Source organism: Etheostoma spectabile, chromosome 12 (assembly GCF_008692095.1).
Source record: "Etheostoma spectabile isolate EspeVRDwgs_2016 chromosome 12, UIUC_Espe_1.0, whole genome shotgun sequence".
NCBI lineage: Eukaryota > Metazoa > Chordata > Actinopteri > Perciformes > Percidae > Etheostoma > Etheostoma spectabile.
The window spans coordinates 22,320,924-22,423,124 of NC_045744.1; the positions used below are offsets into that span (position 1 = coordinate 22,320,924).

The 102,201-nt window shown below is 41.4% G+C and overlaps 1 protein-coding gene and 1 long non-coding RNA gene across 2 annotated transcripts; one reads left to right on the top strand and one right to left on the bottom strand.

The window, feature by feature from the left end:
- Positions 1 to 771: 771 nt before the first annotated feature.
- On the bottom strand, positions 772 to 89,717 carry LOC116699629 (cadherin-18). Its single transcript, XM_032532305.1, has 12 exons — positions 89,545 to 89,717; positions 79,466 to 80,842; positions 52,831 to 53,125; positions 49,313 to 49,432; positions 31,983 to 32,150; positions 29,164 to 29,351; positions 23,812 to 24,065; positions 22,288 to 22,424; positions 13,771 to 13,895; positions 6,405 to 6,519; positions 4,754 to 5,023; positions 772 to 3,830 (listed from the first exon to the last, which is right to left on the bottom strand). Exons 2-12 carry the CDS (start codon positions 80,390 to 80,392, stop codon positions 3,184 to 3,186), a joined length of 3,246 nt encoding a protein of 1,081 aa, XP_032388196.1. The 5' UTR covers positions 80,393 to 80,842; positions 89,545 to 89,717; the 3' UTR covers positions 772 to 3,183.
- Positions 52,481 to 61,307, top strand: LOC116699679 (uncharacterized). Its single transcript, XR_004334478.1, has 3 exons — positions 52,481 to 52,631; positions 57,395 to 57,399; positions 61,298 to 61,307. It is a non-coding gene; the product is annotated as an uncharacterized LOC116699679 (long non-coding RNA).
- Positions 89,718 to 102,201: the final 12,484 nt, after the last annotated feature.

The window sequence follows — 102,201 nt, forward strand, 5'->3', positions numbered from 1 at the left end:
GGACATCAATAAACCGATTTACTTCTTGGAAAAAAAAAACAGAACACCCATGGATGGTGTTCATAATTGGTTGTGTGAACATTTTTTTTGCCTTTATGCAAGGAAGTGCAAACCAGCAAGCCCCTAAAAATAGGCGAGTGAGCATTCTCCGTTAAACGTGACATAAAAGAACATTCTGCATGAAGCCAAATCAATGAAGAGCTGATGTAGCCATTTTTCATGCTTTACATCCACCAAACATATGTGAAAAAGGCTGAATGCCGCTGTGTTATATAGCTCTGCTAATTCAAAATAACCCCGTAATAGAAACTGTATTAATCATTTGTAAAGCTTTAAAAAGACTTATGTGTGATGATACATGTACTGATGTATCTATGTCTCTTATTGAACTACCAGTGATGCAATATGTAGGTACACCGACCAGACTTTCAAATCCCTCAATGTAAAATCTGCATTCTGGGGTGATTGAAGACAATAATTAAGTAAAATACTACTGTTGCCCTAATTAAAAAACACTTTTTAGGCTCTTTGTGTGAGGTATTTCTTTCCCTGTTAATCCCGTTGGGAGCACTGGAAAAGAAAAACAAATGGAAAAAAGTAGAAAAGTTAGAAGAGTGTTTTGGTTGTTTTTTTGTAGAGAGGGTCAATAAATTACATATTTATCACAATACGTAATGAGAATTCCCAAAAATCTGCCACATCAGCCCTAATAATAGATACTAAATATAGCACATATGGATCCAAAACCAATCAATGCACATGAACAAACCATTTTCTGAAATCACTGATCTTTTTATTCACCGATAAAAACATACACCAGGGAAAATAGGCTTCATTTCCTCCATCTTCCTGATTTTTCCTCGGTCAACTAAGTCAGTCATTCATTTCCACTCTGAAAACATCTGAAAAGGTTCTGTCCTTTCACTGATTTTAAACCATTGAAAATATGCATACCGGAAAAATTTCCGTAGATTCACAGAAGTCAGCCAGGTTAAGAAAGAGCTGGGAGGGGGGGGGGGGGGGGGGGGGAGCAGGTTTGATCAAAGGATCTAGATTATAAACTGCACTTGACAGCTGTGTTTTCATCCACTTGTCGATCGAATTATCTGAAGTTGGCTAAAAACAATGTTTCAATGCCTTTAAAATGAATAAACACCTATGCATAATGACGTTGTGTGCCGTTTTGCGATCAAATTGGTATATATCGATTTGACTTTTTGAAGGCGTTTCCATTAATTTTCGCACTGAATCGCTCAACGTTTAAGCAAACATCTGCGACCAAAGTTTTGCAAGCCAAAATGGATCGCGCCGTCTACAAAAGATTCATATCGGAGAAGTTGTAATAGTGCTCATGTGCCAGCTGATAGCAACATACTACAAGACGACGACGCTATCCAAACATCGCTCTGATGATGCAGATGCATGTAAAGGCCAGACGATTCGCCCAGGCCAAAACAATTTTTGCTATCTAAAATTGATGTATTTTGCTCTTAAATTCCATTAAAAAAGTCTCCTTGTTCGTCACGTTATATGTGTCTTTGTGGCACTTGCCATGTCTTCAAAGAAAGCGTGGCAGAAGTAATAAATAATAAAACTTCCTTCGTTTTATGGCCGGTTGCAACCATAAAATGACGTCAAACGTAATCACCTTTTATTCGGCAAATAACGTTCCCACATTTACAAATTTTGTGTCGATATTGATGAATGAAATCTAATTAAAACTTTAATTTGCATTAAAACGTGTGGATGGAAACATGGCTGGTGTTACCAATAGTCTTATTTCCACTGCAAGGACTTATTAAATAAAACATTACGTTAGCCATGGGTTCTGCATACTATTCTGGCACAGTTCAGACAATCATGTCATCATTGAGGGTCTCTTGAAGGTGTCGTGTGGTGTTACAATTGTAAAGCCCCTTGATACAAATTTGTGGTTTGTGATAATGGGCTATGTAAATCAAATTGCTAGAATTATCAAGAGTACAACAAACAAATAACTGGTCGGACCCAGAGTCAGGTTCTGTTCGAGCTTTCTGCCTGTTGGAGACAGCGTTGAGCTTTTCCTCAACGCTGTCTCATGCTCTTGGAGAAATTGTTGAGTCTTTTTAAATTATAGTGCGGTCTAAACCTACTCTGTATGGAAAGTGTACTGAGAGATCTTCTGATTTGAAACAATAAAATTGTATATCTGGAACGTCCAGGTTTCCGAAACAGAGGAATGTGAAGGAACCTTGCACCAAAGCCTCAGATGAACCTAAGTCATGTGCCCCCTCTTTATTACCTTTATCATTGGACAGTTTTAAATCCGCTGAAGACTTTCAATAGTGTTTTGGAAGGTTTGTGAATTAATGTAGTAGAATGATCTAACGACGCATTTCTTGCTGGTGATATAAATTAAGAAGAAAAGCTGCAAAAAGACCAACAAAGTTTTCAAGACAATGGGTGGAACTCTGTGGTCCAAAGTGTGAAAATTTTTGCATTAATTGTGGAAAATGGGTATAGTTTCTGTTTATAATAGCGTAGGTTAGGGGTTGATAAGTTACATTTTTAAGGTTCTATGACCTTACAGAATGAGTAAATACTAATTTTACTATGATCTGGGGAGGGCCTGTAGCTTTCGTTGGCCTTTACAACATCTGCAACCTGTGTGCATTCCACAGCAACCATCAGTTTTCTCTTGATCTTTCTTTGTTTTTTATGAATAAGAAACACTGGGTCAGCATGTTCCAAATCAGTTTGGTATACAGCTCGTTTTTTTTAAAAATGTTTTAGCAACCGGGAAGATCAAGACTGGAATCCTTTGGACCAAGGAATAGCTGTACCTTTTCAACTAACACACATAACAAGCAGAGCAGAGGGAGAACACGTTAGCTCACCCTTTATGTTAAAACTCTGGTCTGCTCTCAGTTTGCATTTTGTCCCACACTTCAGCAATGCACTAGAGCTAGGATATTTCCACAAATCTCCCTTCAGCGTCTGTGTTCTTCTCTCCTGTTACAAATAAATGGCTTTTCTTATCCTCTGATTTCACATGACATCACAGTTCCTATTTGCCAGCTTTTTTGCGGCAGTCATTTTGCATCCCCACACCCATTTTTAAATGGCGCAAGTTAAAAAGCAATCCGTTTCAGCAAATCTGGCCAAATGTTTTAAAAACAAAAAACAACCTTCAGATGGAAATCTTTAAGTGTCAGGGTTAGATTGACTTGTAGCCTGCTGCACTGGTTCCAGTGTCTGCGTCTCTGGCTCCCAGTCTTCCAAGAAGGTATAGTTTAGTTCGGGCACGGCCGCATTTAGACCCAAAGAGCTGACTGAGCCGGCCAAGGACCCGCGGCCTTCGTAGGCGTACGTTTGAAGCGAGTCATACGGTGGGCCCCGGGTGTCAGAGTCCGCTTCGGCCACCTTCTGTTGGATGATCTGCTGAATGATGTCCTGACCGTCGAGCAGGAGCGAAGGCGCCGACCGGCTGATCTCTCGCGGAACGCAGTCAATGACAAACCAGCTAGTTTCCAACTCCGGGCTGTATTTCCCGTAATCTAACTCCCGTGCTTTCCTCCTACTCACCACCGTGATCCCCTCCTCGCCCTCCTCAAGCTCATCCTCCTCTCCATATGGGCTTGGTCCATGGCCGAGGTAGTTGTGGAACCTCCTGCCAGGCTCGGAGGCTTTGGGATTTCGAAGCGCGGCAATGTCAAAGGCCTCTGTGTCTTCCTCCCCGCCTCCCTCGTCGTCATAGGTTACCACGTTTTCTCTGATGTCCTCTTCAGAGAGAATCAACGGCTCTTTGCTCGCTTTCTTGTTACGCAGCTGGGCGAATAGCATTACTATTGCTGGAAGGAAGTGAGAAGGAGAGGGTGGAAAGAAGAGATAAAGGCAAAGAGGCACAGAGAGAGTAAGGGAGAAAACCAAGGACATCCAAAGTACTTTTTCAATGACATAAAATAAAATGATTGCATATTGGATTGCTTTGAAAAATATATATGGCTTTCTGTTCAAATAGATTTGAAATACCCATTTTATAATACCTAATATTACATGTACTTTATTCATGGCAACCTTTTTTAGAGATATTTCAAGACAATGCGTCACCGTCTACTCAACATTCTTTCTGTTTGGGAGCTAATGAATCAGCTTTCATGTTTAGGTATTAAAAACTAATGTTGTATTGAAAAGACCGATTGGGATATCCTCAACACAAGAATAGTTCTATTTAAAACACAAATTGAAGAAATGAATGCATTTTTTTATGATGAAGTACTAAATCAGATGCATCACATAATGTGATGGAATCAGGTTTGTCCAATGAGAGGAATAGATTTTAACCTTTTAAAAACCACGATGAACATTGAAGAATTTTCAACTTTGGCAAAGGCAACAGATAGACTGCACCAATTTGGGATTATCTTATTCCCAAAACAAAAATGTCTACACATAGGGTATTACACTTTAACAAAAAAATATATAGACATATAAAAGTAATCCCTCTCAATCATCCCTTATGACCCATTAGAAGAATGTGTTAGTGTTTGGAACGTTTCTGGGCTTCAGGCTTTGGGCAGTTGGTGAGTAGACCCTAGCCAAAGTGCATAGGGCGGCACAGATTTAAACCTGGGTTGTCACATTTTCATGCAATAGATAACAACACAAAATTATACACATAGGGTCTTTAATCAGGGGTACTTCCATTTCCTAGCATTTAATGTCTTGGAAATACCAGACAAAGATAGACAGACTTTCCCTCCCACATACTTACCTAATAATATAATAATACAAAGCAATATGGCTACAAAAGCCCCGGTGCTGAGACCAGCCGAAGACAGGAAAGCCTGGGCCTGACAGACATTGTTGCTGTTGCGCTCCCTGGGGTTCCTCTGACACACACACACCCTGAGGGAGAGTGTAGCGGTGCTGCTCAGTGGAGGCTCCCCGCCGTCAGCCACCACCAACACCAGGCTGAAGAATCCCAGGTCTCTGTCCTGGCTGAAGCCCTCACGCCGATGAGATATTATACTGGCAGTGTTGTCTGGGGGGCAAGGTGGAGGAGGGCGAGGGAGGATGGTGTGGGAAAGAGGTAGGTGAGCGGGAGGATGGTACAACAAAGGTGAAGGAGACAGCAAAACAGCACATTAAGCAAGGACAGTTAAACACGTGGGTTGACTCGGTCTATACAGGTAAAATTCTTGATGATCGTGGATCCATCCACATGATGGTGTAGGTTTAATTTTAAAATTGGGAGGACACACTAAGGTGTGCCTCCGGGTCCTCAGGAAACTTTGAAAGTCATATCTGATTGGATTATCATCGGCCCAAAATCCCTCACAAAGAACACCTATAACTTCAGTCTCCTTGTCAAGAACTCCACCCTGTCTCCATGCCCACACATCCGGTACCTCAGTCATCTTCGACAGCCAACTCACTTTTGAAAATTACATCCACCAAATAAGCAGAACTGTCTCTTCCACCTCAAAAACACTCTTTCGCCCTCTCCGCCCTTCACTCACCTTCTATGCTGCCGTTACTTCCAATCAATTCCTGAAATGACTGTTGCAACAGCATCCTGTATGCTTAACCTGCGGAAGCCTTAACTAAACTTCCAACACCCAAAACTCTGCTGCCCGCCTCCTCACCCACACCCGTGACCACATCACCCCTTTCCTTCAAAACCTCCACTGGCTCCCTGTTCCCTAGTCTTGCTTTGCCAGACCATCCACATGCTGCAGAATGGAGGAGGGTCTGGCTAGTCCACACAGCATTTTGGGATGGGAGACACATGTGCTCTGGTTTGTTGGCATTTCTTTAAACCAATCACAATCCTCTTGGGTGCTCAGATTGGACAGATAGTCTAGCTAGCTGTCTGGGTTTACCCTGCAGAGACCTGAGGAGCAGTTAACCCTTGTGTTGCCTTCTTCTCACCCATAAAGCCCTCCATAACCAGGCTCCTTCCTACGTAAAAGACCTGCTCCACCACCACAACCCCCGTTACTTTTGCTCCTCTGACGCAAACCTCCTCACTCCACCAATCAGGACCAAGCACTGTACCTGGGGGGACATCGCAGCCCTCTCCATTTGAAACTCCCTACCCATACACATCTGGGACAGTACTGACCTGGACACATCAAATCACACCTCTTCATATCAGCCTTCCACGTAAAATAGTCACATATTATCCACTGTTAGTTACTGGTTTTATTTTTTTTAAATTGCTTTTAATACGCTCGTTTCATGTGTTGGTGTGATTCCTTCGTCTGTTTCTTACTGTGCTGGTTTTACTGTAAAGTGTCTTTGAGTACTATGTTAAGCCCTATATAAACAAAAATGAAGGTATTGTACCATTTCCTGCATTCTGATGAATTTGTATGCATTTTATAGATATGGATATTTGTGTGCTCACTAGAGAGTCTTACCTCCGTTGTCCTTCACAGTAAAATTTGGATTGGCTGGAATCTCAGCAGGAACATAGAAGGAAAACCTTCCATTTGCAAAGTTGTCAAGATCTGCTGCTCGGACGGTCTGAATCACCTGATAGGAAAAAAAAACAGAAGAGATGTGAAGGAGTAAAAAAAAACCGAGAAGACAAGAAATGCAAATGGAGGTAAAGTGAGGAAAACAGAAGCCAGCAAGATTATTAAGAAGCAAAGAGGCTGAGAATAAAGTTTTTGTTTGAAATTCTCCAATGCACACAGTCCGAGTTGGCAAGAAACAGTAACCCTAATCCAAATCCCTGATGTTCTCCTTCCTGTTCTCATCCTCATATCCTTTATCCCTTGCAAAACAGATCCTTGATCTGAATAGGTCTTACCTGGTTAAACAAAAAAATCTTAAAAAAATGATATGCTGGCTCAAATGTTTGGTTGGGAACCGTCACATATTTTTTCATAAATGTGGAATAAAGTTTTTTTTTTATGAGCGTTGACCTTTAAGGCGCAACAAGCTTATTAATCTTGAGAGACTGGCAACCCCTGTTAAATTGTTTAATGCCAAGTACTATTACAGAAAAACATCCACGTTTGGCCATTTTTTTGGCCAAAACAATGCAACTTTTTTCCAACTGGGAACAAAGAAAAAGGACATTTGTATGCAGTGGCCAAAAATGAAGAGACGGTTTACCGAGGCGCATCGACTCAGAGTAGTTTCTTGTACCTGTGTTGCGTTGGCTCCACCACGGCCACGCCTCTTTAGGAGACTAGCTGCAGGTCCTGACTGTACTGATTCCAACGGGAGAAGATAACGCGAACACAGATTATCAGAAGATTTTAACGTAGGTGGGATGTCCTGGAAGTGCTAAGAATCGTTTTCCAACAATTTCAGACACAGGAAATGAAGTGTTATACCCCTCACCCCCCCCCCCCCCCCCCCCCGGTTATAATGTGTCCAACCCTAACGTGAGGACTAAACCTACGTCCTTGGCTCCACAGCTAAAGCTATAACAAACTCCTTGACAATGACTCTGTGCCATTCTGGCAAGCTTTAATCTTGGTGATAGTTGAGTGTGACTCCACATCATACTCCTATTAAGATTTACCATTTATTTGAGTAACTTTTGCAATATCCACTTCATAAAGTATTGACTATAAAATCCAGCTCTAATGCCTGACACGTTGTTGTATGAACACAATAATTCTCTATGAAACACAAGTCTGCCGTTAATGTAGAACACTGGCATGCAACATTACTGCAGGAAGTAGTGTCTAGCACTCCCATGAGAGCTGGCGCCATATGGTTGACAGCTAGCACTGATTAGTCCCTATGTGCTTAACTGAATAGCTATTTTCACATGATCCATCATTTCTCAAATGTTTTACAGTCAAGTGTTTTTCAATTATCTATAATCGACCTACAGTACATCTAAACTTTACTCACTCAGCATCCAGCCCTTCTTGTGCAGGTGAAGACAAAGAGCAACGTCTTCTTAGAGGACACCTCCGCTAAATGTCTTCAGAAGCAGAACTCAATGTCGCTCGCTACATTTGCAAGATCACAGCAGGATTCCAATTAAGCAATCAACCCCGCAGCCTGATGACAAGCTTAATTAGCTTTGTATCAACTCCTCTGGCAATGGCTTGAATATAACAGACATTCATTTATTTAAATAGCTGTAATGCTTTGTCAGGTGAACATCAATATGAACAAAAAACAGGTTATATATAAATACCAAGACCGGCTGCTCCACCTACAGTTTGGAGTTGACTTGATACAAAATAACATCCATATCAATACACTGAGTAAACACACAACTAACCCATAAAGGACATGTAATACATTTCAGAGGGATGATGCTGTCATTTATTTAAGCACCATTCTGAATGAGGACAATTGTCCTTGACTATGTTCTACATTTATTTTTTACTGAAGCTTCTGACTTAAATCGGAATATAAAATATTCTTTTTGTCTTCGGAAAAGTCTCCTCACGTGATATCAGTGGAAAATGGGAGTCTTGCTCACCAAATGCACAGATTGCCTTTATATCATTGTAAATGGTAACATGATTATTTGTAATATAACCAATGTTCTTTTCAGAAAACAGAAAATCTGCCACTTAACAGGAATCATAGCACAGACCAGAATAACACTACCCCATTCCTCTGCAGGTGCTACAGACTGTTTCTCACACGCAAGAAGCAAGTAAAAAAAAACAAAAAAAAACAGTGTGTTCTGAGCCCTCAGGGTTGTATCTGCCACTCTTCTCCATGCACTTAGCACAGCAAACATGAAATGAGTATACCTTTTGTATGCTCCACAATCTAAAACGCCAGTCTCATTATTTCCAATCAATAATGTAGATGTAGCACCGAGTCCCCAAAGGTAGCAGGAAAAAAATTGTCATGCCAGACTGACGTGCCACGCATAACATTAATCTGTTGCAATGCCAGCAAAAGAAATGAATGCTCCCACGACATTAACTGCGTTAGCATGTGTTGTCTGTTGCCTGAAGCCGAGCTAAATGATGTGCATGAATGAGCGCATAACTCATTCATCATTCTCAGTCACACATTCACATTTGCATAAAAAGCAGAGACAGTGGTGGACAGATAATAAGAGAGAGCAGTACCTATAATAAGACCGAGGGAGTTTGTGATCTCTGTGTGTGTGTGTGTGTATGGTGTGTGTGTGTGTGTGTGTGTGTGTGGTGTGTGTGTGTGTGTGTGTGATGTATACATGGTGGCAGCCGTTGCTATGATGCGGATCTGTGCCTTCTCGCTTCGCAAAGAAAAAAAGTGTTTTATCATCCCTGGTTCAGAATTGGCCGTGCTGTGGAGGAGAGAGGGGCTGGCAAGGGGGGGGGGGGGGGGGGCATGTTTGACTTTAATATGATCGTCTCTGCTGCTATCTGGCCCAGCAGCGGAAGCATCAGCGCGCTCCACAGTCTGAATAATGTATGGGTTCAAGAAGCTGCAAAGTCTGCAGCTCAGCTGATAAATCCCCCACTGATGGTGTCAGACACACAACAAAGAGGCTACAGATCAACATGTAAATGTGTGGGGTGTACGTGTGTGTGTGTGTGTGTGTGTGTTTGCGTGTATGTGTGAGAGTGTGGTGTTTTTTTTAGTGGCGTACAAAGTTTGTTTAATGTGCCTGTGTTTGAACGGTGAACATCAGGTTATAGTCCAACCCGATCTCACGGCAGTTCGTGAACTGGTCACGTTATTTTGATTTATTGATTCGTGTACAGGTCGCGACTTTCTCATTTATTTCGTGTACAGGTCACGATTTTCGAACGTGACCATTTCACGAACTGCCATGACACTGGGCTGCGCAAGGGGGCGCAACAACGGGGAAATTAAACGCTACACGGGGGACGGTGAAAATAACTCGCGACGCCATCCGCGGAACCGTCACACGCAGGACACGCAGACAACCACGGGGACGGGTGTGGCTGGAAGCGTTACAGTTAATGGTAACGTTCATAAACATTGCTCAAGCCGTCACTATATCCAGTGTACAGTACTAGGCTACACAAAAATTCCGTTCCTTTGCTCCTAATGGCATAAGGAAAGGATGAGAGAGTTTTGGACCAATGGGTGGAGCTCTCTCATATTGCAGCTAAACAGCAAAATGTGTTTCAGAAAACATTTGAGGGGAGAAATAGAAAATGCAGTAACAGAATCTTGATTCATATTTGAATCAGCGCTGCTTAGTTTGACCGCAGTTCACGAGCAGACACTGACACCGCGTGAGCCACTCCTCGGCTCTGATTGGATGTTAGTATTTGGGCGCGATGGAGATTCCTGCAAATGCCATATGGAGCACTAGGGGGAGGCAGAGGACTGATTTATCTGTCTAATGTGCTACTGTCAGCATTAAGAGACTAGATTTTTTTAATTAAATATTTAGACCTAAAAACAAAAGAAGATTAAAAAAAAAAAAAAAAAAAAAAAAAAAAAAAAAAAAAAAAAGTCCGGGATGGAGCCGGTAAGATAATGAACTTTGAAAGACTGTTTCCTGGGGTCATGAGCATTTATTTATGTGTGGCTCAAAAAGTTAAGTTAATTAAGCTGGGGAAAAGGATCGCAGGAGAAGGGAGAGCAGCAGGGGAAAGGGTTAAAGGAGAAGGGAGAACAGCAGAGGAAAAGGGTTAAAGGAGAAGGGAGAGTAGGGAAAAGGGTTAAAGGAGAAGGGAGAGCAGTAGGGAAAGGGTTAAAGGAGAAGGGAGAGCAGCAGGGGAAAGGGTTAAAGGAGAAGGGAGAGCAGCAAGGGAAAGGGTTAAAGGAGAAGGGAGAGTAGCAGGGGAAAGGGTTAAAGGAGAAGGGAGAGCAGCAGGGGAAAGGGTTAAAGGAGAAGGGAGAGCAGCAGAGGAAAGGGTTAAAGGAGAAGGGTGAGCAGCAGAGGAAAGGGTTAAAGCAGAAGGGAGAGCAGCAGGGAAAAGGGTTAAAGGAGAAAGGAGAGTAGGGAAAAGGGTTAAAGGAGAAGGGTGAGCAGGCAGGGGAAAGGGTTTAAAGGAAAGGGAGAGCAGCAGGGGAAAGGGTTAAAGGAGAAGGGAGGGGCAGCAGGGAAAGGGTTAAAGAGAAGGGAGAGTAGCAGGGAAAAGGGTTAAAGGAGAAAGGAGAGTAGGGAAAAGGGTTAAAGGAGAAGGGTGAGCAGCAGGGGAAAGGGTTAAAGGAGAAGGGAGAGCAGCAGGGGAAAGGGTTAAAGGAGAAGGGAGAGCAGCAGGGGAAAGGGTTAAAGGAGAAGGGAGAGCAGCAGGGGAAAGGGTTAAAGGAGAAGGGAGAGCAGCAGGGGAAAGGGTTAAAGGAGAAGGGAGAGCAGCAGGGGAAGGGTTAAAGGAGAAGGGAGAGCAGCAGGGAAAGGGTTAAAGGAGAAGGTGAGCAGCAGAGGAAAGGGTTAAAGGAGAAGGTGAGAGCAGCAGAGGAAAGGGTTTAAAGAGAAGGGAGAGAGCAGGGGAAAGGGTTAAAGGAGAAGGGAGCAGCAGGGGAAAGGGTTAAAGGAGAAGGGAGATAGCAGGGGAAAGGGTTAAAGGAGAAGGGAGAGTAGGGGAAAGGGTTAAAGGAGAAGGGAGAGCAGCAGGGAAAAGGGTTAAAGGAGAAGGGAGAGTAGGGGAAAGGGTTAAAGGAGAAGGGCTTCCCTTTCCCCTGTAGTCTTCTTCCCAGAGAGTGTGGGGTCGGAGGATTAATGGTGCTAAACTTTACTCCTCCCATCAATAAAACTCTATTTTCATTCTCTCCTTTTATACTTTCTTTCACTGAAGGAATACGGCTTGCTTCATCTTATTTTTTCCATATTTGGAAGCTGGGCTCCCTCAGTTGCTGAAAGATACCAAACACCTGGCTCATAGACGACAATCATTTTTAAAAAAGCGTCCTATTGTTCCATTATGTATATTAAGCATAACCCGGTTACCGGTTACTAAACAGTACTTATTTTTTGCACAACTTGCTATTCATTTTCCAGCCCTGTCTCTGTGCAAAACGTAGAGTTTTTCCTGTGTGTCTCTACGACATGTAATGTAAGACAGCCAATCACAAACATTACAAGATCTTGGTAGATGCATGCTGCAAGCTTATTGGCTCACTGAGGCTGATGAGATTTTTTTCCTTGAGTATTGAAATTTGGTATTGAACGACGATGCATTATTAGATACTTGATACTTTAGAGGCAATTCTGTCGGTTCCTAAAAAGTATTTAATTCTGTACCTTGCCCTAGTGTGTGTGTGTGTGTGTGTGTGTGTGTGTGTGTGTGTGTCACTCCGTCTGTCCGCCATGTGCCTAATCACGTGATTTGCCCAACGGGGTAAGCAAGCTTCTGGAAAGGTTCCCTCTCATGGGGAGATTATAGGCTAACAAGCCATCACCTGCAGTTGGCGTCCCATTGACTGCCATTCATTTTGGCGAATTACTTTACATCTGAAGCGTTTTAAGACTATTTGTCTGTTGTTTATTTCTAAAGAAACACGACAATGTTTAAAAAGGCTCCATTTCCTTGTATCTTACGTAATGGCTCCGTAGCAGACGGTTTTGTAAAAAAAGGCGATAACGATTGTGTCATAACCAGGCGACTTGCTGTCACATAGTCAACAAATTACCGAACAGTCAGGAGAAGCTCGCAGGCAGTTTCAACTTACATCTGCTGTTTGTGTTTAATTACTAACGTTAACTAGCATGTTAGTTAGCAGTAATTAGCCTGTGCCTATGTTATTGCCTAACATATACCTACGCTCTCCGTCTCTGCTGATTAGGAATGATTGAGATTTCTCTTGCACAGCTACCAGAAGACTTACAGCTTTCAGACAAGTTGCTCACGTCACATCTACTTCTTCAAGCTCAGTTGGAGGCTCCGCAGTAACGCTCAGCCATCACCGGGAAAGTAACTTCACTGGTCTTTGTCAAAGTTTATGGCGTTGCTGTGTCCAATTCTTTCACGGTCTTTGGATTTGTTTTATTTTGAAATTTGGTTTACTTTGTAAAGCATCCAGCACTGTGGCCTTCCTATATGTGATGACCTGTCTGGCTCGACACATTTGCTCCCGGCTCGCCGAAGAAATAGAGGAGTCGGTTAAAAGATTAGCTGTAGAGCACAAGCCGGTCTCGTAGCCGGACAGACTGGGTAACATGGGAGCCGAAATAAAAATAGCTCCGCTTCACGGCTATTCACTGAGCTGCAGCGTCCGGTGTGTTTCTGGTGTAACATATCAATACGTGTACATTTACTTTATCTGTTTCCAGAGTTCACAGCATGGCTGTAATCAAGACCACCTTTGTCGAATCCAAGACAAGTGCAAGACCAAGACTAGTTGAGTCCAAGTCAAGACCGAGTCCCGGACAGAAAAAGGTTCTATGCATGACAGTATCGAGACAATACTTTTGGGTTTCACTTTCCCTCCAATATTATTATCAGCATAATAACGACACCTGGACTCGGTCGAGACCAAAAGCCATTTTTGGCAAGACCAGTGGGCAGAGACCGAGACAAGTCCGAGACCACAGGAAAACCGTCAACAGTCTGGACTCGAGTCTAGAACCAGACTCGAGTACTACAGCCCTGGTTCACAGTGCTGTGTGTTGTGACTTTGCAGACCCCATCTTGGAATTTGGGGGTGGTTGCAAAGTTCACAGGTCAGTGGGGGTCCTCTGAAATTGGAAAGTGTAAAATTGAAATCACCATTTCTACAGTATCAGGACGTCTACTGCTTCTACATGTACTGCTTTTCTCAACAAAAAAAAGTTTTCTTAATCCAATTTAAAGGCCATGACATTATCATCCAGTTGCGACTTAAACACCTTTTTTTTTTTTTAACCCACTTTTGTTCTTCTCAGCTGAAACATTAAAAACCCACCTGTCCATTTTTGGTGCCCTCACACACGATGACGGCACTGTTGCCCCCGGAGATGGCTGGAATGTTGTCATTGACATCCAGGACCTGGATGGTGACTGGGACGTGACTCACCATACGAGGGTTATCTAAAAATGATCACAAGAAACACGTTTATTTGCGTCAGTCTCTTTGTATTTCCAAAGAAAAAAACAGATTCATTGTTTTTCCTAATGACACGGTTATTATCTTTGCACAGTCAGAGTCTGTTTGTACTTAAGTGAGTAGGTTGGCAACATGGTTAAGCCGTTTCTTTTTTTGGATTGCTTCAGTGGTTTATTGCCGTCAATTGTTATGTTGAGCTCTAGCTTAGAAAGTTGTTAAAAGTCCAGTTAAGAGAGATGGAGTAAGTGTTTGTGGCTGTGTTGTAGTCGTTAAAAATACATTTATCCTCATAATTATTTCATGTCTATATTTCCCATACAGGGTCTACCCGGCTCGATCTGCTCTGTTCAGAGTTGTGGCTCCGTCTAAAATAAGACTAGGCTTGTAGTTTAGGCGGAGCAGACCAGAGAACGGTTTCTGGGACGCTTCTGAAATGTTCTGCGGCGTGTCCGGTGGAGTCTAAACCCCGTCTCCAGTAGTTGCTACAGGGTTACTGAAAACTAATCATGCGGCGAGTCGTCTAGAGGAGATTTACCGCTCGGTAATTTAGTTTAATTTATACTCCTTATTGATCCCATATGGGGAAATTACAATTTACACTCTGCGGTTATTACACACTACTCAAAGGCCTGAAATACACACACATGCTCAGGTCCTATACATGCACTAATGGAGAGATGTCAGAGTGGGGGGGCTTTCAGTGCTGGACCAGCGCCCTGAGCGGCTAAGGGGGGTTCAGTGCCTTGCTCAAGAGCAACTTGGCAATACCCAGGAGGTGAACTGGCACCTCTCCAGCTTCCAGCCCACACTCTGTACTTTGGTCCATACGGGGACTTGAACCAGCGACCCTCCGGTTCCCAACCCCCTACGGACTGAGCTACTGCCCCCCACACCGAGGACTTTCCCTGAACATTAGCGGTAGCTAGCTAGCTAGCTAGCTTGGTTGGCAGAAAGGAATTACGCTACAGAATTAACTTTGATGAAGTAAAAACACAGTAAGAGGGTCAAAGTTTAAGATGAAATCACAAGAAACACCCCAAAACAAGTTCTCACGGTGCACACAGTGCCATGGTTAGCATGGTTAGCCCTACCATGATTAACAGGTCGGCATGTAGCCACGCCCTAAAACAAATCCCCTGATTCATTGTCTGTTTTGAAATGAATGGGATCATAATTGACAAAATGAACACATAAAAAGCAGTTTATGTCTACTTAAATGTACACAGGGTTAGCGTTGCTAATTCTCCGTTGTGACTGAAAGGTCATGAATTTGCAACCCAACGTTTAAATATTATTTTAGCTGTAAATAAGCTGAGTGTGGAGAAAAACATTTAGGAAATGCCAGATATTATTACAATCAATTTCCATGAATGTCTGTAGCAAAATCTGATCTCTAGGGGAGCCTTCCACAGAAAAAAAAAAAAAAAAAAATCTAACATTTTTATAGTCATCGTGGAAACAATTTGTCTTGTGACGAGGCCTGGGGAAATTTGCATAACAGGCAGCCAAGTGGCAGTGCTCTGATCCAATGGAAGGCACTCTAGCCCAATGGAATGGTGGGGGGCACCAATCATATTTCATATTATTTCATATATTTCATGGCCCTGCTCCTTGCATGATTTCCTCCGTCTTTCCGCTGCTTCCTCAGTGGGACCGACTAGTGGAGGAACCGTAAATGTTGTTTAAGGGAAGTGAGAATCAGCCAGTGAATTAGCCTGTGTGACAGGAATGAAGGCAGGATGAATAAGATAATAGAATACAGCTTATAAAATATGCAAAAGAGTATTCTTCCTGATCAAACGCATGCTATAGCTTCATTAGGTGTGCAGGTTGCCATAAAGTTCAGCCAACTTTGTGACTCCATTAAGCTGTCCGAGTTAATTCAGCACCTCACTCAGACAGCCTTTACACAATCTGAGCAATAAACAGGCGCCAGGAGGAGGTAGTAAAAGTTCAATAAATCAAAGCGTATGAATCAAAAGAGTCAGTTCTCGCCAGCAAAACAACTGACGAGATCTCATCCGTCAATTGTCTCTTCCTTTCTCATTGTGCTGTTGCATCTCATTAAATTTTGTTGTTCTGTAACTTCCATTTGTTTGTTCATTCAGCTGTCACATTCAATATCTCACACACCACGGCACAGATCCCATTACGCCACACAGCTGAGTAAAACGTTTGACCACAACAAGGACTTTAATATTGGATATTTGATGCTTGAAAACTCTTTACTTTAGCCTAATTGAATTCTGCAAGTACAGATTTAATTTCATCGTAACCTCTGAAGTGTGTAGGAATACATGTTGGATTTAAAAAAAAAAAGAGAGATGGACTGGAATTCCCAAAGCCAGATAAAAGAGCTGAATTATCTTTGTATTCTCAGTGGATCAGGATTAGAGTTTGTTCCCTGATCCCCATGGCCAGATTGAATTGTTCTGTCCTGTTTATGTCCCGGTATCGGGGCAGTGGGGGCTCCTTTTGCCTGGCCTTTGGTCCTTGATGAGAATAAAGATATAAAAACAGAAGTGAACTTCCCAAGAGCCTTGCCTAATGCCTAAAGAGCTGTGCATCATTCAAGAAAACATGATGGTTAGATAGAAACATCCTATTTTTTTATGCTTTTTTTGTACGATATCCTACAAAAGTGGGAGGCTACCGGCTGGCCACGTGACACCGGGTAGTCATGTGATACCGGGTAGTCATGTGACTCTCGACTCGGACATATCAGCGGCGATGGGCAGATGTGGCTAAGTGGGTAGCACTTCTGCCTCACAGCAAGAAGGTTCTTGGTTCGAATCCAGGTCGTTCCGGGCCTTTCTGTATGGAGTTTGTATGTTCTCCCCGTGTTTGCGTGGGTTTCCTCCGGTTTCTTCCCACCATAAAAGACATGCATCCTAGGTAGGACTACAGTTGAAAACTAGCCAATTGGCTAACACTGGCGCATTTACAGAAATGTTCATTAATGTGCATTGTCCTAATCAAATAAATAAATAAAATAAAATGTGTCTAACCGAAAAATGTGTGATTCGTACAAAAAAATCCCCATTTCTATCTTATTTTGACACTTGCTTTCCACACCTGCCTCACTCTTGATAACGTGTTTATTTGCATGACGGCTTTATATATCTAGTTACTTTATGATCAACATGTGGGAATTTTGACTTAACCCTTGTGTTGTCTTCCCGTCAGCCATGCAACGTTTGGTTTTTCTGGGTCAAAATTTAAAATTAAAACCTAAAGACACTTTTACCGCTTTCCCAAGTGTGTTTGTCACTTTTCCCAAAATTCTTTGTCACTTTATTTTCAGTGTATTTCGGGACTTTTTTTGTTGTTTTTTCCCCAACATTTTTGTCACTTTTTTCAACATTCTTTATATTAAAAAAACCTTCAAATGCCCTAAAATTAAATAAACACCCAAATCAACTAAAGCTAGCGAACTGATCATTTATATTACTCATGAAGAACGTCGTACGGAACCATTCACGTTATTCTTTGGGGCAATTTGTTTGAAAGAAAAACAAATTTCTGACGTTGAAACTGTTTGAAAATGTGTCAAATGTGACCCGAGGGCAACAGGAGGGTTAAGTTCTGATTTCCTTTGTTTTTCTAGATTCTCCGACCCATGTGAGTCTGTTCTGTTCTGCATCATCATCATTTACCTCATTCCCTATTATTAAATAAAACTTCTTTTGAATGGCCTGAACTTCTCTGGGGCTTTTCCCATGCATTCTGACCGATGCCCCATGGTGATGGCAATCAAACTTAAAAACTGATCCCTCCTGTACAGGTGACTGTTCGCTGGGTGCAGTATTATGACTAAATTACGTCCACAACATATGAGCAATTTGCCGCTAAGAAATGACAGATTAGGCACCAAAACAACTAGTTAAGATTAGGAAAAAGATCACGGCTTGGATTAAAATACTCCCAAGGAACACGCATTTCTAGGGTGAAACTCTTTAGTTTCCCCAGGGGAGTGAACTCCGCTCCCTGGCTTGATAGTCCTGGGTTTTGACGCCCACCGATCCGTGCCGACCTCCTCTCTACACGGCCAGCCGCGTTCCTATACATCAGTCGTCAATGTGGTGCAAACAGCAAAAAAAAGAAAAGAAAGTGGAATGCTTACAAATTACAGTGGTTAACTTTTCGTAGCTTTTGGAAAAATGGTTCATAAGAACAGGCTGCATTATGGGACCCTTATGCGTGCTCCGACAACTAACGTATTGAGTTACTCACAACGCCATTATCGTAAATTATTAGCCGGATAAGCGAGAGTCAAAAGCGCCCCCAAAAAATGTCTAAAGCATAAAAAAAAGCATTGAAAAAAAGCTCTAATAATTAAAGAATGGACTTAATTTCATAAATGTTCTAACAGAACAGCTTTGTCTCAGAGAATTTGAAATAAAAATGTTTTTATACAAACTGTAGCCACACACGTTTCCGTTTTTAATTACAGAACAAAGTCCGGACAATGAGCTATTTTAACAATTATGTTTTAGAGGGTGAAGTAATTGGATAGTAAAGTTGTTTAAAATCCATATTGCAGACATGTTTCATACTCTGTCCTATCCTTCATCTCTCTCATCTATTCCATCCCTGTCATCTCTCCACGTCGTAATCTCTCTCTGTGCTTTGCAGGGCTCCTCTCAGCTCATCCTATTAGAGGAGACTTATAGAGTGTATCTGGGGAGCCGCTGCAGGAGAGGCATTTTCTGATCAGAGCTAAGGGTAATAGGCAGGGGTGAAGGGCAGATACCATATCTGAAAAAATCTCTCTTCTGTCTGCTTTACTTCACCAGAGAGCTGAACTTTTTTTCATCCAGTCTCACCTGCAGACAGAACGACGATGGCCTTTGCTCCGGACCTCCTGCTAAATGTCACTGCAAAGCAGATATATAACTGTGCTAACTTTATTTAATGAGAGGACAGAGAAGGAGATCTGAAGGTGTAGACCGAGAAATAGACACATCATGGGCCTCAGAACCAACATGTGAGAATAGAATATATCCCTCCCACTTTTTAATGCTTTTTTAATGCTCCGGCTAGCTCTTATATTTCCTTTGGGTACATTGGCAGTATACAGTATATATACTGTATATGCATGTATATAGTGAGCAACATAAAGCGCCAGGGGATCGTTTAATGCCACTGTATCACTAGAAAACATTGGCAATATTCTGACCTGAACTCACCACACCGACACCATATCGCATCACAAAGACTGCCAGACAGCAGCTCTTCAACATGGACTCCAGTAGTCTCTGCAACGTCTACCATGGTGCACCGTGGAGAGTATCCTGACCGGCTGCATCACCGCCTGATATGGCAGTCTCGCCTTGCAACACCTTCCTCCACAGCGCTGCAGAGGAGGGTTCTGGCTAGTCCACACAGCATTCAGGGAAGTTTACTAATTTATCGGTATTAGAGATGTTCCAATGTATCGCCTCTGATACGGCCTAAAATGCTGGCATCGGTATCGGGAAGTACTGGACTTTATGTACCACGTAATGAAGAAAAAGAATGAAAATCTACGTCACCATACCTAGAGATTGGCGTGGGTTACTTTCCATAAAATCATCTCTCAATGCAAATTGAACGGGTACCGAACTTAATTTAGGGATGCTATGGTAATTCCGGGATCACGACTGAATGAATAACTGGCCTTTAATAAACAAAATAAAAAAATCTTCTATGGGAATTTTTAGTCATGCCCCTGTACTTTAAGGAAGAACATTTATTTATTTATTTACAATACATATATTCATTGACAAAGAAAATTGGTGACCTTAAAGATTGGATTTTTCCTCATTAAGGCGTTTTTTTATTTCTCTTTTTAGTCATTTTAAGCAGGGGTTCCTATGCACATGAGCAGCACTGTACACCCAGCGATGTAAGAAGAAGGCCAACAGGATCACCAGAGACCCAAACCAGCACCGCCACTAACAGTTCTGCCTGCAGCATTTGGTCCCGAACCGCCAGACTCAGAACACTCGTCCCACAGGCCATAAAACTCTGGAGTTCTGAGCTTGTTGCCTTTTTTTCAAACCATCACTTAATCTTTATACTTTTACTTACTGTTTCACAACAGTTTACAACCATTGATATTTTAGATTTTGCTTTTACTTGCTTAGTTTAAAAAAAGATGTTGGGCTATTTTGCTTTTCATTGGATAGGTATAGAGAGATACGTTAGATAACACCATGGCTGATGGAGATTCATCTTGGAGGTGGAAAAACATCACAGGACAACGCCAGAAAGGAGACGGCATGGACTTTAACTACAGGAGTGCTTGGAGTGGAAGTTAGACTCTAGTCTTCCCATCCACCTGCAACTTGTGATTTTCTGGGCTAAAATTCGACATTTTGATGTGTTGTTTTTTTCCACACTTTTCTCAATGTTATTGTAGATTTTTTTCCCAATTTTTTTGTCACTTTGATTATGTTTTTGTAGTTTTTTTTAAACAAGTTTTTTTCTCACATTCACCAATTTTTTTCTCACTTCTTTTAAACAAGTTTTTTTTTTACCTTTGTCACTTTTTTAGCGTTTAAAAAATAAAAAATGTTTTGGATTTGAAGTTTTTTACAACATTCTTTGGTCATCGTTCTGATATATAATTGTTTTGTTGTTTTATATAAACGGGTCAATTTGACCCCGAGGTCAACAGAAGGGTTAATGCACAAATGATTGTTCTGACAAATATGTGATTATTCATCACAAAAGTGCTACAAATTAATCTGCAAGTCGGGCAGCAGGACCCTCCACTCCTGAGAAGCTCCTAGTGTGGGTTTGGCCCGTGGTGGAGGAAGCAACAAAACCAGAACGCAACAAAACCAGAACGCAGCAAAACCAGAACTCAGCAAAACCAGAACGCAGCAAAACCAGAACGCAGCAAAACCAGAACGCAGCAAAACCAGAACGCAGCAAAACCAGAACGCAGCAAAACCAGAACGAAACAAAACCAGAACGCAGCAAAGACGCGCCTGGTAGAACATCGGGTTAAGAATTTCATTGCCGGTGATTATTTCTAGTATAGGCGGTGTGTGCACGTCACTAATAAAGAACCTTCCACTTTATGTTATGCATCCGTCCCAGCCTTTGGCTGCTGGTGAGCCAGCACCTCACTAGAATATGTATTTTTTTCTTTAACTCTAACATCAAGATGTCAAGAAGATTGACTGAAAATAAGGGATGACAGCTTTTAAATTTCCCACTGACTAACCTCATGAAACTTTAATACTGAGATTAATTTCACATTGATTCACATGAGGGGAGATACGCTGGAGTAACATCTTTGATTCTTAAATGATATGGTAGGTGTCCCTCCTGCACAGGAGGTTCGGATCTTGGTTTCATCTCCAAAAACTCGGCATCAGGGTGACTGAGCCGCCCGACATTTATGAATGCCCCCGCTCAGTCCATTACTCACACTATTGCGCAGTAAAGGCCAGTGGAAAGGGTAATTGGCAAGATAAGCATCGACTGGAGAGAAATACGAGCTTCATCAAGAATGAGATCGAGAATAAATCAGTGACGGGAGTATTCCACAGACGCATTCAGCACAACCTCATCTACGCAGAGGTCCTGTCAGATCACCAAATGTGTCTCAAAGTGCAATCAGAGTTAGAATGAAGTAGTCTTCTTAAATGTCTCAATCTTTTTTTTGTGGAATTTGTTTCAAAAACAAATGAAATTTAATCTGTGAAGCAATTATTCTGCGCTGGCTGAGTACATATGTAGACTTGTTATTAATACGCTGCATGCCATACATATGGATTATTTTTTCTTACAAATGTGTAAGTGCCAATGTAAAATTATGTATATGTCTGCAGAACAGCAAAGTATAGTTGGGTATATTTCATTGCCAATATAAAGTCTATATATGTATAAAGGATTTTTAATATTATTTTAATCTGTTTATTGATCCCCAATGGGGAAATTATAATTTACACTCTGTGTCCACACTTTTGTTAGTTATCACACACAGTCCTGAACCACACACACACACACACACACCACACACACACACACACACACACACACACACACACACAAGCTCAGGAACTGTACATTCACTAATGGAGAGATGTCAGAGTGAGTGGGCTGCCAGCCGAACCAGCGCCCTGAGCGGTTGGGTAGTGTCCAGGAGGTGAAGTAGCATCTCTCCAGCCATCAAACCACACTCCATACTTTTTGGGCCATACTGGGACTTGAACCAGTGACCCTCTGGTTCCCAACCCAACTCCCTACAGACAGAGCTACTGCCACCCCACTTTTTTTTTTTTTTTTAGATAGATATCCTTTGGATGTGTAGCTTGAGGGACAAATAAAGGGATGTTTTTAAATTTTTGCCTGTTTGCTCTGCTGTTTCTCTGAACTTACCAACCTCTGCAGCCATCACAGTGATGTTATGCCACGCAGTCTCCTCCCGGTCCAGAACCTGAGTAGTCCTGATGATGCCGCTGTTCACCCCGACGGTGAAATGCAATGGTCTTTCCTCTCCGTTTTCTATGAAGTACCTGTGATACAGAACGTTGGGATTAGTAAATCACAAGCTGCAGAATTGTTGTTACGGCTGCCTCTCTGGTGTGTAACCCTTTTAGTGATTTGGATGCAGCATGACAAGGGGGATGTGGCACTCCCAGCTCTTGGAATGGTTCCAGAGACAGTTTAGAACTGAGACACCCCAATTCAGAGTAGTTTCCTGTATTGCGTTGGCTCCGCCACTGCCACGCCTCTTTAGGGACTAGCGGCAGGTCTTAAGTGTATTGAATCCAATGGGAGAAGTGAACAAGAACACAGGTTTTCTCTGATTTCTTCCCCCCATAGTCACCAAAGTAAATTTTGCACCCCTTTTTAAAAGCCTTAGTAGCTAGCTATCTAGTTAGCTAGCTACTACTAAGATTATCCTTATTGTTTTTTGGACTTTCAAACTCAAGATCTCAAGTTTGATAGTCGAGATTTTGAGTTTAGTGTATGTCCCCAGTAGGCTCCATGTATATATTTTTTATTTTTTTTTGTTTTTTATTTTTATTTCCTCCATGAAAGTTGAGATTTCGAGTTTAGTGCTTGACCCCGGCACATTTTTGTTTTGTTTTGTCTTAGTTTTTTTTTCTTCTATTTTCCTCCATGTCATTCCGGACCTCCGTAAAAAAAACTAAGGCCCTCTTGCTGAAGAAAACATTTGATGCTTACTTCTGTCTAACTTCTGACTTTTGGGAATTTTTGTAGCTGGATATATATTTTGTAGCGTCTGAATAAGATTTTGGATAACCCTAGTGAGATGCTCGCCAGGGTATTTACGTGATTTCCTGCTTAGCTCTAACGCCACTCCCTCTCTTCAGCTACTCTCTTGCGCACTCGACCACATAACATGCGTGTGGGCGCTCGTTGCGACTCCGTCTAAAACTCTGCCCTTTATGTCCAGTTGACAGTTTGTAACATTAACAGAAATAAAATAGATTATGGATCATTGTAATTCTGTAGTTAGTTGTAGCTGACTTTACAAGCTGTATTTGCTATCTATTGGCTGTTGAAACAGGTGACGTCACTTACATGTTAATACTGAGACGGGCCGGTTCAGACCACTTCAACTTTTCCCTGCAACGTTTTAAAACGGTTTGTCTCGCAGCAAATCTTTGGTCTGAATTTTGCTTAATGGACCTGATGGAGGTCTGATGGACCTGGTCTCAAACTGAGAGAAAGCAGCACTGTGCCTCTGCTGCAGAACATGTGCCAAGGGAGACATAAGCAGATAAGTGAGGGAAATGTAGTATGTACAGAAAAGTGTGTACGATTCTTCAGTGGACCTGCTGTTCGGTACATGCCGGAGCCACACACTGTGAAACAGCTCTGACACAACTGCAAAGGTTCTTTTGTCGTAGAGATGCTGACTGTTTCCTTTACCTGACAGCGCTGTTGGTGCTATCAGGATCCACAGCGGTTACAGTGCCAACCTGGGTGCCAGCAGGTGAGTTTTCATATATGTCCATAATGTAGTAGTCCATGGAGAAGACAGGAGGCTCATCCACATCACCCACAATGACTCGTAGAGATGTAGAGTCCTTAAATGGCCCCAGGTGGGCGAAGCGGGAGTCTGGATGAGTGTTGGAGCCTTCGATGTTGAGTGTGTGAACCTTTCTCTTCTCATAGTTTAGAGGCTGGGGAGGAGAGAGAACAAACAATGTCTTACTAGGGACACATTCAAAGAAGATCACACAAAATACATCTTTAGAATAATTATTAATTAGGGACTAATGTAACAGATACAGATGACTGTTCAGATCAGGTGTATGCAATGGGTATAATGGTTCCTTTCCCTTTAGAACAAATAGGATGCTCCTGTAAAACCATCCACACAACACCCATACAATTGAAATTGGGCCTGCAAGGGATTATAGATTAGAAGAATATTAAAATCAGTCTGATAAGTTTAATTAACCGTGTGCACAGTTCAATAAACATTAACCACTGGGTCTGAATACAAGTTCAAATTATAAAAAAAAACAAAAACACAAACAACTTCTCTTTATTTTCACTAAGTCTTTAGCCAGCTGCCATTCACAATAACCTAAAACACAATGTTCTCATAGGGCTTCGGCCACCGGAATCGCCAGCCGTCAACAGCTTCTAACAAAGAAACATCCACAGCAATGAATGCCTAAAAACACCCATTGATTATTCGTCCCAATAAAGTGAGAAATCCCCAGAATACAAAGTGTTCCAATATGCTGACAAAAGCAAACACTCAAACATTGGGGGAAAAGGAGAAAAATAATTCAGGACTTCCTCTCTTCTCAAGTTTGTTGCAGCTGGAGAAGAGGTACAAAGAAAATCAAAACCACTTTTAACTTGTGGCTCTGAAAAACCAGTAATGCTCACTCCTGCCTTCCCCGTTGTCATAGTCTGAAGGCTGCGGGGGCAAATCAGACACACCCGAGCGCTTTCAGTTCGGCTAAAGCTGGGAGTACCGGCCATGCTGCAGGATTTCATCCAATTCCTGTACACTTCATTCAAAATGTGAAGTCAAAAATATTATTTTGTGACACTTTGCACCTGATAAAACTAGCGCTGGTGCCTGTAATATGAGTTGCTCAATAGTAGGCTAGTGACAAAGGGTCAAAAAGGGCTTTATTTGGTGAGATACCCCTACCGGAGGTAGAACTAAACCAAGCAATGTTTTTCCTCATCTCTCCCATATATGAAATGGATTTTTGGCTAAAAATATGTTACGGATTAATTATGTTTCTATGATAATCCCTGGCAAAGTAACCACAAAGTAAATGAAAACAGTCTGCATAGATATTGATACGAAATACAGAGAAGCCGTATGGCACTGTCCGGATAGTCCAATGTTAGCCACTTCTCCGTAAAACAGAACACAGCAAATCCCCAGATCTCGTTGTGCACTGACCCGGGAGCGGCGCTCATCCATCTTGTTGCTGATAGATTGCATATTTTGCCAGCAGCATGGTTGGTATCGGAGGCTGCGTAAGTCCCCCGCGTCTTCCTCTCTTTCGCCCCATATTGCCTTCGGTAACCAGGGTGCCAGGTCTATGATGTTTTGATAATATCCACAGGTATCATAGGTGTTTTAGACAATTTTAGAGCATTATGTCTGCTGTCCAACAAAGTCTGGCGATGATAAGTGGTAAAGGAGGACATAAGCTATATTATCCAACTAGTATGTAAGGTTAAAACTAACACTAAGCGCAGCGTGAGAGGCTCGTAGCATGTCGCCATACATCGCCGCAATTTTCCATTAAGTTAAATGGATAATGTGTTGAAATTTAAATATGTGTAAACTGGAACACCAAGACCTTTTTTGCTTGGCAGTGCCGTTTAGGGTGTAATACACAGTTTTCTTTTTGTCTTATTTGTGCAGGTTGAGTTGTCTCGCAATGTTTTTGTGAATTCACTTGAGAGTATCAACACATCCATTTCATATGCACAGATGTTTATGCCAATCTTCCTCTCTGCCACATCACTCCTGACGGGCTTTGTACATAGATGAGCAACCACTAAAGGACTCAGAAGGTGATTCAATCAGGAGAGACTTTGTTGCAGATGTGCAAATATTTCTGATACATATATATATTGCCTAATAAGAACTGTACATGTCTTTGGGGATTAGACCCCATTGTTAAAAATATTTTAAAGGGGTATAGAGAAGCCTGACTATTCCCCCGGATGGAGTCTAGACATTTGTGATTGTGAAGAGGGAACTCGGAGACCAGACGTTGGGCCTGACTGTCAGAAAGGAACTCAGGTTGCAGTGGTTGAAGATGCCCAGAGACTCTCGTTGTCCATGGTGTTGCAGAGGAGACATATACGATATTGGGGGGGGAGGTCTTTGGTTGAATTGACCGGATGCTCTCGCTGTTTCACTGGAGCAGAGAGCTGCTTCACGCGCACTTCTGGGACGCACCGTGACAAGGGTGGTGGAATTGGAATATCAACCATGGACTTGAATGGCAGCGATGGCCTGCGGGGGTCGCGGCGCCTCCAGAAAGCAGTGCAGACACACGCAGTGGAAAGTAAGGGTGTGAAAGGAAACAACAGCGTTCAGCTTTGGAGACGAAGAGGACTGCTGCAACAGTTGAAGGCATGGCTGACAACCAAAAGAAGCATCCACGAAATGTTTCAGTTAGTGAGTGTACTGCTAAGAAAAGACCTTCATGTTGAAAAACTAAACTCCCTAAAAAAAAAGATAGTGACTGACCGCAAAGAAAAACATGGACAATCATTGGTGTGCTGAAAAAAAATGTACAGAGGTCTGAGACTGATGTTGCCTTATTGTTCTTGAACAGGTCAATAATGGGTTTTGTATTGTTAATATGCGATCACCAAAGGCTTGCGTCATACGGATGCTCCAACAATGTTGTCATTACTTCTCATTATTTCTCATGGGGGGGGACAGAAACTACACACTACAGCTTTGAAGTGAATAATGTTAAAAGTGAAAGATAGAGGCGCTTCCAGGATTTTTTAGGATAGAAAAACACAATGCGATTCTGCTACATAAAACATCACATTCATTATTAATTTAACTTGTTTTCATTTAAATAAAATTGTATATCCCAATACAATACACATTTTCTATTGGCTCAGTCTGCCACTTCCACCAATGCCACCAATTGTTTCAAAAATAATTCCAGTGCTGGTTCCATGGTATCAGAATTTGGGCTAGTTGTCACGGAAACATTCATTGGTCATGTGACAGGGACTGGGAAAATTGGCAGAAGAGGCAGTAACAGTAGTCTGATCTAATGGAAATCACAATTGTCAGATTGACAACAGTTTAGCCCAATTGATTGGAGGGGGGGGCCAACATGTTTCCCCCTACTAGCCCCGCCCCTGGATATCAGTGTCACTTTGGATGTTCTTTGGATTCCTGCCAACAACAAATTTGTGAAATGCTTCCTGTAATACGTGAAGTTATTAACTGAAAGAAAACATACACTATGTACACAAGTACATAAATGTCATTGCCCAGTTACTGTATTGCAGCGTTGTGTTGAACCAATCACAGCCCATCCTGAGACAAAGCAGTGTGTAGAAATGCAAATGCAGTGTGTTCCAAGCTCTAACGTCAAGACATATTATTGCATTCTGGCATTTCTGTGAAGAAAAAAAACAGTTTTATTTTATTAGGTTGCAAGTTTAAACATGGTTTAAAGGTTTCCCTGTGTTGATACTTACAATTGTTTGTTCCTTTGTTCAGTTCCACCATGCAGGACAATTGTTTGGTGACGGGGCCGGCCTAAGTATTTCCTGTTTTATAGGAAAAGGGTGGTCAAGGATGACATCACCGGGCCAAACCAAGTAGAGGGTTTTCTTGTGTATAGGAATGTTTATTTTGGTTGTTTTTGGTTATTATATAAAAAAGGTGTGAATAACCCTGACCTGTTTTGTAGTCAGTAGGATAGGAGGGAACGGTAACAAAGTCCCATAGGTTAAGAGATTGCAAGGTATTAATGTTATGGAGTAGATCCACCTGCTTTAGGATGGGATGGACTGAAGCAGTGGGGTGTGACTTGATAACCCTATATTAGTAGGCTCGTTCAAGATGAGCCAGGTCTGAGCAGAATCGATCACCGGCGATCGGCGCCCGTTGCATGCCGGTTAGATTTGTGTCCGACTTGATCCCGCCTTGCTCTGACGTCACGCACACGCGGGCAACGGAAATCTCACGAGAGCGAGGCGGCCGCAGGTCTGAGACGCAGGCGGCGCAGTTGCTTTTCACCGACTGCAAGAGCCAGGCGGACCCTGGCGGACCCAGAGCATGCTGGGAAACGCCGGCTTCTCAGCTGATTTAAAATCTGATTGGTTTACAACATGATGACGTTTTATATAAACTTTTTTATCGTTTTTGAATCGGAGGGATTTTAATTGCTATTTGTCTGATTTAAAGACATATTCTGTCCAGAACACATGTTGTGTGACTGATAGAGACATTTAGAAGTCAGAGAGACTAATCTGAGCAGATCACGGATCATCTACAGTCTGTTGTTCATTAAAATCAGCAACAGATCGCATGTAGAGCACTTTGCCAGCTACTCTGTCATAATTAAAACAACTGGAGACTGTGTACCAGCTGATGTGTGGGTCTGATTATATTTTGTTAAATCGGAATCGCACCACAGTGTTTTTGTCACTTCCTGTCCAGCCTGAAGGCGACTGGAATCGGCTGGAAACTGTCCGTCTTTACCGCAGCTTTTTGTCCCCGCCCCCGGCTGCTGCCGCCTGCTCTCGTCCGCTTTACAGGCGAGGCGCAGTTCATCTCAACGAAGCTAATAGTAGGATTTGTGCTCCTGAGGAAAAAGCGGGAGGTGAGGCTGTGCTGCCAGGAACATGTACCTGTTAGTGCCACTATCAGTTTAACATGCAATTGTCTTTACGTTTGATTGGTTAATCATCTGTGTACTGCAGACCATGGAAATAAACTAATCACCTTTGGAAATCTGCAAGTCTGCCTACCTACCACCATCCTAGCCACTCTGGCCAACGCTCCACACACACACAAAATCTTTGATGATACATCAATGATACATCAAGGTATACTGGCCAACTGGGCAAACCTTGACACTAGTAGAAGACTAAATTATAGAGCAAGCCAGAGAAAACCGCTTTATCGTGTTCTTGGCAAATACAGTATCCCTCACAGCCACACTTGAAACTGCGGCTCACATTTGAAACACATTACATAATTGCACGGGCCTCAGTGTTGGCCTGTGTGTTGTGATCTCTGACTCATACCTCCTTGAGGGAAATGATTCCCTCCTTGCGGTCAGCATCGGTGGTGATGGTGAAGATGGCAGCTGCGTCGGCATTAGTGATGCTGTAGGTCATCTCAGCGTTCTGCTTCTCATCTTCGTCGCTGGCTCTGATCCGACCCACGGCCTTCCCTACTGGAGCCAGCTCTGCCACGTACAGCTGGTAGCTCTCTGCAACAGCCACACAACATTACGTTGTACTCCTTTCATTATTTACATTTTAATGATTTTCAGTGCTTTAACATGCAGTTTAAAATGTTCACTCGTTTTTTCATTAGATTTTTGCTCTGACCAAGTGAACAGATGAATAAGCTGGCAGGGAAAATGACGACAAAGCAAAGGGTAATGGACATGGAAAGCTGTTTAGCTGCAAGTTTGGTTGCACATCGAATTTGAGCATTTAAGGCAGCACGGCATCGTTCTGAAAGTACTTGACAGCTTGGTTTTATTTCAGACAAACCAAAGGGATGATTGTTGACTTTGAATGAAGTGTATTCCACGATCATAAAGTTACAGTTTATTTAAATGGATCTGGTGAGCAATTTTTTGGCTGTTTTTGTGTTAAAGAGCCCCTGTTAAGCTTTTTACTCATCTTTCAGTGTGCTCTATAGTTTATTTTGTATGTAATGGATGTATAACGTACAAGAAAGCCTACATTTCACTCAAATGGAGCTTTCTCTCCCACAGACAACACGTTTTCTCCACTGCCTGAAAACGGCTTGCCCACATTTCTGTTTGAAATACCTCAGTTAGTGATGTCATTGATTGAAAATGCCAGCCCAGTTTCTCATGTGCTGCCGATAGGTGCTGCCTGAGCAAGCATAGTGGCTTGTTTGAATTTGGTTGACCAATCCCAACAGAGTGGGTCAGCTCACAAATCAGAGCAGACTGGGCTTTTCAGTGAAGGCGGGCCAAGAGTTTAGACGGAGTGTTTCAGGCAGAGGAGCTGCGAAACATAGTATGTTTTTTGAACATCGAAGGATGTAAACCTATTCTAGGGGACCTCAAGAGTCCAAATATGATGCTAAAAAACAAATGCACCCTTGTTAAGATGACAGTACTGCCAATTTTGGACTATAGTGATATTATTTACAAAATGGCACCAAACACAGCCCTAAAAAAACTTGACACAATCTACCATTCAGCCATTCGTTTTGCTACTAATGCACCCTTTCACACTCATCATTGTGACCTGTACAACCTGGTGGGACGGCCCTCCCTTTACACCCGGCGGCTACATCACTGGTTTCTCTTTATATACAAGACGATCCTGGGCAAGACACCTCCCTATTTGTTATCTCTTCTTCATGCCCTTCATAACACCTATCACACAAGATCGAGTAATTTGATTAAATTTAGTACCCCTCCTACCTCTACTACCTTTGGACGCAATGCCTTCCGCTTTGCAGCAGTACATGACTGGAATACACTACAAAATACCCTGAAACTTACATCTCTGATCCCAATCTCCACCTTTAGCAAAACCTCCAAAATTACATTGTTGACTCTTGTTCCTGCTGACAATCATGAACCATATTTATACACACATATTTAAGCTCTTATTCTCTTTCTTTCTTCGTTGACTGTCTTTTTTTTATTCAGTTGCTTGTTCTATGTGTCATGCGTTTGACTATGTAAAGTTGTACAGTATGTTTATTTCCTTTTTATTCAGTTGCTTGTTCTATGTGTCATGTGTTTGACTATGTAAAGTTGTACAGTATGTTCATATCTATTTCTGTAGCCTCTTGGCCAGGTCATGTTTGTAAATGAGAATTGGTTCTCAAACAGTTTACCTGGATAAATAAAGGTTAAATAAAAAATAAATAAAATAAAAAGAAGTATGATAGGGTCTCTTTAGACAAAAAGAATCTTACTCTTCAACAAAAAGATCAACCTCTGTAGGGATCATTTCCATAATGTCAGACATTTAGACTTAGCGTGTCAGAGGCGAAAAAAACTGCACTTTTAGTGGATGGAAATTAAAAGGTGCGCAATTGCATATTAACCTTACATTGCACTCTTTTTGCACAAGCTTGTTAATACTGGACTCATTTCAATAATGGTTGTTCCCATGATTTACTTGGACAAAAAATATAAACAAATAGGGTCTGTGTTAAAAAATACAAGAGTGACCCTTCAATGACAGAAGACTTTCTCTCAGTCTGAGATTATGGGAACTGTATCTATATCATGATGACATCTATAAACACGCATCTAGTTCACGGAGTGACTAAACCAGCACAACAGCAACTGAAGGATGGCCAGTGAAGAAAGGGCTGAAGCAAAAAGAAGGTACACTCGGGACCTGCTGCTGTCAGAAACAAGGGTGATTTTAGCCCTTTTGTTAGGGCTTGATTCCAGCCCTGCTAAAGAATAATTGCTAAAAAAAAAGTCTGTTTTAATCTGCTGTGAGCTCAGGAGTTCTGCTCTAGGAATATTACAGCATTGTGAAACTAAATCCAGAACCTAGATCCTTCTTAAAAAAAAAAAAAATCTGAGCCATTTTCAGATAATAGCGCGTTTATACTATATAAATATATTTATTGCAACATTATATAGATTGATAAATATCTGATTTCATTTGTTATACCACCTCACCTTTGTAGTAATGGCCCTGTGGCTACGTTTTCTCAGATCTGTTGGTGTCTATTGTCTATAGGTGCAAAATTGTTAAAATGCAAAGTTAGCATAGTAGGATAAAGTTTTAATAAATTACGTTAAAAGGGTGCCAGGCACCCCCCTGAAGCTCTGATCCTAGAATCGCTGCCTGGTCAGAAACAGTGTGAGAGAGGGGTCACTTACTCTGTGGAAACTTCGGCGGGTTGTCGTTGACGTCGGTGAGGGTGATGTTGACGGTGGTGGACCCAGACAGTCCTCCGACTGAGCCCGCCATATCTTTGGCCTGGATCACCACAGCATAGTGGTCCCTGGTCTCACGGTCCATGTTGGACATCGCTGTACGGATGATACCTGAGGTAGAGATGAAGAGAGAAGAAATATATGTAATGGAAGTTTAATTAAACAGGGACAATGCGCTATTAAACATTAACCCCTGTATACGAACAAGGAGAGATGCATTGCACCAATTTGTAGCACAATTGCTATTTTCCGCCCAAAGTCCCTGGACAGGTAGATTAAAAAATAAATATTTAATGCAAGTGAAATTCAAAACATGAAAACGTAAGATTTTACAAACACATTTACACCTTATTTACAACGATACAAATTATCATGGGCTCAATTGTTCCCATTTCCTAAACTAATTAAACAGACACTTAAACTATTTATTCTGGCGCCTGGGTAGAGCGTGCGCCCATTTACAGCGGTTCAATCCTTTCTTTCCTCTTTCATGTCTTCAGCTGTCCTATAAACATAAAGGCCTATATTCCACAAAAATCTTCTTTCTTCTTCTTTAAAACCATTTCATCCTTCCTCTTCTTTTTCTCTAGCATTATTTCCAGTCAGAGGCCTGGACCGAGTGTGTAACAGCCTTGTTCCACATACGGTCGCCTGGTTTCGGGCCTTGGGCGTTGCCCTATGGACTCTGGAGTGATCCAGAGAGTAGGGTGGGCAGCTGGTGTCTGGTGTGCACCATTTGTCACTGATGACCTTGTGGCTGTTGGCGAATGTTGCAGTTCTTTTCCTTGCAAGGTAAGGCACGTAGAGCTCAATTCTAACGGTAACGGTATTACAAGTTGGATCTTTGTAGATTTGGCTATCATTTCTATCAGTAATAATATCATTATACTCAACAAGGAATTGCAGAGATCTGGGAACGTGATGGAAAAATTTAAAATATTTATAAAAATAAAGTGGATTAGATCAGATTCTAAACTGCTGACTTGTTTAGAAGCTTAGGCCACACAAGGAACCAAGAGCCAGAAATGATAATATGGTACACTACTTCCTCCCATTTTGCTAAGTGCGTAGCTTTTGCAGCCAGCGACACCCCAAACGATTACAGTGCGCACAAAAGTACACATTGCCCTGTTTATTTGAATTGTAATCTAGTTTATTTGCTTTTTAGCTTGGCACTTTCAAAAAGGAAGGCACACATTTTTACATCTAAAAGTTAATGAATCATTTTCTGGTATATTAACCGTTAGTTTTTGTGTGGTTACCACGCTCATGGGGAGGTGCTGTCTGGTTACGGAGAAGGCGTGGCCAAGGTTGAAGGACTGTTGAATCCTGGGGCCGGCCAAAAAGCCGTACATCCATCCATCCATCCATCCTCATCCATCCACCCACCCACCCACCCACCCAACCCACACACACACACACACACACACACACACACACCACACACACACACACACACACACACACACACACACAACACACACACACACACACACACACACACACACACACACACACACACACACACACACACACACACACACACACACACACACACACACACACACACACAACACACACACACACACACACACACACACACACACACACACCACAACAACCACACACACACACACACACACACGGTTTATCCTGTGTGTGTCCTCTGGCAGTATATATGTGTTTGTGTCTCATTCAGTTAATCAGATGTTTAGTCATATCCTGTTTTGTTGTTGCAATTGGTAGCATTATATTTTGTTGACCTCACTTACAGGTTTAAATATTAAGTTCTTGGTTTACGCTGTTTTGTATTTGATAACGATATTAATGTTATTATAAGTGATAGAAATGATTTCCGTTTATTAGTCCAAAGTTGTAAAAAATAGGAAGTATAATAATTTTTAATGAACATTTTTGAGTGGAGTCCACAACATGATTTAGTCCTCCTCCTTAAAGGCTCCGACACATCAACTTGACGGCCGACCGTCGACAGAAAAGGCGGTCGAACTGATCATTTGGGTCCCGTTGCTAATATACTGTATTATTATGAAAGAATTTTCTGTAATGACACGTGATTTCGTATTTAGATTTTTTTGGACTAACAGAAATTTCCATAAACTTTCCATTTTTTTTTGCCAGGACATTATTTGTTCACAGGCTTTTGGTCTAACAGTGTGGTCAAAAGGACTTCACTTTGCAAACTGTCCACACTTAGAAGGTCTGAACCTAAACTGGTACTAACAAGGACAGAATTCTCACACACAGAGCTCCCGCATGAGATGCAGACAGTGTTTAGCCCGGGGGCTCTGCTCCACTGCATTACTCACTTCAGAGGCTAACAAAGCAGAGAGCCATCTGGCCTTATCAGCCCCTTTAGACTGAGCAGAGAGACATGGTGCAGGCTGGACAGTACAGGAAGCACACATTATGCACCTGTATCACAGATTGACCGGAGGAGAGACACGTATAGACTGAGAGAGAGAGAGAGAGAGAGAGCGAGAGGAGAGAGAAAGAGACAGAGGAGAGAAAAAGAGAGAGAACAAAAGGAAGTGGAGAGTTTGACAATGAGTGGAGGGGACTGGCGTGAGAAAGGGGAAACAACTACAGCGACTGGAGCCAGCTAGAATATTAAGGCTGTAACGATACACCAGACTTTGGTTCGCTTTGGTTCACGATTTTTGACCCACTATTCGATACAAACCTCCATTCTTTTTTTCCTTTTCTTGAGCGCGGGGTCGTAATCAAACATGTTTTCTCCCACATGCCATCGTTTTTTTTCATTGATTACATCCCAGTTAGCAACACAGCAATACAAAAGATACCTTATTTACTGACAGTGATTGATTTCAATGTTGATCGATCCAACACCAAAGATTCTATTGTACCTTGGTGAAGGCCATCTTAAAGCTCCCGTTCCTTCCCCGAGGAGCGAGGATGGAGGAGGGAGCTATGACTGAGGATACACAAGAGCAGGCTTCCCCGGAAGCCTTGCAGCAGAAGGAGTTGCTGCCTCCGCCAAGAGGACGTCTCATCCTTGTGAAAACACATTTCCTGTCTCCTTGCATCTGTCCTGTGCCTTCTCGGTGGGAAGGACTAAGATGTAAATCACACATTTGGTTGAGATTAGATCAAACCATAGGCACAGCTGAAAGGGATCTACTGAATATCTCTCCGCCATTCACTTACCCCCGGTAGATTCACCCTATTTTGAGGAAGACAGTTTTGATGAATAGAAAACTACAGAACAGTTGAATTGAACAGAGAGAGAGTGGACACAATTTTGAAAAGGGGTGTTACAGTGATGGAGGCAGAGATTAAATGTCAGAAACACAATCGTCACAATTTTAGATTCTTGGAATTAGTTCTTCACTTGGTATAAACAAATGTTTCAAGCCACTGTTGAATTTGATTCGAAGGGGCGTACTGAAACGTAATGTCTTCAGTCTTTTTGACAGAATGACACAAAACTGGACCCCACCAGCAGAAAACCAAAAGACCTTGAGCTGTGCACATTCCCCCACCCGCGTCATGCTGAAATTAGAGCAGCCCAAATAACACAATGGAGGGAAATGCATTTGTATTTTGCATTTTCCCCATTTAAGGTTACTTGGCATTATGAATGCAGCTTTCTTCTGCATGCCCTCGTCTCAGTTTTCGCTGTAATCCCTCGCACACAGACACATGAGAGTAATAGAGGGCAGATAAGAGGATACTTTTTCTCTGCTTTAGCTTGGAGAGAGAGACACAGATCAGAAAGCAAAGGGGAGGGAAGCTCAGCACACTTAGGGTCCAACTGATGTTTCTGCATTCAAGCTCCCAGTGGATCGTCTGCGCTAGTCTTTAGTTTTTTTTCACGCTTTCTTGAAATTTAAAAAAGGCAAACACTGTGGCCACTGCTAGTGATAAAAGGAAAATAAAATATATGATCAGGGATATATTGTGTAGAGTGTAACAGGAAGTTGTCAAGGAACAGAAGGCTGCTTGTGATCAAATGATTGTTGTAAGTACAAATGTAAGACTGTATTACCTTGTATTACATTATATTAATTTTCTATCACTATTAAATCACATTAGTACATATAGTACAGTAAACTGCACAACAAATCATACATTAAAACAAGTACAAAAGTAACATCAAAAGATGTAACAGCGTTGCTGCCATTAAGTAGTCCAAGTATGGCAGTGTCATCAGAGTCCGGGTGTAAAGGAAGGGGCCCGAAGACAGAGCCCTGAGGGCAGTGTTTACACACACATAGCAAAGCTTGCAAACTGTGGCTTTTTTGTCAACAACGCAAATGTTGTCAACATGAGTTTAGTCGATGGGTCTCCAGCATCTGCAGTTGCCATGCTATCTTTTGACCGGCTGTAGCCAAGTTGGAGGAGGTTGACTGACCCGCAGGCCTTTTTCCGCTAGACAAGCCGACCGGCCGGGACATGGGCGCGTGGCAGAATCGAAGATTCCAATTTTCTATTCAGTATCTAAGATTGTGACTTAATTTTGATCGATTTCAGTTTAAAATTAAAATCTTGACACCCTTAATTTTTATAGCTTTACTTTGCATATTCATATTAATTATACAAAATATTACGAATAATCGATACAATGTAGCTATTAAATTGGTTAAAGAGGAGACTTTATTGATCGGGTGGTCAAGTCAAACTTCCGCTGTTATTTTGGTGAAAGTAACTCAAAAGTAATGCAAAAGTAGTGTAAAGCATTACAATTCAGAGACAGTAATATTGTAATATAACTAATTATTCCGTTGGTAGTGACAACGGTTGATTATGTTCCTGTGTTTTTCTAACAGCCTGTGATCTGTTGCTGAGGAAATAATGAACCCAGTGGATGAGGCGTGGAGAGAAAGTTCTTTTTTAACTTGAGAGCGTTATTTAGTTTTACATGGTAACAATATCAAGCTTCACTCTAGCTTTAAAACAAACGGAGCCCGCTAAAGCGACCAAAAGACTGTGAAGTCGCCCTAAAAGAGTCAAGACTTTTGAGAAAACATTTGGGGCTGGAGCCTCAGAAGCCGGCTTAGCTTAGCTTTCATCGATGAGGTTTGGTGGTGGTCAAGCTAGAAATAAACTGTCACACAGTCCAGGGTATATTACAGTCACATGTAATGGGATTTGTAATAACTAGTGCGGTGCCCGTTCAAAACATACCACATGCCATTGCACTGCTACATTTAACTAGTAGATTCAGATTCTACACGCACAATATTACAATTTAAATATAAGGCATTATTATTTATCAACACTATCCAGCATTAAAGTAGAGGAGATGTGTGCATGTGCTACATAAATAAATTGATTTGGCAACCTAAACCATTGATTTATATAAGAAGGATTTAACCAGTGGCCATGGCCTTAGCCAGGGTTTAGAAATGAGTGGTCCAGAATTCTTTCAATTTAGCTTATTTTCTGCAATCCTGTGTGTGGTGTGTGTGTGTGTGTGTGTGTGTGTGTGTGTGTGTGTGTGTGTGTGTGTGTGTGTGTGTGTGTGTGTGTGTGTGTGTGTGTGTGTGTTTTGTGTGTGTGTGTCAGTTTTGACAGCGAGGCCCGTAGGAGTGAAAGACCATGAGTGGAACAGACTAGACATGAGTGCTCGAGTGTGTGGGTGAGGTGTAAATACCTTATCCATGGCCAGGTTTCGTCCCTGTTCTTGCCTGATAGCATAGTGTCTCTATGAAAAGGGACGGGCCGCAAAAGCATCTAGTGGAAGAATGCAACGGGGCCTGCTTTCTGCCATCTCTCTCTTTCCGTAGGAGCTCAGATTTTCTTTGAAGACTACCCATTCAAAGAAAATCAATCAAATCTCCCCTCCACCTGGACTTATTATATAATAAAATGCTTTGCTGAATGCATTTGGTTGCCTTGTATATTTTGCACTCTCTCGCATTGCCGGACCTATCTCCACAGCATACGTACGTAGGTATGTGGAGCCTCTGACCCTACGCTGTAGCCTGATGTGCACCTCTAGAATAATGTATGACTATACGGAATGTATCTCTTTATTGTATTTCGTGTCACGTTCTTAACTTCATAATTGCGGTCATTAACAGAATACAAGGACAGAAATCATCTACTGTTTACACTAGTTGAGAAATGAACATAATAGTAAGAAAGGTCTTTTTAGTTTTAAGGATAGGTAAGGCTGAAAGCATGAGGCCGTAAGGATGACTGTTACTGATGTGTCGCTCGGCTATGGAAAGACCCGACTCATTTCCTGGTTCTCCTTCTCCATAAACATGAAATCAAGGAGAGGGTTAACTTTTCCTGCTACAGATTTTCCACTGTGCTCAGAAAGAACAGGGGAGACACTTTGTTTCTCCCACTATGCCTCTAGAGTTGCTATTTGCTCCTAAGCTAATTGCAGTCACTCTCTCACTTGCTCTACCACACACTCCCCACACACCATAGACTGTATACATATTATATAATTATATTACGTAATATAACGGTCTATGCCACACACACATGCCGGCCCTGCTATTCTCTTAAAGAGATCGATGTGCACACACCAACGCAATTCAATACATTAAGTTAAATATTCACACAGTAATACAGTAATGTGAGCTATATAAATTAGATGGATACATGGTTAAATGTAATTTGCTCTCACTAGTGTATTGTCGTGTGTATTTTGTCTACAACAGTCCTTTGATTGGAGAGTTTCTTTTTAAATTTATTTAACCTTTATTTATTCAGGGAAGGTTCACTGAGAGGCAGCTTCTCGTCTGCAGGAACGCCCCGATCACATTCACACAGTTCCACATTCCTACCTGGAAGCCCCCCCGGTACAACCACAGTCAGATCTGCCGGCCACTGACCGCTCCGCTGAAGCAGTTGGAGGTTACGGGCCTTGCTCAAGGGCACCTCAGTGGTGCTAATGAGCGCTGCTCTTTCACCCAGATTTATTCCTGTTGGTCTGGGGATTGAACCCAAGACCTCCTCCTCCCTAGAGCTCGGGTCTCTAACCTTTAGGCCACCACTGCTGAATGACATATTCATATTCTTTGTAAATACACACGTTATATATCAGTCACAGAAAGAACCAAGCAGGCCTGCCTCGTTACACCATCTATTTTTTTTCTTTTCCATCCAAGAGGTTTCGAGAATGGCGACACACGAACAGCCCGGAAATGTAAGACTTATCAATACATAGTCATTTAAAATAAAATAAAAAGATTACTTAGCATGGCTTCATGGTAATCTTATCAGAGGTAAACATACTCATTTAACGTCATTTTAGATTATAGACGAATTGTTGTATCTGTTCCAGGTGGTGCTTAGACGACTAATGACTCATTATGTAATGTTGGGTAGCTGAATTAAAAGCAATAATGTACTCAATGAGCTTATCACATTTTGTGAGTAACTGGTATCTACAGCCATAAAATACAATTATGTTTAGCTACTGAATACTTAATATTAGCTACTGAAATATGAAGTACGTTAACATTCTACTTCAGTACATGACTTTAGAACTTAACTTTAACTTTGATTTCTCTAAGCTCAACACTGCATCTACTGAGGAGGAAGGAAAAAGGAAAGCAAGAGAGAGGAAGAGAAAATAAAGAGAGGGACTTTAGACTAAAAGGGTCCCCCCCCCCCCACACACACACACACACACACACACACAACACACACACACACACACACACACCACACACACACGCACAGCCGTTTTGTCACTCTGAATGTTTGGCTTTCAGCCTGTGATTCTCTCCACTTCAGAAAAAGCCAAGGTTAGCCATCCTTTTCTCTCCTGATAATTCATGTGCTCATACAAGCATGAAGGCACCGAGCCATGCACCTCCGTTCCAAGGCCACCAGAGAGCTGCACAAAAAGGAAATGACTGGATGATATCAACATGGCACAGATAAGCGTAAGAAAGAATGGCTGTTTGGTGCATATTCACGGGGTGTCTTTTATTTTTTTTATTCAGAGAGAAAGAGAGCGAGAGCGAGAGCGAGAGCGAGAGAGAGAGCGAGAGAGAGAGAGAGCGAGAGAGAGAGAGAGAGAGAGAGAGAGAGAGAGAGAGACCGAGTCGGTGCCCCTGCTTGGAGCGGCCTTTTTGTATCCCCTATAAAACAAGCTAATGAGAGAAAACAAGAACTACATTGAGGAGGGTTATGTGTTTTTACTTCAAGAGAGGGTAGAGCCTTTTAACCTTTTTTTTTTCCATCCACCTAAATGATCTTGTCATTTTTATTTTTTTTTTAAATTAGAAAAAAGAAGGCTTTGCGTCCTGGGTCATAAAGGTGCATTTTGCCAAATACCACGTGAGGACAACAATGACTTCCCTGCATCAGGGCTTTTACTTTCAGATCTGCACGGTCAGCATATTGGATTCTTAAATAACCAATAACCAAATATTCATATTGGTAACGGCCTCAAATCTCCTTCATCGGTCGGGCTCTACTGGATTGCTCACGATATTGAATGACAATTTGTTATGGTTCCACCTGGCTGTTTTACGACCCGCGTGTCCGGTTATCTGTCTTTGAATGTGGAGACCTGCACGCGTCCGACGCAGCCGCCACCAGAGTCTGCAGCAGGCTCCAGCCGTCTATTTGGTAAATAACATCTCTGCTGTGTAGTTCATTTTGTGTATCTTGGAGTCAGATGCTGGACATACCAATGTTACAACCCACGTTTTAATTATTTCCCTGGAGACTCTGTCTTTGCAACTCCTTTCTCAGTTGCATGTGTGGAACAGCCAATAGGAATGCTCTCTCTAGGAAATGACCTTTGATTGGCCAAAGTTTCCCCATCACGGGCTGAAAACAGAGCCAAGAGGAGGTACCCAAGTCTGGTTTTTCCTCAGACCACTTGAATTCCAAAATGCTGAACATTATTATTGAATTTGAGTTTGTCTAACGGCACAAAAACATACTGCCTTACCCCAGCTTTGATGCACATTTAGTAATCAGAGGAGAACTGGATTATTTAGTAGTGTCCAAAAAAAAGAAAGAGAAATAACTCTGGGGGAGGTCTTGTTTTTGTTTGGTTCTTACAAAGGGAAAGATAAGATTCAGCTCACCTCCCCACCCCAGCTATTACAGTACAGTCCCCTCGTCAACTCCTCCTTTACCCTGTCTCCTTCTTTTCTATTCCATTCCTGTTCTCTCATCACAGGTTCCTATCCCACACCTCTTTCTCGCTCTCTTCTTACTTCCCTTCCTCCCTCGCCTCTCCCCACTGATGTCAGGTAAACTCCAGCAAACATGTTGTGTTGGGCTCCCACCTGCCTGCACCACTAAGTTCATCTGTCAGCCGCCTCTTGTTAAACAAGCCTTCAGCATTCAGCAGCTGGCCTCCGGGACAGACTGGCTGTTGAGCGTGTGGCCAAAGCCTAGAATTAATTTCCTGTGTGTGTGTGTGTGTGTGTGTGTGTGTGTGTGTGTGTGTGTGTGTGTGTGGTGTGTGTGTGTGTGTGTGGTATAAAAGGGGAACTGTCAAACTAATCATATTGATCAAGATGAAGAGCAGGTGCGAGGCAATGTTCTACCAAGTAAGAGCGGCAAAACCATTTCATCACGTAAGTGACTTGTTGTTCTTGCACAGAATCGTGTTCCTTTTGTTCCTCACACTGAGAATGAAATCCCATTAGTAAATGTCTGGTCTCAATATGTTCAGAACTTAATCATATTTAAGCAAACTCATCAAAGCAGAAGCAAATATCCAAATATCAGTGTCCTTGCTAGGTCTACACCATGTTGTGGTGTTAAAACGTAACGTCATCCGTCTTGGCTGTTGCATTGCAATAACAAATACTTTTATGTAAAGTAAGTCAACAGGCTTTCTGGTAAGGCACAAATGTAACACACACTTTTTCTTCTTCTAATAGTTAATATGAAACGAGGAAGGAATATAGCATCCTCAATCCACAAAAAGTGGGGAAAACAGCAATGAGAGAAGCAAATCAAGGGGTTGAGGAGCAGGAAGAGGGAGAGCCAGAGGAGTAGGGGGAGTTTGGAAGAGGGCATGTGATGAAGGGGAGGGCTCTGACACAGAGAGGGAGATTCCAGAGGGTGAGGAGGATGAAGAAGAGGGTGAGGAGGAAGAACACCTACAGGGAGGGAAAGCCAGAGGGACAGCAAGTGGATCCATGTGGACCAAGTACTGCACCATCAGGTTTGGGATGAAGAAGGTTCTTACTATTTGCAAAGCAGCGCAATTACTATTTCCTTGTAGGTCTACTGTGTGTTCTTAAATTGGTGCTTTCTGCTGTAAAATTCTTTTTGTGTCAATATGGCTCGGTTTCTTCTTTTAAGTACATACTTGGCCTACATTCTGAAATGCATGCAGGTATACACGCATACAGTGGTGTGCATAAGTTTAGGAACCCATGCTTAAGTTGACTAAAAAGAGGAATTTAAAAAATCCTATCTTGGAAATTGATCATATCGCCGTGATATATATATAAAAAAAAAAAAAAGGAAATAGCCAACCTTTAAGGAAACCAACTGTTCTTTTTGAATAAACACTGTCTCATATAATTGAAAAAATGTTCTTCCTTAAAATACTGAGAGCATAAGAATACACACTCCTAGTGATAAATTCCCATAGAGGCAGGCAGATTTTTATTATTAAAGGCCAGTTATTTCATGGATCAGGATACTGTGCATCCTGATAAAGTTCCCTTGGCCTTGGAATTAAAATAGCCCCCCCATCATCACATACCCTTCACCATACCTAGAGATTGGCATGGTTTGTTTTCAGTTAGCCTCACAGCTGGTTTGATTTGCATTGACATGGATCTAATTTCAGGGCTGTACTTACTCATGCCCCTTGTATTTTAGATTCATTATTCATTCACAAAGAAAATTGGTGTCCTTAAATTCTTAAACCTAATTTTTTTTAATTAAGGCATTAAGATCAATTTCCAAAATAGAATTTTCTATTCCTCTTTTTAGTCAACTTTGGCATTCTACAGATATCCATAAGTCCAAGCATGATGTAGCTACCAGTACAGCCCAACTTGAATATATTCCCAACCATTTTGATGGGGGACAGGAGACAGTGCTTCAGGCCAATAATATATCTAGGCTATAATCTTCCTCCATGGCTTGAGTATTCTGTCAGGATGGACTCAACATATTGCTATGCATGTTGCTATGCATGTAGACATTTTTCATTTTTTATTGCCCTACCTCTCTTGCACCTGCACTCACTCTTGTACAAGAGTATGTGGATATGATTTTAAAGTAAAATAAAGTTTATAATCTTTAAATATATTTTGTTGCCATTTTGTAATGTGCCCCCCTGGTTAAACACTGGCCCCTCCTTGGCCCCCCCTAGTAAAATGTGTCTAAAACCGCCACTGGCTTACACACTTGAAATTGACGCCCATGCTTCTCCCACTCGGACTGCCTCCTAAACACCTGCCGGAAAAATAGCCAGAGCCACCCCAGAGTGGGAGGGGTCATTACACACACACACCCTTCCATTAACCTCTGCTTTGGCTGTTTGTGCTTGTTGGCTGCCAATGGTCTATGAGCACTTGACAAGGACGGGGGGGGGGGGGGGGGGGGCATAGGTCTTGGATCTTGCCACATGCTTCTGAGGTTTCCCCCTCCTGGAATTCTAGCTCCACTTTCTGTCCTTACTCACCTATTCCCTCCTTTACTGCTCTTCTCACGTTGTACTCCGCCGCTTTATTATTCTGACTGCGGTCCTGTTTGTAGGCAACAGTGTGTGTGTTCATGGCCTCCCAGATGGTTCCTGTAATGCATGGTTTCTGGTTGTGGAATGGTGTGACTGTAGATTTGGGTACAGTTGCTTCTGTACAAATTAAATCTACCACAGACTCAGTGAATGGCCAGCCCTCCCGAACAGGGGAGTGAACCATGGTATATGGCCGTTTTTGAACGGCGTGTAGCAGTGATCTTGAGTGTGTAGTCCCCTCGTGACAAGGCAATCTCAATGCCATCCTGTGCAAACTCCCACAAGGTTTTGACCTAAACTGTACAGTACATGCAAGGTTTACAGCAGATGACTATAAAGATGTCCATTAATTTGCAACTATCTGAATTCCGCTGTATTTACACCAAGGTTCTGTGTTGACATTTCATTAATCCAACCACCTGCCAGCCTGAGCACTCTGCACAATGTCAAACAGCACGTTAGCATTCAGCCGCTGGACGCACGCAGCAGCACGCACGCACGCGCACACACCACACACACACACACACACACACACCACACACACCACACACACACACACACAACACCACACACAAACACACACACACACACACACACCACACACACACACACACACACACCACTACACCACACACACCACACACACACACAACAGAGTACAAGAGAGAGAAAATGGTAGAAAAGGGCTAGCGACAGATAAATTTTGAAGCGCACTTATATTGTGCTAGTTTCATATGGGCATGTTTCAAACTGACAGGATTATTGAGGTGAAGCTGACAAATTGCGAGGCCAGTGCTTCATCGGTGTACCTGTGTATGTGAGGGAGGTTACCTGGCTTTCTGAATGCTCCTGTGCATGTGCTCTCGCGGCTGACCTTGCCTACTGGGAGTCTCCAAAGACCACCTAGATGAGGACATTAACTGGGTCAGGCTAGTACACACAGCATTCCGGGATGGGAGAAAAACGTGCTCTAGGTATTGGCATTTCTTTGAACCAATCACAATCCTCTTGGGCTGTGATAAGCTGAAAACAGTTAACCATACTCCTCATAAATCGAACGGGGTGTAGAATGCCAACTCAAAGAAAACGGAAGATGAGGGACAGCCGGTGGAATTTCCAGCGGCAACGGAGCAATCCCAGAAATGAAACGCTGTCAATCTAGACTAAGGAAGAGGGCTGCTGCGACATTGGTACCTCAACAAATTTCCCCAGAAAATTCCACAAACTGCAGATTGCATTACTGAGAGTAAAGGTGTTATATTATTTATCATAATCTATTATGCCAGAAGCATCAAATGGAAACACAACAAAGTGCTGACATTCTGCAAAACTTAAAAATAAAAAGTTAAGGCCGTCTCATTGTAAAGCTGTCTTTGTATAAAGGAAACACACACACACACACACACACACACACACACACACACACACACACACACACACACACACACACACACACACCACACACACACACACACACACACACACACACACACACACACACACACACACACACACACACACACACACACACACACCACACACACACACACACACACACACACACACACACACCACACACAAGCTTGTCTACTAAAGCCTTGTTCCTTTCTCTAGCTAATTCCATTCACACTGAGTGGAATACGCTTTGAAGACACTTTGATATTCTCTGTATACTGACTCTACAAGGCTTTTTTTATTATCTCGTGTCTTTAATGGACACATTGTCACGTCTGGGAAAGCTTTTGTGTGGGACAGACAGACAGAGATGAAGGGGGTTGTTTCATTCAGAGCCTCTTTTCTAAATCCTTTCTGTTCCGACATGTCAAGTTCTCCGCTGCGTTGCAAATCATTTAGACACATTAACACTTAAAGGCCAATATTGATAACAGTTGGAACATATATCAATTTCATCTTTAATTAAAAGATGTGTAATGCTTCCTTATCCTTAAATGCCGCACCGTGTGTGGATTAAAAACTGCAGTGTGTCAAACTGTGAAACTGCCCAACATATCTTTCAATTTGAGGAGCGTAGAAGTGGGAAGCGGTCCCTGGTGAGGCAGAGCAGTGAGTATGACACGTGCAGATCCCCTTTTCGCAACCACATGTTCAAAACTTACGAAACTGGAAAATGTATTTCAAAAGAAGTCAATATTTGATTTGGTTGTCTCTGTAAATTTTAACACTGCGTTCGTGCGAGCAACATTTCAGCTGTTGTGCGACGTGTTTGCCATGAAAAGACACAGGCAAGGCATTTTTCTGTTCACGTTAACAACGCATGTTACAATCCGGTGCTATTATGGCACCGGTGTCTGGTATCTACCGGACCAAATAGCAACGTGGATTTGTCTGCGCTGCTCTCTGATGCTATGAAACAGACGTTAGAGGCAACCTGCCTGTCACGCTATTAAACACTCATGTAGATCAGCGTAAATTCTTTCAGGAGGGCCTAACTTTTAATTGATGCACTCCTAAATCAAATCAGCTGTTATCCTAATAAATGTACATGGTATCATGCTGTGTATAACTGTTGCATATCTGCAACTAGTCTCTCCTGATAAAAATGTATCTCAGTGTAAATTCTTTCAGGAAGACCTCACCCTTATCCAATGATCTACCCAACTCCAATCTACTGTTGGAGGCGTTCACCTTCCTGCTAAACCAATCGGAATTGTTACACAATGGTAAGGGCCAATCACAGAGTCACAACCCTGCTTTTAATGTGTCTTTCCCTTTGCTTTTCAGCTGTCGTTAGAGGCCAAGAGTGTAATCTGTCAGAGTGTCATCTACTCCAGCTGACCGGTCCGGAGACACCACCAGTGTCTAGATTCCATCTGGGGTCTGATGGTTCTCTACCCCTATATACTGTACATATATATGAAAGATTTGTATCGTGATGGAGTCTAATTGCAAAAGACATGTCTCTCCTGATTGAAATAACACGTTACACAAGAGGGAACGTTAGCCTTTTGTTAGCTACAGTAGTAACTGGATCAACCTCTGTTAGAACGCTGACAGCTAAGCGGTATAAGAGTGCGACTGTATTTTACTAAATGTTGTTTACTGGTAAACAGGCAAACCTCGTGGTGCATTCAAAGTTATTGTAAAATACCCTTTTCTTATCTGTTTCAGCAATTTCTCAGCAATTTACTTGTGGAAGAAGTAATTATAGTTAAAAGTCATTATTATTACATTTTTAGTAATCATGTAAATGCTCCCTGTTTGTGCTGATCCAAACATTGATCCGATCCGTGACTTAAAACAGTGATCCCATCCATGAGTTTTGTGATCCGTTGCTGCCCTACTCGAGAGGGATGGGAAATTATCTTCCCAGCCATTATCTCATTGTTTCTTTTTTTTTTTAAATGTGAGGTACAGTTGCACAAGAAATGGATTGCTCCAAATATAGGCAGTTAAAAACATGGGGACCGTGGTGTCAATTTCAGCAACCAAAAGCTTATTCCTGGTTGCCAAGGCGGCAACCACTTGAAAAAGTTAGCGTTTAGCTTGTTACTGTGCTCAGTCTTTTGTGTCTTTTTGAACGTATGGTTCATGATAACAGGCCGGGAAGGAAGGGAGTAGCATGGGTCAAGGGAGAACCTGTTAGATTCTGGAGCAGATCCGATTGTTTTGCTTGTAATAATGCGTCTTTGCATGCTTTTGTCCCTTGTCTGTTTTTTACTGATGCCCAACATCATATTGTCATTGTGGATTCATAAAATTGTACTGAATTTACCTAAAATATGATCTTATTGCTGAAAGATGTTAAATCAGACAGGTATTCATGTGTGCTAAGAGTGATTTATTCCATGCCATGCTCAACAATCTAATATAAAGTCAATTGTGCAGGTGTATTTGTATTACATTACATGTCGCATGTTTGCATTGCATGCAAGAATCAGCCACTTTGAAACAAGATGGAAATGCAAAATTAAGGCTACAAAGACCAAACATAAGATCAAATCTCTGCATGAACGTTTCATTAATGAGTCTCTTTCAAGTCTCACCCTGAAAAGCTGGGATATGAATTTCTATACAGTACATCTACTGGTGACACAGAAGCTGCTTATTTCCTGGTTCTTAGCCATAGGCATGCTATCAAACCCTATTGAAGCTGACCACAGCCTTTCCTTAACATTACCCTTGGTGGAAATTGTTGGAATAAAGACTGTAGTTAGAAAACATTGTACATGTTTGGCACATGTGAATTTTTCTGCCTGATACTTATACTAACATTTTCTTTATACTTAAAATAAGTCTATATTTAATATATGTTTACCTGATATATTAAAGATTTCATATTATGATCATTTTTAGGTTCATAAATGTATTTAGAGGTTGCACCAGAATAGGTTTATGTGGTTTAATTTAAAAAAACAACAACAACATATTTTTGTTGCTGTACTGCACATTGCTGCAGCTCCTCTTCTCATCCTGTGTGTTGAGCTCAGTCAGAAGCAGAGTATGAGGGCCCTGACAGTACCTAGGTAAGGACTACTAGCCAGTCAGAAGCAGAGTATGAGGGCATGCCCTGACAGTACCTAGGTAAGGACTACTAGCCAGTCAGAAGCAGAGTATGAGGGCATGCCCTGACAGTACCTAGGTAAGGACTACTAGCCAGTCAGAAGCAGAGTATGAGGGCCCTGACAGTACCTAGGTAAGGACTACTAACCAGTCAGAAGCAGAGTATGAGGGCCCTCACAGTACCTAGGTAAGGACTACTAACCAGTCAGAAGCAGAGTATGAGGGCCCTGACAGTACCTAGGTAAGGACTACTAACCAGTCAGAAGCAGAGTATGATCCTACCCAAAAACCTTGGAGTCTGATCACAAAACACAGGCAGAACAACCCGAACCAGCTTTGCAACCTAGACTGAAGCAAGCCGTTTCAGACTGGTAATTTATCTCAACTTGAACTAAATGAGTCTTTCATATGTAACGTTTAACTTTACACCCTCTCCTGGACATGGTGATACAACCATCTGAACTCTTCAGGCCTCTGCTCTAACTAGCTTGGTTTAAGGGCGTGCCACCCTAGCAGCTAGGTGAACATTATAACGTGTATTACATAAGGCTGGACTACAACAGAGCTGTTTGGAGCAGTTTATGAATGTGTGACTTTGGGCTTTTTCACTTTGTAAACCTAATAAATGCACAGAAAAAGATATATAACACAATAAAGTAAAGGTGAAAAAGCCAAAAAGCATAATATAATCAGCAGTGGTTCCTGATACTTATTGAGCTATACAATAGGACCCTTCAGTGCACCTCCTCTTTCACCAAAAACAATGGAGCGGGTGGAGGCCGTCGGTTGATTGTCCCCGTAAAGACCTAGCTGCACTGCTGAAAGCAGTACACAGGAACTCAGCGACCATCATCAAACACTATCTGATAAGGTTCATTACAGCTGTCCTAAACACTTAATGGACTCAGACAAGTAAAAACCACAGTGCCGTCTTTGGCTTTTGTGACCATGAAAGAACTCTGATCTAATGGAAATCGCAGTTGTCAGATTGACAACATGGAAGGGGGGGTTACTCATATTTCAGCCCCGCCCCTGGCCAGTGGGTGTTTAAAGTGAAGCCAAAAGCGGTTTGTACCTGTCTTGGGGTCCACAGAGAAGTAGGGCTGTCCCTCCAGAATGCTGTAAACTATCTTGGCGCTGTTTCCGTACGTCGGATCATCTGCATCTGACGCTGTCACTTGCAAAACTGACGTTCCTGCAGAGGGAAGGAAACACATAAGTGATCAAATGGTCAACAGTTGAAAGCACCGACCATCACAAAGACAAAAAGAGAGGAAGTGTTGGTGAATGCTGACAAGTTCTAAATGGGACACATTTTTAATACTTTAATAAACATAATTCATTTGAGAGAAAGTGTATTCTTTACCCAGGAACTGGATGTTTCAAAAAAAAAAAAAAAAAAAGGCAAAAATGTCTCATTGTTGTGGCCAGTTTGATCTGTAACGTCGGTACCACCGACGACGGATTTACTGTAAATCAAACGTGCCATATTTCGGTACCCGAGAGCACGTAAGTGCGAGCATATCTGACGTGTCTGCATCTTGACAGAGAGCGAAGCTCCGATTGCCGACACACACACACACACAAACACACACACAGAGCTGTGGTGCCGACGGAGTGAATCAACGTCCACTTTGTTAAAGTCACAGTGAGTCACGGAAAGGCCGGTAAAGCGGTCGCAAGTGTGTTTACACTTTTCAAAGCTCCACGCAGATAGCGTGTATAACGGAGAGGTGAAAGCTGTCATGGCATAGGTTAACGTCAGACTCTCTCTGTTACAGGCAGGCACCATTGTGTTCACTATGCCCTATGCAAGCCCAAACACTAAACTCTCACTGTTGGTGCACTAGCCTTTAATACCATCTGTAATTGAAACCAAGCCACAGACGTATGAAAATATGTTGTTTCTATGTGAATATGCCACTCTAAATGTTTACTACGAGCAGCAGTAAAACAGTGTGTGTTGTCAGCGGTGCTCGTGTAAAGAGCCACAGGCCATTAGCCGGGCCGTGTAGCAGCAGACAAGAACAGCCGAAGCTTCTCTCCATCTCATTCATCTTCATATACCTGCGGTGTGTTTGTTCTCATGGCAAAGACAGCGTGAAATGTTCAGGTAATATTCAAATAGCATCCCGGGAGTGTTTAACACCCTACTAAACTGATGCATTATCTTATTAAATAACCAACAATTTAGTTATCGTCTTTTTGCGGTGTGAAATCTGAGATACCTGAGATACACAATATATTACTGTATCCATTCACAAACTCCATGTGCATATGTAGACAACTAATGGACAGTGCCTGTGTTTCGCACTGCTCATACTTGATCCTTTGAGCAGAACCTGGTCTACGTAGTAGATCGACCGATGCTGGTTTTTCAAGGCCAATACAGACACTGATTATTAGTATTTAATTAAACCGATAGCCAAATATATTCTCTCTCACATCTCGTAAAATAGGGGCGCTTGGTCACGGGCCTTTGTCATTGTTATATTGCTTGGTCGGGTCTCCTTTAGCGGCATGTAACACGCCCTTTGTCAGGTTTCCTATTGCATCATATAACACGCGCTTGGTCGGGACTATTGGCGTCCCTTTTTGGGGCATTTCAGCCTTTTTTCATTCATTTTTTATTTTTACAGGACAGCTGAAAACATGAAAGGGGAGAGAGAAGGGGGAAGGACATGCAGCAAAGGGCCGCAGGTCGGAGTCCAACCCCAGGGCCGCTGCGTTAAGGAGTAAACCTCTACATGTACTGTATATAGGCGCCCACTCTATCGACTGAGCCATCCGGGCACCCGAAAATGAAAATCTTTAAGCCAAAATTAAGATTTTGGAATGTTACAAAATCCAACATAAAGCTTTTTTTAATGCTTTAAGCAATTATTTCCTGAATTAAACTTTCAACATAATACAAATTGAAAAATAGTCAGATAGTATTGTGGGAACATCAAGTCAGACTTAGTGGTGAGTGAACTGTGAGTGAAGCAGAGGGACAGACACAGAGTTGTAGCCGAGCCAAAATAGCCCACTTTTTAATTCATTAACTTTATCAATTATTGGCCAATTAAAACGCCCATACAGATAATCTGCAAACTGCCAAAAACCCTAACCCCATAATCTCCCAGGTGTGATAATCGGTCTATCCCTAGTTAGATCGTTCACTCTTACTTCCAAGTGTACTTTATATTATAAAAACGCCTTGTCAAGGGCGCCCGGATAGCCCAGTAGGTGGAGCGGGCGCCTGTATATAGAGGTTTACCCCTTGGCGCAGCGGCCCCGGCTTTGACTCCAACCTGCGGCCCTTTGTCATTCACCTCTCTCTCCCCTTTCATTTCTGCAGCTGCCCTGTCAATAAAAGTCATAAAAACACCCAAAATATAAGCTTGTAGTAAAATGTTCCAGATTATATTACAGTATATTATTGTATTTCTATAACTCATGCCTTAGAGGCATGGTTGGTAACCATTTCCAAAGTACACTTTTTAAAATATTGTTTGAAATGGACTTTACACCCCGACAGCAATAAGTCACTCATAGACTCTGAAAAGATCCGTCATCTGTAGCTGCTGCAACCCTGTAAAAACACCCACCAATCACTGCCACTGTCCGTTTGGAAAGAACCAATGAAATGCCTTCCCCTAACCTACAAATGAATCCCTGCTCAAACCCCCAGGTACCTACATCATTAGGGGTGTTGAAATGAATCATTGCATCGCGACGTGGGCGATTCTGCATCGATGCAGTGACAGACCATCAATGATTTTAGCCTGCTGTTACTTGTTGATTTTCCGTATGTGGTTTCTTTTAAGTTCTTGCCTTGTGTCTGTTGTGTTCAGACTCCGCCCCATTCAATCAGTGTCTTTCGATCCCTTAAAAGGGAACAATTTATGGGAAAAGCCATAAAAATCTAAATTATTGTTATTAGTTGAGTAAACTCCTTGGATTTGAATACTGTGCATAGACTCATTATTATGGCTTGGCTTACAAGAACACTCAACATGGCCATTGTTAATTATTAGTTACACCATGTGTGTCAAACTCAAGGCCCGGGGGCCAAATCCAGGCCCTTTACAGGTTTTGATCCGGCCTACATATTAGTTTAGGTTTACGATACATTTTGGCCCGCTTAGTGCCAAACCAAACCAAAAATACAGGAAACGGTTTTCAAACTATAGTTATGTAACATTCAAAGCAGAATGTGGCAGATTACCGACTTTGAGACTCAGAAACTCCCAAAGAACCAGGTTGCTGTGACTCGGCTGTGTGGAAGACTGCTTGTAAAAATTTAATCATTGTTTAGCTTCATTTGCTGAAGTCTAAGTAACTTTTTTGCTGGCTTTTTCAGGGCTTTATGTGGACCAAACTGAATGTGACAAGACTAAATCAGACATGCAGTTATACTTTAAGATATTTGACTTTTTCTCTTAAATAAAATCCTGTCAATATACAATACATGTCTGTACCCTAATGTGATTCTCATTTCCAGTGTGGCACTTCGTGAAATTGAGTTTGACACCCCTGAGTTACACCCTTGTGTTCCCACTAACTCATTGTCTGTTATCAGAAAAAAAACATGAGAGGCTCCTGGCTTACCAACATCAGACATCTCAGGCACAGATGCTAAAAACGGTCCATCAGGAAATGTTGGAGCATTGTCATTAACATCCTGGACCTTGATGATGAACTCTGACTCTGCCTCCAGGGAGCGGTTGGTCTGCCGGTCGATGGCCCTTGCATGTAGGACGTACTGGGACTTCCTCTCACGGTCCAGGCTCTTTGCTGCGTGGATGTCGCCCGTCGTTTCGTCAATGAGGAAGATGGACCCGGCCCCCTCGCCAGACAGGATGTAGCTCACAGAACCGTCGCCCTTGTCAGAGTTGGAGTGGAGCTGGAGATGTAAGAGGGAGAAAAAGAGTGAGGGAGGGAGCAGAAAAGTGTCCGACAAGTACGTGATTCAGAGTAATAGCCAAGTGTCAGGATGAGTGGTCAGCTAATGGAGAGGAGCAGGCTCAGAGAGAGACGCAGCTATCCAATCAGGGAAGGAGACGTTGGCGTTACTGTCTTTTCTGAGCTAGATGTGTCACAGAGAGAACGATAAGTACGAGCCAAAGTGAAAGTGAGACACCCTGATTAAAAGTATTTTAGTATTATTGTAAGGTGTAAGTCAGACTATGTGTGGCTAGCTGTGTGCTGTAGACGTCATTCGATGAAACGATTGTCATTGACAGTAGTCTCGCACTGCCAGACCTTCCTCCACAGCGCCGCGGTGGAAGGTCTGGCTAGTCCACACAGCATTTCAGGTTGGGAGAGGAACGTGCTCTGGTTTATTAGCTTTTCTTTAAACCAATCACAATTGTTACAGGCGGTGTTAAGCGCCAGACGGAGCCATGGTGCCGTTGCAAAAACCTCAGGAAGGAACTTGTTTTGGTGGAACATGTGTACGTTCAAAAGTTGTTTTAGTCGTGCAACAGAAAACTCTGATTGGACAGATAGTCTAGCTAGCTGTCTGGATTTACCCTGCAGAGACCTGAGGACCAGGTAACCATAGTCCAAGTGGAATGTGACGGGCATCCGGATGAAGTTCTGGCGGCACCGGAGCAAACCCGGAAATTGAACGTCGTGGATGTAGACTACCTTTACAGTATTGCTGGATTCAGACTGTCCGATATCAGCTCAATAAAAGCCCATGTTTTCATGACCCATCAATCCACCCCAAACCTCCAGCCTTTGTGACCCATGTGAATGCAGCAACAACTAAAATGTGGAATGCTTACGAATTAAAGTGCTTTACTTTTTTCGTAGCTATATGTACATATGGTATGTATCATCAACCAGGCTTTACACCTCTCTCCAACCAACACGCGTCTAGCTTAATCCAAAAGCACTCAGCTCTTGGTTGTGTGGATTTGTTATTCGATAGTTAAATATTATTCAGGCCATGAGGAACAAGGTGATTCTGCTTAAAATCTGAAGCCTCCTCACACACTGCTTTCCAAAACGTTGTGTGAGGGAACAAAGAGTCAAAGGAGGCAACTTAAGACACAGTCGGCATTATAAAATGAAACCGAAACAGACAACACGACGCAACGAGCTGCAGGGAGTAAAAGAGACGCTGCCAGTATGAGCTCTAACAACGCTGCAGTGTAAAGACAAAGGAAATCCATCTCCCTCGCACAAAATAAAACATTTAAAACAAAAAATAGAAGAGACAGGAGAAGACAACGCAAAGAGGGGAGGAGGATAAAAATACAACAGCATGGTTGTGTGTTACTAAGCAGCAGCTGGTGAGGAAGGAGCATCGGCTGACATTTTGAGGCTAAAGCATTTCCCCCTGTGCATGTCTCTCCAGCTAGAAGAACAAAGGCTGGGAAATATGAATCAAAAAGCATGTGGGCGGGCAGGAAGCGACGGTTATTAATTTAAACAGGTTAATTCCCTTCTGGCGGGATTTAAAAGGACATGCTACACTGAGCTCTGTCACTAATCATGAGAGCACAGGCACGATAAGGTGGTTTCACTCTGATTCGATATCCACTTCATCCAGTTTGTTTGACATCAGTGCATCAACAAAAAAAGAGGAAGTGTGAAGAAGAGGCTTTTCCGTGTGGAGTTCCAGGTTGTGTGTCTTTGTCACAGAGCAGTGTGGTCCTCAGAATTGGACTTGGTCCCCTGACATTGTCCTCAGGGATGGAACGATTCGCTGGCTTCTTGTGCTCCAACCCCCTGAGTGTTTTGTCAAAAGCCCCAAATCTTTTAGGGTTTTATAAAATACCTTCAACTTTGTATCATCTCCCCTCAGTCGCTCTCAGTGGAGCGGAAAATCAATTCTGGGAACTCTACTAAAAATAGGTTCCAAGATTAGAAATTCCTGTCCTACCTGTGTGATGTAGTCTGAATTGAAAAAAAAGGTACAGTGGTGGCTGGTAGAGCGTGAGCGCCATGTACAGAGACTCAGTCCTCGCTGCAGCGGCCGCTCCCCTTTCATGTCCAAGCTGTCCCATCAAATAATGGACTAAAATGCCAAATCATAATCTTGCAGCGATGAATGGGCCCTCGCCCGTCCCGGCACGCTGTGGGTCCCGACGGGATGAATGTTGCCTGTAATACTTCCACTAACAGCTACCTTTGTTATGGCCGCCATTCCACATCCACGCCGTTCTACGAAAAAAAAAAAAAAATCATAATTTGGCATCGTGGATGTCTTGACATGCTGCTGACCCAATTTGAGTAGGAAGGAGTTAAGAGGAGTTTCTGAAAGTCCCGTACCTGTAAAGGGCCTAAAATGGCGTGTTACATATCCAAAGACATTATTGTTAAAGCTATCAAAAATTCCATTGCAATTTAAGATGGGGGGATTATACCAACCCCAAAAAAATATATATAGAAACATCAGAAATTAGGTTTGCCTCTCTTTAGGTGGAAGGAGTCCTCTACATTTGCTGTGTTCTGGTTCCAGAATGATGAAGACAGCTGGAGAAAAATTAGTGTGCTAAAGATAAAACATATAGTGTGACGTGAGTAAAAGACATGAACACGCGGATGGAATTCCACTGCATAAAAGGTTGCAACAGTTATTTGGGGGGCTATTGGACTGGTTTGAATGGATCAAGTGGGAAACGAATAAAAGAAAATCGACATTGTGTCTGTCAAATGTCAGATCATTTTTTTTTTTTAAAAATTTTAAAAACATTTTTACATGGGGCTATCCCTGGCGGAGCTACAGCTCCACCAGGGATAGCCCCATGTAAAAATGTTTTAAAATGTTTTTTATTTTGATTGGCTCAAAAAGAATGCAAAACTCTAGATATCCATCCTTTCCTGCGCAACCTGCAGAGTGATGTTCATGCCACCACTGATGACATAAGCAAGTAAAAATGCCAGCCTTCTATCAGAACATATTTTAAAGGTCTTATCATGGACAAGTATTAGTGTAGCTCCATCTGTTCATCATAACCACATTCCCAATCCTATCAGAAACATGCTGCTGCAATTCTGAGGAAAAGCAAGAGGCAAAGAGAGAGAGAGAGAGAGGTCCCAGATGTGAGTATGTATTTCTGTGAGTATGAGGAGTTCAATGAATGAATACATCAAACAGATATCAGCCTTCAACAGCTTGTCAGACGGGGAGCATCAGACTGATGATGCCGTGTTTGGCTCCAACGCCACGCTTACCAAGAAACCTGACCTTAAACAGACAGGCGCATGCATGCACGCACGCCCACTTGTCTGGCAAATCATCAAGCGCACACACAATTAGACGGGCGCGCGCACACACACACACACACACACACACACACACACACACACACACACACACACACCTTTGTGGGGACCCGTCAGTGACATAATGCATTCCCTAGCCCCTTACCCTCACCTTAACCATCACAACTAAATGGATAACCTTAACCACCAAGACCAAAACCAAGTTAACCCTTAAACAGCCTTTAAAGTTGTGGGGTCCAGCAATTTGGGCCCACAAACCTGTTGGGACCCCCAAAAGTAAACTGAACTTCTAGTTTTTGGACCCCACAAATACAGTTAAACAGGAACTCCCAACACACACGCCTGGCAAACATCAAAAACACACATACACACAGACTTTTATTCTTGGCAGCAAGTGTATTCCTGAACAGGGTGCAATTAGTTAACTGATCTCCCCAACACACACAGACTGACAGTCTTTCACATATGCAGAGTACAGGGTGCACATGCAGGGCCGTGCGCAATTTAAAAAAAAATGCTGAAGTGGCAAAACAATTGCTAGGGGGGTCCGGGGGCATGCTCGTGTTTGGCATGCAGTGATCAGAAGACCACTGTCTTGAGCAACAAGTGTAGTCACGCCCTTTATTCTGGGAAGCGGAAATAAACGTTCACTCGGATGTCATTGAAGGGCTAGCTTGACGGGGTTTTAAGCCCCCAACTTGACTTCCAGGCAGCGACTGAACAGAGCCACAGTTATTAATTAATTAATTAATGTCTACCTTCAATTCAAGCTGATCACCTGAAGAGAGATCACAATTCTCTGCATTTTGGGTGCTTTTGCTAAGGAGTTCTGCAATGTTTTTGTATTTAAAGTCACATCCCATCAGTCACATTTCATGCAGCCGATTCACCTCTGAGCAGGTCAGACAGCCAAGCAGGACAACTTTTCTGAGAGAAAATGTGTGTTCCTTGTCATGCAGTTCTAAATGGCACACAGAGAACTTGGGTTATTTGTATCTCTGTGTAAATGATGAATCCTAGCATCCTGATTGCGGATTACTGCATTCATATGTAAGTGTTTAAAAAAATTAAAAAATTAAAAAAATCTAACCGGGCCTGTTTGAATTCCCAGGGCGTTAAATTTCCAAGGCACCCTAGAAACACACCAGGCTTCTTTATTTTTTTATTTACTGTAAAGCTAATCATCATACATCATATAGAAGCTCATATTTTCAGAAGGCCAAATACGTCACACACACAGTCATTGAATCAATCACTAAGGTAAATTGTAAAAAAAAACATCCATACATCAAAACAATAGACCTGCATAATTCAAAAAGTAAGAGCCTACAGGGACTGGTGAAGGGGCTCGAGAAGAATTCATTCTGGTGAGTGAAGGTGGATGATTTAAGCCTGAAAGTGGATCCGGCGGTCCATTTACTGTATTGTCAGTTCTGTATAAACACAGTAAACAGTGGGCTAAGCATAGTTTCAGCCTTTAGAAGTTTAATCCCAGGGAGAAAGTGCCCAGACTCCCTTAACCCTTGTGTTGTCTTCTCGAGTCAAAAACTGACAAAAATTGAAATTTTTGTCTCTTTTTCAGACTTTTTTCAAAAAGTTTTAACCAACACCACCTTTCTACAACTAGTTTTATACAACTTTTTGAAATTCATGGTCAGAATTCATGAATTCATGCAGAAACAGACACACACATAGACAAAAGACAAGGGACCAAACACCAAGGACCTCAACGATTCAGAGAGGCCCAGTCAAGTGTCCAGTCTCTTCCCTGGCACTCCAGGAATTCGCACAGTAGAGAGCTCTATATACACCACATCCAAGAAGGAAATGGTCCATGTACCAACAGGTTACAAGGTGGCTCACAACAGGTTGCAATCACCCTCTTCACGGTGGAAAGTCCAGCAAATACAGCTTGGAATCCGAGAGAGCCGAAAAGGCTGAAAGATCATTCAGAATCAAGACATTGACAGTAACAGGCACAGTTACACTAATCAAGACGGAAGTTTTGGAGGCAATATTGTTCCAGAACTGACCGACGGGAGAGCACTCCCAGACCATGTGACAATATGTGCCTTGTGCTTTTATTGGGCATGTTCAATTTGTCATGTGTTGCATTTTCACGGGGGTGAGATATGTCCTGTGAATGAAACTGTAGTGTATCTGCTGATGGTCTGGCCTAGAAATCTAGACGTACCCTAGTGGCAGCAAATGTCTAGCAACTCTCTGTGAGTTCCCAGACCCAACATCTTGATGTGGGTCTGGCTTGTCAGGCTACTGATGGTCTGGACTGTGTGATACTTCTGGAATGATCGACCATACATCATGCCAGTCGAGATTGTTACTCAGGCTTGGGCAATCACATGCCCAGATCCTCTCAATAGGAAGGCCAGAGCAGTCAGATAGCACTAAGGACTGATAAAGCCTGGATACCATAGCACAGTAAATAACTTCCTGATAGAATGGATTTGCCCATCCATCCTCCCCAGGCCTCTGCCAAGGGACACCATATGCCTTGAGTGCTGATCTTCATTGAAGGTAAAAGAAAAAAAGAGGAACATGGTAGATTGAATGTTTTCTACAAGTCAGAAAAAGGTAACATGCCAACCTCGCAGAAAATGTCTTTACTCACAACAACAGACAATGAAGCCCCCTTTGATCCCATTGTGGGGCTGTTATCAGCCTCCCACCAATCAGGAGTGCTGTATTATTGAATAAAGGGGATAAGTGTGCCAGTTACAAGCTACATGGCAGTATGTTTCAGCCAATCTCCAAGTCTTGATAAGATGTGAGATGTTACATTAAATTCCTAATAATTCCTACCCTGTTGTAAATGGCAGGATCTTCTTTACTTCCTTTGAATAAACATCATTACCAGTTGTTTTCCAGCTGTTATGTACTGCTGTCTGCAAAGTCAGCTGATGAGTTACAGAACACAGTTATTTCTTACTCTATATCATTTATTTACCTTCGTATTCAATTTATTTTCATGTAGTTCTCGTGAATAACAGCTTTCATGGACAGAATAGATGGGTATAATCATTATGTAGAGACGCGTCTATCAGTTCTATGATTGATGCCAACTTGCCTGGTGACTTCAAATCTTCATCATGTTATTTTGGCAAACTTTTGATCAGTTTATTGTAATTAAATCCCAGCTAAATCTGTTTATTTTGTGTTTGTACCGCTGTTGTTGTAGGGCTTGTAGTCTAGCAGAAAGAATGGAAAACGTTGGTGCCAATAGGTGTACAACAATGCATCTCGCACGGCGACAACTGCCAGTCTGTTGTAATTCAGGTTTGACAGAGGAAGCAGACTAATGGCATTTAAGAATGCATTACTTAGGTGTGATGAATAATCACAAACAGATGTAAGATAATCACATCTGTCTTGTATCAGTTGATGTGTTCTCACTCCCCACTCGTAAAACTACTGGCGTCAGATATCAGCATCAGATATCAATGAAAGATCACGGTTTAACATCTGTATGGAACGCACCAGGCGGAGAAGCAACTTGGCTGTGGCGCTGTAAGATGACGTATTAAGAGAATCAACGATAGTGTGAAAAACTTAAAATCCGCGTAAGGATGTAGTTTGGGGTGGTGGATAGGTCAACCAACAAAAGACTTTAACCCAGGTGCCCTTGTAACCCCACCCACCATCTTTTCCTGAACCTAACTGTCCCTCTCTCGCGCCACATGTCAAAAAACTGACGCCAATAGTCCCGAACCCAAAGCGTCATTAAGTGACACTAAGAGTTCCATCAAAGCCGGTCTTAATATGACGGCAAAGGGCTAGACGCAAATCTGAGAACGTAAAAATGGTGAATTCAAGGGTCCCGATCCAGAGCGTTGCAGAATGACACCGAGAGTCCCGACCAAGCGCGTCTAAATATGATGCTAATGGAAGACGTTTTGCATCAATAACCAATGCCAAAGGCACCTGACAAAGAGTTGCTTTGCTTGATTGTGTGGTTTGAAGAAGTCAATGTATGGACGTACACGTCACAATTGGTCTAAATGATATACAAACATAAATCATGAGAGGCCTAACCAACGGCAAAAAAGCAAATAAAACATCCGATTGTAACATGGAAGAATATGTTTGGTCAATGATTGTTTTTTCCTTAACGATGACCACACACTATACAGAGCCTGTTGTGACAACCGTGGCCATGAAGGATTTTACCCTGTAGCCTGCTTTATCCAAAAGTCAAGTTGGACATTCCAATCAAAGATGCTTTGTTGTTTTCATAAGCAAAGTGTCCTTAACTGATATCTTTGGCTTTCCGCCAAGCAGTCTTTTATGGCAGGTAAGCTTTTTTATTTATTATTTTTACTGCAGTCTATCATTTGCTCACCGCAGCTGAAAGATGAAAGCAATAAATGAAATAAAAGACAAGGACTAAGACAATGACGGCCATGTACTGTACACAAACATTAATGCACACAGATGTTGAGCAGGGTTTCATTCATTCACACAACGTAATATGAGTCTATGGGAGTGTGTTTAACCATGCCGTTGGGTATCGTTAGGAAACCATGCGTTGGGAAAAGCTATTTTCGCATTGCCAGACCTCCCTCCACAGCAACAAGCAGTATTAGGCTAATTTCAATAGCCTGACAGACACAGAAAACCACAGACAGACAGAAATACAGCAACAGAAAGACAAAAAAGAAACAACGGTCACAGAAAAACACCAACATACCAAAGGAAACACCAACAGACAGACACAAAAACGCCAACAGACCCAGAAAAACAACAAAAGACAGAAAACTCCAGACAGAGAGAGATGCATAAATGGAAGTTGCATCAAAAATCCACACTGACACTCATAAAGTGAGTCAGAGTATTGCAGAGAGAGGAAGAGAGATGTGATGCATTCAGAGCTGGATGTAGGTCTTTTGATTCTTTGACAGCCTAATGGCTAAGGATAACTCGTGACTGATGTTTGCCACAGGGCAACAAACACACACAAAAACAAAAACACACACACACACACACACGTCATTGTATCTATTAGGATGCCCATTAGCTGTAAGCGAAACAGCAGCTATTCTTCCTGGGGTCCACGCAAAGGAGGGCAAGGAGGACAGCACGAGGAAGATGAGTCTGCTAGCTCAACATAAAGATTGAGCTCTGCACAACTAAAATTGTTAAAAAATTGTATGACATTGCAATACAATGTGTTCGTTATTTACCCTGGAAGATGGCGGCAGCAATGTGCTTATTCTGTTGGAAATCCAAAGAAAAAGAAGAAATACGTCATCCCTATGGAACATAATCACACAGTTACATTAAATAACACAAATGGAGCTCAGCGTAAATTCAGGCAGGAAGACTTCTTAACTTAATCACATTTCTCTCTCTTCTAAAACGGAACAGCTGTAGAGGCGTTCACTTTTACGTTAACAAATCAGAAGAGGCCTTAAATTTCACGAGCCAATCAAAGCATGAGATCCCTGTTTTAAACCTGTCTCTCTCTCTCTCTCTCTGCTACTCGTTTGTCATTTCAGGCTAAAAGCACAACCCCCCCTTGCTCCTCCAGTCTTCATCTTGCACGGCTCCTAGTTTCTCCTCCGGCAACACTGCCATCGGCCCCTCGGTTCGGTATTGGGGTTCCTCACACCACCATCAGTGTCTAGACTCAATCGGGGGATCAGCTTTTGGATTTCTAACAGCATATCTATCTATCTATCTATCTATCTATCTATCTGGCACACACACATACAGAGGATTACAAATAAAAATATTACGGTGCAAATCCGCCATCATAACAGCAATGCGCTAAGGTACAAATGTGCCTGCCTTTTAAAGGGAATAGGAGATGACACTGATTGGTTTATTGCAGATTCCGCCCTAAACACATCTATGATTGATAACGACATTAAGTACAACCCTTTTGAACCATGCGCCTGGCGCACAGACCCTTTTTGCTGCCGTTAAACTAGCAAAAGTCAATTAGGACACAACATTAAAGCACCTGCGCCATGCACTTCATGCTGTGCGCTTAGATTGTTAAAATAGGGCCATATAGCTCAGTGTTCACATAGTTTCTGGCAGGATATGACTGGCAGTTCTTCTTTTTGTTTAGGGTACGGAATGTGGACTGAGCTGAAAACAAATGCTACCAAAGGCCATTTCCCAAATCGATGCCTCTTCATAACACTTCCCTCTGCAAGAGTGTCGTTCCGCATGAAGTCACACTCATAGCTCTGGAGGGCACTTAGTATTTAGGCACTGGGTATAAATAAACAGGTAAACTGTGGGGCACACTCTCCACATTAGGCAGGAAACTGTCATCACCATGGATACCAATAGATACTTTCACTCAGCTCAGCTGTTGAGCTGTATTATGGGCTGCAACAAACCGAGTGGCTCACACAAACAAGAGGGCTCTTTCAAAAAGTGCCCTCCACCGGGTGTTCCCTCCACCGCCCTAACAGGCACATACTAACCCTTCATTTTCGACTGTACACTTCTGCTTCCCATGTTGCTGCATCACTTCTTCAGCACCCCCGCTAACATTTAGATGCCTCATGGCAGCACTCAAATTCAGCTGTGCTTTTAGACAGAGAGCATTCCTGTAAAGTGTGGTGGTAAATCATAGCTCTGAAGGTGTGTGTTTTCCAGACAGTGAGTGATTAGGCTCACTTGCAGGGCTGGACTGGGGGAAAAAAATAAAAATTCAGCCCGGACACCAACCATCCTTGCAAACATGTAGCCTACATACTAGCAGGGTTCAACACTGGTAGAATGGTAGATTTGCTCAGGATTGACTCACTAGCCAAAAAAAGATTTTGAATGTTACAATTTTAACAGTCACTAGCCATTTTGGATGGTGGATAAAAAGTTTTAATTGTGAACCCTGCATACCGGCCCCTAATGCTCTCACATATCTGAGTGGTAAGTAAGAGAGTATGAGGATGTGGGCCTACTCACTGATTCAAAAAGGCTGCCTGGCTCCTGATGGCAAGATGGCTAAAGGTTGATGGTGGAGCACGGCTTTCATCAAGATGTCTTGTTTAGCAAACAAGTGATAAGTCTGTATTTTAAACTAAAGCTGCATTTTTTAGAGAGTATACAGCTTATGTTAATGGAATGTGGATAAAACAGAAAGTTATAGTACTATGTTTGCAACTGCCTTAGCTTACTAACAGCTGACCTGCCCTCTCTGGTAGACAAAGGGTGCTAAAATGCTCAAGACTGGTATTTTTTAACTAGCTGCACCTTGTGGGGGCGGGACTTAAATGCACTCTATCTCTAAGATAGGATGGAAGTGGGCCATAGTGGGATGTAATTGGCCAGTGATCAGATGAGAGACAAACCGGTGGGCCAACCATGTGATCTCTCTATGTGGGCCGGTCAGTCAAAGACCAAGTTTGTGAATGGCCAGTGTTCATATGAAAGACACAAAAGTGGGCCAATGATGTGATCTCTCTCCTGAGAGTGATCTCTTTATGGGCCGATCGACAGCCTCAACCCACACAAACAGACCGGCCCACCGGGAAATCTCCCGGTTCTCCCGGTACCCCCGATGGCCAATCCATGCCTGCCCAATTGTACAATCTAAATCAATCCAATCCAATAAATCTGCAATAAATCCCACTTTCATCAATGTGTATGTTTCTAGGCTTACAAATGAATCACAAAATCTATTGGAATTTCCAGAAAATCTGCAAGAGACACTGCATTCACTTCCCTTCCATTCCCTACTGTTGCAACGAGATGAACAGTTGATGGTGCTAATTCAGTCATGTGCCATTAAACCATTGCAGAAGAAGAGTGTGCAACGAGTTGACGAAATTAAAAGAGCTCAAGTCAAACCTCTTGCAGTGGAAGAACATGTGAAAAACATGATGGCAATATGGCATTTCTATTTGTTTCATGTACTCATTCGAGGAAAGTTACAGTTTCCTCATCGCTCCACACAGATCTGATGTTTCTCTTCGGCTGATGTTAAACCACTTGCTTCAGGATTCATTCTTCAAGTCTGTTTCCACAGAACAACATTTGGCAATTTTTTATATGTAAATCTGATAAATTGACATTGATGCCTGCCCCCTGTAGCATGCCTCCTCATCTATGCTTAAGGCTCATTAGCCAAAACTAGCCAAACACACCCATATGTCCAAACAAACTCATGGTGGTCAAGTTGCATTGTGGATATTTTGAAAAAGAAAAAATTGTGTATAAAAAACAACAACAACATCCCTGTTCTGCTGCATTCATTACAGTGAATATAATATACATTATTGTATTGTATTATATATATATTACAGGAGTGCATTTAAACTTGTATTGTTGAGTATTGTTTTAAACACAAACATGTCAAGGTTGTTATTTCAGCCCCTGTCTGTTCAAATTTTGGCAAAATTTAAAAATGAAAAGTCATGCTGGATTGGAAATTTGCAAGATGTCTTGGTACTGCGTCTCTGTTACTGTTTCAGTTTCAAATCTCTGGCCCTACCGTGTTCAAGTGTCCTTAGGCTAGATGTTGTACCCTAGATAGCGCCCAATGCTGGGCCATCGGTGTGTTTATGTTCAACTGATGAGCAGGTGGCATCTTGCATGGCAGCCTCGGCCACAGTGCATGAACGGAACCTAAACTGTTTTAAAGCGCTTTGAATAGTCATCATGGCCAGTAAAGAGCTATATGAATGCAGTCCATTCACATTTACTGTAATGCTCAAACGTTTGAGGGAGGAATATGTGTCCCCACCAATGTTGGAATTACATCTATGCCCTCGGTTTACCAGGTGTTACCTTCCCAGATGTTTGTCGACATCTGGCTAGGGATTTGACCTCTAACCCAGAGACATTCAACAGGGGGTCCCCGACCCCCCAGAGCATCCTCAGAGTTAGTACAGGGGCATCCCAAATTATGTTAAAGATTATTTCTTGAAAGTTTCTTTTTTTGATAGTTTAAATGTCTGAAAATATACAATAATATGAATCCAGCATCCTCTTCAGATACACTTGAAAATATATGCTTTTCTCGCCTAAATTTTTACCCCCAAAAAAGTGATGCAGTTCCCACATACTTTGGCCCTCTGGGATGATCCTGAGGTCATTGGGAAGTTAACACTCTCAATTTGTTGTTTCTAGTGGAAGTGTGACACTAGGCCTTACTGACACAGAGCTACAGAGGTTAGAACACAGAATTTCTATTTCCGTCCAAGTAAATCATCTGAAAAATTAATAAAAAGCACTACTGTAAGCATATTACATGGGCTACATACTAAAATAGTATCCTAGCCACATGTCTCAACTTAGAACAGAAAAAATCCAGAAACAAATGACTTATAAAATGGATTTTATATGAATGTATTTCTACAGATATGTCTGTGCGTTTGTCTTATTTCTTATTTCTAAAAAAGAAACTGTGACTGTGAGATTTCATTGGCTTAGCTTGGGGGTATCTTGAGATAGACTGATGCTATTGGCTGGGAACAAAGTTCAGTGGAATCTGCAGAAGCCAGAGAGTCTAGTGGTGTACGGAGTGAGTTTGTAGCGCCCAGGGAAAAAGTTACAAGCGATCAAAACCCAGAAATGATGCACTATCTAGATTTCTCTACGTCAAAACTTGGGCTGAAACTACAAGATTGTGAGGGGACCAGATAATGATGGATTACAAGGCTTGGATATTCTAATACCTTGGAGTGTTGGCGATTTTTCACCGCTGTGATTAAAGACACGAGGAGACAGGTAGGAAAACACACTCGAATCGATACTCGAATCTTTCTGTCTTTCTTTACTTCAGAACCTGATTATAACCGCTGTAAGTCACCTTATTGCTTTGTGTGTGGGCTCGATGGAATAATGTGACTTTAAGCTTTCAAATGATGTATGGCATGAGCGTGTTTATGACGGTTTGAGGCTTGCATTTATGAGGGAAGTCACCACTTCCTCAATCGGTCCCGTGAACGGGACCTATGCACGCAAGACGATAAAATAGCAAATATAAATTGGCCTATTTGGATATAAAAGAAAAAAAAATCTAAATAAGCTTACTATAGGTAAAGTAGCCACCATGGTAGCCGTACAGTTACATTAAGGATTCATGGTGCCTTTCACATATATATTTTATTATACTTTATATATACTGTATATATAACATTAAAACTTAAACCTAAACATAACCATACCATACTTAATTTTCCAAGACCACCAGATTTCCTTAACCTTGACCATACCCTAGCTGCCATGCACAGATATATCAAAATGCTAGTGAAGAACATAATCTGGGGTTTTTCAGAAACATTCAGTATCAACATTCAGTTCTAGTGATAGGGTTGTATTTTAGAGGCAATTACACAGCTTCTATAATATGACTGATAGCCATGCTTGTAAACTGTAATCTCTTAAATTCACCAAGCCATCTATTTCTACACATCCTCAAAACCAACGACTGCAAACATGTGACACTTTGAACTGCAGATCCTGATTAGAACCAACCTTCTGGATCCTCGGCTCTACTGACCCCATGTTAAAGCACACCGCTTGATGAAAAGGTCACTTCTACAGCAGCGATGCCGCTATCTGACAAGATCACTCCCAGTTGGGCACGGAGAGGATGGATTAGCAAGGGAGGGCAAGTGACTGTCTATGTGTGAGTGTGAGAGTGATGGTAATGGCCATGTTTGTAGTTATTAATTTAATGAGGGTGATTGGATTGGTAGCTGTGTTTCCTTGACTGTAGATACTCTCCCATGTTAATGGGTTTGCATGATGCTTAGAGATGTAATTGACTCTCCTTGTTATCATGGCCAAACCAGTTAACAGAACATGCATGCCCCTTGACTGAGCACTTAAAGCTATCTTTAGCTACAGCCTTTCTGCTAAATTGTGTTCCCAATTGTGAGCACTGCCACAGTATTTAGAGTTTGACAAGACAGTGATACCAAAAGAGATAACATGGAAGACATGTCCATGCCAAAGTATTGGAGTGAGCCTTGAATTTTAACCAGGATTCTCATAAAATGTGAATGAGCTTGAACAAGTTTTTCTTTTCCATTTATGATGTCTACATGTGTCAACACCAAACCAGATTACTGACTAACCACTTTAAGGGGACCTCTCGCTACAGCAGAGGAGCTGGAGGCTTGACAGGGAGCTCCCATGGTATGTGACAAATGAAGGCCTGCATGTGTGAGGAAAAAGATGCAAGTAGGGCCTCTGCCTTAATTCATAATTAATGCTCTATGACTAATTAAGGGAATGACACGGGATGCAGTTTGTGGTGGGATTTTCTGCTACCAGTACCCTTCTCTATTCATTTTTTCATCGACAACTTTTGCTTTATGGAAAACGAATAAAACAAAAGTAGTGCCGTGCTTGTCTGCAGTGGAAATGCCTTAAATCTGCATCCTATCTAATTTCTAGCAGGGGGCGACTCCACTAGTAGCGAAAAGAAGTCAGTTTCTATAGAAGTCAATGGGAAAATTAGCCTACTTCTCAATTTACCTCAGTAAGCATTGTCTTAAGTAGTTTATGGTCTCAATTGTTACTTTTAAGTTGTCTCTGACTACGTTTTATGCACATAATATTCAATATTTTTCTTAAATTGAAAAAAAGACCAATAGTCCGACTCAGTTGTTTACATGGCTAATGAAAGTGAATATTCAACTAATATTTCTGTTTTACATGTATCCGTGCAATATACGATTTTTTCTACCAGCGTTTATTTTTTTTTTACCAGAAGTTTACCAGCGGTGGGGGACTTGTTGGACTGCGCCAACACAGCGTCCCTCTTTCAGTCCTTCAACCAGCTTCTTGAAAAGGTCAGCGAAGCGATGTATCCAATATCTCAATATCCACATATCCAAGAACCTGTTGACAACCAAGTCTTTGATGATGTTTTAAAGTAGCTGTGTTCCTCCATCTTAACGGGTCTGCAGCCTTGCAAACTGTTGGCTGGTTGGTTTGTTTACAGCAACCATAGCAACGCATAGAGAAGATCATAAGCCATAAACAGGCAAGAGGCCAAAAACTGGGCGTAAAACCCAGATTGAGACGCATATTCCGAACCCGAATAATACAGGAATATCCCACACGTCTTAATCGGAAAACGCTATCTTTGGAAAAAGGGCCTTATTCTGAATATGCTGTTCACATGACCTGAATCAAATTTGGAATATTGTCATTTCATGAATAATAGTGAAATTTGAGTGTACATCCACTACAATCCATGGGCCTCGCAAACCACAAGCGATGGGCGTCCAAATATTTTTCACTGAAAACACAGTATATAAGCAGGCAGCTTGGAGGAGAGAATGAATCAGCTGGCCTGTGTAAATTGTGCTTCAAGCAGTGCACACCTTCCCATTATCAAACAAATTTTACAAGGAACCACAATACGATACCCAACGCCTGAACCAAAAATGAAATGTGCCATATAACCATGACCATGAGCAAGTTTAACACCCTGTAGGGCTACAGAGTTGGTGATATTTCTCTATGGGTCGATCACTAGAAACCACTTTCACATTGCATTGCACTTTCTCATTTGATTCACTGTTAATATACAGTATAAAGCTAATACTGATTAAAGCAGGCTTAAAATGTTGCCTTCCAGACCAACACTACTGTGCAATTGTGGCTACTTTCGTGTTCATAATAGAATAATGCTCTTGATATACACCTTGTTTCTATAACTTCTGGCCACAAAAATTCCCAAGAAGATATATTATATTATATTATACTATATGCGAAGCCCAGGCATATCTAAATGAAAGTAAGATGAGTTAATGTTAGTATGCATTAATACAGACACTGCCATAGGGCCATTGAATCTAAAGGTCAGAATTTATCAGCTGGTTTAAATCTGCTGCGGTGGCTGGCTGCCTCTGGCATCCTCAGTCTATGGGAGAAGATTTAGTTAGATCCTCTGTCTTATTACCCCTTATTGCCCCTTAAAGAACAGAAATGTTGGCCTTACCTCAAGTACTGCAAAGGCAATAACAAAAGCAAGGCAACTAAATGAATAAAAACACATTTGCGGTGTGAACCGTGTTGTCAAGAAGATCTGTCTAGATGTGCAGGTGTTGGTATTTATTGTCTGGGCTACCTCTGTTCCCAAGAGGCTAGTGTCACAAGACATTTCCAATAAATCTCTTCAGGTGGGCAGACAGGCTCTGTCATGCTTGAGGAAAAGCAAAACATTTGTTTGACAGAACATGGAGGGTTTTAAAGCAAATAACCAGATGGGATAAGTCTACAGCTACCTGGCACGTTTCTCTTTATACATTTTGCTTCATTGCTTGTCCACTGACATCAGAATACCTTATTGATCCCTCAGGGAAGTTATTTAGTTGCAGTTGCTCACAGTCACATTTAAGGTAAGAGTAAGAAAAGAGCAAGTCAATAAGTGATGGCACTGGAGGAAGAGGGATCGAAGGCTGGAATAGAGAGATACCGGGAGATAGAGTGAAAGAGTGGAGTCAAGTGTTAGCATTCAGAAGAAACTTACTAACCTAAAGGTGTCTTTATACACAACTCATGCAAGTGGTTTTTCATTTCCATCTAAACTTTGCAGTTCTCCTTCCACCCTTGCCTCACTTCATCTCCTCTCCTTTCATCATCCCTTCTCCCGTCTCTTCACTCCTCTCTTTTTTTCGCTTTGCCTTTCATATTGCAATCCTTTCCTTTTAATCCCTTAGGCTTTCTCACCTTCTAATCATTTAACCAACACTCCTCTCCTCTCATGGTCATCACTTTTACTCCTCTTTCATTCCTTTGCCTATTGGAGTGGCTTTTCAGACCAAAGATGTTTTAAAAAGAGAATGCAAGGAGCTGTGATGGTGGGAAGTGTTGCCTCAGGTACCAATGAGACAATTAAAACAAATGCAATAAGGCTGGTCAGCATAATGGATCCATTACTGATAAAGCGTAATGGATGCAGTGTGTGATCCAGCATCGTGGCCCGATGGTTACCACTGTGGCCTCACAGCAGAAGGTTCTGGGTTTGAATCCAGGTTGTTCCGGGTCTTTCTGTGTAGAGTTTATATGTTCTCCCTGGGTTTTCTACGGTGCTCTGGTTTTCCCCACCATCAAAATACATGTAATCAGTTCTCCAGTCAGTGCACTGGCTCAGATCTGGAGTTGGTCCCTGGGCGCTGTAAATGGCTGCCCACTGCTCACTTGATGGATGGGTTAAATGCATAGAATGAAATCCACTACATGTACATGTATGTGAAAATAAAGTAACTTTATCAGCCAAAGGGAATAACAACAAAGTCCTTGCACAGCAAGAATTATTATTGACGGGTATGTAGGATCTGAGACCCTTGAGTGTTAAGACATCAAAGAATTAGAATCAGCTCATCAGCAACGTTTTCATTGCTCTCAGTGTACTTACACAGACATGGACACGCAGCTGAGAACAAGGACAACAAAGCTGAAAGAAAGAGCAAAAAACTGAACAATACTACAAAGAGCAAAAGTACTAGAGCGCAACACCAAGGCTGCCATTCGCAGCACCATCTTGTACACTGTCAATCCCCGTGTTGACGGTACTTCAGTCCTCAGACCTTCATCGGTTTAACGTGATGAAGGATTGTGTACGGAAAAAATAATCATGAATTAAGTACAAAGCTGTAAATAATGAACAGGAATGCGCTTAACGCTTGTGTTGTCTTCCCACAACCATGAAAAAAACCCTGAATTTGGTCACTTTTTTCAACATCATTGTCGCTTTTTCCGACGTTTTTGTCACTTTTTCAATGTCGTGGGTGCTTTTTGGTGTTTTTTTCCAAAGTTTTTTGATATTATTAATGTTTATGTAACGCTTATTTTGACGGCAAATTTTTTGTGACAAAAAAAACAACAACAATTAACTGAAAACAGGTCAAATTTGACCCAAGGACTTAAAACTCTCCTCTTTCACAAAGCTTACAGTTAGGGAGTGAGGAGTTGCAGAGAACGCCTAGACTGGCAAGGGAGGATGTATAGTTGCAGACACAGCTCCCCCTCCTTAACTCTGCTTCTCTGAATTGATGTTGGATTCATCTAACAACCCTTTGTAGGCTGGCTCAGGTTTGCCTTGGACCAGCTCTTAGTTATGCTGCTATAGTTTTAGACTGCCTGGGGACTTCCTTTGACCCACCTCTCTCTTTCCATCTGTGTGCATTCATGTCCCATTAATGCTTGTTACTAACATAGTTCCGGGGAGCGTCTTCCCCAGAGTCCTTGGCTCACAGACTTCCATGGACTGGGGTGGCACCTAAATCGTGTTTGTAGCTTCTGCCGTGGTCCTGCTCGATGCCCTGCACTGCTACAACTATTATTGCTAGTTACAGTTCTATTATCCAATTGTTAATATATTTGCCTCTGTTCATCATACCAACTGCTATAATTATATCAGTGTCTCGGTGTACCAGCCGGCAGCGGCAAATAGCCGCCCACCAAGAGTCAGGGACTGCCTGAGATTTCCTGTATGTTTAAAATGAGGTTTTCCTCACCACTCTTGCACCAAATGCTTTCTTTTGGGGGAAATTGTTGGGTCTTTGTTAATCATGGAGTGTGGTCTAGTTCTATTCTATCTGCAAAGTGTCCTGGGATAACTTCAGTTGTGATTTGACACTATAAATACAATTAATTTAAGCAAATAGGTTGTTCACTGTTAGACAAAAGAAACAAAGAAATTGATAAATGAAGATTTGTTTAAAAAAACTCAGCAGAGTAACCAGTGTGCTCAATTTTTTTTTCCTTTGCCAACCAAAAGAGGACAAAGAAGAAATGTAGCAATTTTACAATAGTTCAGGTGCAAAAATGACCTGAAAACACTGGTGTGCACACTCCTTGCTTTTAAATTCAGCTGGATTGGTGTTTAGTTATATTTCCTACTCCTACATCCATTTTCTCTTTGCTTCACCTCTCATTTTGACTCATATTTTTGCCTCAGCTTTGCTCTTTGCTCATCTATACTATTCTTTACTCACCTTACTTCACCTGTTCTTTTCTACCGCCTTCCTAAGAGGAGAATAGCCCTCTCCATCCGTCAACGTCAATGCACACGCTATGAGTTTCTGTGCATGTGTGTGTATGTGCATGTGTTTTTTAAAGTGGGTTCCAGGCCTGCACTTTCAACTTCCCCTGCTGTTGCATGCTCAGAGCAATCAATAGAAAGCGAGGCTTCATCACAGTGAGAAAATCCTAGCTCAGCTGTCACAGCACCCTACAAAACAATGACTCAGTGTGCCCCCGGGGAGCTCCGATTGTGTGAGTGTACTCCCGCTCTGTCTTCATGTGTGCGTTTTTGCACCTTAAGCACATCTCTTTCCACCTTCAGTGAGCCAGCCCCATAACATAACACGCATGCCATAACACACACGAATGCAAAGACACATACACACTGAAACCCTCAGGTCCCGAGTACTCACCTACATTAAGAGTGCAGTGTCAATGTCATGCAATGTCAATGTCAGAGCAGATTAGACAAGCCTCATTGCACTCCAACTGGCCACTGGACAGGCCAACCACTGGCCACTCTAGCCACCACACTGTTTATGCACACACACACACACACACACACACACACAAACACACACACACACACACACAAACACACAGGGATGTGCAAAAAAATGTATTCACATTCCTAGTGCGATTCAAACGCTACAGATTCAAAATTGATTTATAGAATTCCAAAAATCGATTCTTATCACAAGGGAAAAGTAGCTAAAAACACACACACACACAACATACACACACACACACACACACAAACACACACACACAGTTAAGGGTGTTGGCAGTAGCCCAATAATAATCCTTCTGCTCCTGGCCTGATTTGCTGTCTAGTCTAAATGTAACTGTATCATCTTCTGCCTGCCCAAATACACATTGGTTCTTCCCTCTTACACAGCATCTTAACAACCTGTTTTAGCTTTAACATGTTCAAAACTGCATTGGAAAAAGAAATAGCACACAACCCCACCCAACAGGGACCATTGCAACATCAAAAAAACATTAATCTTCTCAAGAACAATTAGTCCTGTAGTGCAACGTGTGTGTGCATGTGTCAGTCTTGCTTCTTGGCTCCAGGCCAACGTCTATCCATTTCATTGGCGGGACTCTGGAGTGTTAACGGAATATTCCTGTTTACCAGGTTGCTTTGTACATTATCATGAATGCAAATGTTAACATGTTTAACAGTACGATCCACCACTAGATTTGTAGTGGGCTTGCTTCTGTGTTAGACAGGGAATTTAAGTTTGTAGCCTTCTCTAGGCTTTTACTCAGTGGTATTGATAACTAGCAAGCTAATTAACAAGTGCAGGCTGATGCCAGAGTGGAAAGGTGAGCTCCTAAAATGTAGCAATGTGGAGGATGATGGAAGGAATGACGGTTCCTAGGAACTAGCTACTTGTGGTTTTATTTGACTGGGTCATGGCTGAACCTGTTGACTCCAGCTTGACTGTTGTAAGCTGTTAGCCACTTGTAACGTTACCTAGCTAGCTAGCCGGTCGCATACTGAAATTATAGTATAGTATAGTAAGTAGAATTATTGATAAGCACCGATGTTACCTGCCCTTGAGAAAATATAGTTTCTGTTCATTTAGTCTGACATTGTATACAAGTTATTTGGCAGCTATTATCTCACCAACTCCGTTTCTAATTTGCAATGGGTTTAAGACGGGGGGGGGGGGGGGGTGGAAAATCACCTAAGTTTCATTTCACAATGTAACGGGATGATGGCTAAACCAAAAAAGCCGGAACTCAACTGCAGTGCAACACCCAGACAATCTACAGATTTAACTATTCATCTACACACACTAGATTTATTTTGTAATTCATCTTAAAAATAGAGCAGCAATTTTTGCAACCTTTTAAAGAGTGGAGGTAGTGACTCTCCGATCAGCTGTCAGTGTCTATAAAGAGAGGTAGCCGGGTTATTCAATGAAGCTCATGTAAAAGAAAAAAGGCAGCGGTTGTAAGCATTTTTTGATTTAATGACTAAATAATAGCTGATCCTGAAATGGAAGTAAACACATTAAAGAGGAAGCAACTGACCGATGCAGCCTGGGCCAAAAAATGTGAAAAGGCCAAAGAAAGCAGAGGTAAATGATCTCCCTTGACACCCTGTTGGAGAAAATGACCTCTCAGCCCAGCTACAGTATCTGTTTTTTAAAGACAGGTGGCTTGGTTTGTTCAGTGAGGCGCCAGTAAAAAAGGCCGCGGTTGCAGTTATTTGTTTTTTGATTTATGAATAAATAATTTTCTTTGCGAGACGGAAGTAGCAGTAATACCATTGTGGATGTATCTCCGTCACTCGGACAGGTACACTGCGGATAGTAAATGTGAATTTTGTAAAATTGTTGAAGAAGCTATTATACATCTATTCTGAGAGTGTCGGTTTTCTGTGGAGTTCTAGAAAAAAAAATGGAAAACTACCTAAATGTTCAAAAGAATCACCATATTAAATTGGAAGCAAAAGATGCTATTCTTAATTACGATGACAAAAACAAAACAATACATAGGATTGTCAACTTCCTAATTCTAAAATTGGCTTTCACTAACTTCACAATTGAATTTTGGAACTTTTTTGAGTCTATCCGAATTATTATTAATAAGAAAACTATCTATAAAGCTGATCTACTGCATTTTTTTTTTTAGGAATATGAGTATATAGCGTTCATTCCATTTCATCTTGTCTTTGTATTGTACCTTATGTCTTTTTTTATTGTTTCTTTACTTATGTATTTTTTTTTTTCCAAGTAAGATTATAAAGTTCCCTGGATGGAATTTTTTTCCATCCATCGTACATTTTTTTTATGATATATGATGCCGAATTGTTTGTACTGTACATTGTATAACATGCTTTTAAAGTTTGCAAAATAAAAAAAAGGTAACATCAGGCAGATGTTTCACTTCTTTGTCTCCGCAGAGCGAGCTAACGTTAGCAGTGGTTAGCTCGCTAGCTTTGCACGGATATAGAAACGTAGGGAGATACCATGGTTGGGATTGGTCGTACTGTACGTCTGCACAAGATGTGGCTTAGGCTGGCCAGAAGAGGAACTTATTAAGTATGCCTAAAAACTCCTAAATATTTACAAGATATCGCCTTTATACAACCTACCTCTCATTTCTCCAAAAATAATAAGCCAGCATTTCACTCAAATCACAGACTGCTTTCAGCAGAAGTTTCAAGATGTCCCTGGAGCAAAAAGCCAAAGCAGACACACAGCAATCATGCAGTCTGTATTGTAGAGCATAGTCGAAAGGGTTTCTTGGATTAAGGAAACTCGTGCTTGAGCACAGTCCATGCAGATGTGACTAGGGACGGCAGCTACAGTCGCAAACTGGTGACTAGTGTGTACACACACATGAGCCAATTTTGACAGCTCAGTGTGTAGTTTCTGTCGCTGCCATGAATGGAAAAAAATGACCAAAGAAAGCAGAAGTAAATTATCTACCGCCACATCATCCTGGAGAAAATGGGGACACGGTGGACTAGAGGAGAGGCTTGAGTGTGTGGACAATTGGAGAAAAAATGTCCAAAAGTTTTTTCGAGAGTGGCGGCGGTGACCATGAGCCCAGCAGTAGTGTCTTCAAAGAGAGGTGGGCAGGATTACTGAGTGAGGCTCAAGTCTCGGCTCACTGAATGTTTTGTTGATATTTTTTTTTCAAAGAAATTGAGGAAATACAGCAAGTAGTCACTAAAATGCAACGCCTTAAAGTTACCAGAGTGTTGAGAAAAAAAGGGATGCAGCTGTCTGAATGCTATCTAAAATAATTAGTTAAAAAAGTAATATACAGTATACAAAAGCAAAGCAGGTGTAATGGCGGACCATCATTACGGCAATATTGCGGAATCTGTGTAAAAAAGGTCATTGCCATTATTGTACCTGCGTGCATGGTCACATCCTGCTCACATCCCACAGCTTGTTAGTGCAGTTTTCATATGCAAACTTGTAAGTAGCCTTTCAGACAGGTGATTACTTGTTTTCATGTCAATGTCGCCCAAACCTGCATTCTCCAGGAGAAATCTTGCTGTGAAGTGAGGTTTCTCTAATCCTGTACCATGATTATGGTAACCGCGTTTCTTCTTTACCTGACATTTAGGAAATCAGCTTAGTGGAGAAAGCCAAATGAAACCAGGATACTTAAGTGCATATCAAGTTAACTCAGAGTTAAACGTCTGCAGGATAAACGACAAAAATTATCATCAAGGGAGCTCTGATTTTATAATTTCCTAGTTATGGCTAAATGAAGCTTCATTTGGACATCACTACGATTCACCATGGTAAAAGCGGAGCTGGAAATATCACTGTGTGGGTATGGGCACTGCAATGACATTTATCTTAAAAAGCACAGCAGCGGCAGAGAAAAATCTGAGTTGGAGTGCAGAAGAGAGTCAATGAGTTAATACTATTAACTACTACTGCAGTAACACAGAGACAGACTCAGGCATGCTTCAAACTCATGGAGTGAGCAGGACCGGAGAAAAATTTAAAGGTCCCATGGCATGAACATTTCACTTTTCAGTTTTTTTTTAACATTAATATGAGTTCCCCCAGCCTGCCTAAGGTCCCCCCTTGGCTAGAAATGGTGATAGATGTAAACCGAGCCCTAGCTATCCTGCTCTGCCTTTGAGAAAATGAAAGCTCAGATGGGCCGATCTGGAATCTTGCATCATAAGGGGCAAAGTTACCTCCCCTTTCTCTGCTTTGCCCTTCCAGAGAATTTGGCCCACCCATGAGAGAGACACATCATGGCTTTCAAACGAGCAACGTGGCAGTTGGTCAAGGCCACACCCACACCCTCCATCTTGTCCCCCCCCCTCCTCACTGCTCAATGCTACGACACAGAATGGCTAATTTGGAAAGAGACTCAACTGTGGGACTGGCTCTATGGCTGAGAATTCTGCACACAAAGGCTGAATTTGGCTGGAAAAGAGACTTCAGATACAGTATTAGGGACCACTAAGGTCTATATAAAAGAGACATCAGATACAGTATTAGGGACCACTAAGGTCTATATAAAAGAGACTTCAGATACAGTATTAGGGACCACTAAGGTCTATATAAAAGAGACTTCAGATACAGTATTAGGGACCACTAAGGTCTTATAAAAGAGACTTCAGATACAGTATTAGGACCACTAAGGTCTATATAAAGAGACATCAGATACAGTATTAGAGGACCACTAAGGTCTATTTAAAAGAGACTTCAGATACAGTATTAGGGACCACTAAGGTCTATATAAAAGAGTCTTCAGATACAGTATTAGGGACCACTAAGGTCTATTTAAAAGAGACTTCAGATACAGTATTAGGGACCACTAAGGTCTATATAAAAGAGACTTCAGATACAGTATTAGGGACCACTAAGGTCTATATAAAAGAGACTTCAGATACAGTATTAGGGACCACTAAGGTCTATATAAAAGAGACTTCAGATACAGTATTAGGGACCACTAAGGTCTATATAAAAGCATCCAAAGAGCACCATGTCATGGGACCTTTAAATGGGATGGAGAGGGAGATAAGCTAACATTCAAACTTTTGCCACATCCAAGCAAAAACATTTTGATTCCATAACACTTAAAGCCATGAGCAGTATTATATGTATGCCTTTGTTTTCAGTGTCTAGAAAGTTGTGCTGTCTATCCCACCCACTGAACAACTGTGGGTGGACAGCTAGCAAGCTGCATCAGATTGTACATCCATAAAACTGAAATACAAGATGGGGATAGGGTGCCAGACCTTATCACCAAAAAAACATTTAGAATAAAACGTAAAATGTGTCATTTGTGTTTGAGGTTTGTATCGTGAAATAATCCCACTGCAGAGTATTTGTCTGAGTGGAAGTGAAACACATGCAGCTCTCTTATTGAGATTACAAATGTAAGCATATGAAGTCCAATGTGTTTCTCCATTAAACTGTGCTTAGCTATATGATCAGAGATGGGTCTTGCAATATGTTGTCATTTCCACTAACTGGATTGCAAACTCTTTAAACATCTTCTACAGCGCAAGAACATGTACAACTGAACACACAACATGTTGGCAACTACATTACAATTGGTACAATGGAGTTTTCCAATGGCTATAAAAAGAAAGACATTTGCGAGGATAAGCCATTCTATCTGAGCACCACACATGCTTCGTGGTTTTTTGCATTCATATTCATAGTGTTTTGTAGAAAGCAGGACTTAATCCCTCCCTTGGATTCACACAGAAAGAGACTTCCCTAGGTTGATTATACTGGATAATAGGTTTAGGCATATTTGCTTGATTCCTCTGAGGCTGGTCTCTAACTGTTTTCCTGGTGAGGAATATTCAACATTTTCCACTTCATCTTGCAGTTTTGCAGTTATTTGCATTTCTGGAAGAAAAGCTTATATGACAGTTTTTTTTCAAGATTATTTTTTTGGGCATTTTTAGGCTCAAAAACTAATTGGAGAGTTTTAAGAACATGTCTGAAATAACAATTAAACCTCAATGAAACTGCTGAAGGTTTGTGTTTTTCATACAAATCTGTCAAACATGTCTGTATGTAAAAAGTATCCTCCTTTAAATTTGGCAATCTTGTTGAAATTCTATGGAAATGTACGTTTATGTGATTCTTATTTGATTTATTTGATGCACCTTTGTTGGAAGGTATAGGTCTTTGTAAAGAGCATGTCAAAGTACTTAGAATGAGGGGGGGGGGGGGGGTGTTAAGTAACATCTCATATAGTAAAGGAGCTTAACATCTATATACACAAAACAGTTTGAACTGGAGGGCATTGTCTGACTGTTGAGTAGAAAAACCGAGGAGTCTGTATTTTGCTCCCAGGTTAGTAATTATTTCAACAAGACGTTTCTTTCAACAAGACATGAACGAGTGAGCTCCGTAAATGTCATTGATCAAGTAATTACTCCATAAAAAGGCATTAAACAAGCACTAAACCTCTGCTAAACACATGCTCAGAAAAAAGCAAATAGAGGCTGCAGAAAACAAAGTGGATTTTTTTGGATGTGTGGGTTTATGATCTGCTATAAACAGTAAAGTTATCTTACCTTTCCAACGTACTGAGGTTCGGGTCCGATGTGTTCCTCCAGAACAAAGAACTGGTTCCAGATCCAGCCTCTCTTGGGCCGATGGGGGTAATCCTTGTCCGTCTCCAGCAACTTGGTCTCGTTCCTCTGTACTCTGACGGATGCTCTGGAGTTTGGGTTGATCTTAGAGTCAGATTTGGCATTTACATTTATTCCTGAAGGTCGGAATTTTACATGGGATTTAGGATTGGATAGTGAAGCCGGGCTGGCATTGTAGTAGGTGCTGGGGTTCATTGTACCAGATGACTCAGACTTTTGATTAGGCCTAGGTAGTGAAGATAATTTAGTGTTGGTCACTGACTCTGAATTGGTCTTTGGTCCGGTTACTACCTTAGAGTTAGAAAATACCTGGGGCTTTGCCTGCAACTGTGATCCAAGCCTTGGTTTTGGATTGTTTTTTGATGATTGCTTGGGAAAGCTTAAGGTATTTCTTTCCTCCTGATCACAATTTGATTTGCATGCCAACCCACGCCTTGAATTAGAACTCTGTTTGGGTGCATGCTGTAGCTGGAGTCTACTGTTGGAGCTTGATGTAACAGGGGAGATTGCCAATGGAAAGTTTGTATTGGCCCTATGGTTGTCAGTAAGAGAAGACATGGTGTCAAGCCTAGGCCTTAACTGAGACTTGCTCCAGAAGTCCTTGCCGGAGCTCGAGAGATGGCTGGGATTCACTGGAGACATAGGTTTTTCAGGACTGGAGCTTGGCAGCGGGGTTGGTTCAGGTAGTGACTTGAGACGAGGATTAGGGTACAGGCTGGGGTTGGGGTTGGGGTTTGTTTTGGGTCTCAAATCGACCCGGATCCCATAACAACTCTGGGTGACAACACATAGGAAGACCACCAGGGGACAAAGACAGGAAATTGCAACCACGCCAGCTGGATCTCTCATTGTAAAAAAAGATTGGTCCGGAAATCTCCCCCTCTCACTTCCACTGTGTCATAACACTGTGGGCATACACAAACACTTGTACACACCCACAATTCAGACTAAACAAACAGGGGTACAGTCCTTTTCAGAGTGCAGACTAGCCAGGGGTGTCCACATGGTGCGGTCCAAAGAATATCGTACAGTTCCATCAAAAAAGTGAAAAAAAACTCCATAGTCTCGTTCAATATGTTTAACTTTGTTTGAACAAATGTTTCCTAATATGGCGGGGTTTTCTTCTTTCCATCATTGTTCAAAAAGCTGAGGACCATTTGGATTATTTCGGTAGTCTATGTACCCGCAGTGAACTCCATGGCACTATGAACAAAAACTGAAGTCCTTTTTCTTCATGTTGAAATCAGAAAGTCAAGAGCTGATTGTTGGGTCAGAGACTTATTCAAAGGTCTGCACTTCCTGAAACAGAGAAGATGAAATCCATGAATAAAGTTTTTTTGTTTTTTTTTAAACTGACAAAGAACAACAAAGCCCCAATACAGATTGACTGACTCTGCCTGGACACGGTAATTTGGCACACTCTTTGTGTATAATTTGACAATTATTCCCAAGTCTACTTTCAAGAACATTGTACCACTCAGCAAAGCTGCTTTAAATAATCAATTTCTGAAAACACTGTTTTTCAGAATGGAGATCAGTTTTGTCAAAGTAGACTAAATGTCAACGCCAAGCTCTGATTAAAGACGATTTTGTCGATTTATCTTAAGCTCATTAAATTTAAGCTCAGTGCTAATTGCCAGATTGAACCAGATGAAAGATCTCTGTAATCACTTTCCAACATTTCACAGATGGGAGTGTGTACTCAATTTATGTGTTTTCATGTCAGTTGCAAAATGTATACACACATGACACAAAAAAAGGGATTTTTGGAAAATATGCTTTCAAGTGCCGTTTTAGGAGGTCTATCATAATAATCGTAATACTTTTAAAAAAGATTTATAAAAGACCAATGGTGTACTGTTGAAGGTATGATGCCTTTGTAAATGATACTGAAATGTATTTGTTTATTTGTATTTGTACCATTTGAGGAAGGAATTTCACATAAGTCTCAAGGGAATGATGTGGAGTAGACTGTGACACAATGCTTTCATAAAAACACAGTTTACACCAATTTTTTTTGCAATGCAAAGAAAACAGAAAGGTAATGAAAACAATCCCCAATGCCCTCTGTTATAGAGATACAATTTCTAACCCAAAGTATCAGGAAAGGTCTTAACATGAAAGAAATGGTTTTGAATCTGTGTTAAAAATATTTTTGTCACTAGGTAGAAGAACACTTTGATTCTCTTATGCAAGTCTTTTTACAATTTTTACAACACAAGAACTTTTACAATTTATTATGAACATAGATTGCCATATTCCGTGGCAATCTATTGAATAGTAGTTGAGACATCAATCAACCAAAGAACCAAAAAGTCTCAACTTCATGAAGAGTCGGGGGGGTCGCTGACTTCATTAGCAGACATCCTCTGGGAACTGTGAATGTCTGTATCAAATGCGCCAGTCCATGAAATATGTATTAAGGTATTTTACTGGATATTTAAAACAAACGGCTGGTGATATTTGATGGAAGGCTCGGGCATAACCATAATGGTTAGGATTTATTATTGGAGATCTTGAATATCTGTGCAATATTGTAATTCTTGGTTGGGCTTGAGTGAAAATCAGAAGATTGCCAAAGTCATTAGGATAAATTATCATGGAGCCATGACGTGTGTAAAAAATGTATTAAAAATAGTAGATATTGTAAGATATGTTAGTCTGAAGGGGTAGACTGACACAATGATCATCGCTATCAATAAAGCAGGAAATACATTGCTTGACAAGCCAGATATCCATCATCAAGATGAAGATGATTATTTTTTATCTAGGGTGTGTCTAGATTTCTAAATGCATGCAGCAAGTGTTACTTAAACTGTCTCTTAAATCAATACGTTGATTTGTCAATATGTTAATAATGTCATGTTAATGTTACAACTCATTTCCCCTCCAGAGCCACATTTTAAACAGAGAATCTGACTCCTCTCACATTCCCCCCCACCCCCCCACACACACACAAAAAATATTTCCACACTGTACCCAAAATCTGTGGAGAAACACAACAAATATATAGCTCTATGTGCATGCCTCAGTACATCAAGCAAACAGTATGACAAGAGAATCCCTGATCTTGGCTTTAGAATTAGATTTAAAAAAGAGAGAAACTAGTGTGAAAGATAAACCTGATTTAATACACCATATTGTGATTGTAATTGATTTTTTTTCTTTTACAAAACCAAATTTTATCCCAAAAACAACGATAAATCTGATGGTAATTCAGTGTTAAATGGCAAATAGTATCCATGTTTACAGAGTTGATTCGTAGAAACGGATACAAAAAAAAACATTCTAAAAATGAATAAACCCCAAGTTGATTGTTATTCCCTGTCTTGGACTCAACTAAATAAAACTTGATGCAGAACAATTAATGAAAATGGAGATATCTGTTTTTGCAAATGAACCCTTCATTTGAAAAAAATCCCATGCTGTACACATCCACTTCCATGTAAAAGCTAGATCTTTTCATTAAGCCATACTTGTCTTCAGTTTTTGAACTCATTTTTCATTTTGTATTGTTAGAATGAACACATTTTAGCAGGAAAGACAACTTGAGAACAACAACAACAAATTTCATGCTTCAGCTCCTCCTGCCAAACAATGTGCTTGGTCTGACAACTGAACGAAGCTGCTAACACTCGAGCCTGTTTGACTTGTTTAGTATTTTCTGCACATAGCTGTACATACAGTAGCTATAAGCTAAAGGTCTGAAGGGGTAAGAGACTGTAAAAAGTTTGGTTAACACTTTTTTGGATTTAGAATGAAAGAAATTACATGAGAGGACATTGGGAGATTATTTCTTATTTTTGTGTCGAATATTCGTCATGCCCCTGGTGTCTAACAGCCTAATGGGAGCATCCCCTTGTGCTTGAGGGAATGACTCTTGAAATGATAGAGTACAAGTTTCTGTACTTGTCTATGTTAATTAGATTTACAAGTTTACATCAAATCAAATGTTGGGAGTTTGGATTTTGGATAATAGGCTACCATGTATATGATAAGTGTGCTCATTGTATCTAACAGTTTAACATTTAGATTTAAGAATATACATAAATTAAAAACAAACTATCAAATCTTAAAGCATGCAATCCTGTCTGTCTGGGTGAACACATCTCTAAAAGATAACACGACTTTCAACAAGTTATGCTATTGTCCCTTTAATGGCTGCCATTGTGTCAGAGACTATTATACACGACCCCCTTGGGAATACACATAACTGCTGAATTGCTACAATTACCTGAATGGATTTGACAGTTCAGGGGCCAAACTGCCTTATCCGTACATGAAGTTCAATTTGATGCTTCAATGATCTAATGGGCTCTAATAAGAGAATAAGCCATGTGTACTTACTGTCCATGGATTATTAACTTAAAAGAGGGCAATATAAAGAAAATAGTAGGGTCACATTTTGCAAAGCCTTAGTAGTAAAGGAATAGTAAGTAGTAATAGTGCAAATCCACTGGTAGTGTTGGGTAGCAACAGTTAGAGTATAATCGGGATTACGTTATCACATTACCAAAAATAAGAGAGACTCATTTCCCAAAATCTCGCATTGCCAGACCTTTCTTCACAGCTGCAAAAGGGATTTACCCTTCAGAGATCTGAGGACCAGGTAACCTTAGTCCTCAGAAATCCACCGGAGTTTAAAAGTACAACACAAAGAAAGTGCAAGGTAACAGACATCGATATAGATTTCCCAAAACAAAGCCCCCCAGACTACTGGCCCTATTTTAACGATCTAAGCGCACAGTGCGAAGCGCCGACAATCAGCGTTCTAATGGCCTCTATTGTGACAGTAGGTGCAAAGTTAAGTCAATATTTTAGGTCAGATTTAAATAAACCAGCTTTCCTTGGATGTGTCAGTCAAATGAAGCAGTTCAGTGAAGCAGTTTTCATCTGATGACACAGCAGCATCAGCAACACTTTGTGTTTTTCTATTGAAATTACTCAAAAATCTACATAGGTAGGGCTGGGTGCCGTTTAAACATTTTCGATAAGGTAGCGATACCAAAACTGTGACTTTGATACCGGTTCCTGAACAATACTTTTTGATACCAATTTGTGATGGGACAACCGTTTAGTTTATGCAAGTCGGTTCAAGTGGACGGTCGTTGGTTGGCCTACAGAGTTAACCCTTGTGTTGTCTTCCCTTCAAAATTGAAAATCAACACTTTTGTTAAGGCTTTTTTTATCAATGTTTTTAACTCGTTCTTACGTTTTTGTCCCATTTTTCAACACTTTTGATGCTTTATTTAATGTTTTCAACAATAAGTAAGACTGACTCGTTACTTTAGTTTACAGTTATTTTTGGAACTGATGTTCAATGAACCTCATTTATAGGAAATTATACCAATGTTGAGTTATAAAAGCAGAAATAAGGAATTATTTAGACTAAAATTAAAAGAATGTATGTTGATAGATAATCACAGACTGGAATATGTCAACTTCTACTCAAAACTATTTCAAAACCACTTTAACTCTTTTTTTAAATGCTATAAAATTGAATAAGAGACTCCAAAACCAATGAAAGAAGAGATTTGTACTTGCCAAAGAGTTTTGTGTGGAATCAATTTAATTTAAGTTATTTAATTTCCCCTTGTGGGATTAATAAAGTATACATCAGTAAAGTATACATTAGTTTGGGTAAGTACAATTGGATAGTTAAAAAGAACAATGATATATGAAAACGGCCCAAGGACAACATGGGGGTTCATAGATTCGGTCACCGGTTCAAGTGCCCGTGGTGGTGGTGGTGGGGGGGTTGGTGATCGTGCGTTTACTTAACAGAACTACGAAGATAACATGTGCGTTTACTTAACATAACTATAAAGATAACATCCCCATCGAAAATATGTGAATTGCCATTAACACAATCATCTAAGATGCACTAGAAACAAGGCTTGGTAATGACTCCAACTTACCAAGAACAAAAACACCACTGGATTACGTTGGAGTCGAACGGTTGCACGGTTCCATTCGGTCTTGTTCAGTAGATAGAAGCATGCTGCATGCTTATTGGGTCACTGGCACTGATGAGATTTAATCCCTAAGCATTGAGGTTTGGTATGGAATGAATTTTTCAAAGGCAATTCGGTAGATGCCTACATGTGTAGATTTTAGCCTTCAAACAGTGCACTTTAACTGAGGGGAAACGTTTTGTTGATCAAACACTTTAAACACACCTAGATGTGAAACAATATTACTAACTGCCCTTCTGCTCCAGTCCAAGGGCAGAGGCTGCGCCACAATTTCTTTTGGCTCCTGGAGATCTATCAAAACCAATTAGCCATGGATTAGCATCCAATGTTGCTAATTATGATGCTAATTGGAGGGGAATACACAGCGGACTTCAGAAAGAAGGCTGAGGCTGTGACTTGAATACTGACAAGGTTTCCAACTTCCATTTCTAATATGGTATTTGTATGACTTCTTATCCATCTATCCATCTATCTATCTAGTTACTGTACATATTATTAACATACATAAATTAGTTATGTTTGTGACTATCTGCCTTGTAATCCAGTCATGATGTTCTGTATGTCTTAACCCTCTGCTATGTATTTTAAGACTAAATCATAAGACTCAACATACGATTGGTGTGAGGTTTTTAAAAATAATGTACATGGTCACTGGAGTACTTTATCTATTGGATTAGGGTTTAACTAACTTTTTTTTAGCACTAAATTGTATGGAAAAATCAAAATGACTTAGACATAACATTACCTGAATATGACATTGGGTAATTGCTGCAATGAATTGCTCTGGCTAATAACTGCAACCAACAATACAAAAAAAAAAAGTAAAAGTAAATTAGTAAAAATCTGTCAGTCTGTCCACATAAATAATGTACATACATTCATTTACTAAAGAAACTGTATGTGCACACGTGTCATTACAAACCGTATCTGCAGTGACGTTATGCGTCACAGCTGACATGTTCATTCAATGCTGCTGTGTCCAGGGGCACACAATGGAAGCCGGATAGAAGTCCCACGACAGTTTTTGTCATTGCACTCTCTTTTTACATTTGAAAGTCAGCTGATGTAAAGAGACAAGTCCGACAGCTAGATCTTGATCTTGGTCTGCTCTTAGAAATGTGCAATATTGCTTGCTTTCTGCTTCATTATTGATAACAGCAGCACCAGTAGTGGATTACTTCTCTCCTCCACACCTGTCAGAATCTCATCTAAACGCTGAACACGTACTGTACTTCCATAATGGTTTCTCATATTATAATCAGATGTTTGGTCCAGTTTATTTTGGTCACTGTTTGTCCTAAATAAATCTATTATCCCAAAAGCCGTATGCATGGCTCCAGGAATAGCACTGCCTGTCGATTAGTCCAACAACTTCATTAATGCCCCCCTGGAGGCTGAATCCTAAGAGCCAGGTTACGCTTGAAAATAACTAATTGGTACGTGTTGTCTGTCCTTGTGTGTCAGTTTTAAGCCATTCTGAACAGCCACAATGTAAAGTGAAAAGCCATTGTCATACAGAGTAGGGCTGTTGGAACGAATTCCGAAAGTCAAATCTAATTTGAATAGTAATCAAATGCGCCATGACGTAGATCCCCTTCAAGGCCAGGCTGACGTTGGAAGTCCCTCCAGTGGACAGCAGGACTCTAGTCAAGACCACCTTTGTCGAGTCCAAGAAAAGTCCAAGACCAGGACTAGTCAAGACCAGGACTAGTCAAGACCAAGTCAACACCGAGGGCGAAGAGTTTTGAGTCCAAGACAAGACGGAGTCCAAAACGGTTTGAGTCCGAGTCAAAAGCAGTGTTTGTGTTGAAAGGAAATGGGCATTATAGTAAATGTATGGCTCCTGTCTTCCACCCGACACAAAGCCCGACTCAAGTGTCTTTGCTAGTTTTGGACCGACGTTTTGTTGTCAGTTTCCCATTGAGCGTCCATCGTTTAAATAGCAAATGCACCTGTGGCTGTCTTTGTGCCCTGGCGTGTTCTGGTCTCACTGGGAGGTGTGTTCAGGTGCATTCTTGGCGTATTGCTATCTTGAGGCAGCGGGAAGTGATTGCGCCATTGACCAACAAACACCTGGTCTAAAGTCAGTAACGCAGCATTTCATTGTTTATTTAAACAGCGCAAATATTTTAGGCTCATGAGCTGCACGCGCACACTGTGCTTGTCACACACACAGGGACAAGCAGCAGCACACAAAACATGCAAAAGATTAAAAATTAAAATATTACTATATGAAATAGTATGATGATGAGATCTGCTCGCACGCTTTCAGTTCACACACGAGCAGATCAGTTTCTTCTCCTGAAAATCTCTCCTTCTTGCTCAGCAAATCCTGCATCTTAAAAGCAATGCTCCAAGGTACCAACCGCCTGCCTTTTAAAGGGAATGGGAGATGACACTCTGATTGGTTAATTGCATGTTACGTCCAAAACTCACCTATGATTAATTAAGACACTAAGTACAACCCTTTTGAACCACGGACCCTTTTTTCCGCCGTTAAACTAGCTAAAGTGGATTCGTACACGCCCTAAACGCAGCGCTTCATGCCATGTGCTTAGACCATTAAAACAGGGCCCACTGACTACCAATGAAGATGAGACTAGAAGACTTCGGTGTGAAAAATCAGCAGGAAGTTTAAACATAATTTATTGTAGCTCAACGCTGATGGACTGTGATGGCTGGTATTAATTGAGCGCAAGGAGTGTTTGTGTTAAATGGAAATGGACATTATAGTAAATGTATGACTACCTATAAAGGTAAGACTGGAAGACTTTTAAGCGTGAAAAATCAGTAGAAAGCTTATGTTTAATTTAGTGTAGCTTAACACTGATGACTGGTATTAATTGAGTGAAAGCTTGTTTAAAATAGAATATTCCATATTATAGTACATTTAGACACCAGGTGATGTGGGGACATGAGATATAAATGTAAGCCTGATCCAAATAAAGGACTTGTGTTCTCTGCAGCAGAGGTAAATAAAGGCAATGTAGGTGTATACATTGAATGGATGGGTGTATGAATAGAGTTGTTATCATGACAAATGTTACATTTCATGGCTGCACAAACACACAAAAAAACAGTGCCTCATACATAACATAATACATAAAACCAATAGGACCCACTACAACCCAGTTTTAGAGATCAATGATCTCTCAGAAAATGACAAAATCACCAAGTACATTAGCAATAGAGGGAGGCAAAATAACCAGCGATTGGAGATCATCACATTAACCGGAGCATTCCTGCTCAGCTGTTAACCTTATGAGTTGTTCTAAATTGTCTGCCTTTCCACATGTGAAATCCAATCTTGATTTACCAAGGGATTTACACATTTGAGTCCTCTGCGTCACTGAGAAAAGTCCCATCTCTGGCAGGAAAAGCTTAAAAGTATCATACTATTATAGGCTTAAAAGATCCACGGAAAAAAGGTGGAATTTTTGAAAATCTGCATTCATCCAGCTGCCCCGTCTGCAGTCAAGACTGCAGAGGATTGATCACAGTCCACTGTGCAAATGATTTCTTTTAAGCTCCGCTCTGCCTGGAGTCAAACACCACCAATACACTGGCTGATAGGGCTATAGGTGTGTGTGTGTGTGTGTGTGGTGTGTGTGTGTGTGTGTGTGTGTTGTTTTTGTGTGTGTGTGTGTGTGTGTGTTTTTGTTAATGGTGAGCATAGTGCAGTCTTAAAAAATTTCCCCATGGCCAATCCCCCACTTCCACAATATAGTGTCACGCTCTTCATTGTGTTCATCGACACACATACACACACTCTTAAATAATGTACACACAATGGACGTTCCCTCTCTCTCACACACACACACACACACACACACAACACAAACAAAAGTATACTGTATACTACCGATTGTACACACTTTTCTATCATGCACACACACACCTGCAGCCACTAAACAGCATTTGCTCAGCACTGAGGCTGGAGTGAAAGAACGATAAAGACGGAGAGAAAGAAAGAGATGAGAGGGAAACAGAGAGAGAGGTGGAGATGAATGGAGTGATGGTCTTTACCTCGTGCAGACGGATGTGTTCGGGCTCCCCTCTCCTCACGCCGTGTTACTCTCATCTGTCTGTCTCCCTCTCTCTAGATCCCGCTCACTGCCTGCCACTGGCCAAGCAAATGTTTATCTCTCTCTCTCTCTCTCTCTCTCTCTCTCTCTCTCTCTCTCTCTCCTCCATCGTTGTAGCAACTGGAATAAAAAAAACGTTTCTGTTCAATCTGTCACCACCTCTTTCTCTCTCTCTCTTCACTTTGCCCCCCCCCCCCCCCTTTCTTTTTCCATCTCTAACTCTCTGCATGTAACACGTATATGGTTTTTTCCTTCCTCTGCCAGCTTGCAGCCTCTGCGTCTGCACAGTGAGACCACGATTGGCTGCAACACACACACACACACACACACACACACACACACACAGTAGACTAGTGGCTACACACAAAAAAACACTGAGCTTATGATTGGCTCCACACAATTATTTCTGCAGTTTGCTCACACACACCCCTGTCAGTTTCTCAGCATCTCTCAATATGGCTACAGTTGGTTAAAGGATAATTCTATTTTTCTGGGTCTGACTTTTCACTCATTTCATATTAGTAACCATGACATTGTAATCACCAAAGTAATTGCTGCGATCTTAAAACACACTGATTTTGTGGTAAAATCTTAAATGGCTGGGAGCTGTTCTGAGAAGTTTTTCTTTCTTGGTCCCTGGCTGATTTAAATTAATCTTTTTTGTTCTTCACTTGCTCTTAGATATGAAGGTGTGCACATGCAAGGTTAACTGCAGGGATGGGGGACTTTTTAAATGCCCTACTTGTGACAAAGCTCACATTAGAAGTCAAAGACACCTGGAAGCTTGCCAAGGTGTTACACAACAGACATCCACCCGCCTGCTGCCCGGTCCGAACATGACCGGGACCAGAGGTGGTCAAACTTTTTTTACAGCGTGCCAGATTTGATGTGAAGATGCCTGGAGGCCAACGGTCCCCTCTGACATTGTTTTTTAACAATGAAAGTTACATACAAATGCACTGATCTATAACAATTTTTATTTGCATTTCCATTAATTAACGTAACCATTAAAGTAAACCCAAAAACTCTCCTTTAGAAATTTTAACCCAAAAATAAAAAGAAAAAAACTTTTTTTTTTTTTTACTTCCCTTACTTTTACATCCCGGCCCGTCCCATACCAGCCCCTGTATGGGAGCCTAGAAAACTAGATGCTCCCCCACGGCAGCCAAAAGTAATTTGTCCGGGGGGTCCCAGCAAATGGAAAAACCAAAATTTTGGGCAGGCCAATCACTCGTGGATAAGTCCCTTTTTGGGGGGCTTGCATAAAAGACACAAGTTGCGACGGTTTTTCCCTAAAGAAAATTTCCCCACTATTTGAAAAAACCAAAATGGGTTTCGCTGATGCCAACAATGTCTTTTTTGGGTTTTGGGCCCGCCTCGGAAGACTTGGAGTTAGGCCCTGAATCATCTTAAAAAAAAAAAACAGGGTTTTTAGTTTTTCTAAAAAAGGGCCAAAAATTTTAAAACTTCAACCAGCAAATTTCCCCTGGTTTTGTTGGGGTCTATCCCATTGCGTCAGAAGGGAATTTAAAAGACCCAAAAATTTATCCCGCCCCTTGGTTGGGGGGCCCCACCCAAAGGTAATTCCCCGACCCAAATCTTTATGTGGGTCTGGCTTGTCGGGTAAAATTGAAATACCTACAAATTTAAGTTTAAAAAATATCTTAAACCCGACTTAAAATTTTTTAACCTTTTAAAAAAACTGGGCTGCTGCCCTGGGCTTTTACAGACCGAGACCCGGGTTGGGCCCCGGGGCCCAACTTTGGGAAAACCCCTGACCGAGAACCCCCCGAAACAAACATCACCCCCTGTGCAAATTTATTGTTTTTTGTTCCATCTCCTCTTTCCCACCTTTTCGCCCAAACTTCGCCCTCTCCCTGCTTTTCCCCAAACACTGGCCCCCGTCTCCCCCCCCTCCACCCGACTTTCCCCTTTGCGTGGTTTTTATTCCCTCTGCACGGTTTAAAACAAAAATCTCCATCCACCCCCCCCCCAGATCCCCATTTGACTTTCCCCTTTTTTAAAAACCCGATTTTGGGAAACTGTCTTTTCTCTCGCTGACTTCGGTTTAAATGCCATGGGCCAAAACTCCAAGTTAATCCGAACACGGGTTTAAAGTCCTCCTGCAAACTTACGTCCATAAAAAGACACAGCCTGGACATACCCAGTAAAAATCAAAGAAAAACAAAAGTGAGGACATTTAAAAGGGTTTTTTTTTGTGGATTAACAAAGCTAAGGGCAACACATTTTCTCACTCCCACTGGTTAAAAAGGACCTTGGTTTAAATCTACCACCACGCCCCTGGGAAGGAAACCCCCATCTGGCGGGGCCTGTAAACCCCCTCCCAGTCCCACTGGCTGCTACAAAAATGCCCTGTTGCCGGCGTTTCCCCGACCTGCAGCGGGTAACTGCCCAACCCGCAACGCTTTCCGGGGGTTTTTTTGTTCTACAGCCTGTACCTTTCCGCCTGGGGGGGTTTTTTGAACAGGGAAAAAATATAATGCCCAATGTTGGTGAAGTCTGGGTTTTAAAACAAAAATGGGCCCTAGAGTAAAAGGGTAATTAAGGGCCGCCGCTCCCCTCATTCCTTTAAATCAAGGGTGAAGACCCTTTTTTTTTTGATGTTGGGTTTTTTTTTAAAAAAGTGGTTTTATTTCCTAGCTTTGGCCCATTGTTAAAATGGAAAGACGGGCCCCCATCTACTTTTATTTTTTAGCTGTTTTTTAATTTGGTCTTTAATGTTTAATTTCTCAACTGCACTGGGACTTTTTTTCTTTTATTTTATTGTTTTTAAATTTTTTTTTAACTGCTCTTCCCAAAGTTTTATGTAAAGGACTTTTAAATTTTGCCCCTTTTTGGGGGAAATGGGTTATACAAAAAAAGCTGCCCTTTTTTTAATAGCCCTTTACAGGGCCTTTTTTTTTTAAAATAATATATGGGCTATTTCGAAGGGGGCTTTTGGGGAGGGGGGGGGGGGTAAAATAAAAAAAAAAATAATAAAAAGCAAGGGGGGCTACGTAGCCCAAAAGAGGAATTTTCCCCACATCCCCCCCCTTTTAAAGGGGAAGGGAACCCAAAATGGGCATAGCCAACCACGCCATGTGCACTAACAAAATAGACAAAACTATATAAAGTTCCCTAAAAAAATTTTTTCTTACCAAATTTTTTTAAAAAAATAAAAAAACAACAAAATGCTTCCCCCAGGGAATGTCTTGCATTTTTTTTTCCTTTTACCAAAAAAGGGACATGATTTTTTTTTTTTATTTTTGGCGGCCCTTTCCGTCCTGACAGGGGGGAATTTAGAGCCGATCTGCACCGTCCGTGACCCAAAAGAGGAGGGCCCCAGGGAGGTTTCTCTTGAAAGAGTGGTAAAGGGGAGATGTAAAAAAAAAGGAGAAGAGGAAACACACGAAGCCGGGGCCCAAAACAAAGAGATTCATCCTAACCGGGCCCGGGGGTGAACAAACAATCCTTTTATCCCTCGAACCTGCTGTTTTTTCTCAAATTGTTCGATTTTTTTAACCCATGGGGGGGGCCGGTAGGGGAAATTTTAAATTTTTGGGACTAACGAAAACTAACTGGCCCCACTGCGGGGGCTTATTTTTTCCCGATAAACATGGAAGACGGTAAAAGTGTAAAAAATCTGCTCCATCTAAACCTCGGGCTGCGGGTTTTATTCTGGCGATATCCCGGGAAAGAATCATTGAAAACAGAGTACCTTATTTTTTAAAAGGGGCCCTGCCACTAAAAATTTCACTTTTTAAAAAGCAGGGCCAATTTTGTGTGTGTAATGGGGGTTTTTCTGTGAAGATGAACTGCGGGTCCTGTCAGCTCTACCCCTGGAAAAAATGGGGAAATCAAAACCCAAACACACCCCTGGTCATTTTGATGTCCCCTTTTTTTTGGCCATTACTATTTTAAAGGCTCGCCCCGTTCACTGGGTAAAGGATGCTGATGGCCGGGTTTTCAAATGGCTACCCTTTTCCAATCAAGTCACGCCCGCTTTGGGCTAAAATTAAGACCACTGCAAAAATGGAGCTGAGTCTTTCCCCGTGTGTCGGGCCCAAATGGCGCTGCATTTCCCAAAAAGGGAAGCCCAACGAAAACAAACGAATGCACCAAAAGTTTCTAACCCGCTGGGGCTGGAAAAGGAAAAAAGGCCCTTTTGCACTGAAAAACATGCAAACAAAATAAAAATTTTTTTATTAGTTTTTAAGACAAAGTCCAACCCTTTTGGGCTGAAGCTGTAAACTTTTTTTTTTTTTCCCGGGAAAACCCACACCACAAAACACCCAACACACACAACACACCCACAAAAACACCGCTCTGTGCTAAAAAAAACCATCAAAAGCCTTTTTTTTTAAATCACAAGGATGCCTTGGGGAAAACCATTTCCTATCCATTGGGGTGTTTAAACCCCCCCTTTCCCAAAAAATTGGGAATATTTTTCCAAAAAAACCTTTCCCCTTTCTATTTCTGAAGCAGCAAAAATCCCGTACGTCCCGCACAATGGTTCTGTCTTCCCGGCACTTTCTCTTTGGATTTAATTTTAAGCTGATTTCCCGTCACCGTAATTGGCTGAGAGCCCCTTAGAAGAAAAGGGAGGGCTTTAAAATAAAAAAGCCCAAAAAAAATGCCAAAACCGTGCCAAACATGCTCCCGAGGGCGAGACAAACTGCTAAGGACAGAAGCAAATCTGGGTAGACAACACCGCCCCCAATCATTATTTAAAAAAAAAACAGGAGACACGGGTTTCCCCTTTTGGGGGCGTCCCAAATTTGTCCAAAACCCTTGGAAAAAAGAGCTCAACAGGGGTTTTCAAATGAAATCCCACTCATTTTTTTCCATAAGGGTGGGTTTAAATTTTACCATCCCTCCCTTTAATTTATCCCAAAATAAATTACCACAAGCCCGAATTGTTAAAAAAGTTTTTTGGGGTCATTAAAGCCCAAAAACGTCCCCTAAAGTTATTCAAAGTATGGGTGTGTGCCCCCCCCCCCTTCCTTTTTTGCGCAAAAGGTATTAATAACTTTTTATAGGGGCCCACAAAAAAAGCTTGGGGCCCGGGGCCCATGTAAATTTCTACCCCCTTTTTAATCAAATTTCTAAAGTTCGGGCAATTTTGCAAAAAAAGCTTTTTTTAAAATTTGGGGGTTTCCCTCCCACGCTTCAAAGCCAAAAAAAAACCGGGTTTGTGATTTGGGCCATGCTGTTCTGCATCAAAACGGTCCTCCAAAAATTTTGGGGAATTTTAAGGTGTTTTCCATTTCCCCTTTTTTGCAAATGAAAACACTTCAACTTTGCAAACAGAGGGTTTTGCTAACAAAAAAAATCGCGCCATCTACAAAAAATATCCATGTTTGGGACAAGTTGAAAATGCTCTGTGCCGTGGCGAGACAAATCTCTTTTTTGAGACATGGGCTCGCTGTTTGAGAGCCTTCCCTTTTATTCCGGAGGAAGTTTCCCACGGCTTTTTCGGAACCTTTGTTTTGGTTTTTTTTTTCCTTCGCAAGTTCCTGATAAATGTTAGCATTTCTTAGATTTTTTTCTATCTAAAAAAGTTTTTTTTTTGCTCGTAAAATAATTCAAAAAATCTCCCCCTTTTTCCCTTGCCGTTCCCCTTTCCTCATCTTTGTTGCACCCCCCCATGTTGCAAACCCCCGCGGAAATACTGGGCAAAAAACCTCTTTTTCTAAATTTTGTGGCGGGTTACATTTCGGGGGGGGTTTGGGCATGTCAGGCCCAATGTTAGGTCGGTTTTTTAGGGTTTCCTAGGTAAAAACAGGTACCTTTCGGGGGAATTGATTTAAAATTGAAACCCCAAAATTAAGTTTAAGTTGATTATGCCAAACCCGGATCTTCAAGGGTATAAACAAATTTTTAAAACAAAATAAAAAAAAAAGGCGTAAAAAAAAAACCTAAAACAATCTGATTAATTCAACATACTTCCCCACCCCCATTTTATCTTTAAAGGGCCCCCTAAACCAAAACTAGGGGGGATCCCTACCATTGTTTCTTTTGAAGTCTTAAATTTAGAGGCTTTCCATTTCCCATTGGGGGTAAAAATAAAACCTTTTTGGCAGGGGTGTACGAAACAGAGAATCCTATTTATTACCAAATATTAGCTGTTACCAACGTTCATAGAAAAATACTAGATACATAGGCATCAGACTTTAAAAAGGTCCCTATGATCATATTTAAACCATATTACATGGCCGCGGTATGTGGATCTGAGCTCTGTAAAGCTGCAGCTTGAAATCCTTTTACACCCGAGTACTTCAGGTCAGAACAACCCAGATAGTGAGAGGATCAAATCTAAAAGGAAGGCTAAAACATTTAAAGCTTTTTTTCACAGAAACAGGAAGGAGCGAGAAGTGGATAAAAAGGTGGAGATGAGTGAGAGATGAGGGCGATATGAGTGATGAGCAGCAGAGTGGAAGAGATGGGAGAGAGAGAGAGAGAGGAGAGAGAGATGGAGAGAGAGAGAGAGAGAGAGATGAAGACTCAGATAGAAAGCCAGGTGGGGAGAAAGAGAGGGAGGGGAGGCAGGATCCGTGAAGACGGGTGGAAATACCGACTTAAAGCTGGTCCATATTGTACTGAAACGTAACATATGTTTTCCTTAGCATGTGCAGCAGAGCATTGCATTGTTAATAACAGCAGACATGAGTAATTTCAGAGACATTTCATGGACTAAAATCTTGGTTAAGTAACAGACAGTCAACATGAATATTTACGTCAGTCCAGCAGCAGGCCTTTACATTTGACATTTTCCCAGGCGGGGCATTTTCCCAGGCGGGGTTTTCTGCATCAAAGACATTTTGGCGTCCACCAAAGAGGTTTAAGTCGTCTTTGTGTCACATCTAGGGAATAGCAGGCTTGGACCCAAAGGTGCAGTGGAAAGGCGAGGAGGCGGTGAGAAGGTTTGTCAACATAAAGATGCGTACAACTAAAGGTGTTCTGAGGCAGGCAGGCAAAGGGAATATCCAACACAAAATCCCAAAAAACACTTTGAAAATTAAAGCGAAACCACCAATGTGCATTGTCCTAATCGAATAAATAAATCTACACGTACCTCCGTACGTACTCATTGGTTCTTACGAAGTTACAAAAAATTGTAGACCTTAACCTTCATGTTGTTGTCGGATCAAATTTGACCCCGTTTAAAAAAAAAATTATATAACAACGTATGGTTCGTCAAAATAAGCGCCGGAAATGTAAAACACAAAAAACGACAAAACATTGGGAAAAGCAACAAAAAAAATGACTTTAAAAAAATCCTCAAAAACATCAAAAAAAGCACCAAAAACAATGAAAAAGTGACCAAAACATAAGACAGAAGCAATAAAAACCATGACAACGGTGACCAAAACTTTGAGATAGAGACAACAAACGTGTTTTTTTCATGGTTGACGGGGAGACAACACAAGGGTTGAAAAGTCTTACATTTGCTTAAGGACTGTTATAGGTCCTAGATCATTTTAAACAGGTCTTAATTTTCCTACGTGAAAGTAACGCTACCTCCAATGCTCATTGGAATGTTCTCGTTGTGCTCTGGGGGTTGTATTTCTTTCTGACGCTAGTCCAAATATCATTTGCTTTATTACGACTACAAATGAGAGCAGCATGCAACTTATATTTGATTGAAGTTGTGATATACGGTGGGGTTCGAAAGTTTGGGCACCCCAGGTAAAAATTTGTATTAATGTGCACAAAGAAGCCAAGAAAAGATGGAAAAATCTCCAAAAGGCATCAAATGACAGATTGAACATTCATGTTATACACTGATTGTGACGCTGTCGGGTCTCAGCTTTAAAGCTAGAAACTCTGCAGGGTGCCCAAACTTTCCCAGACACCATTTTTTTGTTTTTCGTTGTTTTGAATGTGTACTAGATGGAAATAAAATCTTTTTGTGACGAAATGTACAAATGTCTAATCTGTCATTTGATGCCTTTTGGAGATTTTTCCATCTTTTCTTTGCTTCTATATGCACATTAATACAAATTTTTACCTGGGGTGCCCAAACTTTCGAACCCCACTGTAGGTCCTAAATTTGATTCATAATTGTCTTAAAAAGGTCTTAAATTTGACTTTGAAGAAACCTGTAGTAACCTTGGTGCTTATGGCGTGGATTTAAGACCATAATTCGTCTCATTTGTCCTCCATTGTGTGTAGATTCGGTGTCAGTACTGAGGTGCGACTCCTCAGAGAGGGCTTCTGGGAACTCTGCTGTCTGTGCAGTGCTGCTTGTATTTTGGAAGACTTTCTTTCGATAAAAAGCCGAGGCTCTTTTTGTGTCTCGGGTACCTCTGCAGCAGCTTCTCCTTTAATGAAATACATTGTTCAATAAGCAGAATACCAAATGTTTGGGAACTTTTTTTTTTATATTTATTTAGAAGCAGAGAAATCAACATTTCTCAGCTCAGTTATATCTGCCATGCTTTGTCAGTACACCCCAATACATCCCTCCATGCATTGACAACACTGCCATTTTCATCATAGTGCCTCATGTACTCTTCTGTTTATAAATAGACATTCCATTTTAAATATGATTCTAAAGGAAGTTCCCATCCCATAGATGAATAGCTTCCCTATCCTAGCCTGTTCTGATTGGAACGATCGTACCATGACTGTCGGTAGCCGAGTGTCGGCCATTGTCACAGCTGAGATCAAGGCTTGATGAAGTGAAGGTCATCCCCGCCGTCTGAGGCTATCTGTTACGCCGTAGCAATCAACAAAATCTATTCTCCATCACAGCAGCCGCGAAGAAGAAGATGAATTTGATGCACATGGACAGGTATTGATTTGCCAATTTCCAAAGGACAAACCAAATGGACTCCCAACTGTTTAACTGTTTTCATCAGCCTCAGAGAATGTCTGGTTCTTGGTGGGAGTTTGATAAGTTTTTTTAACCCTCGTGTTATCCTTGGGCCAGATTGACCCGTTTTCCTATATCAATGTTCTTTTTAATAACCCAAAATAACATGATTGATTCCACACAACGCTCATTGGCAAGTACAAATCTCTACTTTCGTTGATTTTGGGGGGTCTTATTCAATTCATAACAGTAGAAAAAAATAATGTAAGTGGTTTTGAAATAGTATTGAGAAAGGTTGACATATTCCAGTCTGTGATTATCCATCAACATCCATTCCTTTAATTTTAGTCTAAATTCCTAATTTCTCTTTTTCTAACACAAACATTGGGTATAATTTCCTAAAAAGTAGGTTTATGGACCATAACTTAAAAAAATAACTGTAAAAGTAAAGTTAATAAGTTAGTGTTACGTAGTGTTGAAAACTTAGAAAAAAGTTAAAACATTGAAAAAAACCGCCAACAAAAGTGTTGATTTTTAATTGTGTCGGGAAGACAACACGAGGGTTAAGCACAAATTAATCCTCCTGATGGCCCCCACAGTTTTGAGCTAGACGACATTTAAAGACTGTAAGCTGGTGTATAAGTGCAAGAAGGTGAGGACATCTTATGTTGTAGAATTACAAAAATCGTTTAGTGTGAAATTTATATCCACAACGTTCCACTACAGGGATTGATCTGTTGCCGCCGGATGTCCCTCAATTTGGCCGAATGTCCGTTATCTTGCGCTTTCTTTGTCAATACATTCTGAACTTTACGATTAAGTGCTCCTTAGATGTGAGTCATCTGTTGTAGTAATGTTAACGTAATGTGGTAATCGTAGTGTTGTTACTTACCTGGGATAGGCAGATCGTCACAGATGTCAGACTCATGTTACTTTCTTGACATGATCCATGCACAGAGCTTCTCATAATCTTTTTTTTCCATTCACGTCCATTAACCTGAAGGTCCTATAACTTTACTAATGGTTTATGTCGCCTTCATTGACACCCCCCCTCGCCTTGCCATCTCTCCAATAATGCATGTATAGGTCCTGTTTGGGCATATGTCTGTATTTCTGGCATGCGCGTAATGTGTAATACCAACAGAGTGACAAAATGTGTTAATAAATCAATCATCGCCTTCTTCTGCAAACATAATACTAACATTATCACCTTATGAAGTTGTTATGGTTGACATGTTAGCCAATAGTTACCTATTAACACCTCCACCTGACACATTGAAATGTTAGCATTAATTTATCATGCCATGTTTGTGTCCAAATGCTGAATGTAAGTCCAATACTCACTCTCTTTTTAGCTCGGCTTTTGGTCTCCACCATCTCCTGAGAAAAGAATCTGGCTCATTAGCTGCTAACTATGTTCACACTTGAAATCAGATCTCTAAAAACAGCTGCTGAACCAAATTGCAGAACCGCTGGTGTTAGTTCTGTGAGGGGTTTATCACCATGAGTGACACCTTTCACGTTAACGCCTTGGCTACACTGCACGCATAACATATACGGACGGTTCGCAATGTGTTGGCTGTGCACACACCGCGTAGGATTGTGAGAGTTACAGGTAAGATAGTGAGCTTTTGCTTTGGGATTGTTGTTGTTTCTTCAGTTGTTGGCGCCAATGTAAATACTGTGAGCTGCTATCAAAGGACACAGGGGACAAGAAACAAGAAATAAAAACAGAACCTCTCAAATCAAAACTGGTAACACACTGACTGACAATCATTGTAATTGCATGTATATCTGTAGTTTAATTGAAGAGAAATATAGACACTTAATGATCCATTTCTGTGTAAAAGGGCAACACACCTAGCTTAAATGTAAATGTAAATAGAAGACTGTCCTATTTTTACGCTTGTAAAGCGGATCTTCTTTGTAGCCAGTTTCCTTAATTAAAGTGAAGATGTAGTTTTGGACCATTCGCTCCAAAATACTTTACGTGTGTGTAGCCGGCCTGTAACACATAGCAGCTTTACAAAAGTCAATAATATGTCTGGCATGTATGTGTGGCATCTTTTGTTTGCTTTTCCAATCATAAAGCCCCAGGTTTGGAAGTTGAGCAGATTGAATCTAAATCAGTGGAGTCAAACTCAGTTTCACACTGGAAAATTTGAATTCCCATCAAGGGCCAGACAGGTCGAGTTTATTGCTCATGCTGTTTTGTCATTGAAAAAGTCAAATGTCTTTGACTGTATTATTGCATGTCTCCTATAGTCTTCTCACTTACAGTTGGGTTGACAAAACAGTTGTATGAAAACTGGTAAATAAAGCAACAGAAATGTTGCTAAAATCCGCAAAAACTTTGTAAAAAAGTGACTAGACATGCCGAAATGTATTGTGAACCAAAATGTATTTGTGGACCGGATCAAAATTTGCGGGGGTCCCACAAGCCTAGTATTTGACACATGAATAAAATACAGGTCCTTATTCAACTCTGATCCAGACCAAAGAAAAATCCACATGACATGAGTACACCTTTAGACTGTGTAAAAGCTGGTTGAGAGAAGCTGAACATATTCTTTTTATCAATACATGGCACATGGACAGTAATGATGTTGATGACTCCTACAAGACTAAGTCTGGGATTTATTGTAATCCTGCACTTGGCTCAGCATCATGACTAATGTGCACAAACAGGAACAATTGGTGCACAGCCCACACTTCAACATGTGGCGTATGACTGAGCAAGAATTCTTTCCCTGTGTCCTCCCCCAAACTCAATTCATTTCCATCCGTTTTTATTTCTATTCTCCCTATTCTGTTTTTGTCTAGCTTTATCTGGTTGCCATTTGAAAAGTATTTCAAAGCAACTGCAGAGCAAATAAAGTGTAAACACAATGGATGACAGAAAAGGAGTGCCATAGAGTTCAGTGAGGCCAAATGTCTCAATGAGGAAGAAAGAGTGGATGTGCTTCCAGACCCTATTTCAGACTTTTCTATTACTTTTTTATCATAGAACATTATTTTACATGATTTACGACGTGTCTGGAGTAGGACTTTATTATTCTCACAATAAATAGGCAGGACATTTTGTTTATAGCTTTTAATGCCTGCTGTTCACAATGACAATGTGATCATGCTGATGTGTACTATGTTCACCACCTTAGTTTAGTATATTATCAAGCTAACATTTGCAAATAAGCACTAAACACAAAGTAAAGGGGATCACCAAAAGTATTACAAATCCTCCTGCTGGGGACATGGATTTCTGTACCATATTTAATAGCAGTAACTGTCGAGACATTTCAATTTGAAACAAAAATGGCAACCTCATGAAGGCGCTGGAGGAAAAGTTAGCACATGAAGTTGTCACAAGTCAGTAGTCCTCCTCTGGGATCCCACTGGCCGGCATTAGAAAGAGAAAAGCATTTGATTTTCCGATTGAATCCCTATTAACCCTCATGTTGTCCTCGGGTCAAAATGTACCCATTTCCCTATATCAATGTTCTTTGTAATTCCCCAAAATAACATGATTGATTCCACACAACGCTCTTTGGCAAATCTCTACTTTCATTAATTTTGGGGCGTCTTATTCAATTTTATAGCATTTGAAAAAAGAAAATTGAAGGGGTTTTGAAATGGTATTGAGTAAAAGTTGACATATTCCAGTCTGTGATTATCCATCAACATCCCTTCCTTTAATTTTAGTCTAAACAATTCCTAATTTCTGCTTTTCTAACTCAAACATTAGGTGTAATTTCCTAAAAATTAGGTTTATTGACCATAAAT

Excerpts from the sequence above, each read along its gene's own strand:
- LOC116699629 (XM_032532305.1), bottom strand. The coding sequence starts at position 80,392 with ATGAGAGATCCAGCTGGCGTGGTTGCAATTTCCTGTCTTTGTCCCCTG. Across the intron at positions 24,066-29,163 it reads GAATCATTTCCCTCAAGGAG|CCTCTAAACTATGAGAAGAG; the intron begins GTATGAGTCAGA and ends TCTCCTCCCCAG. Across the intron at positions 5,024-6,404 it reads TACTGTGAAGGACAACGGAG|ACAACACTGCCAGTATAATA; the intron begins GTAAGACTCTCT and ends CTTGCCCCCCAG.